This window comes from Dromaius novaehollandiae, chromosome 19 (genome assembly GCF_036370855.1).
Source record: "Dromaius novaehollandiae isolate bDroNov1 chromosome 19, bDroNov1.hap1, whole genome shotgun sequence".
Taxonomy (NCBI): Eukaryota; Metazoa; Chordata; class Aves; order Casuariiformes; family Dromaiidae; genus Dromaius; species Dromaius novaehollandiae.
The window spans coordinates 2,428,129-2,571,101 of record NC_088116.1 but is presented as its reverse complement, the minus strand read 5'-3'; the positions used below and the strand labels follow the sequence as shown (position 1 = coordinate 2,571,101).

The following is a 142,973-nucleotide window of genomic DNA, read 5'->3' as shown; positions in this document are numbered from 1 at the left end:
TGACCATAAAGACTTAAACGTATCATGATTTGTTTTGATTAAAGAGCAGAAGGGAACATTAGAAGATGCATAATGAGCGGCCATATCTTTCTATATCTGAAACGAGTACCTGCCAACCCATAAAAAGGAAGAGACCTCATCCATTAAGTGATTATATAGTCTTTGAATATATATTTTTTTAGTTTTGTCCAAGACTACTTTTTTTAAATATATTTATAAATCCTCCTGTAGCAACAGAAGTGCTCTAGCTTACTTGATTTTTTTTCTCATCACACCAAGCTAAAATAATGTGATGTTTATCTATCATTTACAATAAAAATGAAAAGAAAGTGATTATGGGCAGAACTACAACTTTCAAGTTCAGCAGTATTAATATTTTTGATATCTGCAATGTAGAGCCTTGTACTGCAGAGAAGCCGTAGCTCAAGGGAAGGGAACAAGCATGCAACATGCTATGGTCAGAAATATCTTTTATGATGAGCTTACCTTTTCAATAACTTTATTCCCTCCAAAACGAGTAACAAACTCTGCTGGAGAAGCCACAGTGAAATCCCGCTGCAGGTCAACTTTCTTCCTGTCCCGGCCTTGTTTTACAAGGTGTAAACCAGACATACTGGGCCTAAGGAAATGTAGGGGAGACAGATAAGGGCAACTTGGCTGACCCCAAAGCAGATATACATGAACAGAGCAGCATACGTGAAAAATTTGTAAACTTCCCCTCGACCATATTGCCCAACAAGACAAGCAGGATTATTCCCTGACTCCAGCCCACCATGGCCTTCTCCTGAGCTTTTAGAGGGATGACTTCGTTTTGTCTAACTATCTGTCAGTTATCTCATTGTGAGCAAAAGCCTGTATCTGGAGAAATTCTGGTTATGCTAATATATATAAAGAGGTAAAAAATGCATTCACTGCATATTACTGTCCCACATCGAACAAGTGAGCTAACAACGCCCCACCACATTGCTTTCCATTCATCTAGAAAAGCTGAGAAACAACAACAACGTTTTCTGGCTTTGGTAACGCAATCTACTAAGATCAGACTCTACAAGGAAAATCTCTTTGAGAATCACAGCAAATAAGTCTACAGCTGCAAACGAGACACCCTACTACCTCTGTTTACTCAAAAGCATTTTCCATGGATTTTCTATTATCCAGTCTTTAACAACATCACTTCTTCAGAAGTTCTGAGAGCTAGAGGACAGATTCATCATGTTACAGCAAAAGCCAATCTTGTGTCTTGCAAGACCAACTGCGTGCTCCGCCACTGTCTGTCTGCATGGAAATGGGACAGTCACTTCCCTTTCCTGGACTTCCTCAGAAGTAAAACACGGACAAATCAGCCCTTGCTTCTCCAAGTAATACAGGATTTGATTTGATAGCGTTTACAAAGCTGGAACGCGAGAGAAAATACAAAAGCAAAGACCTTCTCTTCACACTACGTGTCTACTGTAGTGCAGCTTGATGGGAACAATAAAAACAGTTGCTTTTTATTTTAAAGCCTCTGAAACTTTACGTCTTAGGTCCCCCTGTTGTTTACCAGCTTTTTTTAATTGCAACTAGCGTGCTTTTCTTAATCGGTTCTTTTTCCACAAACACACTGATGCAAAATCCTTCCCTCCACACCTTTCTGTAGGAGGACAGACATTACTAAATGAATATTAGGAAGGTACTTTAAGAATCACTTAATGCTTTGCAGAGGCACATACCCTAGGAGGGTCAGTGCCACGTGAGCAGCTGTGTCTGTCCCCACTAGGCACTCATGCCCTGCATCCATGGGAAACACAGCCACAACCTCTGGCCTGATCAGCTGCTGAAGGGCTGATACCATTGAGCAACTCCACTGGGAAATGGGATGAGACAGGCAGAAAATGAGCAGAATTGCTGGGGTGGGAAAGGAAACAAACCCAAGGACAAACCACATACAACATCTAAAGGTCTGCTTTTGAACCCAGCCAGGAAGTTGAGGTAGCCCAAGAGCTGTGTCTGCTAAGTCTACTGCCCTGTAAGGGGGTTTGGAGCATCCTGGCTTGAATAAGCTGCTCTGAGAGGTACTTGATAACAGCCTGAGAAGAAACACACAGACTCCCCTTCAAGTTCCCTCCATAAACAGCCTGTAGCCATAATAAAGATTTATCTAGCTGGAATGCAGACCCTCTTTAACTGTTCATCACAAGCACAGTAACGCCACAGACCAGTACTTTGGCTAAAAAGCTTGCTAGTGCAGAAGTCCTGAATGAACTGTAGCGAGTGTCTGGTTTAAAACCAGACTCTTCTCTTACTAGTCTTTCCTGTAAATGATTATGGTACTAACAAGACTATGCTGTGCTTTGCAGGACACATTAATGAATAAGATCTTGATTCAGATCAACCAACACAACATATTTGAAAATATATATGCCAAATCCTGGTATAACCAAATGAAGAGCTGTACTAGAAAGGAAAAGTGATCTTTCAGGTAAGGCAAGATCAGTACCCAGATCTGACTGTAAAGACATGTTTATCTACCATACACAGAATGAAGTGGATATTCCCTTCCTCTTCTCCTTTGTGCATGCCATCCACTTTGGCTGTAAGGTCCCACTTAAGTAGGACCCTGACTTTTGTGAAGACTTCCAGAATAGTAAGAAAGCATAGTTGCAGCATTTGAAATCCAGATCCAACATTCTGCATTAACACATCAATCTTTATCTCACACACATGAGATATTCCCATGACAAGTGATCTTGCTGGTGAAGAGCTTTAAGTAATGACAGTCTTGCAAGGAAAGCAAATTTGGGGAGAAAACCTGTTCTAAGCACAGTGAGAGAGACCTTGAAGCCATTCACAAAGCCAAGAGTGGGAGAAACAAAGGTAACGGACAGGAGAAACAAGAGTAAGATGGTGATTTTCAAAAATGCCATAAATAAGCCAGACAGATGCACATTTCCCAGTGACATTCTATGACATTTAAAAGTAAACGAATGGCTGTACCAGCTCAGACCAAAGCACACGCAGCCTAGTAACCTGTCCCAGAGAACGCTGCTAGCTGCTGCCCAGGGACGGGCATAAGAACAAGTTACACGTGGGGCAGTACTTCCCCTGCATACTTTCCCTTCTTCCAGGCAGCTGCACTTTAGAGAGACAGTATGGTACTTAACATTTGCCCCTACCAGCAAGAGTTTACTAACTGCTATTTGAAAATCCTCACCCAGAAATTTAAGCACAGGGCCAACAGACAAGAAAGGGAGGAAAGATGTAGGCGAGGTTGAAGTTCTACTAAATTCATGTCTTTCAAATGAGGGTCAGAATCCACGGCATGGCAAGGAAGTACAGTCCAACAAATAAATGAGAAAGGTCAATCATTGCATGTTTATTGAGAGCAGCCTCAGCAAAAACAGAAAAAGATAAAAATCTTTGGGTCAGAATCTGTGGCTATGGATGAATATGAACTATCCCGCCAACTTCAAGTTACTACACAATACTGCTACACAGAAAATGACAATAAAACCAGATCATGCAAAGAAAACAACAAAACTGCATCATGCAGAATAAAGTACAAATACTTGTTTATAAGCAAGTGGAGTTCTGTTTAATTTGTAATGGGAAGTATACCAAGACCATTAAGTTTATTTACTAATAATTACAGACTTCACATTATAATCAAGACAGAAGGAGAGATTTTTTTTTTGGTTTTGCAGGGTAAAATGAGGGAGAAGCAGGGCAGCAAGGAAGAAAAACACTGAGCCCTAAACAAAACAGGATAAATGCTGAGTTAGTAACAGCCATCCCTACTATTCACCACGTCACAACTGCAGTGCTTTGTTAGGTAGCAACTTTCTAAATGCCAATCTATCCTTATTTTTTAGAGATTAAAAGTTGTGCAGAAACTCAAACTTTTTTAACACTTATTTCCCAACTGCAGTGTAGTCTAGCACCCTTCTTGGAGACTGCATGCACAGATACCTTATACAGGTATCTTCCTGAAATCTCTCCAGTTAAGGTAAAATTAACATGGAAAAATATCAGAAAAAAGATTTCCAGTACAGAGTGCCCAATTATCTCAGTCCAAGACAGATGCTGCTATCAGCAGACAATCATATCAGGAATTCTTACCTTTGCAGCATGTGATATCTCATTTCCTGACTCTCATCTGCAGAATCCTCCATGCTGTCTCAGTAAAGGAATTACCAGATTTTATTTCTGCTTATGGCTCGTCTGTTGTAGCTGTTGCTATTTTTTTTTCCAATACCGCAGCTCAAAACCCAGCAGGAGAAAGCTGCAAAGAGCCTCCTGCATTCATACGGTTCTCCTCGAAGCAGTGGCACTTCCCTGATTGCTTCAATCTTTAAACGTTTGTCCCTTGCTTTCCACCACCCACTCTCTCAGCCACTCTTTCTTCCTGTGACGCAGCGTGCACGCTCAGAGAGGGTAGCAGCTTCTCTGTTCTGCATTCAGAGGAAAGCAGCTGATCAGGAAAGAGAGAAACTGATCTACAGGTTATGTAATCAGGCTTAAACACACAGCTCTGCTGCTGCAGCCCACAGGCTGCAAAGTGGCTTTGCGCAGCAACGGTCAGCCCCAGTTCACACCCCCCGCAGCGGGGTCGCGCCGGGAGGCAGAGCTCGCCCAGCCTCCCCGCCGGCTGCGGGGCCCATGGGCGCACACAGCAACCCTGCTCCGCTGGGAACCAGCGAGCACCTCCTCAGCAGTTGGCTTTGCTCAGGGGCCGATTAGCCCCAAGAATTCAATCAACATGTGAGATTTCACACCAGATTTCCACAGGGGCTGGGGAGGTGAAAAAGCAAGCGTTCCAGACCTGGAGCGAGGAAAGTCAGACACACAGTCTGCGCTGCCACAGAGCACAGCGGTGACCCAGACAGGAGACGACAGACCACGCTGGAGCCCCGCCTGGAAGCTGGGGCACCCCAGACAAGTCGCTTAGGCAGAGAAACTGAGGTACAGAGACTCTATAACACGGAGATGAGATCACTGAGTGTTAACAAGGCTAAGCGGTCTCACAAACAAAGACACTCTGGCATTGCAGGGTCCGTACCACCACCAGAGAGAGGAAGAACGTTTACTCAGTGTTAGGCACATACAAAAAGCTAAATTGCAAACTTTGGGGGGGGGGAGGAAGGATGAGCGAGGGCAACGAGTGCAGCAGTACTGTAATGGACAGAGACCTTGTTCAAACCTGGACCAGAACCAGACACAGCAAATGGATTACATTTCAAAGTTTCACAACATTTGGGTCTGTCCTAGCCTAGAGCCATACCCAGGCAGCACCGCCCTCACCTGCTGCACACACATTCCAAGGGTCTGAGCAACACCTAAACAGTCATCCAAGGATCACTCAAAAACTAAGCATGCACCCAGAGAAGAAAGTCACGTTAATACAATGACAGCAAGCAACCCAGAGCCCTGAAGAGCGAAGTGAGGTCACTGCAGCAGACAGGGAACTAAGAATAGACAGATGTGATAAGCAAGGAATAACACAGTGCCATGTGTCTGATAAAGTGCAGGCACACGGTTCTGCGTGGATCCAATTTCTCCAGGCGTTGTCAGGAGAAGGGTAAAGGGAGACAGTGACACGCTGTGGCAGTGAAGAAGGAAGTCCCAGGGGAAGGAGATCTCCCGACCCGAGAACAGACAAGAGATGCTGGGGAAAGACCAGAGCGTAAACAAGCAAACCCCCCCAAGCCCAAACAGACCGAGGACTTCAGCTCCTGCTGCAGACGCACACGGGCACAAAACCCGCGCCATCCTGTCCCACTGCCGCTCACACAGCGGAAGGCTGCAGAAGAGAAGCCACGACTTACCGCGCATCACACCCTGGACTGACTTCAACATCACGCTGCTGTCTAACAGCTCTTGTACGGGAATCAGTGACCAGGAGTGCCAAAGACAACAGTACAGCATGGCTGCTCCCCTCCGCACAGCCCAGGACACAGCCCAAGAGCCGGCGGCAGTGATCGGGGTCTAGTTACCCCGGGAAGTAAGGCCCAGGAGGCAAGAGCGAAAGGACTGTCAACTCCAGAGAAAGCAAGACTGACAGGACACCTAATGGCAGTCTTCGAAGACAGGAAAAGAGGATAGGAACAATTTTTAATTCATGTCCACTGTAAATGGGAAGTAACGGAGTTAAACTCTATCAAGGAGAACATGTTAGAAGAACTTTTCAGCAGGACTGATAATTAAGGCAGTGGACAACGTGGTTGTCTAGGGTGCTTGTGCAACATCCATTACTAAAGGTTTTACTGCCAGGTTGGCACAACCTCTGATCAAGACTGGTGTACCATACAGATCACCCTATCTTGGGGCAAAAGGACAGCCCAGACGACTCTTGGGATCCCTTCCAGCTCTGTACTTTCCTTTTGTTCTCAGATTAAATAAAAAAATAAATAAATTTTTTAAAAAGGCTGTATTGAGACACATTATATATACGCATGGTAACTAAAGGCCTCCTCACCTGTCAGCCTTTGTTTCCTCTTTGACTGAAGAATTGTTCAGACTGCCCATCTAGGATGTATGTCAGAAATTCCCCATTTAATTCATTTTAAAACAGAAATGTACAGGACAGAGCAGCTTGTCTTGAAGGATTTGCCAGCAGTGGTTGCGTTTGGCCTCCTGTCCCCACACGTGACTCCAGCCATCGGAGCCTGCCCTCCCTTTCAGGCTCCTGCGTCCCGTCCCCTCCGTCTCCGCAGGAGGCTGCCCAGAGCCACCCAGTGACCAGGGTGTTCCTGACCAGCTCCAAACAAGCTGTCATCACCGGAGAGACTTCAGGACCTGTGGACTCAGCTTGATAAAACGTATGTCGCTTTTTCTACTGGCTATCACTAAACAGGACTAGCAAAACCCACCAGACATTCAGTGACTGTATAGGGCATGCACTTCATATAAAAATGGTATATGCCATAATTTCCAAAATAAAATACTTGCAGGATCTGTGGTTCCATTAAATTTTCTCTGTTTTTAATCCTGATTCAAGATTAAAATTTTTATATATACATATATATATATATACACACACACACACACACATATACATATATATATACACACACACACACCTACACACACCACTACAGAACTGAAATTTTATTTTTCAGACAGTTTTTTTGAAACCCGTTTCCCAAATATTTGCCTCTGTACCAAAAACACTACCCACAGTCTCCAATCCAGTTTCAAATCAGTGTAGCTGCAAGGAAACAAACCCTGCAGCTACGCACAGCTTGATTTTAGAGGAGCAGCTTCAGCATTGGTTTAAAATATTAATCATGCCTGCTACCAGCTGAAATCACTGCTACCAGATCAATGGCCACGATTTGCTGCAACACCCCTACAGAAATACGCTGCACAAGGAGGTGTCACTCTGAGATAACACTTACCACCAAATACGCACACACTCTAGAAAGCTCATTTCCTAAACATAACACTACTCAGAACACAAATGGCAACGGACGTATTAAAGCCATCCCCCTCTGCAGACCCCAGGCCTGCTGCTCGAGACAAAAGCAAAGCCTTCGCTATTCTCTTGTTTCAGCCTCTAAGGAAAAAGCATTCATTCCAGACACATACCTGACGCACATCGCAGCGAGGCGCCTGCATTGATCCCAGCACTGTAACATGCTAAGCGCTATCAGTGACGTAGCAGTTTATTCCAAAGGCAGTGAAGCATTAGCCAGCTTGTTTGAAAGGCAGTCTTAAGGGGACTGCAGTGCATACACATACATACACACACACAGAAAGAAAGGGGGGTTGGGGGTTTTTTGGTTCCCCCCCCCCCCCATATTAGGCCTGCAAAGGACTAAGGAGGAAGTGGACTGATGTGGAGGGAGGGCAGTTCTGATGATCAATTCATGCTTTTGTTTTGTAAATATGTAAGTGCTGATGCAGAGATATATCTGACCTGGGCAGTAAGACTTAAACACAGTTGAAGCATCCCTAAGATCTACTTCAGTTTTAAATCTGCCCCTGCAACCTATTCTACAAGGGGCAGACAGAAAGAGCAAGCACATATGCAATGCAGCAAGCAATGCAGAATTCTGTAGCTGGAGCACACAACTGACGGTGCTTCGGGTAGCAGGAACAGGGAGGCAGCAATCTGGACTTATTCAAGTCCAGCTTTTTTTCTTCAACCTTAAAAAGATAGAATTGTTGCCCTGAATGCAGATACTGCCAGAAATCAGTGTTTCAACCTATAAATCAAAACAAAATGAGACACATCTCATCTCTGCCCAAGGACTGAAGCTAAATTCAATAAAGGACACAACACAAAATACGTCACCCCTGTCCCTGCTCTCTGGCTGATCACATTCACATCCACACTAACACACAATTCGAACAGCAATCAAGGAAGGTCTACAGCCTAAAACAGCGGCTTTGATTCCAAAACTGCAGGGCCCAAACTGGCACAAGCTTCTCAAATAGCCAAGTACTGCAGCTGCAACAGGTACGGAGCTTAAGCATTTGTCTGTCAGATATTTTCTCTTCCAAAATCACACATCTGGCTTTTTATCTGTCATATCACATGTATTTCAGAATGGACCATACCCACAGGACACACACACCAAGTCACTGGCGTTCCCTGTGAGCTCCAAAGCAACGTCACGTTTGTTATTACGGGAGGGAGAGAGTTCGTCTCCTGGAGCCCGATGACCTAAAGCTCACTAAGCTCCTTTGAATCACACACACGATGTAATCAAAACCACTTCACTCCTGAAGCTCTTTTGCATAGTCCTTGACCCATTCCCCTTGACTGCTGCTTCCAAGGCATTCTGCGCTCTCCTTTATGCGTTCTCATGCTTGACAAGCCTCTAGCGTCCTGCACACTCCAAACCTTCCCTCTCCTTCAAATTATCTTTCAGAAGCCATTTCTTCATCATGCCCTTCCTGCTTAACCCACGGCATCAAATTTCCACTCCTCAAAAACACACACTGTAGTTTGGCAGTAAATCCAAGCGTCTATCAAATAAATAGACAAATTAAATCTAAACACCATCCACACTGCAGTTCCTAAAGCCACAAAATACTGGAAGATTGCTACTTTTACACCCTCATCAAGTACAAATTCCCACGTGTGCCTGGAATGCCAGCCTAACATTCTCCAGGTCAAGTCTTGCCACCAAGATAAAAATTTAGTTTAAATTAGTAACAATAAAAAATCTGCAACTGAGAAGGGAACAGAACTGAAGTCTTTCGCAAGGTACCTTTCCAGTGTTCTTTGGCAGAGTGACTTCAAGCATGAAACTCAGCTCTGGCCTGTGTGAAAGAGGGAATGTTTATTTCATAACAACCAGAATTAAGGGGCAGAGGAGGAAGAGTTTTGAGTAAAACTGACCACTGAAAGTTTTTGCCTAATGCAACAAAATCCTGTACAGAAAGCATGGTGTGGCCTGTTTCAGCTACTAGTCTTATGGACACAGACACAGTGTGTAGTCAAGAGATCCAAGATATTCCCTAGACAGGAGATGGAGATTCTTCGCTTTCCTTACCTAAAAGAGGTTTAATGACACTTCTTTTCTCCAAGATTAGTCACAAGCCTAAGTTCAGCGAGAGCTCCTCCTGCAGCTGCCGAAGACACAAGCAGTAGGCTGTGAGGAGATGCTGCAAAAGCATTAATTTTTGAATGCTTTTGCTACGTGTCCTGATCAGGGTGAGAAGTGAGGGCACTCAGCACATGCAGGAGCGGGCCCTGAAGTACTCAGATAAGGGGAAAGAATACTTTGTTATCTTTTCGATTAGAAATATCAGCTAAGTAAGCAAGCAGGAGACATTGTCACTGCTGTGGTATCTCGGCTAGCTAATCTTTGCAAAAATCTTCCAACAAATTACTGAATTTAGAGTTGACATTTCCCATGCAATAACCATGGACAGAGGGAGCAAAACACCTGGGAGAGCAAAATAAGAATGCTACTTTTGAGATGCATGCAGGTGAAAAGCACTTTAAAGTGTATTTGTTGACTAAACAGGGTGCTTGCAGAGAAGATGGCTGACAATGTACAAAAAAAAGGAGGGGAAATTAGAGTTCACTGAATATCAGTATAACCAGGAACAGCTAGGATCTGCTAAGAACACAAAATAAGTGACAAGCTTCCTCCTTTTCAACAGATATAGGATTTGATCCAAAGCTGATCCACAAATTTTCCATCCATTTTACTGGATCCTAAATTAGGCTCCTAATTAATACAGCTTAAATCCCCAAATTTAAACCATTCTTTTCTCCCTGAAGTTAACAATAATTTTACAGTATTTTTCAACACTGTTTAAAATAATGCCCAAGAACCAAAAAGCAAAAAGAATGTAAAGAAAGGGGAAATCTAGCTTTTTTTCTCCGGGTGAATGAAACTCGTAATATAAATCACAGCATCACTTATTGGCAGTTATAGTAAGAAAAGGGGTGAAAATAAATCCTTTGTTTTGGCAGGGGTTCCTTGAAGATGCACAGCTTTATTTCCAGGACTTGCAGAAACATGCAACAGTATCACTCTCCTGCATCTGCTGAGCCCAGGGCAACTGATCACATGCAAAGGAAATAAGACGTCTCAGCAAGCAGCATGCGATTCCAGTTTCATTAGTGGCCTTTTGGCCTGCGAGATGCAAACTGATGCAAGTCTCCCTACACAAAAACCTCCGCAGCACCATGGCAACTGATAGCACAGAGAGCAGATTAAAAGGAGGAGCCTTCGATTCAAGTAGTGGCCCCACAACCAGGAGCCCGGAGAAAACCTGGAACAGGAAGGCATCAGTTCAGCAAAGGAAAAAAACGCCTTTTGATGCAGCTGGGCGAGTCAGTAAAAGCTTTTCAGTCCTGCTGACACTAAAGCATACATGTACTTTTATGTACACATCTGTGCATAAAATTACACAGGCACTCATGACTTTTACAGGATCAATACCCTACAGTTTTATCTCCTAACCATGAACAGTTGGACTGGGAAGGAATTATTTTTAATTCAAAACAAACTCACGAGGATCCTCTATTTTTTAAATACCCTGTGCAATCCTTCTAAGACTGATTTCCAGCCAGGCATTTTGTCTAAGTGCCAAGCTGAGCACAGTTAATACACTACTCTCAAGACTACAGTTGAGGCCTCCTTCCAAAAAGATTTTAATGGACGATTAGCTCTTCTTCCACATCTCAGTAATTTGAGACTATTTATTGAGAAGTCCAAGTAGTGCTAGGTACTAAGGGCTAAATTCTCTGTGGGTGTAATACCAGAGGTAACAGTTGAGCTACTTCTAAAAAATTTGGCTTTCAGTTGATCCAAGTGGATTGTCAGGTGACTTTGTACACTCGTTTCATTGCTTATGAAATCAGAGCCCTGATGTATAAATACCAGAAGGTATGTAGAATTTATTCTATTTTAAACAAGAATTTGACACAAGATGCCATCTTTAAAATTGGGAATTATATTTAGTAATTGTCAAGAACAATTTATTAAACAACAGACCTGAAGTACTTTCCAAGGAGCATTCACTGAAAAGTTACTTAATCCACCACTGAAACTTCAGAAGGAACATAGCAACTGCCTAGAGGCTCACTACACAACACACACCGTACCAGAACGGGACTGTGGCCTGCAGCTGGAAGTGCTGATGGAAATTTCTGAACTCAAAGACATCTCACTTATCCGTGGAAGCAAAAAGATTAAGAAGAAAACAGTATGTTTAGTTTTACTATCTAAAGGTGCAGATGCAACAGAGGAATTTTTTTGATGTAAAACGCATATGAGTAGAGTATATTTTAAGGACACTCATTTTTGATGTTAGATGCTATAAGTAACGGAGTGAGAAAAAATATTACGTGATTTTTATTGCTGGTGCTCTTTAAATAAGGCACATCTACATGCAAGAAAAGAATTAGAATAGTTTAACCTGCATGGTTATGTTTCCAACACACAATTTTTGTTAAACGTTGATGTGCCGTACACAAATTTAAAGATCATGATTATCAGATCATGAATTTCTCAGTCTCATAAACTAGTAGCCAAACTAGCACAATCAAAGGTCATCACAGATATCTAGCAGTATGGAAGCATATACTGTACAACCTGTCCCAGCAAGACTATCTTTAGCAATAGCATAAACACTTAACAAGATCAATAAGGTGATAGATGGAAGAGCACAGCGCGCACACACACACTCTGCGTGCTCAAATGAAGAAACATGAGTTGGCATACGGACCACCCAAAGCCGGGTCAGGATCTATCGATTAGACATCACAGCCCCAGCAGATGATAAGGCTCTCAGCAATGTTTTCCAGCTCAGACAGGAGACCTGCAAAGTCCCAGGTGCTGAACACAAGCCATACCATCTAACCCCTCCCCAGCAGCCTACTGAAACCTGTGCTTAACGAACTGACAGTGTGATGCTGCTGTTTATGGGGGTCTGAAAGCAAGCAAGCAGCAGAAGTGCCTGTCACAACAGGAAGAGAGGCTTAAAAGGCTATCAGATGACCAAATGTGATACGAGGCATGACTGCCATGAGGTTCAGGGTGCCAGCCATGGCTGGCCTCCCATCCTGGCATCAGAGGCTCCAGCATCTTTCACAAAGATAATTAATTTGACCTCTGCTGGGGCGATTTTCTTTTCTATAAAGTAGCAAGAACAGGCCAGTTCAGGAGAGTGCTATTTGATGACCAGGGAAGAGCATGTCTATTAGCAAAGCCATTTTAATACTGACAGAAAGCTCCCCAGAGGGGAGGAAATCTGCTTGGGATGTCAGGATACGTGCTAGAACGGCCACTGCATGGAAGGTACTAACAGTCACTGGCACTATGCATTACGGGATGGATTAGACAGTCTCACAGTCAGCCTCCACAAAGCAACAAAATGCTGTTTGGAGGAGAAAGGAAGTGCAACTGTCTACACTTCAGTGATCTGGGGTATCAGAGGGAAAAAAACAACTTGATCAATGGCTGACAACCCTACTTTCCAGCTCTCCTGTGCTATAGGAGAAAATGTCTTTTCTCTAGCCATCAGAGCAACAGGTTTACCACCTAACGTGCTTTAGGAAGAGGTAAAATGATAGGTCAGGTACACTCACAAACCCTTTTTCAACTGACTTAATTGTGTATTTTAGATATAATTGTTGCCTGAGAAGGACTTCTCAGCAGCAAACCCCCACCTCAAATACAAGCTATCCTCATGGTTAGTTAACTAGAGTTTCCTATGTGGAACTGCAGAACAAACCAGGGCACCTGCAACCCTGCAAATGGAAAGATGTTTGGCAACCTGCTCACAACTAAAAGGCAGGTTCCCTTGAACCCACACCTTGTTTGACCAATGCTGCACAGAACTTCCTATGAATTTATCTTTGTCACGGTAGAAAGAGTTGCAATTTAGTGAATACCAAAAGGAAGCTAGATGCAAGAATACCTGCGTTCCATCAATTTACTGTCCCAGAGTGACTTCAGGCCAGTTGTTTAACTTGTCTGTGTCTCAGTTTCTCCATCTGTAAACATTATTTGGAAATCTTTTGATGAAAGGGACTACTGTGCTGGAAAACTATTTCAATTCACCTTACTTTATCTTAGAAAAACAGCCTAATGCTGTGACTTTGTTTATGTGAATTGGCACATCTCTCCAACTTAATTGAAAGTCAAGTACCCTCAAAAGAGAGTGCCAGAGTAAGCAAGTTACAACACAAGTACTCAAGGTTGCACACCTATTGCATTAAAGCTCTCTGATACCAGGTAGTGTCCTAGAAGTTACAGTCAGACATTGCTGAGCCTTGATTTTTCTTGCTCTCCTACTGTCTATTTCCATACTAAGGGTTAAGCGCTCATCCAATTTCTTCTGACCCTAAAACGTATACAGCTACAGGACTACATCTTTTCCTGCTTCAAAGCGACCTTTTGTGCTGCCAAATTATTACAACTAGAAATGTTGGAATTAAGTCACTGGAAAGGTAAATTTGTTTTAAGACTGTATATCTGTTGTTTTACTGCCAGCTGGCTAGAAGCATCCATCAGTATGATCGAAACACCTCTGTAAACTATGGACTACTACGCCCCTTCTGCTGCCATCCCAAAGAGTTTGCTACTATTTGTTTTCGGTGACTGTCTCCTTAAAGTGGCAGGGTACCATCACTAAAAAGACAGATTAAAATTACTTAATCTGCACAAGCAAAGCAACCTGAAAAAACAGAAGAACAAGTTTAAAGGGTCAGCTGGTCACAGATATAAACATCTACCTGCATTACCAAGGAACTCCTTAAAAAATCTGCAACACGAGAAAGGCACATCTTATTCACGAAACAGAGTGGAGGAAAAAAGAGAGGGTTGCTTTATCTGTCTAGGATATAGCCACCACTTGTAAAGTTCAGGAAATAACAGATGACAGACAAACCAAGTCCTGGGATAATACTAAAAAGAAAAATAAAGGGATACAGTGTCATTCACAGAGGTCCATAAAAAGCAGGAGCATTTTTGGAACTAACAGTTTCTCCCAGAGCAACAAATCGGTGGTACTGAGGGACTGTTCAGAAAGACCCATGGTAGGATTCAGACTGTCCTGCATGTTCCTGGAATGCGATGAGAGCTTCTAAAAAGGCAGACAGGAAAAACAGCTTGAGGGGAAGCTCTTCTAGATTTGGTTCTGACCAACTGGGAGGAACTGCTGGGAGAACCTGAGGTTGAAAGACACCAGAACAAATACTCACAAACATACTGGGAAGCAACTGGGAGACACAAAGTTAGTAAGTTTTATCCAACTAGAACTTGTCAAGGATAAACCTTCACAAGACAAAAATACACTTCCTTCACTTACATGCTAAAAGGCCTCACAAACAGGGGATAGTCAATTGTTCCACTAAATTGGGAATTTAGGAAGACTTTTGACACTGTCCAGGATTAAAGTTTCATAGAGTATACATGAAACAACAATGGAGTGGTTGGAAACTCAGGTGATGGTGAGCAACAGTTCTGTTAAACTGGAAGGATGTAACAAGTGGGGCTTTGGGAAGGCTCATACTGTTTAATATCTTCTTTTTAAATTTATTAGTTAGGAGGTTAACGTCAAACTAGGACTGGCTGCAGATGCTTTGGAATCAAGAATTTAATTCTAAAGGAACTTGTCGAGTTGGCAAACTAATCTGCAATGAATTGCTGCAATTCAGTAGGAATGAGCATAAAGCATTACACCTAGCACAAGATGACTATAAAAATACACAATGTGGTGATCACTCATTGACTTCTGCTTCTCACATGCAGTATCTCCTCATTCTACCCCGCTCTGACAAGGCCTCAGGTACAGTACTGTGCACGGTTCTGGACACCATACCTCAGGGAACATAGGAAACAAAAGGAGGGGACGAGGAAGAGTGAAACGAGACTCACCAGCCACCAAGAAACTGTAACCTGTACAGAGACACTGTAAAGTACAAAATATCTAGCCTACAACAGAGAAAAACCCAAATGGCATGCAAATCACCAACACTGTAAAAATAAAATGGCTCTTTGACATGGAAACACTAACACCGTGATCTGAAAAGCTCAACTGCGCCTAGCTTATTTGAGCCACAAGGAATTAGGAGTGGGAGTGATACAGCCCTTCTCCCAACTGGGAGGCCAACATCTCCCTGAGCTGCAAGCAGCAGCCATCATATTAAGGCTTGGCTTATTGCCACTTCACAGAGTGCCACTCTTTTCTTTATCCAGAAAGATTTTTCCCTATCCAAAATGAGCAACATTCATTCCATGCTATGTGGAGTCACTGATGTTATTCAAGGGTACTGCCAATTCTTTGGCTACATATAAAGCACCAAATTGCACACAAAGAGAAGCAAATAATGCTCTTGTACTGAACAAACAGCCCAATTACCCCATCCAAAAGTCATACACAACCTACAGCTTTAAAGATATCAGTCAACACATTTCAATTTTCAGAAAGCTTGGAGACAGGCAATATAAAGAAACTCATAATACCCAACAATTGAAGTTTTTGAAAGGTGCTTAAGGAATTTAGACATAGATGTTTCATTAAACTCAATGCAAAATAGATGCCTCTGGTAGAGACAAACAGACAAGAGGCCATTTTGAAACAGAATGCCAGAAGATGTCTTGCCACAGTAAAAACACTTGAAGCTAAACCCAGAACCTGGACATAAAGGCAAGAGTAATTAGTTTTCAACTTCCAAGAGAGAAAGTAGTTTTCAATTTGCAAGGAGTATCTTTGGAACGGATGAGGTAAAAAGTCTGAAGACTGGATCAGAGTATTATTTTTACCCATACCTCATATGACTTGCCAGGCTATCTTGCACGTTAGGAAGTCCTAGATCTGAAAGGGAATCCGAGCAGACAGATACAGGAGACAAAGACCTCTCTTTCTCCTCTAGCAGGTCAAGCTTCACCAAGGAGCTAGTCTCATCTTCTGAGTTGTCCTCTGACACAGAACCAACGATAAAGCGAGAGTGAGGGTTCATCTCCCCAGGGTTAGCGGGTGGGGTGGATTCTTCCATGATTCCTCCAAACTGGGCTCTTAGCACTACGACAGGCAAATGAAAGCAAAAGACAAAACCTGAGGTTAATATCTGCTATTGCAAAACAAAGAACGAGAAAAAGCAAGATTCATTTTTGATGAGAAATGCCATGTTAAAATACTAAAGCTGAACTCAGACAGGAGTCCAGGATCAAGAATAGCTACTTCTACTACAATCATTGACTTTACTGCTTGCACAAGGACTATGAGACCAAAGCACCTGGTCATTCTGATCTGTTGCAAAAATCTGCTAGTTTAGACAATGCTTCAGTGGCCATTTAAAGGAAAATCACAGATAAACACATAACTAAAAACCCAAAATTTCTTATTAAAAATGTCTATTTTGATAGCATCTGAATACTGGGACCTATTGTGCTAGATAATACTCATAGCATTATTTAACGCTATTCAAATGGTGGATTTGATTGGTCAAGTTTGAGATTCCAAATGCATCTTTCACAGGTCTTGCAACGTGTAAGACATGTTATCTCTTAGATTTTTTTTTTTTTTGAAAGACTCCATATTTCTCAGGATTCTGTAGAAATCTGAGCTATCTACCAAACACTGGGGAGTAGACACAGCATACTGGCTCGCTCCCCACCATCAGGGTGGGACTACGCAAGACCAAAGGTCTATTTAGCACAATATCCCACCTCCAACTGTGGTCAACAGCAGACACTTGGGCAACAGTAAAAGAACAGGCCAAAGTATTATAGTGTGCTTCCCTAAAATTTGCTCTCAGTCTCCCATGCCAAGAGCTCAGGCATGTCCCGAGCCAGAAGTGCTACCTTTGGGTGTGAAGGCATCAAAAGCTTGAGGCAAAGCCAAAAAGTCTGAAGTTTTCAGGCTCAGAGAAGCATCATGGTAAAAGTCATTGGATGCTGGAACAACTACAGGATTAAGTGAAGATCTTTTAAAAAATACGATTTCCCAAGAGTTCTCTATACACATCATAGGCATAGCACAAGCAACAATATTTTAAACTTCTTCCACATACTGCTGTGCTACCTGCTTTATCTCTAACCTGAGAAGATCAAGCTATAGGTAGACTTTTCAAAGTTCATTCAGGTCCAAGAATAAATTACCCTAGAATGACTTGAACAAATCTAACAACCCACCACTGTCAAATGGAGAGGTCTTCCTACCTAACTTCCTCTCTTCCCCTAGCTGTGTGCTCACACTGCTTACTCCCTACCAGCTCTAGTGCCTTCCAGACCCTTCTCTGAACTGACTCAACAAAATCCTCAGAAAAAATAACCCACAAAAAAACATTATTTTCTGCACGGTTGGCAAGTAGAATAAGCTCAGCATTGGGTCGGACAAGCAGAAGGGAGGGGACAGGAACATACTATTAGGAGATGATGGAGAGAGAAGCAAAACCTCCCCCTTTTGGCAGCAGTGAGCTTGTCAGACTGGCTCAGCTATCTTCTGTAACTTCATCTTGACTTTCACCTCTCGGTCTCAGATCATTCATATCAATTAGGGGATGGTATCTACTCCACGGTAATACAGTGAAACTTAGTGGCATGTTTTATAATCATTGGAGGAAAATACTAAAGTTGAGGTCTCCATTTCTCATTAAAAAAACCATCACACATAAGATTATTTATGTCTTACCACAGGGAACTTTGAAGTATCAAAATGCAGTGCTGTTCCAGCAGAGAATGAATGTAACTTTTTTAAATAAATAAATAAATAAATAAATAAAACTGAGAAAGAAAGTGCATGAGAGATGGAGAGAACAAAGGACACAGCACAGTCAAAAATAGCTGGGATGGGGAATACACTTTTGATACAGCCTGCTCTGCCTGATTTCTATGCACTTATAGGACATCTACACAGAGCTGGAAAACAAATCATTAAAAAATTAGGAATGTTTAGGCACAAACCTCTTGTTAGTCTTGCAATCTGAGCAGATATCCACTTCCAAAATGAACTGGAAAATAAGAGAATTATCAAGAAAGAATTATTACTACAAAGAATACTCTGGATGTGTATTTCTGGCTATATCAAACAGTAAGCACAAAACTGTTGTGAAAAAACAGCAAAGAACGGATTACGTAGCTTGTGTAGAGTAAAGTCACAGAGTAAACCAGAATCCAAGATGCTCAATTCAAGCTGCAGCACCTCCTGCTACTCCATCATTCTGGCAACTTTTGAGCAATGTGTTAGCACACACAAGACACAAAGACCTGATCATCCCACATATTTCAGTCTGGTTTCTAGAAGAAACGAGGCTTTGTGCCAGGGCTATCTACCCATGTCAAACTCTTCTCTCAGCCACCTCTGAACTTCCAAATCTGCTGGCCAATTTCAACAGAGTATGATGCTCAGGAGGAAATCTCAACCCTAATTACGTTCTTAGAAACTTTATGGACAATTGGTCAGTAGAAGACACAGTCAACATACTGCATTTTCACATTAAAAAAAAACAGTAGCTTATCTGTAAAAGAAACTGTGATGCACCACAGATGCATCACAATACATCACTGCAAGACAACGGGACATTTCTCTCCAGGCCTCATTCTCCCCATAGCTACTTCACTACACAGAAAAGACGGTTTCGATCCTTAACTTTCACTCCACACTTACTTCCTAAACCAATGATAAAGCTTTGTAAATTCCGCTAACTACAGCCACATTATGCCAAGTACAGGGATACAGCTTCATTGGTTTGATATAAACATGACAGCTTTCATCCAGTGTACACAAGCAAAACTGGACCATGCTATAACACCAACAGGACATGATCGTGATTTTGATCAGAGCACAGACAAGGAATTTACAGACAATATAAATTTTAAAGATAGCATCTTTAAACACTTTCTTTTAATCAGTAACTGAAAATGAAAAACAGATCCAACTGGCTTATGCACTTTTTAACATGAATGTACTTGACTGAATTATTTAGATCAAACTCTGTGCTGATATCACTACTCTCAAACTCCAGTTTCACTGGAGCTACGGGCAGTTCATTTTACAGAGAGATGTACTTAAAAATTTTATGACTGAAAAGTTACAAGTATCTGCCCAATATAGGCATTAAAGGGTGATTCTATCTGTCTTTTTTGAGGGTGGAGAAGGGGAAGCATGACTGCAAAGGCTGCATATTTATCTGTCCAGTACATAAACTAAACCTTATAGGAAAATTTCTTTAATTGATCTGCTTGGACAAGACTTATTTTCATTACACAGGCAGACGAAGTAGACTGCTCAGAAAGCTCAACTGCAAAATCGGTCCTCAGTTATTAGCCTAAACTATCCTAAACAGTCAGAGTCACTTATTGTATTTATAGACCAAATCACAATGAAAAAAGTACCTACATTTTTTTCAGTTCTCAAGTTTCTCCAACAGTTGGCTTGTTTTTTTCAAGTTTTCCTTTACACACACACAAACATGAAGACAGTATTTATGTGTATAATTACCCTGGCATCAGACACTCCTTGAGAATGTCATCCAGATGGATTTACGCATGTATTGGTGCTGAAGAATCTGGGATACAGTCAAACTAACTTCAACCCTGTTTAATGAAGAAAGACGACTTCTAATTTCAAGAACATATACATTGGATAACTAAGTTTCAAGGCCCCTTTGGGGTTTTTTCAAGCAGAGAAGGAAACAGAGGCAGAGGAAGAGAAGCATTTCATGCTACCGTTCCATGGGAAAACATCAAACCAATGCCAGGGCTGTCGATTCCCAACCCCATGCTCAAACAACTTGACTCAAATGCCTTGTTTGTGCAACTCGGTTATAGAGCAGTTAGTTACCCACAAAGCCCCATTCCAGCACAATTACCCATGCATCTCAGTCCCCTTCTGCAGCCCTCGCTCTTCAGTCCCGAAGTCATAAGAGTACTTTTAAAGTTTTGCGACCAGTGGTAACTCAAATCTTGCATCAAATTAGACATACACGCAGCTTGTTCTCAGTATGCGGAAACTCACTATTCACACCTAGCTGAACTTCAACGTTGTTTTGGGGCCAACTAAAATGTATAATTTCTCAGCTGTCTCCTCACAGAAGTTTTTGCTTTCCATACTGCAGACAGAATACGAAAGTCTCAGCACACTGTATTCTTCTGAAACATAACTGCCATAGTTTGAAACACGGCCTCTTCACTTAACTTCAGCTAACCACCGACATACTATTCTCACGGCACTAACCTTAGCATAGGTGCCATTTGTTTTAATAACATTGAACTAGACTTTAAAAGAGAGTTGCCTGGCTCCTCTACTATATACACTCCCTACACTTATTTTTGCAGGCGTCAATGGCCCATCTAACAGGGCAACTTTTGCAGAGACTGAAAAGACTGTAAGTTACAGAAGGATCCAGATTCAGAATTTGGTCCTGCAAAGATATACGAAGATGTAACATCATGCACTCTGAGCTTGCTCGGTTACATAAACATATGCTAAAATCACAGTTAAAACCTCACAGAATCTGAGCCACACTGTCCGCCTTTCTCCTGAAGGAATCAGCCCATGTTAAAAGTCAGAAGATACGTAACATTTTTGTGACTCCCCAGCTCTGCAGACATCAAGGAATTTAAAACCCAAATTGTGTTCTTTGTATGCCTCATGCTGCAAGCAATGTAAACTCTGCAAACCAAATTTCAAAGGTAACATGTCGAGTTTTGGCCTGAAGTGGAACAAAACCCAATCCATTTTTTCCACAGCTATTTTATCACTAGTAAAACTTTGGCTTGCCAGTGAAATGCACACTTCCAAGGTCTAATATTTTTACATGACAGTTTCATTTTAAGATCATTTTTCTTACTATAAACTACACCTAAGCATAAAACTTACGTAACATCAGTCTGAAATTAAGTTAAAATTTTTTTTTCAAATCACCCCATTCTGAAGAGAGTTATATTACTGAAAAAAATAGTATTATTTCAGTGAAAATTAGTTGTAGGTTCCTTCAAAAACACAGTATAATGCCTCCTCCACATCAGCAAGTCATAAAACACAATAAAGCCTAACAAAACTATCCTTATTTAAAGGCCTCCCATTAAAAATCCAGGGATCTGTGATACCGTCAACACAAAATATTTTAAAACAACAATGAAATGGACATGTCTACTTTCACCACTTACTTTCACTACTTATTTCCTTTTACTCAACAACAACGAAATCAGCAACGTTGCCACCTGTAACAGGACTGGAAGTGAATTTTCAGATCAGTAGAGGGCAGAGAGGTGATTTTTGTGTAAAGACAGGCCACTAAGCATCAAACCATTTACCTCCAGAGCTACCTGCCCGTGTTCTTCTACTGAGCCAGTGGCCGCAGTATCTTCAAACTTACTCTGCAAACTTCACCAACCTGTGGCTCTCGCACAATTAATGGGCTCCTGTTCCAGCTCCTCCGCATCCGCGCCAGAAAGTCAAATTTCACAGAATTAAACCCACATCTACACATTAGCTTCTCCCAGCCCTCTGCCCATGAATTCTACTTAATAATTCGACAGTGACAGTTGCTGAGAGGAATATTTTAGGATAGGAAGGGAAGCAAAGTACCAGGAAGTTCTTTTGCTTCATCTGCATTGAAAGGTACTTTACGAGGCACAAAGCACTGCATATGTCCATGCGTTAGTAATTAGCCAATTTTAAAATTTACCATATCAATGTTAAACACACATAAAACTAAATTTACGACTTGAATATGCTTCCTAGCAGCCTGGGGGGAAATAATTAACTGTCGCTTTCAAAAAGAACATAGAGGCAAAAATCACAGCCCACGTTTACCTCAATCCTGGTTTGGTGAAACACTCAGAACTGTACCTAAACCCCACTGGCTCTGATGGGATTGGGCATCATTTAAACGTTTGGCTGAATTTTTAAAACCATCCAAATTGGTACAGACTATTTTACTTTGGATTCCTTTTAAACTTAATATACTTCATTTTGAAAGCTTCACAAGCAGGTTTAAGAGAAGCCAGAAAAGGAGGGAAGAGAATACTCTGATTTGCTCTGGAAATCCACTTTTACAGCTTTATTGTTTTGGGGGCACGCGAATTTCTGCAGGACCTTCCAGGCCGCAGCCCCGGGCTCCTCTGACACAGCAGGCCCCACGCGGGGCTCGTTCCCCGCAGCGCCCGAAGCCCCAGCGGGGAAGGAAGGAGGGCGACGGCGGTCTGGCGGCTCCCGCACGCCCGAGGTTGTTCCCGTGAATTCGCTCGCTCGCAGAGGGCGAAGCGGCGAAACTACTTCGGGCGCCCAGCGCGACGCCAGCGGCGGGAGACGCGGCGGCGCGAACCCCCCTGAGGAGCCGCACGCGGCCGGCGTGGCGTGGCGCGGCCCGGACCGCACCGCAGGCCGCCGCAGGGGCCCGGCCCGGCTCGGCGAGCCCGCGCGCCGCCGGGCGGAGCGGCGCCGCCCCCCGCGAGGAGCGGCCAGGCGGCGGCGGCCCCGCGCCCGCTAACAAAGCGCCGCCGCCGCTTCCCCGGGCCCCATCCCCGCCGCCACGGCCCGGGCCCCGCCCCCAGCGCCGGGCCCCACCGCGCTCCCGCCGGGCCGCCCGCGCGGCCGCTGCGCTCCGCGCCGCTCACCTCAGGGTGCCGGGAGCTGCGGAGGCGCCGCGGGCCCCCGGCCTGGCGCAAGGCAGCGATGCTCGCGGGGGCGCGGCGCGGCGTTCACCCCCCTCCCCGCCCCACACACACCATTCACGGCACGCGGCCCCGCCCGCGCGGGCCACGCCCCGGCCCCGGCCCCGCCCGCCCGCCTGCGCCCCGCCCCCCGCGCCCGCGCCGCCGCCGCGGTGGTGGTGTGATGCGGAAGGTTACCTCAGGTCAAACACCTCTCACCCCTCCCCTCCCCGAGCCCGCCTAGGCGCCTCCGCCATTGGCTCCGGCCGGTCACACAGCGGGGGGCGTGACCAATCAGGCAGCGCCCGCGGGGCGTGGCCAATGAGGAGATGCCCATGGCCTGAGCGGCCGCACCGACGCGCCCACTGGCTGGCGGCGGCGGGGGGCGGGACCGCGGCCGGCGCGCTCCGGCCGTTAACCCGCGCCGCGCCTCAGGGAGCCACGCGGGGCGGGGGGGGACGGCGAAACCGCCCAGACATGGCGCCAGCTGCCCACGGCGGGGGGGGGGCCGAGAAGGCAGGTCCGGCCGCGGCAGCGGGGCCTAGGACATGTACCTGGCCCTGGCACACAACGGGGCCTGGCACACGCAGCGTGTCCCCACAGACGACAGGGCCCCCACGCACGACGAGGCCTGGCACACGCAACCTGTCCCCCCACGCAACGGGGCCCCCACACACAACGGGGCCTGGCACGCGCAGCGTGTCCACACCGCACAACAGGGCCCCGCACTTGCAGCGGGCAGCAGCCGCGCAGCAGGGAGGACCCAGCCCTGCGAAGCGACACGCCAGGCTCTGCGCACGCACAAACTATGCGAAGCATGTGCAGGATGTGCCCCGCGCACGGGCTCGCCCCGTGGGAGCCGGCCGACCCGCCTGCCCCCTGCGCTATCTGGGGCCCAGGAATGCGCAGGGCAGGGACGAAGCAGATAACACAAAGGCCAAACACTGGCGACGGCAAGGCAAAGCAGGCCAGAGGCACTGCCAGAGCGCTGCCTACCTGTTCCCTGCCCCTGAGCAATTTGTTCTGCAGATGCACAATAGTTTAAAGAATTACTTTTTCCCTTTTATACTTTTTCAGTTTGGCTTAAAGATTGTTGCATTACAAAGGTGCTGAAATTTAAACCTGATAAGCATTGCAAACACGAGTCCTAAAGCTACTGGATCTGGTCACCTGTGCAGCAGACCCCGTTCCCGCAGAGAGCGGCAGCGGAGCCGGGGGTGTGAAAGCTAAGCACCTGCACGGATGGCTTGAGATCTACTCAAGCCGTTGTCACTGTGTTCAGCTCCACGAGCACCTTCCCACAGTGCCCCGAGGGACACAACCACCCTACGGGTGGTGAATGTACTCGTCCCTCCTCACCTGCATGAGGAAAACAGCATTTTGGAGTATGATTTATATACTGGGCTCTTCATTCTTGCACTTTGAATAAAAGGGTTGTGCCAGGTTTGTGAGGATCCACCTACAAGAGCGCATCCTCGCTCTGGGGACTGCTCTGGGTCACGGGCTCACAGAAGCTTCACCGCAGCAGCGGGAGCAATAACACAGCACTGAAGGCACTAAAAGACAAGGTTGGCTGATGTTAGCTTAATCATATACAGTCCTGAGCCCCAAATCACGGAAAAACGAGTGGGAGTACTTGGCATGCTGAGGGACTGTGTCCTAAATCACTAATAACTATTATACAGAACTTACAAAATCGGAGATTACGACAGGTGCTTAGTTCATCCTACCAAGTGTTCTGAGTACTCTGGTCATGCTAAAACCTGCATGCTGCTGGCGTGCCCTGCATATTTCACCCATTCGGCTAATGAATACTACTCAAATACCACTGGAGGAGGGATTGCTACATATCATTAAACCCTGTAGCAACTCTTCCGTTCAAGGGCAAAGCGAAAAGAACACATGAAACAGCAAATAAAGTAAATCAGCCTTAAAGTGTGCATTTGGAAGGTGCCTTTGAAAGTCAGCGGTAATAAAAGCCTTGGGCCACCCTCAGCTTTGATGGCCTCACAGCAGCACTTTATTTATCATTCTAACATTAACACTTCGGCTTTTTCACAGATTGATTCCAGTGCGCATCACACAGAAGGATAATTGTTAACAGCCTATTTACATACAAAAGAGAAAAGGTGCCAAAATATTTGAGTTGTACACAAGCAAATAAAAACCTTGGCCTTAGTATCTTCCACACCTGCTCTGAACCACTAAAGCCGACAACAAAATCTCTCTTCTTCGTAAGCAGGAACAAGTATTGGTGGAAGACTTTTACAAAGGAACACAGTTTGGGGGGAATTATTGTAAGTGATTTAGATGGAATACACTGCAAGGTAAGAGGCACCCACCAATTATTATTAGCCACACCGATTTAAATCGCGCATTTAGGACAGTGGATGAATATTGCCATGACTTACATAGGAGCAGATATAGATTCCAAATTTCCCTCTATTCTGCACTGAAGTAGTTAAAAAGGACTGGTTACAAAGATGTTCAAGCTTCAAAACGCGGACCGCAATTTTTGGCTTTCATACAAACTGTATCACACTGGTTGGGTATTATCAGGCACAAAGCTCAGACAGACTTTCCAATAGTTTTGCCAGCAAAGGATTTTGAACTGTGACCATATTTCTGCCTAATGGGGGGGAGGGTTAGAGCATGGTGAAATGCATGTCCTTTTTCTGTTATGCTCATAAATTGGACACAGCACATTATTTGCTTTTACATGACTTACAAGTGCATAGGCTGTTTACACGTGCAATCCCTCCCCCAAACATACTTTCTCAAAAAAGCAAGTGTAGCCTTAGTAGGGCAAGTAAATAACTTTCAGAAAAACAAGGAAAATGTTATTACCTTTTATGATCCTGAACTCAGGGTTCCACGTCTCTTCCCCTGGCTCTGATAACATCACCAGTGCAAACACCCGAAAGATCATCCCAGGTTAGGGGTGTTAGTGACGTCATCTATCCTGGCACGACTCGCATCCTGGCAGGCAAGTAAAAGAAAGAAAGGTCGTATCACTTTTTAAAGCAAAATCATGTTATAGCTATTTAGGAGAAGTTAGAAAAGATTTTAAAAAACAGAAGTAAAATGTTAATCATTGCAACACTGACAGTACATGCATGTTTATAAGAACAAGAAACAAACAAAGTAATTTAGTCTCTCTACTTAGCAGATGAGCTGCCGTCATTAACTCAGTCCACAGGATGTGCTGTTATTGGTCCTAAGTTTTCTAACAGCTTCAATCATGCTAAATCATCCTGTAAAACTACCAGGTCAGGCTTATCTCAGCATTCCCAACCCAGGAAGAGAAGCAGCAGAGTGAATCAGAAAGTGAAACTCAGCACTGGGGCTGCGATGGTGATCATCGGTAATGGTATTACATACCACATTAAAGATACATACTTAATCATTTCAAATTCTTTAAAATTTAATTCTTTTTTCAGTATTTTAGAGTTTTTATTTACAAAGCTGAGAAATTTGAGATTCCTAATGGTTCCTGCCCTGAGAAAGCTGCATTAAAAATCAGCAAGTATGGAAACACAGCTTAAAAAAAGATACAGAAGAGTCTTATCCAAACCTTTAAAAATTCTTCCTTCCTAAGGTATGTCACAGATATTACACACATGCTTTTCAGATGAGCTGGGAACACACTTATCAACAAGATGATGAAATCCTTCTCTACAGAGGATCCTAACAGATCTCCCATGAAGATCTACACACCGCATTTCGCAAGCAGACAAATGCGAGTTGAGTGAATATCTTTATTTTCCATTTCCTTATTATTTTCAAAGAAAAGACTGATTCAACTAGATAATCATTAAAAATATGTTGATTTTCAGCTATATATACTCTTCATATTGCATTTGGTATGTGTAATGTGGGGGGGTGTTTGGATTTTTACATTTCTCAAAGAAGATTCGCATTCTTATTTTTTACAGTAGAAAAAGCTGAAGAAAGCTGAATAGCACGCTCATTTACTACGTTCATTCTTTATGATTTGTGTCAAGTTGCAGTTTATGGTAATTGGAAGTAAATTATGAACAAGCACAGAATTTCAAAAAAGTACTTGAGATAATCCTAAATGTGAGGGCCAATTTATCAGGAGGCCCTCCTGAGCAGGGAGCAAATCAAATGCACCCCTTATCACGCTATTCAAGATTTTCAAACTATTTTATCTTTTCACATCTTTTCCATAGTGGGGATATTTTTTTTCCTCTTCTAGTATTGGCTTTTCAATTTTCAGTGAAAAAGCCATTGAACTAAAGCAGCTGAATACACTAAAAATCAAGAAAACACTGCCTCCACAGCTGTGGAAAAGACAAGTGCAAAGCGAATCTGTTTTTTATATTGCCTGATAGGTTGTAAATATGAAATATTTATATTAAAATCCATTCTTACCCACTGCAAACACCTGGATGAAATAGGCATGTACAAGAAATACTGACCCTCTGACACCCAAGCCCTTGTCCCTGCATTTGCTCTCCACTTTCAAACTTACACATCTTCTGGCATTATCAATGCTTACAGAAAAGGTTTCTTGAGTTTCTACAATATCAGTCATTTGAAATGTCAGGGATAATTTTAGATTCAACCAAAATACTCTACCCTTCCTTCATGATCAGCCACATCAGCCTGGGGTTATTCTACTTTCAAAAGCGAGTCTTTGGAGGAAAAAGGGATATCCATCGCCACCTTGTGGCTAATAAGAGAAAATACCGATTCTCCAAAAATACCCACCGAGCGGCCTAAGAAACCTCCCCAGGACTTTCTGATGAAAGCTGCAAGCAGCAGCCTGAGAACCTCCCCCTCATTTCTGGCCGTTGCACCGGAGGGGCGAGCCCTGTTCTAGAAGGAGCTTGGCCGTGCGGCACCCGGCGACAGGATGAGCGCGGCACCCATCGCGGTACCCAGCACACCTCACGGCGGCAGAAGACACCCCATTTACGTGTTTTGCCCTTCCGAACGTTTAGCTCTGGGTGCAGCTCTGGGCTTGACTGGCGGCACACCTCATGAAAGGAAATTTGATTGATAGACAAGATTATTTACCAAATCTGGCACATCTCCTGACTGGACCGAAACTAGAAACTACTACAATCTACAGTGAACTAAGGATCTAACTTCAAACTCTCCTTAAGCCCACAATATTAAAGGCGGAGGCGTTTTGAACAAGAATATATGATTACAAAGCTATTTTGGGAGCTGTACTAATTCAGCTTGATACATGCTTAAACACCTATACAACATTGCTTAATAGAAGCAATAAAGATAAATAGGGCTTCATGATTGTGAATATCAGATGTAATTATGGTCACAATATTAATATTTAGCTTACTGTTTACACACCACAATCTCAGCAGAAAAGGTAAGCGGGTTGTGCACACAGCTGCAAGTTCTAACTGTGTAAAACTAAGGATTTTGTAGACTAATTTATGTAGTGTTAGTAATAAATACATCTTTATTTATGTTAACTGTCTCTTCTCTACCATAAGGTGAACTAAGTCTTTAATCCATATGCCATCATCCCAAATTCTCTCCACCTTTGTTTGCTGTCAACAAAGCACTGCCATTTAAAATTAGTTACCAAGAGGACAGTACTGAGTTAACTGTGCACTGTAATTAAAAGTTATTCCTCCTTCACTCCATTCCCCTCAGACCTCAGAGATTATGAATGTCGTGTGGAAAATGCCTCAGAAACATCTGGCAGCACGAGAAGCCTGGGCATCTTACTGCAAGGTAAGGAGTCCAAGGAAGAGGAAAGCCGTTGGGCCTGTTAATGGTAAGGTCAATGTTTTCAGTTGTCTCAGTTAGTCCTCAGGCTCAAGGACTGATGAAAAAGGATGCAAAAGTAACAAATTTGGTCATGCAGTATTTTAGCTCTGTTTTGCTAAAATCCAGAGATCTTTACAGTATTCTCTGATGGGTTGGTGTCACTTGTGGTCATTAATTTTGCACAAAATCTGGATTTTTCAGCCAACTATTGCAATAAGGGAAGCAAAGTTATCACAGAACCACAAAGCTGACCTTGACAGAACTGCCCTTGCCTGGTCACTTGGGGATATTTGCACCCTCCAGCCTTCAGCATCCAAGTGCCAAGATTAAGAGCCTCAGCTTCTGAGCCCTCGAGGGCAACAAGAATCCCAAACGACAAGGTTTTCTTTTTTCATCAACTATTCAGGGAGTTGCCTGTAGGTGGTTATGTTGCTATAAAGTTGGATGATGTAACCAGTGTCCTCCAGGGTGTAACAATTTATTGTGCTTGTACATTAAGAATAAAGCTAGTCCAACAAAAAAGAACAACCAATGGGATCACACACACAGAAGCAAACAGAAAACCTGCTACTTTCCTCATCATAACATTAACACGTAGCTGTCTCTGAAATTCGTTTATGGCAGTACATCCCTCAAAGCTAACCCTGCTGGCCTGAACCTTTTGCATGAGAAATTGCAAATAATTTAAGAAAAAACATTTCTGATGTTTATTTCTCACTTACCCTTTTTCAGCCCCTGGGACAGCAGCAACCAAAGGGAAGCTAAGCAGAAACCAGAAAGTCATCACTCTGACATGCTTTAGTCTTCAGAGCCCCATGCATGTAAATCTGCTGTATCTGGAGAAGGAACATGGAGATTTGAGAGACCAGGCAGAAGAGAAATGCACCCTGCAGAGCCTGAAAGTCATCACCAGTGCAGACAGGGGAGCTGCTACTGGCCACAGCTGTGTTTTACTAATGGACAACAGCAAAAAGTTTCAGGCCAAATTTATTCTTACAGGAAAAGGTAAAAAGAAAAATTTAAATCTAGCAAATACCTGTTTATGTAGATTGAAGAAGGGCAGTCTTCAGTTTCATATAGGTGATACCTTACCAGTTATTAAAAACAAAGTATTTGTACCCTTCTACTAAAAAAAGATGAACTAGGAGCGAGTAATGGTCCAGAATAGTGATTTTGAAAGTTTAAGATTTTGGAACAATTTCATGCTGTTTTCTCTTCTCCTGGAAGGGCAGGAGGTTTTCCGCCAATGTAGTTTCCAGTATTAATATATACATAAAATTTTTTATATTAATGCTTCTTGCCAACTGTGTCAGCATGTAAGTAACACCAGCCTTCAACTGCCTTTGGTTCTTAAGTTAAAACAGAAACAAACACCTCATTTTAAAACTTCTTTCCATTTCCAGTGTTTCTGGTAGGGATATCAAATTGTGTTATGACAGCAAAGCTACCCAAGCTGAAAGTTTTTGCAGAGGGTCTGACTGTCCTGCACGTGCGCCAAGATAATCAGACTTCAGAGGGTAGGTACCAATTCTCCCTGCAGAGCTACAAAAGTAGCATTAACAGCATACACAATGAAGGATAAAGATCTTGGCTTCTGCATGCACAGCTTAGCCCTAGTTCTCCCAGACTGCAGTTTCTTTGAATAATTATTGCTTCTATCAATAAATGCATTTACTGCATAACCCAGTAAATCCAGATCTTTTACAAATCCTTGGCTGTAATGAGAAAACAATATTTTAGCACTGATTTTCACAAGAAGTTACCAGGTTCAAGCATATGGGTTCCATACTAGGGCTCCTAGCTTCCCTTAAATACCTCACCCGACTTCAGCAGGAAGTTACAAGCCTTTGCTGTGCCTGAATTTACACACTATCTTCTTCTGGGGACAGATTGGGACCTGAAAGATATCTGAAATATTTTAAAGCAAAAAGTTTCCGAGAGTCCAGATAGAGCTACAGTTTCCTCTGAAAGACTGCAGGAGACTCCAAATTGTTTCTCTGTCTTGGTGCACCTCATCTAACCCAGCCTAACCAAAATGAAGAAAACAAACTGTCAAAGACCTGTAAAAACTTTTGAAATATTCTTCTTTGTCTCAATTTAGAGGGAATTCCATCCACAAATGACAAAGATATGCTGATCAGACAAAGACAAAGTCTCTACATTAAAGCGTTCATCGTTTGTAGCCTGTTAATACCTACGATAGCCTATATCATCTTTGTTATATGTGAATTTCCCTGCTTGGTAAGTTTTTGAGCATGACAGCTTCTCATCTCAATCCCACACATTCATCCAGAATATAGCCTCATAAATAGGACTGATGAGTTGAAATATGTTTACCAAGTTCTCAGGAAGGGAAAACTGTCATCACAGATACGGACAGGAGCTTTGTGTTCAATACAGTGGGGCATGAAAAACACATGTCCTGAGTTTTGCAGGCCTCCTGAATTCACCATAACTCATCAGTAGCTGGAAACCCAGCCACTGTTTTATGGGAGGCATGTTTGACTTTTGGTTGCAATCAACTACTCCCCAAATTAATACTGTCAAAGTGAGGCAATTCTGTCAAAAAGCAGCCCCAGAATGATCTTGTGCTCTTGTGCAAGACCAGCTGCAGACAGCTAGAAGAGGCACTCCTGAATCCAGAGGAAAAATAGTTTAGGGGTGGAAGAGAATAGGCAAGACTTTCAAAGGACAGGTTAAATGCTTTTTCTCTGGTTTCCTAAGCCATAAGTTAAACTATTTAAAATGATGGTAAGGGTGCATATGCAACAGGGAGAACAAAATACATCAGACTGAGCTATGGTGATTTACTATGTAAAGCCACATTATTGTGATGCCCAAACATGTGCAAGTACTCATCATGGCGCTTCCAGAAAAAAATAGCCTGTTACTAGTTTTGAGCAGTTGGTTTCCCCCCCACACACCCCTAACTGCTTTTGCTTCTTTCCTGAGTGCTCATGCCCTGGCTGGATCAAGCCGCACGTCGATGTACAGAGCAGCAGAACAAACCTGCCTGCAGCCTCCATCAGGGTGCGTTGCCGAACAGAAACAGTTGTAATCCACTTTCTTCAGGGTACGAGAGAGAAGGCCTCGCAGCGTCTTGCCTGACTCTCAGCCTCCTTTCCCCAGGCACCTACTGGTCACCTTCAACCAAATTTGACCAAGGGATAATGGGCCCCAAGGACAAGCAAGTTTCCAAGTGGAAATGGGTGACAGGGTAGTGAAGAGGGAACCAAATCTGCCCCTGGGGAAGCTGTATGGGCTCAGCAGTCCCCGTGCTGGCTGGCCATCTGGTAGCCAGCCAACAAGCCTGACGTATCTGCTGGCCGAACAGCACACACGGCACATGCCATCACGCCAGCGGTCGTGAGCGGAGGCAGGAGGGAGCGAGTCGTATAGGAGGGAAGCAGGGAAGCTGGGACTATCAGCATGGGGAGGACGTATGGGGCCAGTCTGGGTTCATTTGTTTTGCTCTTCATGGGGTAAGCTGGTTTTAGGTGCTTTTAAGCAACAATTATTGTGTTTGAAGATAGACTTATCCCTTCTCCTCAAAAAATTAAATATCACCGTGGCCCTGAAAATGCACTATTAAGGTGCATTCTCATGAAGAAATGACTTAATCTTGTGCTTCCTACCCCATTAAGTGAACTCCTGAGGTTCTACCCTACCCCAACCTCTTACAGTGACTTGGGATCAAGTTACTTAAGATCAGCATATCCATTTATTTGTCTGTCACCCTGGTCTAACAACCAACTTGAAGTGAGACTGGAGAGCTTAGCCCTGTCAACACACAAGAAGCCTTCTGAATATTAAACATACAGAACAAACCACTTGGGAACATTTAATTTGCAGAAATGATCAGTAAATAATTTCAAGAAGCAAATGAAAATTACCTCATTTGTTAAAACTTCTGAGAAGAAAAATGTAGAATGTGAACACATTATTCATTACAGATTATCCACTTAGATCTTCTTGGAGTGTAACTGCACTGTGAGAAATATGCTGTAGTGAGAGGTCTCGAAATTGGACTGAGACCCTTAAGAGCCATTTCACACAGGCCATTGAACAGCCATCAGGTGGTAACACCTTTGGGCCTCTACCAAGCTGAAAATCGTTAGAACAGACTCAAGGGAAAAGGCTTTTTATCTCATTGCTATCTCCAGGAGACATAAGGCTTACTGTAACTTCTTAGTTCAGTTCAGCCAGATGTCGCACCACTAAATTACTGATATGGCAAACAACAAAACACCACGAGCAGTGGTATAATACTGTAGGAGTACGGTTGTTTATTATTCCTGATGAATATTTTTCCTCCCTTGCCAGCAGGAAGCATCACACCAAGACTCTTGCAAGGAAAGATTCAAAGTCATTGTCATTCATGAGACCTACCTGTGAAAAGCTGCCAGCCTCACAGAAACACCCTTTTTATCTGCAAAGGTACATCACCCTTCTCCTCACCCCTTACTGGACGCAGCAGAATGAACACCAGCAGTTTACACCACCACAAGTCAAGCCATTGCAGTCTGAAATTAGACTTACATTGGAAAAAAATGTTTACCTGGTTAGGAGCAATCAGGTTAATTCACTGAGAAGGCAACTGCTGTGAAGACAGCCGTATGTTGATTTCTTCCATTAACTATCTGGAATCATATTTTAGCTCCCAGATATAGGAAAAAGCTGTTGGCAAAAGCAATAAAAATTCCAGTGACATTTCAAATTCTGCCTCCCCAGATTTTTATTTTTTTCCCCATGATTTTTTCACATGCATCTGGGGCCTGGGCAAAAGGAATAGGAAATAATTTCCAACATTTTAGCCTTGTCTTAAAGCTGTCAAACAGTTCAGACAAGAAGTAGACAGAATACCAGATCTCCTCCTCCAGCATCAACAGGAATAATACAGATATTAATTTTAGAGATTATGCAAATATTAATCTTTGAGCTTTAGCCCTTGTCTAGGTCTGAATAGATGCACATTTTCGGGTGCTGATACAAAATGAAGGTCTGATCTATATGCAATGTACTTCTCTCTAACGCAGTCTTCAGCTCTCAGATATGAACTGCCAAAGGCTACATCTGTCTGCCCTAGAGAACAGCTCTCATCTGACGTTCCCATGCAAAGGATTAAATGCTTCAGAATCTGCATAAATGAGTACAAGCAGCCTTCGAGGCTCCCAGAGAACAATACAGCATTTCCCCGCAGTGATCTAGATTCTGTTCATCTGAATCAACATCATGTGTTCTCTCTGAGGGGGCACCAGAAAAATTTCACACAAAATTAATATTGCACAACAGCATTAAAAAAGGGTACACTGGAACAGTAATGACAGAGTTTGTTTTTGGAAGAGGTGATTAGCACCAGGTACGGTGTTACTGAGTGGAGCACTGCCCATTTGGGGCATTCCAGATGGGTAGTTTATTGCCAGAACAGGGCCTAAGTATAAACAAGTATCTGAAATTCATTAAATACTAGTTACGTTTGCCAGGACCAGGGTATCATAAACATACACAGAATCTACCTAATGCTTATGCTAGAAAACATTTTAATTGTCAGCATTACTCTTACAATTACACCAGGCTCAGGAGGAGTACCACGTCCCCTCAAGAACACAGTACAGCATATGAGACTCCTGTACAGGTCATGAGAGCTGTTACAAGGTGTGTATTACCACTGTGCCAGACTGGCTGTCCACACTGTCTAATATGAAAACAAATGGCTACTTTAAACAGGGTAACTAGCTAAATCATTCCTGGGTTTTATGCCATGCCAAGACTCGTTAAGCCTTATTCAAAGCCCTCTGTCTGGATGTCCTCAACGAGCCCACAAGCGCACCTAGCTCACAAAGACATCCAAAGTGTACATGGGTACAGCCACAAAAGACCTCGCAGCCGCTAGCCTGCAAACAGACAGGGGAGGGACTAAAGAGCCTTTACGTACAAATGATTCAGACATACGTTTGTGCAAATTCATGAGCTGACAGGAGATGGAGACACATTACACATCACACACAGCTAAGTTACTAGTGAAAAGCAACAGGTTCAAAAGATCAGCGCTGGTGAGTGTCCCAGGCAGGGAAGATGAACAAGGCGCTCCATTCCTCCCTTCCTGGTCCCTGGGCACTGGCTGCCACCACTGCCTATGCTGTGGCCACAGGCCCCCCTCTTTTCCACCTCCATCTTATGACCTTTCTTACCCTTTTTGTCTAACACTTTTCCCTCATTCGTTCTCACACCTTTCTTTATCAAACTACCCTCTGTAACTCCGCCAGTTCTAGCTCATGAGTCACATAACCCAGGCCAAGTCTGACACGAAGGACAAGCAGCTGCCAGGGGAATATCTGCAGAAGATGGTGGGGTTGCAGCCAGTTGCTAACAATCACTCCATCACCGCTAGGAAAATAATTACTGCTACAGGAGAAACTACTAATTCCTTACTATTTTACTGCTATAAGACTTATTTGACGTATACTTGCATGACACACAGAGGCCTTGCAAACCTGGATAGAAGGACAGTATCTTGTTTCAAACTTCTAAAGAAGCTGCTTTTTTTCCTCTTACAGTCACGCGCATGGTAGTCCTGTCCCTCTTCTGCACTTGGCGCATTCTTGTCATTCTTCTTGGCGTGTGGCCTTGATCAGGCACTCTTCTAAGTAATACAGGATTTTTCTGACTGATTTGGAAAGAAAACAAACTGCTCTGATAAATCAAATCCAAAACAGATTCAAAGCTGTGCTGATGTGTAATCTGCAGGAGGATGTTCATAATTTTCTTCCAGTTTGTGCAAACTCTGATTCCGGCGAGGCCCAGTAATACCAGCCTCCAAGGCCCCCATTGCCTTGCCTTCTCCCGCAGCTGGGAATTCGAATTACCAGCACGTCTCGTCTTCCTCGCCCTGCTGCTGGTCACGTGAAGGAGTCTTAGCCGGGAGGTGCAGCTGAAGTAATGCTTGCACTCAAAACCCACAAACTGCTATAATGCTAGGAGCCCCTTTTAATTTCCAGCCTAAATTCACTTCTGGTTGATTCATACTTGTTACTGTGCCAATAGTGTCCTTTAGATTATAACAGCTGATTCCCCCGGGTGCTTTTCTGGATAAGACCCACATCCTCCTCCAGTTATTGGCGTATTCGAGCAAACGAGCAGGCCCTCCTGCTCCCGCTCAGAGAGCCTCCCCGGCCGGTCCCCTGCAGCCACCCCACGTCTCTCCGTCCCACGTAACCTCCCCTGAACACCAGGACCAGGACAGTACCAGCAGGAACTCAGCTAACCCTTTTAAACAGCAAAAACACCTCCCCATTCGCCAACAGAAAACCAACCACCCTGACAAAACTCTTCCGACACACAACCGACCAGCAGCAAGTGACCCCCACGGGGGACCTTGGAGCCTCCAGATGTTTCTCTTGCCTGTTTTGTAAGTGCAAGGGGAGGCCTGTCTCTCAGCAGCTGATGAACAGATGCAGGAAGAAACCCTCAGAACCAGGTACGCGTCACCCGCAATCCAACAGCACGCGCACTGCCACGAGGGCGCGGGATTGACACACCCACAGTCCCAACAGGACAGGGGACCTGCACACGCACACTCGCACGCACGCGCACTCCCCCCCAAAGGCCACGGGTGTGCGCACACACACACGCGCGCAGTCCCACAGGGATACGAGGCAGGCACACGCACTCCCCGCAGGCTGCGGGGCTCGCACACACCCCCAGCGTGTGGGGCACACACCCTGCAAGCTGGGGTGTACATGTACACACACACACGCACACTGTAGGCTACAAACGCTCACACACTGCATGTACATACACACACAGAGGATGTATGCCTGTACCTACACACACACCACACACACAGACGCCCTAGGCTGTACACACACACCCCACACACGTCCCCCAGGCTGTAGGTACCAACATACGCACACACACACACAGCACGCACACCCACCCCTCAGGCCCCGCCGGCGGCGCGGGGGCGCGCGCGCAGCCTCACGCACGCAGCCGCGCGCACGCGCACGCACGCAGGGGGCCGGCGGCGAGCCGTGGCGCGCGGGGCCTGCCCGCCGCCCGGCGTGAGGTGAGAGGCGGCGGGGCGCGGCCGGCCGGCCCGGCCCGGGAGGGGCGAGGGGGGAGGTGGGGACCGTACCGAAGCCGGGAGGGGCCGGGCCGGGGCGGGGAACGGCGGAAGGGAGGGGCGCGCGGCGGGGGAGGGCAGCGCGCCTGCCCCCACCCTCACGGGCCGCGCGGGGGGCGGGGCCTCGCGGGGGGCGGGGCCTCGCGGGGGGCGGGGCCTCGCGGGGGGCGGGGCCTGGCGGCGGTGGGGAGACGCGTGTGGCAGGGCCGGGCCAGGCCGGGCGCGGGGTGGGAGGTGGGGTTTGGGGCGCGGGTCGCTTAGGGCCGCGGGGAGAGACGCCCGGCGCCGAGGCTGCTCGCGTTCTCCGAGAGGGTTCGGTGGCCGGGGGGAGGCAGCGTGGAGGGGCTGCGCTGCTGCAGCCGCGTCTGGGGGGCAGGAGCAGGCCTCACCGTGTGGCGCGGTGGAGAAACGTCTGGAAAGACAAACACCGATTTCACTGTGTGAGAACCCTGAACTAAGACGCCTTGTAAGAGTGAGGCACGTCGGAGATCCCGTAACGGAAAACAACCCGATTCCTTGGTGATGGGCAGCACTGCAGGACCTCCCTGTACAGATACTGGTGAATAAGGGCCGTCCGTAGAGCTCCCGTGCAACCAGCACCACAAACGCGCTCGATGTCGGCGTGGTGGGGTCTTGCATCGCGGCGTGCCCTGCCGCCTGCTCCTTCTCCTCCTGGTGCTTCTTGGAGGTGCAGGGCTCTTTCCTGCGTAACAAATGTTCATAACTCTGCTCAGCACATGCATTTCCCCATGAAAGCTTCCATTGGGAATTTCATCAGCAGTTCTTTGTAGTGCTGCTGTTTTGGGATGGGCTCTTTTCCTTTGACTTTTTGGTGCCAGTAATTTCTATGAAGCATTTAATGTGTCATTTATGTAATTAAAGTCTCTTGGAGGGAAAACTAATCCAAGTAAAATTAGGTTCAGGTAAGATGCTTCTGATCCTCACAGAATTGTACCTTGTTAGTGGGAAACAAATTGGGATTACTGTCCAGCTTTCCACTGGGAATTTTGTCCTGACTTGTCATTTTGGGATTAGAGCAAAATCAGGATTAACCAGATCCCCTCTCTGCCCCTTGTTTGCTCCCTGACCTTGTCGAAGTCATTTATCCCTTCTTCCTTTGTTAGTTGTCACTGCTGCACTTCCCTCACAGCAACAGTTGCAGGTATCTCTGTAGAGCATTGAGACCTCAACTGAAGTCACTTTCTTTCTTTCTGGAGAGGAAAAGAATTGGCTTGGCACTGCTGTTTTGGACGTTGGCCGGTCCGTTCAGAACTCCAAGTGGACTCGATAGAGCAGATATCTACTGTTACTTCAGCTGCCACAGTCATGCTTATAGAGAAAACTCTCCATGCTTCATGAAGGAAACTTCTTTTTTCAGGAAGCAGGTCTTCAGGGACCCATCTACTGATCTCTTACACACAGAGAGTATAAAAGTGGCAAAATCTGCCTAATACAAATACATAATCCCCCAAGCTCGGCTCCTGGTTCTGCAGAGTTAATACAGGATAGCTATACTATACTATATTTGAAGATTTCTGATGCTGCAGTCACTTCAGTCACTGTCTTTACTGCAGCATGTTCACCTTAAGTTATATCCCCATCTCTTCAGATCTCTTCATACGATGAATCTTACCTGTCTGCATTTGATTTCTTATCTCACCTGTAGAAAACAGACTTTCAGCCACGTCAAATGGTCCCTGTCACAGTGACTGTTCACAGCCCTTTTGCTTTCCAGCTCAGCACATACTGAGAGGATCTCATCTGTCAGGACTGTATGAAAGACTCCTTTCCTTCAAGTGGAAAACACCCTTCAAGTGGAAAGTCGAACATACTGGTTGGGCCAAAGCTTACGCTACAGGCTTTTATATCAGGACTTTTATAGCTTTCATAGCTCAGAGGAGCAAGAATACCACCGAGGAAGAGGAATGGAGCGCCTGGCCTCCTTCAGCAGTAAGTACCCTAAGCTGAGATTTGGAAAGGGTTTTCCATTTTTTAAAGACATCAGCAGTTGGCTGGGGGAGGGAGGGAGAAAAGTAGCAGTATGTGGTCCACAGGGTCACTTCTTTGATCACATTCTCAGAAACAAAATTGGTATACGAATTATTTGGTAGGAATTTGGGTCTTTTTTCTGCTTACTTATAGTTGGACTAGTTTTTTACAGGAAAAAAGAGCTACAGCTCTTACTACATGACAGCCTGTTTAATTTGACTGCTTTGCAATGAATAAAATAAGAAAAACTTGTAGAGCAGTGTTTCATTCCTTGTTCAGCAATTTGAGCAGAGTCTGAGGTTTGGACGGGTTGCAGAACAGTAGAGTACATGTCTTTGCAACCACAGCAATAAGCTTTTCAGGTCAGACTTGAGGTAGATGGATGGGAAACTACAGCTGTCCGAGCAGTATCCTCCATAAGTAAGGTCCTTGGGACTCATCTTCAGTGCGAGACATGATCATGGGCACTGGATCAAATCATCCACCTAGCACAGCTCATTGCATCACTGCTGAGAAATGCCAGTAGGCTGCTACAGAGAGGGCTTTCCTTTGACTCCATTGCACAAGATTAGGCTATTTAGCCCTCGGTGTTTTAGGTCTAGTGCAGAAGTGCCAGGATCTCTCTGGCAGCTTTAGTTGAACAAGGAACTTTCAACAGATATTTGGAGAAGCTCCAGCAGGAAAGAGGTTATATATAGCTGACTTTATTTTAAATTATTAAAATTATTGGATGCAAGTGAATTTGACTGATTGCAAAAACAGTATCGTGTCTGTGTTGCATGAGATTTACTTGTTGGCTTCACAGATGACCCTTTTGATAAGCCTCCGTGCCGAGGCTGCTCTTCTTACCTCACAGAGCCCTATGTCAAGTGTGCTGAGTGTGGGCCTCCTCCCTTCCTCCTGTGTTTGCAGGTGAGTGCAAGGAGAAAAGTGAAGACATTCATTTCTTTGGGAAAGTCATCAAAGGCCTGTCTGATGCCAAGCTGTTACATAAACACATTAATGACTGGTCTCTGTAAACTTGTATCAAAGCACATATTTGCTCAGGGACAGGGAAATGACAAAGAAAGTTTTGAAGCCGGAAGAATTTAGTTTGAGCAGCTGAAGGAGAGAGATGTTTGAGAAGGCAGCCGGAGCTGCCCAAAGACATGCAGTCCGCCTGACTGTAACAGAACATGCTGCTGCATGTCTAGAGAGGTATTGTTTCTGTCTTTTTTTATGGCATGAAAAAGAAAAGCCACCAAGAAACATCCTCTCCCTGTCCCCACAGCTTTTTTTTCCTCCAAAATGGAAAAGGAAATTTGGAGAAGTTTTGCAATATTGACAGTAATTGTTTGTGAAGAAATATAATTCTTTAAAAAGGAGATGTGTGTTCTGATAACCACAGAAAGCACTGCTAGTTTTAATTATTAAATGAATAAGTTTACATTATATATGATTAAAGAACAGCAAATACCTCTTATACTGAAAAAGGCGCTTAGCTAGCCATATGCTCAGGTGTGCACAAAATACACAAAAGCATATTTTACATATTGGGTATATTTTTGTTCTTTCATCTGTCCTTAAAAAAGGAGAAATTTAAGTGTTGAAAGTACCTGCAAACCATGCTGGTACTTCCTAAACAGAAACAAGCTAAAAGGGAAACTATGATTTCAATACTTATCCAATATCCTGTGTTCTCTTCCTAGAACGATCCACTTGAAAACATACCACTAAGCTTCTTTCACCCGCCTAAGAGTGTGTAGATTCACAGGAGTTATGTGCTGGTGCAAATGATCAATAAGATATAAAAAGATATAAAGATACAAATTGGTTTAACACATATTGTTTTACCTTCTTAGAATTTTTATAAAATGAAATCAATATTAATATGTATTTAAATTTATCAGTCATTTTTGGATACCCACTGGTCAGCAAATAAAAGAAAAAAAAAAGAAAAGTTCAAACATTTTCAAGGCAGAAGTAAAAGAATAACATAATGCTAATCTCTTGCTCTACAGTGTTTCACGCGAGGATTTGAATATAAGAAACATCAGAGTGATCATACTTACGAAATAATGGTAAATATTCTTTTTAGATTACATCTACTCTATCTTGGTCTTTTATAACTTTTCTAGGAGTTAAACCCTTGTTTACTTGCATTAAAAAGTTTAACTGATACAGTTCTTTGATTCAGAGGTTTGTAACTATTGAAAAAAGAAAAAGTCTTCCTTGAGAGCAATGAAAAATGTCCACCTGGAACACTATGAAATAGCGGAGGCATTTTAAAGGTACATTTTTTATTGTGCCTAGAGAGCACAAAGCCTCTCATTAGACTTCCCGGTTCTTTAATCATGTGAATAATGTTCTGTTTCGTCATTCTTACTTCTCCTTCCCCAAATGAATCAGTTAAAAAGTCTTCAGTGGATTTCTTCAGTGAATTAGAGAGAACAAATAACAGTACATTCAGAAGATCTGTAGTGACAGACTATTTTGCACTGTAATTGATGACCCAGTGACCTAAGTAATTCAACAATTTTTTGATCAGATTTCATGGGATGCAGTAGAAGTTTAAAAAATGCCAGTATTACACCAGCATGGTGTCTTGTTGCTTTGTAGTATAGAACTACTTTGCTCTTTATGTGGTGGTTTTTAACAGAGGGTCACAGGAGTTTGGTTTGCTCTTTTCTTCTCCAGACTTCAGATTTCCCTGTCTTGGATCCTAACTGGACAGCTCAAGAGGAAATGGCACTCCTAGAAGCTGTGATGGACTGTGGATTTGGAAACTGGTGAGAATTTAGTGGTTCAGCCAACTTCAGTGAAATGATGAGAAGTTTCATTCACTGTTCAATACTTTGGTGCACAACAGACAGTCTGTGACTTGTCATGGGTAAGACACTAATTGAACAGTTAAAGCAGATTAAGGTAGCAGGTTTTGTTCTCAATGTTGCTATTAGAAATACAAAGAAATTGCTAAAGGCCTCATCTTGTGAGATGCAAAGCAGCTCCCGTGAGGTAAAAAAGCTCCCTCAATTTGCGCTAAGTCACTAGATTCTGAAGGAGCTCAGCTATTGCTCAAGATTTGCTGTGCATCATTTTACTCCTATGTGAAAATCAACTGCAGACCTTCTCATCCTGCGTAGTTTTGGTTTGCTTACAGTCAGCTGGCAAGGTATCATCATTTTTTTGTGCTTCCAGCTTCTCTGTCATATAAAGGGTAAAGCATTGAAGATATTTAATACTTTTATATTATTTTCTGTTTAGGTAATATCCGTAGTCACTACAGGATTTAAATGCATTTATAAATAAAGCAGATCTGTAGTCTTGAGTTCTCTCTCTTCACCTTCGTGAAAAGATTGCTGTATTAAAAATATAGAACTCCAGTCTTTACTACAACAGAACTGTGGGTTCTTAGGTGTACACTGCTGACATAACTAAGGCTATCACAAATTAGTTCTCTGTGCACAATGCAATCAGTCTCTTGTCCAAAATTATCTTTTTCCACTAAAGAAAGGAGGAAGCTCATAACATTTCTGTGTTCTCCATATTAAACCTCCCTCTGTCCCCACTTCAGGCAGGATGTAGCCAATCAAATGTGCACAAAATCCAAGGAGGAGTGTGAGAAGCATTACATGAAACACTTTATCAACAATCCCTTGTTTGCATCTACATTACTGAACCTGAAGCAGGCAGAAGAGGCGCAGCACAGTGAAACAGCCATTCCATTCCACCGTGAGTATCCCCTGCCCGCTAATGCACGCGAGGAGCTTCCTCCCAAGGTCTCTGCTCTTCCAAAACTGGAATGAGCAGCCTTTGGAGAAGGGTGTACACCATGCATGCAGTTTACTTTTATTCCCAAAAGGAGAGCTTGTTCTGATGGCTAACTTAAACAATGTTCAGGTTTTCTGTACACTGTATTAAAACACTGGTATATCAAATATAGGAGACTGCCAGTTCAGGGAGAAAAAGGAAGGAACAGAGTGGTCTGATGCAACAGGTTCTCAAAACCAGAGGTGCCTGCCCAGGTGATGGAAATGGTCACACACAGAAATCACTACAGCAAAAGCCTGAATGTTCATATTCTTCAAAGGACAAGCTACCTCAAAGTTACTGAGCATGCAGCACAAATTAAGAGCATGTCCTTCATGGTAAATCTCACCCTGATGTTGGGGTGGTAACTTTGCCCGTCCAGACCCTGTGCAGCAACATTAACTGAGAGGCGGTTTCTACCTCTGAAGTATTTCATCTGATGATCCATATTGTAGCAGGCTTAACTGCTGATGTGATTTGTCACAAAAGCACCCCTTTAAACTATGCTGACTTCACAGCTCACCCTCTTTTAAATTGCCTTTTAAAAATGTATGTTACGTTTTGGCAATTTACCTGTTTTTCAGTTTTCCTTAAATTTAACATCTGTAGAATGGCCCCCAGTCTCGCAGCTGTTCCATTTATAAAACTCCCAGAAATGGCTGAGTAAAAAGATTGCCATGGTATCTCAAGGTTTAAATTTCATGATAAAGTGTTTAGAGCTAAAGCAGTAGGAACTGGACAATTTTGGTTCTATCCCTAGCTGTCATTGATTTTTTTATGTGACCTGGGGCAAGACAAATTCTCTGTGCCTCAGCTTTCTTTATCTGCAACATGGGACTTATAATGCTTAGCTCCTTCACAAGTGTGTCATGAGCCTTGGTCCATTATTGTCTGTAAAACACTGAGATCCTCAGTTGGGAAGTGCTGTAAAAATTGAGAGTTCTGTAGCTTTAATTGCAGCTCTCTGTAAATGGCACCCGGAAGATAGCAGATTTAACACCACTGTTGCTATTAACTAAAAGAACCTTCACACTGAGACTGATCTGCAGAGGTTTATTGAGGGGATGCTGAGTTCTGAAATGTAGAATTTACATTTTATAGCCTATTTATTACCTTGAATTTTTGAGTTTGACTTTCGAGAATATTCTGAAGATCTCAGAGTACTGCATTTTTCTCCTGATCAACTCGGTCTTTTTCTGAATATATATATATAAAAAACCCTGAATAATAGCCCAATCAGGCTGTTTTTCTTAGACTAATTATTCCCTCTTTTCCTGCACAAGAAATACCTATTTACAGAATTGTGCTCTCTTTTTGTGTTAAAAAAAGACCCCAAACCCTACACAGCAACTAAAAACTTTTACTTTTTCAGCTGCTGATGACCCTCCACGCCCTACTTTCGATTCCTTGCTTTCCAGGGATATGGCTGGGTATATGCCAGCAAGAGCTGACTTCGTTGAGGTAAGATGCTCTCTTCTCCCATTATTTTGTATTTGCTACTGAATGTGAAATCACCAAACACACACTTGCTTTCCCTTGCCTATAGGTCTTCTTTATTCTTCATATAGGAATTATTAAATAAGATGTCAGGCAGGACAGACTGGTTAATCCAAGGATTTAATTACAGAGGTGGCGCTACAGGCCTAAAAATCTGCTAGCCGGCAATCTGCGAGTCATTGGCTTTGTATATATGGGCTGTAAGGCATGCTGCTGCCACCAGATGTCCAGTAATGAATGGCGCTTATGTAAGCGGACTAGATATTGTGAATTAGATGCTTAGCAAAAGGGGTCAGCTTCTAATTCATTTGCCTTAGAGAAGCATACATGAGCCTGATCCAAAGATCCCTTGAAAGGCCCTCACTGTTCTAAGTGTCTTTAGCTGTGGGCCCCTGGCCCCAAAGTCCTGTTTGCAGAACAGTCTCCTATACATGAAGTGATGAATCCAGCCATACAGGGTTCTGTTGTTTTTGTATTTTTGAGCAGAATATTCACTGCAGCATGAGAGTAATGGAGATTGCCTGATTAATTCTCATTATCCTGTCATAGCATGTTGTCCCTGTTACAGCCATGGCAGTGTAGATCATGCAGTCCCTAGCTAAAGCTCCCATGTGATGGATATTGCTCAAGGATGGAGCCTTGTACAACCGTTTATGAGTAAATATCTCTGTTTTCAGTACTTCCATGCGTACCAAAATTTGATCTCAATTTTTCTAATGCCAGTTAGTGACAATTTATTAATCGCCTCTGAACAGGAGTTTGACAACTATGCCGAATGGGATTTGAGAGATATTGATTTTGTAGAAGATGATTCTGACATTCTGCATGGTAAGTCCCGTCTTTTCATACATTGTTTGAAAACAGCGTTTCAGAGTGCCTCCGCAGTATTTCATTGGGTTTCTTTTTCTCTACATACTATTTTTTTTAATGAGCTTACATACTTAATTATCTCTATTCTGCATGCTGGGATTTAAACACTTTCAAATCTCATTTAAAAGCTCTTATTCAACAGACGTAGAAGTGGCATTTATATTTATATAATAGTGCATTTTACTCACTACTGAAACATAGCCAATTGTAAAGTAGAACATGATGCAAACTGAAGAGTCTCCAACATTTGTAGGTATTTCTTTAGGAAAGACGCAAATGATGCTTATCCAATATAAACTGTAGAGGATGTTTAGCCAGGTAGAAGCAAATTATCTGAGCTAGAAATTTATCTGGAAACAGGTACCAGTACATCAGTATTTCAATAAAAAGACCTACAGGCTTGTCAGAAAACAGAAACATCAGAACCTTGACATGCCTTCCCCTCCTCATCCGAAAAATATTCTTTCCATGCGCATAGTGTTTGTGACCATCATAGCAAGGCAGCGCTTCTGTTCTGATTCAGAAAGATGAACACCTTCCCTTCTGTTGCTAAGAACCATTTGCCCTACTATATGTAGTTTCTTAGAAGACTTGTCACCTATTGTAACCTGTGTTAGTTTAGGAAATCTGATATCAAGATAGGTACTGATACAGACAGCAGGAGTTGTAGTTTAAGACTATGAGCAACATATTGGAACTGTTACGCTCTTGAAGTTGCAGCTTTTCCTGTCCTAAAATGCACACTGATTTATAACAGCATAACCTACATATAATGACTTCCTTTTCCCTGTGAAAAAGGAGAGTTACTGTATGAGTGCAGTTACTGCTACTGAAATTCTGTGAATGTTGCCACCTTATTGATACCAAAGAAAGGGAAGTATTAAAATGAAGTTTTAATCCATAGAGAAAAGAGGATTCCACTTTTCCCCCCATTTACAAGTGCAGATAATGCTTAAGAGTACTGGGTTTACGCTTCTGAATTCTCCATCTAACATCACCAAGTTCTAAACTAAACCTTAGCATCTTTTGGAGACACAGACAAATCCTGTTATACATAGCTACTCTTTCCAAACTGAAAAATCCAGTTTCAAATCTAGCAGTCTACACAGAGTTTTAAGAAATGCAAACTCCCTTGGCTCAAAACAGGTTATCAGAACGATATGTCAGTCTTCCCTTTCAGCATTTACTAAAAGGGGTACTGGCTTGTGTACATTGTCATGGATTCCCTGTGCCATCTTTCCTTTTTTTATTACTGTTTAAACATAAGTTTTCTTGCTCCTATTTCTTAGAGCAATACCTGTTAAACTAAAAAAGCAAAACAATCTCCTGTTCATTAATTGATAGCTTTATATTCATTCAGACTGGTTTACCAGCAGTTTGCCAAATCCCTCACACATGCTCTTCCTCCTGCTGCACACTTCAGCCATTTACGATATCTCCTACCAGCCTCCAGTTTAAGTTGTCAGTCTGGATATAAAAATCAGCTTTCCTTATCTATTCTGAATATCATACAGCTACAAAGGGCCAGATCAAAGGTCTGCCTAGCTCAGTATCCTGTTAGTATCCCATAGCAGATGCATAGGAGAGGAATGCAAGAAACATGGCAAGTATAGACTGATAGTTTTCCTGGCATATCTTCCAAGTTGTCTGCTGTCATTCGTTTAGGGACTTCGTGAGCCATAGGTTGTGTTCAGACCAGTTTGACCAAAGAACTTGTCCTCCATGAAGTTTGTAACTGCTTTTACAACTATATATTTGTACTTTTGGCCTCTGGAACATCCTTTAGCAGAGTTCCACAATTGAGTTACAAGTTCTAGAATTTAATTATGTATTGTGTGAAAAATGCTTCCTTCTGTCTGTCAGATCTTTTGCCTGGTAATTTAATTGGATGTTCCTTAGTCCATACTTCAGCTGTCTTCTGTATTTAGTATAGGATGTCAGGCATTTGCCTTTTGAAAACTGTTTGGCAGAGATTATGGAGCATTACCAGCTACATCTTCCATCTCTTAGCTCTGGGACTCTGGCTGCTTTCTTCCCACAGCTGCCCACATGAGAGAGAATGCCTCTAAAGAATGAAGTCCCAGGGTCTAGCCAGCTATTTTTCCTTTTGCATGAGGCATCTCAGGGACAGAAAGAACTATTTTCGAGAAAGAGCTTTGGAATTAGATTTTTCCCTTCTCCAAGTTAGTACAAAAAAGGAAGAAGCTGTGCCTTCCTCATCCTGTAGTTTTATATTTGATTCCTTCAGAGTAGTTTGCAACCTAATTTTAGGAGTCCATACATTAGAAGATGGCTCGACATTTGGATCCATACAGGAGGGACAGGCTCTTGGATGCTTTAAAAAATCTTTGTACTTTTCAGTTGCAGGCAGGGAAGGTTATGAAGCATCCCTGGAGGCGTAAGTTCTCGTAGTCTCTCCCAAGGATGCCAGTCCCAGTATTTCCACAAAGTGGCTCTAATGTTGCCTCTCTACCCCGGTCCTGCCCACTGGCAAACTAGATCTCACAAAAAGGTCCTTGAAAAGCAGCCCTGCAGCTGTTTTCCACTACATCTGCTTAAGACAAATTCTTTGCTGGCCACAACAGGTTTTTTAGGGAAAGAGGTAAAACAGGGTTTTAACACATTTAGCCCAGAGGAACCCAAGTAGGGTTTTTGCACCATGGACTAAGTGCCAGGTTTGTGAAAAATTCCTCAGTTTATTTACCTGCCACACATTAAACTTCACTGGATTCAAGATTAATTTTTGGAATCTAGTTTTATTTTCCATTTTTTTGTAAGTTACTCATGCTAGACCCTGAGAACAGACTGACCAGAATAATATCTGTGCTCTCTCTCTTTCGATTCACAAGTCCCAAATCAGTGCTGCAGTTTTTGCATTGCATGTAACAGAGGAATATTTGATGCTTTCATTGCAACAAAATCCCCCCTTCCTCCTTCCCTCTCTTCCATGCTGCTTTGCTTTTCTTAAAATTTTGTAAAAATCATTTTATAGAAGATCTGAATCTAAACTTCTTGACCTCTGTCTCTTAATATCATTGCATCTTCCCTATTATATTTTTGTTTTGTCACTCTAAACAAGTTCTCAGTACTCCCACAAGAAAGAAGAATGCAATTTAATACAAGGCAGAAAGACCCCCAGGCGGCCCTGTATGAGGAACGCAGAAACCTGTGCCTCTGACTCATCCAGCTCCTCCCACCACATAGGAGGTCACAGGCATTGTTCAGTCACTTCTTTATATTAGTGAGATGGTGGGAATTGTTTGAAATGTCTCATATTTCAATTAATTTATTGAATTGCTAACTTCTATTCAGCACTTGCAACATGGTAAGTGCATGCAAATACATATTGCAGTTAAACAGAAACATAATCAGACTGAGAGAAACAATGGTTACAAATCTAATTCAGCCTAGAGTGTTTGAATATTTCATGAATTACAAGTTTTTATTTGACTGAATTATAACATCAGTAATTTATCTTTCACCAGGGTTTTTATCCCCTTTTCCTCTCATGTAAACCATTTTTCCTTCTAACACTGGAAAGTAATTACTGAAGCTGCAAGTTTAGAAGTGAGTAGAAACAGGCTGCAACTCCAACTGTGCAGTAGTAAAATTTCATTTTATAAGGTACAAGACAGTCAATGGCTTTCTAAATATTACATAATGTTTATTCTTTTGTGGAGGGTCCTGACACACTCTGAAGGCAGATACTCTGTTTACTTAGGGTCCTGCTTTCCTCTAGGAAGGGTAAATTTGGATTGTATCCATTACGTTTGTACTAACCAAGGCACACACTGGAGATACAGCCTGTTTGCTTTGATTAATTTGCATTCTTCCCATTATTTGGGCATTGCAGGCCAAACAGAGGTTAGCTAGCCTGAAACAAAGGTCTCACTCATTAGTGTTCAAAAAAGTTTTTGCAGGCCAAATGGGGCTGAAGAGAAATGAAAAGCAAGGAAACTGTTTTGGATACACTCTTGAGAAATAAAAATATTTTGATGTTTTGGAATGGAGAAAGGAGCCTTGACTTTCTGCCTATCACTGGATCCTTCAAAGCAGCTCTGACCATCTCAAAGAACCTTATCATTTCCCAAAATGGACACTTTGAACATGATGTCAGCTTGGATTTTCTTAAGTTATCAGTACAAACAACTGCCTCCCTAATATAATACAAGGGGAAAAGCATGGGCAAATCATTTTCATTCTTACAGCATCCCTTTTCTCGTTTCAATGCAGCATGTAACAGTATAGTAGTCCGAGTTATTCATGCATTCCAGATCTTGTAATCGGTTGTTTCCGTGTGAATGTGTCAATTAAAAAACAAAACCCCTCCAAAAGTACATACTGCAGCAGATATTAATTTTTCTCTACACAGAAGCTGTATTTTTTCCCTTCATTTGTTCTCATGAATGTTCTTTCCCCAGTCAACTGTAATTCCTTTCAGAATGTTTTGCATTCAAGAGAAAGCGTCAAAATGCAATGGTTATAGGTGCACAATTGCTAGTGATATTTATAGAGGTTCTCCGATGCAATTTCTGCGTCTACTCATTAAGTTCTGCCTACACAAACCCCAGAAAATAACATGTTAGCTTAGCTTGCAGAGGGTTTAAAAATACAAAAAGATTTTCCATAAATTGGCAGTGATTCCAGAACTTAGTAAGATATTTCATTCATGCTTAACTTGTTACATTTCCCATTTTCTTGTCCCCACATTTAAGCAAGAAAAAGAACATGCTATCTGTGCTTGTTCTTAAATTAGGAAACTCTAATACATCTTTATCAAAATACATACTGGTTCTTCAACATTCTGTATTTGGAAGAAACTTGCAAAAAGAAGTAAGAACATTGTGCTGTCTCTCCTGTCCTTATACATAATCTTTTGCTCCTAAGATAACATAACAAACTGATTTTATATAAACTGAGATGCATAAATTGAAGGTTATATATATAGGATCAATAAGTGGAACTCAAAACTGATGACTCCTGAGCTCATATGTGCAGCCGTTGTGCTTTAGCTATCCCTGTTTATAAGAAATTTTATTACCCAGAGGATTGCACAGGTAAATTGCCTAGAGGCTAAGGGCTTCCTGATGTTTACATATAAATACATGTTTTAAAAAACATATAGCCACACTTCCTATCATAATTGCATCATTAATTACTTATTGGGGAATCCAGTCAATAAACTGCCACTATCAGTTTTGCTCTTTTCTTAAAACTACGGAGAAAGGAGTGGCTGCAAACTGGATTCTGCTACATTGAGATTCTGCCCACTGGGCCACCCCCGTTAGCTCAGCATAGCGGGCTAAGAGGGGACATTCCCTTGCTTAGTTTCAGAGTAGCATGTAGTCTCTGCAGACTGTAAATCCACTGTCAAGGCTTAAGCCTGTTCCTTCTGTGAGCATAGTGAAATGTGTAACATAAAGGAAAAAAGCCAGCCCAGAAATCAGCCAACCAAAGCTTGTTTGGTGACCTGGAATTTTAACATTATTTTAAGAAAATGAAGGAAAGGAAGGTGGTAGGCGTCTCCTTTTCTTTTGGGAATTTACCAAGAAAAGTTTATTAACTTAATGGTTACAATGAAAAGAAGTTGAAGCACCTCTGAGTGGATCAGCCAGGACTGCAGACAGATTCATTTAGAAAGGGATATGATGTCTAATGAGCATGGCTGTTTTTTCTCCTGTGATTCTTCAGATTGCTGTGAACTATTCTCTTTGTTCTTCTGATAGATAGATAAGTGTAGAATTTAACAAGCTAAAATCCTGTGGATGTTTTCAAGAACCTTAGCAAAGGCTACTTTGAATCTTCTCAATTCAAAACTATGCCTGTCTATTCTTTAGAGTTCCTTGTTCGATGTGAACAAACCTTTGTCCAAAGATGACACCTCAGGACCTTTAATCTGATAGTTTACTTTTCAGGAGAATTAATACTAGACAATGGCATGTACCGAAGAACAAATACTAATGCTAGTACAAATACTAATACTGAAAGAGTCCAACATTGTGCAATGGAAGATGAAATGAGTTCTCAGGATCTACCGAGATTCATATTTACAGGCAATAATGTATTTGAAAGGAGTGAGTGGAGGAAGCTTCTACAAATAGCATGTGTAGTCTGCAAAAGGTTAGCCTCTAGTGGTTTTATATCCCTATAAAATTGGCGTGGGATTTTTAACAAGCAAAGCGGAGTGACTGTTTCAGCTTAAAGACTTGAAAATAAGCCTGTTACAGTGATTGCTTATGTAACGTGTGATCTTTGTTTCCCTACTTTGCAGCTCTGAAGATTGCAGTTGTAGATATCTATCATTCCAGGTTAAAGGAAAGACAGAGGAGAAAAAAGTGAGTTTTAAAGCAATAACTGTATTCCTTTGCTTCATTACCATGTTGTGTGCCCTAAAGCAGTCCTTATACTAGATATAACTGATTTCGTACCGCAGCCTTCCCTAAGGTTCTCTCATGGGAGAATTTCTCCTATGAGATTTGCATGACAGAATTCATCTTGGATTTGTAGTTCTCCTTCTGTGCACAGACCAAGATCAACCACATGGCTTTGTCAATGATAACAGGCCAGAAAAGACAGATTAACAAACCTTGATACTCCTTTGTACACATGGGTGAAATTCGCTTTCCAGTCAAAGGACCTCTACATACGTTAACTCTCTTTTATAATCTCAAAACAAGTCATTAATTGTGAAAAGGCTATTTTCCAGTCCTCTGTAGCATGTGAAAATCATGTAAATAGTGCTCCTCATAGAAGTATCCCAATTCCAGTTACACATAAATAACTGAGCTGCTAGCACACTTTAAGAGATAACATACCCATTTTGCAGGATGAGAAACTGAAATAATATCTTGGGAAACTGGTCACAGATCAGAGCTAGAAACAAGAAAAAACAAAAAACAAACAAACAAAAAAACCCAAATCTCTGTTCTTTTTGTTCCCTGTGTAATGCTGCTGGACTGCATACAATTCATTTCCCTACTTTAGGGAACAAAGTTTCCAGCCTATGACTAACTGCTAGACCCCCCCCACTTTCTCCACGGAAATGGTTTCATCTTTATTTTTGGTTCTTCGTAGTCCGTAAGTTAGTTTTTCAGAATGTGTAATGAAGATAACTATATTGCCTGTGTGAGTTTGAATAATTTATTCAGTTAATTTGACAGCTTTTTAGAATGACTCAATCTATTCATTAAATTTAGTTTTATTATAACTTTCAAATACTTTGTTCAATATTTAAAATTATATCTTGCTATATTACTGCCTACTGGAAGAATTAATAATTTGGAGAAAGACTCCTCCATTCTTTCTCCTCATAATAGAACATAGTTCTGCTGAATAACAGTTAAGAGTTGGTATCTATTGGGCTGGATCTTCATAATTCATAAATAAAAAGATATTTATGTGGTATAATTGCTGTCATGATACAGCATGTCATTCTAAAAGAAGGTGCCATAAGGCTCAGGATAAATCAAATCAATGTCAGTTTTTGTAAAGTTTCTACAGCGGAATGGGACAAACATCAGAAAAATGACACAGAAATGCTTGTGTCACTGTCACAAAGCCTTCTCTACATGGGACAGGAATATTCTTTTAAACACATTAAAGAAAAGGTAATGGATTTCATAGAGCAAAGTCCTGCTTGACCTTGATAAGCCTAACTTTGTACTATCTCTTATCATTTGTGAAAGCTGGGTATTTATCAAATTGCCACATAGCAATGACCACATGACATTTGCAGAAACCTGTGACAAATGTCTTTGTCATGCACTTGTAAATATCTTACCTGCCTTTTTACACTGCTCATTTCCCTGACACTGACATGAACATTTCAAACTTATGAGTTACCCAAGTCATTTTCCTCTGTTTAAAATCCAAGCTGTCATGGAAAAGTTTCTTCATCCTGCTCCCAGTAGTGAGATTTACCTTCCATCTCTCCACCCCTTGCTCTTATAGAGAGACACTTTGCCTCTCTCTGAAGCTGGAAATCATGAGACATTCACTGTATTCCAGTTTTGGAAGTACAAGCTATAAGACACTGTAGATGTGAAATCTGTGTCTAGAAAAGCTATTTAAAAACCCTTTAAGTAACTATGGCTCCCTTTGTGCCTTGTACTGTTGGAGTTGGACTGATGCACACTGCTAACCAAAACTGACTCTGATTAAAGCCTTGCTGCATCACTGCATCACGTTTCTGAGCTAGCCAGCTCAAGGGTTATAGAAACTTCGTATGTGTTTAGTTTTAGACCCATCTGATGGTCTAAATCAAGGTTTCCTATGAGGCCTTTGTATTTATGCAGTTGTACATGAGTTAATACTTTTCATTAATGTTTTTTGCTTTTTATTACAGAATTATAAGAGATCATGGCCTAATCAACCTCAGAAAATTTCAGAGTGAGTATCAAGTGTAACTACTTGCTTTAAAGTGGCCTTGACTCAAGCTTCAGAGGCAAAACTTTGAATTTTCACTGTTTCCAGTGCCCCACTGTGGCTTATTCATACTGGACCATATTCAGATGGCCTGCATTCCAACAGATTTCCTGCCCTACTGTTTCCAGTTGGCTGGATATAACAGCTCCCAACTCAGTGTACTAGCTAGTGCCTCTGAACTGTCCTTCAGAAGCATTTAGGTTCTCCACTTGACAGAGGTGAAGGTGAAATCTAGGCCTTTTATATGCATCTTGCTGTATCTAAAAAATGACCAAACAACATTTCATCATCATCTTTTATGCCTTTAGAATTGCAAGGGCAGTATAATTTTGTTGTTTTTTACTCATCAGTTTGTCATTGTGACCCCCAAATGGCCAAGAAGTGTACCAGATCTGCATCTTAGGACAATTCATAGAGGCTGGTAGTCACTTCAGGATTCTTTCAACTGCTTACTGGCAGAATTTATTCTATTCTTATAGTAGGAGTAATATAGAATAGAAATAGTTTACTCATGCCTTTGTGCGGGTTATTTGTTGTTGTTTTGTTGTAACAGTTGAAAGCAACTTTGAGGAAGTTTGGTAGCATTCTAGCAATTTCTTGGGGCCTCAATCCAGTCCAGCCCCACGATTTAAGCTCCTGTATATGCATATAGGTCTTACCAATATAGGGGAAAAGAATACAACCACTGATTCAGTTGTGGTAGAACTAAACATGGCTGATAGTGTGTTACTTTCCCCCACCACCACTGTAGTTCTGGAAAGACGATACCCAAAGGAGGTTCAAGACCTTTATGAGACAATGCGACGATTTGCACGAATTCTTGGACCAGTGGAGCACGATAAATTCATCGAAAGCCATGCATGTAGGTATTTTAAGGATTTTAGCTTGCATGTTCTTCAGTAGGCATAATGAAGGGTTGCATCATCTGCAATCTTTCCTAAATATATACCATTGGGGGGGGGGTCTTCTTCTCCCACATCTAATTACTTCAGAAAAACAAGTATGTTTGTGGATTGATACATTAAATGACCAGCAAGTGGGTTCTTTTCCTCCACTAAGTTGTGTCTGAGTTCTTTGACTTCTCAGCTGACTGAACATTCTAGTCATGTGTTAAAAGTAGTATTTTCTCATCAAAAGAGCACTATTTATTTACTGGCGCACTCTATCATTCAGGGGGAAAAAAGGTTTACATTTGTATTGAGAGATTGGGAGCTGGCAGCAAATTGTGAATTCTTTGAATGATACGTGTTAAACTATTATGTGTATATGTAATTATATAGTACAGCTGTCATTACATTCCCTACCTTAAAGGGAGAGGCATTGTTCCATCACCAAATCATCTAAAGTCTTTATGCATAATCATAGCATGCATTTAGTCAAATTCCAATACGAGTCATTACATCCTGCTTAATTCTGTGACTTAAACTGAAAATTATTCCTCATTAGCAAGAACAAAGCACTTAAACAATTGTGACTGTATTTTCAGTTGTGTTTTTTTCTTTTTAAATACCAAAAGCATGATCCTGCAAAATCATGAGTGCACCATGCGAGTGAGTGTTACTCTTGGAACCTGATTTTGTTGTTGTTGTAACAGAAAAGTCCTCAAGTTAACCTGATAGTCAAATACACACATTATACTGAGCAGTATGAGTAAACAAATTTGAGCCGAGCGAACTTGCTTATTGTAAAACTAAGTAATGCCTGGAAGCCAGCTAATAAAAATTATAGGCAGTAGATATCTCTGAGGAAAAGAAGCATGGGTATTTAATCTTAAACGTCATTATGGAACTGATTGCAGAAAAAGTTGTCAGCAGTGAAAAAGTTATGGAAAAGGTAGTTTAAAGACAGCATTAGATACTACAAGGAGCCTGGATGGATTAGTTTTTCAAACCTATTGAAATGCCTTCCGGAAATCCTACATTATTAATATTATTTGCCTTGACCAGGATATGGCAAAGGAACTGTCTAAGCATGAAAACAAAAACTTTTCTGAACACAAATGCTAGAAACCCACTTACATCTATGATCAAGGAGTGTTACGACACAGATAGGGAGTCTGAGATCTCATACAGGCGTGTATCAGGGTGTTAAACCTGTCTGTGGTTGCATACGCTTAGTAGCTAACTGTAGACAAATAAAAAAGGGCGGTGTTCCTAGTATGCCACTGTTCACTGCTGTGTCCACTGACCCACATTTGTTTTTTGGATTTCCCTTCTGCTTACTGTTGGGGGAAAAAAAACAGTGGAGTTTGAGCTGCGAAGGGAAATAAAACGACTACAGGAGTACAGAGCAGCAGGAATCACCAATTTCTGTAGTAAGTACACACTGCATTATTCAGCCCAGTCCCATTCATCAAGGTGTGGAAGGATGACTGCAGCTTTTAGGATGCTTTAAATAAAAAAGATATGTATTTTTAAAATGTGTTTGCCTAGCTCTAACTGGACAAGGCTTTAGCAGTAATCCATAACTCTAGCTGTGGGGTTTTTTTTAGAGCTAGTTGGAGCCATCAGCTTGGAGAATATTTTGTCCACCAGAGCTCTGCTTTAGTCACCACTCTGAAAAGGTTCCAGAGGAAAAAAATATATATATTTTTTTTATATATATATATATGTATAGTGGCACAGTGATTTCTAGTGCTTTCTGTCTGGGCACTCTTCACATCAACAAATGTAAAGGAGAGAGGAATAAGATTTTTAAAAACATGTTATTCTGTCCTTAAGTGGATCATAGAAGTCCATTTTTGTTTGTTTTTGTCCGGAAATTAATGGGGGCAGGAGGAAAGAGGGTGAAATCTAGTACCTTCTCCTGCCAGGTAGTTTTCATGAGGGAGAAAAGGCAGAGTCTGGTCCAGTGCTAGAGAACAGTTTCTCCCTTACTTCCTAAAGTAGAGAAACAACAGGCTGAAAATTTTGACAAGAAGCAGCTGGTGAGACTATGGTATCTGTTTGCCATAGGTGCAAGAACATACGATCACCTCAAGAAGACAAGAGATGAGGAACGCCTAAAGCGCACAATGCTTTCGGAAGTGCTGCAGTACATCCAGGACAGCAGTGCCTGCCAGCAGTGGCTCAGTCGACAAGCTGACATGTACGGTTACAGTAAGACTGTGCATTTTACATACATATGCTTTGGCCAGAGAGGTACCTCAAACACATCCCATCTGATAACGATGAGCGCATCCCCGGTTTATTACAGTAAGAACAGTCTGCAAAATTCAGAGAAGCAAGAAACTGGGTAACAGCAGTAGTACTTGTTGAATTTCACACAAGGAAGTGACTAGCGAGGGCTCAAAATCTCGGTTTTCTGTATTTTATATTTCAAGAATTGAACTGTTGTTAGTAAAGTCATTGAGGGAAGCAAGGTCTTTATGGGTATTAATGAGAGCACAGATGACACCTGAAATGTTTCAGAGGATTTTAGATGTAGCAGCATTAATAATGTATAGTCACCCTGCACAAGCCCTTTGATTTAAGGAAAAACCTGCAAGGCAAAGGAAGTGCATCCTCTATGCAACAGTCTGAGGAAATGATCTGTAACTGCCCCAGTCAGTCTCCACTGAACTTTTCATGCTCCTTCCCCCCCTGCCTTTTTTTTAGGCCAGGTTTCAAACATGGTCTTCAATCTCAGAAATGCTAAATTTGTAGAAATCCTGCTGACTTCAGATCAGGGCCTGGGTTATGCAAGTTGAATTCTATAATTTTTAGAAGTGGGAAAAAAGTAATTTCAGGGCCAGCGTATGCAGCTATTCTTACGTAACGTGCAGACAGTTTGAAAATTTCCTTTCTTTTCAGTGATTCCGGCCTGAGTCCCACAGTACCAGTTGCTTCAAATTCAGGTAACTCCATTATGTGACGGTCTGTGATAAAAGCCAGCCATGCATCAGTAATGCCATTCTGACAGTCAGCTGAAGAGTGACGTTTTTGCTTGAGTGCAAGAGCGTCAATCCTTAAGCCTCACTGCTTAACCACTGCACATGGCAACATTTCCTCAATCTGCAACTCACTCCACATGCAAAGTCTGTAGCTTTGTGCTAAATTTCTGAATTTTTCTGACTATGGAAGGAGAATCCATCCTAAAGCTACATTAACAAGGCAAGAAAGAAAAGTTTTCACACAAGAACAAAATGTAACATTTAAAAGATAAAGCTATTCCAGCTTTTTAAATGCAGCTGTATACCACATATCATAGCAATATGAACCTGACAGAACGCAGATTTGGGAGGGCAGAATGCCAAAAAAGCTGCCCAAGAAGCACACAATAGTCGTAGTATCAAGCACTTGAGAATGAAAGAATGAAAAATACAGGTTGTCTATGCAACTTCAGTTTTCTTTTCTCATTAATATGATTTGATAGTCTTTAATTCTATAATCATAAGTTTTTTTCCCCCCCCAACAGGACCTCTATTTCTTTCAGGGCCCAGTGTGGACAGACTCAGGGGTTAGTCAAGGCCCTTGTGAGCAAGGCTGTTCTACAAAATCCCATCCTCATTTGTTGAGGTCACCAGATGACACACAGTGAATGAGACTAGGGAAGGGAAGGGGGAAGAAAAACAAACAAAACAAAACACCCCACAGTATAAAGCTGTTAAATGTTGCCAGGGGAAACTGAATTCTAGCTGTCTCATCTAGTTTTTATGTGGAGACTAATAAAAAAATAAAAAAATCACTTGAACCATACTTCTGAGAGGTAGCCATTCATTCTGCATATACCTCATTTCTCTCAGAAACATGACAGGAGCCCTGGAAATTTGGGTCAAAATGCTGAGCAATTAGTCATTGCAGAAGTCAGTATGCACTAGGTTTTAAACATATTTAGTGAGAGCTAAAACCTGGTATTTTGAAGAGAACACAGCATTGCGTTTCTCAGACTGAGCATTAGAGCAGATGAAATGGAGACAGCATCCCCTCAGCTGAAGTACTAGTGTGAAAAATGAAATTAATTATTTGTGGAGCATTCAGTGGCCAACAAGAGAGAAGAGCACAAGAGAATATGAATTGTTTTGCCTATGGAGCTTAAACAGCATGCGGTATTCATGACCAGTATCACATGTTGAACAAAACCAAAACAATATATGAAATTGTTGCTAATTAAGTGAGCATTATCGATCCTGCATACTGAATAAGGCAAGGATACTGTGGAAGAACTGCCACGTGGCTATGTAATTAAAGGCTGTATCATAAGGAATGTATACAAGAGGGCAAATTAATGTTGCTTAGCTTTAATTCTAGATCCCTTCTATTCTGACATCTTGACTTTGTGGCCTTGATGCATTTTCTTTTATGTAGTTGGTGTGTGTCGTTTCCCATTTTCAAAAGGAAAAATCTGTCATGTCTCAGCCCAGCACTATCCCAAGATGCTTGTTCCAGGCTGTAGAATGAGGGAACACAGCTGGGAACTAGCTTCCTCGCTGTTTTTTCCTGAACTCAGTTTCTTCTCTTAATTTCTAACCTGTCCTTCCTCTAGTCCTGCATTACGTACCACAGACTCGGTACTCCAGTGTCTTCCTAATCTTTCCGTCCTTCTCTCTGTGATCAGGCTTCCCTCTCCCAAGCAGCTCCCGCCTGGTTCCTGCCGGGAGCACAGGGGAGAGCAGCTGCCCTCTCGCAGGGCTGGGACCCGGCCGGAGCAGAGCCTGGAGCGGAGACCCACACAGCCCTTGGGGAAACGGAGCTACGGCTTTTCCAAGAGCTTATCGCTTTGCCAAATTTAGGAAGGCTGTCCGGGGACAAGGAGACCCATCTCTGATACTGCCAAATATGCAGCCCATAGCACAGGGGCAATAGACTTTCTAAAAATATGAATACATATCCCTAGATTTATTCTGAATTCTGAAAGATAAAGAAAAAAAAGAATAAAGAAATATCCTGCAAGCAGGCAGGCCTTGCAAAAGTTTCAGCTCCACTAGTTAAAGTTCAAAGTTATAAACAATAATGAAAGTGAGAACTATCAGACTCCCCTGTGATAAACATTACTTTCAGCACTGTTTATCCTAATAGACAAAAATAAATCCACAAACTGCATCAGCTTTACAATATCTGCATCATATTTAAAGACATTTAAAGAAAACTGCTCCAGGAGATTGTCTGCATTGCCAGGGGAATTAGCAGTTAATCACACCAATAAATAGTCTCAATATTTTTTACGAGGTACCGGTTTCACACCTGCTAGGAGCTCACCCGGCACGCTGGGCACACCCAGGGCACACCCGCCGTGCAGCGCTGAACTCCCTAACCCCAGCCCGAGGAGTCGGGTTTGTCAGGGAGGTACAGCCCAGCTTAAATGCGGTCAGCGTCTATTTGACAAGAATCTGTTGCCCACCAGTTCTTCCAAAAAAGCCAATAAGCCAGGGTTAACAACATAAGAGCACTTATGCAATTATTCACAGCGCGTAACTACGTCAATTGCAAAGCCATACTTTTTATCAAAGCAGTGCAATTTTTATGTTAAATCCTAAATAACTCTGTCTATAAATACTTGGATCATACTGGGTTAACACCATGGGTATTTAATTGCTTCTATGATAACACACCAAAAAACCAGCCACTTCCGAACTGCACAGAGGTTTTCAGTGTTTTCCTTTGTTTTCTTCACAGGTAGACGGAGTGCCCCACCACTGAACCTCACAGGTCTCCCGGGGACAGAGAAGCTTAATGAGAAGGAGAAAGAGGTGAGGGAAGGAATGAAAAGATGACCTAGATATAACTGTTTATCTGTCCTGGATGCTCTGAATATCATCTCTATTTCAGGCCTCAACTACTCTTTTCTGCTCTGAATAATCATTCAAGTTTTCCAGTTGGCTTCATAATTTCAGTCACTGCAGTATACGTACAACATTGCTTCATCAAATAAGCTTGTTTAGCAAAGAAACTTGGAGAGAGCTGAGGTGTCATTACATGCCATTGTAATGTGTGGGGTATGACATCCTCTTCTGCCCTTGTGAGACCAGAGTGAGCAGAGAGGTTATTTTTCTTAATGAACATCTGTTTTAAAATTGGCAGAGGATTTCATTAAGGGCTTCACTGGACAGATCACTGAATCTTAATAATGTAGCTCTTTCTGTTACTTTAGATATCTCACAGCCAAACCCCAACCAATTGGGTCTGTTTTTTCACTGAAACAGTACAGTGAACCATGGAGGTGATAACAGCATATTCTTATTTTGATGTTTTGTCCTAATTCTGCCCTTTGCTGTATACCAACCCGCTTATATGCATATGTGACAGAGATGAGAATTTGGCCTTTTTTATGTGACTATTTGTTAGCTTGGCCTGGTGTTGGAGTTTGCAGTCCCATGTGGGGCACTCTTGCTCAGTTACCTAAGGCAATATGAGACACAAGAAGGATCAACAGCCAGAAATGGGACTGCAAGCAATGTGTAAACTCCCAGGAGAAGTAAACACGGCAGCAAGGGGGCTGCTGTATTTACAGCTCAGTTGCTTTTGCAGGATTCGCAGCCCACACCCAGCTCTGTGCTGTTAGCAGTAGTGCTGTGAACTGCGCAAAGCTAGCCTCAGTTTGTCCACAGATGAGCTGAGGCATGGTTTCCACCACATTGTGCATCTATCCTTTAATACATATGGTCAGTGAAAGACAACACTGGAAAGCTATTGAAATAAGATTTAATATATTAAAGTCATAATCTGTCCTTAGATGGTGCACAAGGCAGATTTCAGTATGTACGAAATGCCATGGATACATTTCAGATTTTTTCCTCCTTTGTGACTTGTATGAATCAGCTGTGTTTCCCCTTCACTGGGGATAGCAGCACTGAAAATCAGATCACAGATTCACCATGGAACATGGTATTTATGGGTCCATTCAGCATATAAATAATTGCGACTAGGACATTAGTGCACATGCGAATCTGATTTCCTTGTCTGCCGCATTCAGAGGAACTCAGACTTTGTCTCAGCTATTTCCTATCAATAAGGAACAATCATTAAGCATTTCCTTATTAAAAGGGGGAGACAGCCAGTATCTCCACTGGGAGCAATGTAGCGCACAACCTAGAAGGAGGCTGGTATTCAGGAGAGAAAGGGGAGCATTGCAACCTAACGACAGACCACAGGGCCTTTGGGAAGCACACCTGAAGCCCGCAGGAGTGACCAGTGGTATCTTTTCACTAAGTTCAGCACTTCCAAACACATAAGGCCGTCCACGCACTGTTTCCATCCTAGACTTCTGGAGGGAGCAAGCGTTGTGTACATAGCTGCTTTTGTACAAAGGTATTAAAGACCTAGTCTGCAGGGGATTAATAGACAGATGCCCTCCCTGGCTCTTGTCCAGCATGCTGAATTGCTGGTTGCAAGTCTTTGGCATGCGTACTTCCCTTGGTTTGTAAAGAACAACGCCCACACAGGACACGCTCATAGTTACGCTCCTGTGAGCTGAGAGCTTGCTTTCATCCTCCTAGTTTATTTTTCAGTCAGGAATGTTTTCGAATGCAGCAGCCAGAAAGCTCCTCCTCTCCCTACCTGTGGATTGAAACAGCTTAGAATGCAATTACTGAGTCCCTCCACATACAGAAAAACAAGTTATAAAAAAAGCATTTTCAGAAAAATATTCACAATGTCGCTCCCCCAACGGGGATCACAAAATGAGAGAGCGTGACAAGCGTTAGTGTTTATTAACTTTACCTTTTGTCTTCCAGCTCTGTCAGATGGTGAGATTGGTCCCTGGAGCCTATTTAGAATATAAAGCTGCTTTAGTGAACGAGTGTAACAAACAGGGAGGCCTGAGACTAGCCCAGGCTAGAGCACTCATTAAGATCGATGTGAACAAAACCAGGAAAATCTACGACTTCCTTATCAGAGAAGGGTACATCACGAAAGCCTGAGGACAGACATAAGCGCCTTGGATGGAGCAGACAGATGTGGAGAAGCTTTGAAGTCACTTTGACAGCGCTGAAAGATGTTACCAGTGTTGAATCAAGGACACTTCCTTTTGTTTAAAACCTTTTGGGGCTTTTTTGTAAAAACAAGTAGGGAGCTTTGTTAAATTGTATGAATACTGACATTTCTTTGTCTGGTTTTCTTTCGACTGTGCTGTTTAACACTGCTGTTGTCAGAATTATGCTGCCATGTAGCATAAGAAAGAATTGTGTGCCATATAAGCTAATCTTAAATGTGAATGGGCATTCATTTCTAACACCTCCTGTAACTAAAAGGAGAATCATGGTACTTTTATTCTGACAGCGACATAGAATAAGGACAGCAGAGCAGCACGTAATGAGAGTCACATTTTGACTTTGTGTGAGCGAAGGGGTATAGGAATGCAGTCCCCTCCCTTCTTGTACTCGTGTCTAAAACAGAGTCAGCTTTCAAAGGAGATAGCGCATGCCTGAGGGTATAAAAATAGAACTTGCAATGGTCCAGTCTTTTTAACTTAATTGTGATAAAGGATGGGAAAGGACATTGCAGGGAAGCTCTTCAACAGGTGTTACTTTTATGTGATATTAGCGCATATCACAGCATGAGTGTACTGTACAAACCAATAAGCTTCATCTGCTCACTACTCGATTTGTGATTGTCAAGTTACATATAATTCCTCTTCCTATTTGGTTGCTCCGGCTCACTGGCAAGACTGGATGTTAAAACCAGAGCAGCCTTTCAGAACCTAAATAAAACACCACTCAGTGCCATTCTCGCACAAAAGACAGCAGCAGAGGCAGCCACGAACCACCGAGGTTGTGTCCTTTCAGCCCGTCCTGCCCCTCTGCGCGTGGGGCCTCCTCCTTTCACTTCGCCGCATTAGTGGCGCATACCCAGTTGACCAAAAAGGCAACGAGAAGATGCAGCGAGGTACTACACACCTGGTCACGTTAGATAATCCATTATAAGACTTCCACACAAAACATTTGTATTTGGAAATAAAAATTAGATGAAGACGACTGTTCTTTCCAGAGGCAGCTCTGCACCGTTTCCTAGACGGTAAAGCGTGATTATCAGACAGCCTCCGTTGCAAAGTGCAACGCGCTCTGTTAGTGTGGTCTGCAGAAATAACGTTGTGCAAGTTGCCTAACAACCAAAGCAAGCAGGATGATGTTGTTCTCAAGTTTGGGGTTTCACCTTGAAAAGCCTAACTGAGCTATAATTATACCTATTTAAGATGTTTGGATTTGGGTTTTTTGGGTTTTCCCCCCAAGAGTAATTATCCTGTGTACCTGAGGTGCCATTGAATGTGAAATATTTTGGTTTGTAATAAAATCAAAATGATTTGAAACAGTCTTGAATTTGTGTTCCTGGACTCTGAGTGAGATTGTAAAGATCCTGAAACGGCCTGTATCTATATCCATCAGCTTCTCATGATGGGAGAGAAGAGAGAAATGCACAACAGTGCCTGTATGGATGCGACCTCTAAATTACTTAGTAAATATTACTTTTTAAAGAAAAGCAGCAGCAATAAACGACATGTTGAAGATTCACATAAATTCTGAAGAAATAGGGATTGTACAGACTGGAAGCACCAAGGGAAGGGAAAATCATTCTGCAGAGTAGTAAAAAAGGGACAAAGTAAGCTATAAATCCTTGGGAATGTTTTTCCCAGTTGTCTTTCAACATTAGGAAAACAGACCTGAGTCAGATTTCTCCTGCAGCTGTCTCTGGTGTAGGTAGGGAGAAGAGGAGCGTTTTAGCCACCCTGATGGCCTGCTTGGGGCCGTACCACGGCACGGCTGAGAGCTGCCCAAGATCCATCACACCACATCCTTCAGCACCTCCAGTTAAGCACAGCTACCTTTGCTCCTGCACCATCTCCTGTGCCACGGCTTGTACAAGAAAAGCAGCATAGGAGCCAAACACACCAGCCCTACACCCGCTACGAGCATCCCAAATCGGTGACTGCCCTTTGCACCGGGGGAACCTGAGCAGGACGGCAAGTTGGACCTGCACTGACCAACGGGATCCACCACCACCATGACCTGGGCCGTTCCGGGTGGTGCCGAGTAACCTGGCCCTCTGGGAAACGTCGGGGAGGAAAGGTGTCCATGGAAAGGCGAGAACTGTGTTCCTTTAACCGGGGGTAGGAGGGAAGCCAGGAAGGAGAGTTTTCCTCTCCGAGGTGAGGGGAAGAGCGCGAGGCAGCGGGGAGGGGGGCCGGGAGGTTTCCCTCGCACAGCATCAAAGCAGAGAAACAACAGGTTTTTCTACTTTCGCAGGGCACCTCGCAAGCTGGGAGGGTAACAGGTTTCCAGCACGCCCGTGCCAGGTTTGGTGCCTCCTTGCTGCTCCTGTTACGTTGAGTTTCCAGGCTCTGCCGCAATACACCGTTGTGCTACAAAAAGCAGGCCAGAAAGGGCAGGTCGGGGAAAGGCAGTCGGGTGAGAGAGCCGGCACCCCGGCATGCCCGCCTGCCTCGCTGCCTGGCCGGTCCCTCCTCCCTCAAACCCTTGCGGAAACCCGGATCCTCGCAAAATGTCTCCGCCGCTGCGTGCCAGAGCCGGGCGCCAGCCCGCGTCGATGCGCTCGGAGCGGCTCTGAACGGGGGAGTTATCTTTATCCGCGCCGGGAAGCGCCGCGTGCGGCTCTGGCATGGCGCGAGCAATTAGCGGTAATGAAAAGTTGGGGTTGCCATGGATATGCTGCTCTATTTACACCGCGCATCTCTCCCCGCTGTGCCGCCGGCGCGGCGGCCGGAGGGAAGCGGAGCCCCATTCGCAGCCCCGCGGGCGGCTTTGCTTCGAGCCGGGCAGCGGTGACGGCTCGACCACGGACCCGCCGCTCCGGACACAACCCGCGAGGCGTTAGCTGCTGCCCTTCCTCCCGGAGACACCCGCTTGGCAGACGGCTGCTGCCAAGAACAACCACAGAAGCGCTTTCCAGACAGCCTCAAACAAACCGGCTGTAAATTTTCTGCAAAAATGGCAGTCCCCGCCTGTCGTTTCCGAGACCGTCGCCGGTAACTGGCCCTCATCTCAGCCACTGCTTTGGGAACAGCGTTAGCTCAGGAGGAAAAACTGGGGAACGAAGGGGAAAAGTCAGCCTGGGGGCTCCCGTGCGCTCGGCTAAGGACTCCGGTTGGCTTAATTAGAGACTCGGGTGAACATGAAAGATTAAATATGGAGCGAGGCTGGGGAAGGACGGGAAGACGGCCGGTTTGGGCTCGCGCGCCTATCCAGGCACCTGCAGGATCAATTACGCCCGAGTGCGGGCAACGCGGCCAGGCTGTGGCTGTCTCATCCCAGCATGTTCTTAGTCACCTCTAATAGCCGCCTTACGAGCTACGTTCAGCAGGTTGTGTTATTTTCCTGTCACTAAAAGCATCAGCGCTTTGGTTTTGCTTTGTTTTCCGGCTGCAAGTGCGCTTTGCTGGCTCGGACGTGCGAGGCTGAGGGCTGCCGTGGCCCCGGCGCGGCCCCGCGGCTCGGAGCAGAGCAGATAGCGCAGATAAAGTCACCAGCAGCCCTAGTTTTAGCGCCTGCTCGAATTCCAGGCAGGTGGGGCCCGTGAAACCCAAACCGCCTCCGTTCGGAGACGAGCATCACGGCTCCGAAGCGACGGCTTTCCCGTGCCAGGTAACGAGACACCACGGCCCCACTTCTGCCTCGGTGGAAACGAAAAGGGAAAAAATCCAAACAGCTCGAAGACGCTCCATAGCAATTCCCTTCGCTCTTCCAACAAACTGGTTCGGCAACCTTCCGGGAAGGCAGGCGCGGATGTAGGACGCCACGAAGGCGTGCGGAGGGCAGACGCCTTTCCGCCCGGCTCCAGGCCTGCCGCTCGCACCGGGAGCGAACGCTGCGACGGCCGTGCGTGCCCCACGTGGGCCCTTCCCGACCGCCCGCTCCTCCCGGAGGAGCCGCGCTCGCTCCCGTAGGGAATCACGGACCCGACCGCGCTCCTCCGTGCTCATTCCCCGGGTCGCCCTCGGGGTGGGAAGAGCAGCCCAAGAGCATCCGCAGCTCCTCCGAGCGCCGGCACCCGCCTGGGGCGCGCGGGCCCTACGTCGGGGCGCCCAGAGCCGTAGGCCCCCGTAGCCATCGGCGTCCTCGCGCGGGCCCCGCTCCGCGGGCGCTGGCGGGCAGAGTAAACTCTCGCGTTACCATGGAAACTGGCGAGGAGCCGCTCGAGGCGGATTCGAGGTGGATTCCTGCACATGCGGAGCCACAGGCGGGCGCAGAGCTGCGACCCGCGTGAGGACGTGAGGACCGTGGAGCAAAGCCGGGGAAGGAAGACACCCTGGTGATTAGGCTAATTGCCCTAATGACCGGCTAATGCCCTCGTGGGCCAGACTCCCCCTCGGGACACGCGCTCGCCCCGGGCACGGCGCAGCCTCCGCCGGGCTCTCCTCGCGGGGCGGCTGGCGACGGGCGACCCCGCCACGCTCAACCTCTGCGGCTCTGCTAGCTTCCACAGCCGGTGGAAGGTCCTTCCCTTGGAAGGGAGAGAAACTCCCCAAAACCACATCCCTAGGGGCAGGGCAGTCCCTAAGCCCTGCCCGGAGCGCGGTCGCCCTCGCGGGCCGGCCAGGGCGAGGGATGGCGCAGAGGAAGCGCCGTGACCCGGCACGCGAGGGCAGGAGGGCAGGCAGGGCCGTGCCGACGTCCTCGGGAAGGCACCGGCTGCCCAACGCCTCTGCCGCGCTCTGCACCGAAACCTCTCGCCCATGCCTGCCCGCCCGCCTCAGCCCTGCTCGAAATTGCCTTTTGCACGAAGGGGTGGAGGAGCGCAGCCATTTTGGCAGCACTCAGCCGGCTCTTGGAGTGCCGCCTAGCTCGTCTCCTCCCTGCTCCGATCCGGCTGCGAGCATCCCGCGGAGGGGCCGACATTCCCTTTCAGCTCCAGCACCACTTCATGCCCTGTGTCTGCCAGTCAAAGGGCTCCAAAGTTTCCCTCTTCGCCTCCTCTAAACCGCAGTGAAAACGCACAAAGCTCCCCGTAAGGTGAAGGGTTAAAAGCCCAAGTTACACCAACCTAAACACATCCACGTGCAGTTGCATGAGTATTTATGGACCACCCCTGGCAAGCAGCTAGGTCCAACCAAGAACACCTTTCTTTCTCATTTAACCACGAATGAGGAGGGGAGAGATGAGGGACTTGGATGCTCACTAGGGCTGACCACCCCGCTGAGCCATGGAGGGACCCCCGAGGCCGTCTCCTTGTTTCCTTCTGCCTATTGCCAGTACCGCTCCAAGCTTGTCCCGGGATGGCTCCGAGAGCCTCCAGCCACGGGCACAGTCCCATCGCTCATGTCCTGCAATGACGCCTCTAGAGATAGAGCTGGTCCCTCAGCTTCTCCCCAGGCGCGAGACCTTCTCGTCTCGGAGGCATCCCTAGGGGAAAACACCTAAACCTCCAGGTGGTTGTGGGCAGCCTGGGCTATTTCTGAAGATGAGCTATGCCCTCCTCTTGTGATGTTCCTGGGCAAGGGAACAAAACCCAGCCCTGGGAACGCGTGTGCTCTCCGAGCGCGAGGGCAGGAGCAGCAGGATCGGCTCCGTGAGCGCCAGCAAAGGTGGCCAAAATCGCCCATCACACGGGCACATTTCCTCCTCCGTGAGGTGGTCCCAGCCTGGGAAAGGCAGCAGCGCACATCTGATACAACACAGCGGCAGAGCAGACCGGGAGCTTACAGAACTGAAATCCTCACATTTTCGTTTTTTGGCCTTTTGAGGTTTCAATTTGCCTATTTTTGTTCCTCGCCCACCTCTGCGCTGAGTGTGCTGAGCTGCTTCGCTGGAGAGGCAGGGTTTTAAGGAAGAGCGGTGCCTGTTATGAAGCACATAGGCTCCTGGAAAAACAGCCTCTGGAGCAATAAACAGCTCTGGTGCTGAAGGCTGAGGGATGGCTCCATCTGGGCTGCTGAGTCATGAAACCTACCCGAGCGAGAGAAAAGCCAGAGGGCTCGGAGGCAAGGGAAGCTTCCTATTAGAGATTTTGCTATTTTGGTCCGAATGTGTGACAACAACAAAAAAAAATAAAAACAGAAATCGAACAAAACCAGGCCAGGCCGGCGACGCTCCGGCGCTGCCAGCACGGCACCGGCAGGCAGGGGGTTAAAAGCGGAGGCATGTTGCTGCCTGCCTCCTCCGGCGCGGCCGGGCTCAGCTCGCGGTGCGGTGCGTGGCAGGAGACGCAGGCTGGCTGATGTCACGAGAGCCCGCGCCGACACGGTGCCCACCGCCGCCGGGAAGGCACCGCCGATGCCAGCCCGCGAGTTGCCAGCTACAGCCCAACGCGTCCCCTGCGCGGCGTTAATTTTAGCAGCGCGCTTCCCTCCCCGCGCGCGGGCGGCTCTGCGGGGAGGGGGACCGCGACTGGGGACGGCCGGGCCTGTCCCCGTCTCTGACGCGGGTGCACGATGGGGGAGATGTGGGGCAGCCCTCGCACGGCTGAGGTGTCGGGAGCAGGACCAGCCTCCCCAAACGGGCTCGGGGCTGGTGGGGCACGGAGCCGCCTCCGCTCCTCTGCCCCAGACGTTTATTTGCAGCGCCTCGATGCCACGGCTCGGGGAGGCCCACGGCTCCGAGTCCACCCTCCTACCAGCTCGTGGACAAAACTAGGTGCAGCTCCCTCTTGTAGGGCTGCCTCCCTCCCCGTGGGGCACCCACCTCATCCCCACGTTGACCCTGCCACGTCTCCTTCTCCTTGGGGCACCCACCTCATCACGGACCCTGCCACGTCCCCCTCCCCGTGGGGCACCCACCTCAGCCCCACATGGACCCACCACATCCCCTTCCCCATGGGGCACCCACCTCAACCCCACATGGATCCTGCCACGTCCCCCTCCCCATGGGGCACCCACCTCAACCCCACATGGATCCTGCCACGTCCCCCTCCCCATGGGGCACCCACCTCAACCCCACATGGATCCTGCCACGTCCCCCTCCCCATGGGGCACCCACCTTGGCCCCACATGGATCCTGACATGTCCCCCTCCCCATGGGGCACCCACCTCAGCCCCACATGGATCCTGACATGTCCCCCTCCCCATGGGGCACCCACCTCAGCCCCACATGGATCCTGACATGTCCCCCTCCCCATGGGGCACCCACCTCAGCCCCACATGGATCCTGACATGTCCCCCTCCCCATGGGGCACCCACCTCAGCCCCACATGGATCCTGACATGTCCCCCTCCCCATGGGGCACCCACCTCAGCCCCACATGGATCCTGACATGTCCCCCTCCCCATGGGGCACCCACCTTGGCCCCACATGGACCCACCACATCCCCTCCCTACCTACGGGACACCCACCTCTTCCCCATGGGGGACCAGCCTGGTCCCCACATGGGCCCCACCATGGCCCCCTCCCCACAGGGCACCCATAGTGTCCCCACGGGGCGCCCACCTCAGCCCCACACGGCCCTTGCCACCTTCCCCTCCCTCCCCACAGTGAGGCCCGGGCCGAGGGGACACTACAGCAGGCACCCACGGCCCAAGGGCGCCCGCCGCCATGGCACGGGGTCCCGCGGGCGGCCCCTCAGGCCGGGGCGGGAGGGGACCAGGCCCCCGGGCGGCCCCTCAGGCCGGGGCGGGAGGGGACCGGGCCCCCGGGCGGCCCCTCAGGCCGGGGCGGGAGGGGACCGGGCCCCCGGGCGGCCCCTCAGGCCGGGGCGGCGCGGCCTGCGAGGCGGCGCGGCGCCTTTAACGGCGGGCCGGGCGCCAGCTGCCTCCGCCCGGGGGCAGAGCCGGGCGGGCGCAGCCCGCAGAGCCGTAGCCTGGTAACCGCCACACGGCGGGCGGCAGGGCGGGCGCGCAGGGGAGGGGCGGCCCCGGCAGCGCCGCGATCAGGTGGCCGCGGCGCGCGGAGACGGTGCCCGGCTCGCCGGGGGATAAAAGTCCCGCCGCCGCCGCCGCCGCCCTGGGACGCCGGGGGAGCAGCGCGGAGCCGCCGCGGAGCCATGGTAAGAGCGGCGCGGCCGCGGGACCCCGCTCCCGGGAGGGGGGGGAGGAGGAGGGGGGGGCGCTGCCCCGCGTCGCCATGGCCCCGGGGAGCCGGACGGCGGCCGGGGCCCTCAGCCTGCCGCGGCGGCGGGAGGGAGGCAGGGAGGGAGGCGGCGGCCGGCGCCGCGGCGAGGCGAGGCGAGGCGGGAAGCGCGTGGGCGGCGGCGCAGGTAGCGGGCTGAGCTCCGCCGCCGCGCTGGGGATCGCGCCGAGCACCGAGTCGCCTCCCGCCGCGGCGCCGAGCGGGGCACCGAGCCGCGGCCCTGCCCGCCCCGCCGGGCGCACGGACAGACGGACCCATCGCCCGGGTCCGGGCGCACCGTCCCGCTCGCCCCGGCGGCGGGAGCACGACGGCTCCCCACGAACACGGGTGCCCCGAGAACAGGGCACGGCCAACACACGCTCGCGGTTAAACCCCGAGCGAGCCGCACTAGAGAGGAGGCACTCCGCGTTTGCACCCGGACGGCGAAGTTCGGGGATCGGACGGGTCCGCTTTGCCGAAAGCGACGCTCCCCTCGCCTTGCTCTCCCAACCGCGGAGGCGACCGGAGAGGGAGCGCGTCCCTCCGGCCTCCCTCGCGCCGGGGCGGCCTGCCGCCCTGCGAACCCCGACGCCGCGCGCTTGCGGCTGGCTGGCCTCGAAACCAAACCGGTCGCGCGCCAGGGCCTTGACTCAGCCCAGAACGGCTGCTTTGAGCAACGCCGGTAGTCGATGACGGGTGTCTGACTGGAGGGAGATGGAAGGATTATAACCTGTTTGACTGGACAGCAAATGAGTCTTTTATTATGAAGCTCTGAATATTGACAGATGCCCTAATATCACGTTGCAAGTTCAGTTTATCCCCATTGCTGCCGGCACAGGAATGGTGGAGGGATTAGCACCGGCAAGACATTGTTTTCCCGTACGGTACACCGCATCCGCTGCCCCTGCGCTAGCGGGAGGCGCATTCCTGCCCCGGGCCCGTCCTCCACCTTCGGGCATGCCGACGTTCCCGGGTGGCCAGGCGAGCTTGCCGCTCGCTCTGTCGCGCTCCGGCTCCGCCGGGCCAATTCCCAAGCGGCAGAGGCCTGACTGGGACCTGGAACGCGGCACCAGTTCCCACCAGCAGCAACCTGCTGCCGCCGCTTAGCCAAGTGACCTGGCGAGCATCAGGAGGGCGGCAAGAGCAGCAGCGGCTTTTAACTGATTTACGCCCAGGAGCAGTGAAACCCTTCCTGCTGCTGAGGGATTACAAGGGTCTGGTGCAAGGGCACGCTCGTCCCATCCGCTCCCTGCGGAAACGAAGGAGAAATCCCAGGGATTTCATCCAAAGTGTCCCAACTCCGAGGCATCTGCTCCTGCCTGCGGCACCACTTTCTCATTGATCAGAGCAATATCGAAAGTCACTCACTTGAATTCAATAGCTGTTTCCAACCAAAACCTCAGAACTGGAAAGGCAGGAGAGTTTGTATCATTTTAGTGCTCAGAAACACACAGGATGGGGGGGGGGGGGGGGGGGAAAAAAAAAAATCTTCTAGCTAAATCGGTTTTGGGGAAGGGAAGCCAGTAGGAGAGTGAAAGAACCTCAGACTGAGCCTTGTGGTTTGAGGAGCTCTGCCAGTGTTGTGCCAGGGAACCACCGCATCACGCGCTTGGGGGTAGCGGTAGGGCCGGGATGGAGAGGGGAAGGCAGGCACCCGAACGGTGCTCCGGAGGAGGCTGTCGCTAGCACAGCCGAAGCCTCCCAGGCTTCCCACCGCCGTTTTGGGCCCGAGGAGCAGCAGCAGCCACCCCTTCCTTCCTTCCTTCCGGGGCCTCGTGCCAGCTTGGTTTCCCTGGAGGGTGGCGTTTGTGCCTCAAATCGTACGTGGCAAGTTTCTCCCAGCCCCTTTCATCTCCAAACACAGCCCTCGCCGCACACACACCGATTTATCACTTCAGAAAGTGACGCGGTGAGTGACTGCAAGGCGAACACACACGAGCGTCTGGCAGATAGGGCTCTGGCGCTTGGAAGGAGTGGAGAAGTCTCCGAATTGCAGCCCCAGGTCCCCTGCTGCTCGGGAATAAAGCCTAGAGCAGGAAGCCGAATTCCCTGCTCGCCCTTCCATGGACGCGCGGGCACCGCAGGCCTGGGAACGGCGCTGGGGGCACGCGCGGCATTTCGGTTCCCAGCACTGGGGCTCGTGGTCTGCTCCCCCAGCTACTCTGCCCCTGCAGAAAATAATCATCCGGCAGGTTTTGGTCTCCTGGCAGGACGGCTCAGCAGGTACAGCCGCGCCGAGGAGGGCGAGTTGGGTTACCTGGCGCCTCTCAAATGGCTCATTGTGGAGGAGGCCCAGGCACCAGTGGGACTTTATTTCCCCCTTTGTAAACGCTCCATCTCCGAGCACAGTGTTGCGTCTTTTTGCATTAGGAGAGGGAGGTTTGAGCAGCTATTCGCAGGGCCAGGAGCCCCTATTCATGAAGGAAATTGGAATTCGCTCGCTGTCCGTTCTGCTGAGCGGCTCCCCATACAAATACGGGTTTGGGATGCCTCGAGCACACAGAGAGCAACGCACCAGGAGACAAGAGGGGCGCTGGCCCTGGGCTGCTTGCAGGGGAAGCATTTGCTGCTGCATGTAAACTTGATTTCCAACTAATTGATTAAAATTGGCCTCCCTTCCTGTTACCCTAAGCAACCCCATCGATGTGCTCAGAAAGTGACCTCATTCCTTACAGCTGCTGCGGGCAGGCGGGAGGCCGGGTGCTGTGAACCAGCCTATTTCCATCGCGGTTCCTTTCCGCTTTCGCTTCAGTTGTTGCTTTCTGCCGTTATCGCCCCGTTCTGGAGCACTGTGCGGCATTGCTAAGGGATCGCAGCCCCCGCCGCCGTGCGCTCGGGTCGACCGGGGGCTGCAGGGCTTTGAGATCCCCGGATAAGCGGGCTGCATTAGAGCACACACCAGTTGGCAGAGCCCCTGGAAACGTCTGGGCAAGAAGGAGCTACCAGACAATTTCCAGGGAATGTCGCAGGGAATTTGCAGCTGCCTTTGATTTTATGGTTACTGATGCGGGGCCAGGGCTGAGCTCCCAGCAGCTGCCCCAGAGCATCGCTCTGCTGCATAAACATGGGGCAAAGCCACCCACGGCCACGACCCACACCAGCCCCGTGGCACCAGCCGAGCAGCTCTGGTCCCTGGCAGACACTAACGAGCTAGTTCTCCGCTCAACTAATAGGGAAGAAACATGCACCTTTATGAGCTCTGCCAGCACAGGGCACATCCCCAGGAAAAGCAAGGCTCCATCCTGCAGCACCCCGGAGAACAGAGCTTGCTGGGGGTCCGCCCCACGGAGCAGGCCCGGGCCCTTCTCCCTGCAGGCCCCCCAGGTTCCTGGGGCCGAACAGAGGCTGGAAGCCGGGTGCAGAGCGCAGGGAGGAGGGATGGAGCAGCGGAGCTTCTGCACGCTCCACCTGCGATCCGGATGCCATCGGCCAACACTAAAATAAACTTCAGCGCTTCAGAGCGGACCGCGTTTCCACTTGCTTTGAGAGCAGCGAGTTCAGAAACAGTCCCTGGTGTTCAGCTGGCTGCAGGACTGACACCGCACATAACTACAGGAGCAGCTCATGCCTCCCCGAGGCTTAATGCTGTTTTTTAAGAGCATTTGATGCACCTAAGCTGAGCTTAAGCAAGAGGCAGCTGGCCACGCTGCTGGCTCGCATCTGGCCCTGCAGGCTAGCCCTGTGCCACCCTGCTGCTCTCAAGCTCCTGACACGCAGAGCGCAGCGTGTTAGTGCAGGAGAGCAGGCCAGCAGCTCCAAAACAACAGATTTTGCTAAGGAGAAAAAAAAAGAAAATTTCCCCTTGCATAAAATCCATGTGCTGTTTGGCAAGCGAGGCTCGTCCCCAGAGCAGAGCGGCCGTATCGTTCAGGAGTTCATAAATATCGGCGTGCTCTCGGCTGCACCCGCTGCCCGTCTCGCCCCCTCCCCACCACTGCGTGATGCCTGGGGGGTGCCCCCCCCCCCCCGGCACAGGGTTGTCAGCAGCTGGCAGGATCCAGCTGGCAGGCGGGAAGGAAGCAGCCTTGGCTGCTCCTGCTCCGCAAAGGCGAGGAGGGGGCGGCTGCGTGGCAGGCAGCGCGCGGCGTGCCCGTGGGCAGGCTCGGGGAGGAACAGCAGCACGGATAAAGCGCTGCCTCTGCGCGCCCGCGAGAGCCACGCAGGCAGGGGGAGGCAGCCAGGACCCTGACCGATGGTCTGCGTAACAACCCCTCGCTTGGATCCTTCCAAAAACCTCAGCCGCCCATTTCTTTTGCTCCTTTGGTGCAGGGAGAAGGGCAGGTAGAGGGGTCAGGCCGTGCAAATGCTCCTGTGCTTATCCCAGCCAGGCACTTCAGCTAACCACTGCCTTGCCTCCTGCCCCACTTTCAGCTCTCTGTTGTCCTCCTACCTCGTTGAGTCACACCTAACTGCCGCTGGTAAATCCTCCCTCCCCTCTGCCGGGCCCTGCACAGCCGGGGAGGTGCGTGCGGTGTCCTGGCCGTCAGCAGGCTGGAGCCCACGGGCCGCCGCGCGTACCTGCTGCCTTTGCTCGCGGTGCAGGAAGGTGGCTTCTCTAAGTTACAGCAGGCTGATGAGGCTCTGCTGGATATTTAAGAGCTCATCAGCTGGGCTCATTAGACTGATTTAGAAGGTGCTTACAGCTGGCTGTTAAGACATGCCCCCGAAGGCCTGCAAGGCAGCCTAGGGGCCCCCTGCTCCTGTCCTTACCAAGCCGGCCCAGCCCGAGCCCGTCTGCCCAGAGCCCCAGGCTGCTCTCGGCCCTCGCAGCCTGGCTGCGGTCGGTGTCCGCGGAGGGGAGACTACCTGCACACGGGTGCCTGCTGCCACCCCTCCAAAGGCAGTGCCGCAGCAGTCTGGGGCAGGACAGTTAGGGTTCATCAGCCCTGTAGCCTAGGGAGCTGGCTCAGGTCATGGGAGCAACCTAAGTTTCAGGTGTGCAGAGGAGCTAGCGCTGCACCAAGGGAAAGGAAGCGTCATGCTTGTCGACTAAACACGTTTGGTCCGGGGTCACTGAACAGTGATAAGCCTGGGACCTTCTGCAGCCGACTTTTGAGAGTCTCACGTAAGGGATCGTCACGCTCGACGCTAACCCTAACCCCGAAACTAACACACTGCCCCTTGGGGAAACACCGCCTGTTCTCGCAAGCCTGGGGACCTGGCTGTGCTTGGTGCTGTACGAGCAGCCAAACCTGCTCACAACTTTGGGGAGAAGATTATCACCTTGATTTCACATCTGATAGCCGCCCTTCTCCACTTGCTTAAGAGTAATGCAGACCGAACGTAGGAACTGGAACAGGGTTTGGTCAAAGGCATAAGGTAGAGCCGAGGCATCAGGCATCACACCCCCAGTCACCCCACTGCCTGCTCCCGTTTCCCATTCCTCTTTTCCATTTCAAAGCCAAACTGTTTTTCTCCTATGTCATGTGCCAGTGGCTCCAAACCACCCTCTTGAAAGTAATTTGTGCCTAACACATCCAAGTATATCCAAAGACAGCAAAGCAAAGAGCTCCAGCAGAGCAAACCACTGGTGCGAGAGACTGGAAGAGGAGCAAGAAGCTGGTGGTTGCAACACATTCCCTCGCAGCAGGGCAGGGTGAGCAGCAGTCACTGCTGTAACGCCCAGGAAAGGCAGGCCCAGCTGAAGGCCTCAAGCCCAATCTAAACTCACTTGGACTCAGTACAAGTGAGACCTGACCCTGAGAATGGTTGCAGCTTATGCTCTCTGCTGAAGTGTTTTAAATGCCATTCTGCAAGACCATTTCTGTAGCAATTTGCTGCTCAGCCTGGCTACGAAGAGTCCTGAGCAGGCTCGTTCATTCAGTGCCTGCAATATTGACTCTTCTCTTTACTGCAGCATTAGAGAACATTTGTCATCTCTAAAATGAATAACTTCACCTCTCCTGGGAAAGGGAAGGTTTGCTTCAGTACTGACATTTCCTACACCCAGCCCACAAACCTGCTTCGAATCCCAGATGATGCTCTGGGAAGGAAACCAGGGGCTTCAGTTTTTGTTTGTTCTGGAGAGCAGTGCTCTAGATTTGCTTGTTCCTCCCCATGCCCTAAGCTTGTCGGGGCACCTCACAGGCCCTGCAGCCGCTCTGCAGGTTCCCATTTTTCCCATAGCACCGCTCAGCCATGGGCACTAGTCAGGCGATTTGGCTACCGAGTCACACCGCTGCCCAGTCTCCTGCAGTCCAGGGAGAGAAAAGCCTAGGAGATGCTCTCAGCTCTGCCAGGTGCTGATCGTGTTACTGTGCGATGCAACATCCCAACTCCAGCTGCAAGTCTTGCTCAAGTCGCTTAGGAGAAAGTCAGCATCTCTGCTCTCAAGCCAGAGGAGCCTTAGAAAACCCCAAGCCCCCAAATAGCAGTATCAGAATAAGAGACAAGAAGCGCAGGCTTGCCAACTCCTAGTTCAAAGACTGACGAGCAAGGACCTCTCCTTCTGTCCTAGAGATCACAGCATATTTAGCAATAACATCTGCCTGTTTGCCTAGGTTTTGGGAGCTTTTTAGAGGTGTTTTCAGGCCTTTCTAAGGAGATGCAAGAGTCAGGAATGCTTTCCTTTGGGAATTTCGGCCTTTATTAACATAACTATTTCTGGGAACTAAAGCTAGAGGAACAAAAACCAGCTATCATAAGATGTGAAACAGAGGAGTCATCAGTATTGCCAGCAGCCACCTTTCTGAGGGACTGGAACACCCGATACACAAACCACTGTATAAATATTATTTTTTGCTTTTGGAAGAGAGGGGCCACTCTGTCAGGAAACCCAGCACAGCTCCGATACAACGCAATGGCAAACTGCACTGGCTAGGCAGCCCTGCAAAGGCACACACCGAGCTCAGCCTTACAAGGAACAGCTACCATAGGCACGTCCTCTAGCACGTTAGTCCTTCTCTTGGTGGACCCAACTGCAAGTGAAACCATACAACTTTGCTTCTGGACATGACAAAGACATTCACAGTAGCTCGTACAAGCTGGCAGGACTTACCAGAACAGAACGACTTTGAGCTGTGGGTCTGCAGCAGAGTTGCTCTTCGGGTGAGGAGCTCTGGCCCCGCAACAGCAGTAAGGCAGAAGCAAGGTCCCTGCCGTGGCAGGTGCTGGAGAAGTACCACTGCTTCATCCTAAACCTGTACCTAAGGACAGTGCTGACCAGGAGCTACACAGAAAGAACCTGGAGGTTTTGAAGACCAGAGTCATCTCCAGACTGCAATTAGCTGCTCACTTCCCCCACCCCTAATTATGTAGATGAGGGAAATGGCAGAACCCATCAATCTCAATCAACCTTGGGAGGGAGGAGGCTGCACCGGTCTCCACCTCCATGCCACTGGGGACAGGGACCCCAAGCCTCCAGGACTGGGGAGCCCAGGGACCCCTGGCCACCCAAGGGAGCGCCCAGCTCTCCCCACACCACCAGCAGCAGCTGGGGAATGTGGTAGCCCAGCCGGACGAGCACGCAGCAGCAGCAGCCCATCTCCATGGATGGGGAAGACCAAGGCAGAGTCTAGAAAGGGGCTGGCTGTGGGTCAGGGCTGTTGCAAGATTAATTAATCAATTAAGTGGAGTCAGATCAGCAAATGAGGATGTGATGGCAGAAACACCTGGGCACTACCAGATCACCAGCTGGTCAGCCCCGAGGACCAAACCGCACCCTGAGGTTGTTCTTCCATTCGAAGGAAGCAAGAACAAAATCCCATCTCCTTCAGAAGCAGATTTTTGGCTGCTTATTTGGAAACAACCCCCCCAATTCTGGCCAGTCAGCAGCCCAGCCAGCGCCCCGTTAACACTGTCTCGCTGGGTGGGTGCGAGCAGTCGGGGCGTGCCGGTGAGCGTGTGCATGGCTGCAGCATGGGTGCGGGGGTGGCCAGCTCGCAGGGAGCGGAGCTGGCACGGGGGACTTGGGGAGCAGACCACAGCACTGACTTCAGGCTCGTGCGATAACCCCAAGCTATGCAACCGTGCAGAAACCCAACGCGAGGAGAAATGGAGATGCTGGTTTCGCATGAGGCAGGGCAAACCGACTCTGTCCGTGCTGCTCGTTCCCTCTCTGTGCGTTGCATGGCACAGGCCAGCGCACAGCTGAACCTGCAGCCAAGACCTCTCCCGGTGCTGATGCTAAGAGCGTGTTTGCCGCTGTGCTGGTCTGTTTTGCCACTATTCTTCATAGGTACCACAGGTGGCATCGTCAAAGGCTGGCCTGTGTACCTGGCTTATTTGATCTTCAGCTATTTTTCCCTTTTTTTGCCCATAGCAGCGGTTGGAAAGAGGATTTTTTTTTTCACTCTTTTTCTCTCTATTCCAGCACAATAATGGGAAGTCCTGCGTTAAGAGCAACAGCGTTAGATTACAGAGGGGAGAAGACAGAATAGATTGGGGTTGTTAAGAAGAGCAAACAGAGCTTTGGGGGATTGCAGGGCAGCCTTCTGGGGATGCTTTTGTTCTGAAGGGGGCTGGGGCCCGGCACAAGTGCTGCGCAAAGGTCCGGCTGTCGGGACGGGTACCGACACACACCTGCACACACGGGGGTAGCTTCTCACCATCGGCTGGAGCTGCTGCACCGAACACACGGCCTCTGCCGTCCGAGCCAGACGAGGCCCCTTGCGTTTGCAGGCTCCCTGCAAGACAGCAGCTGTTCAGCTCGGTTTGCGTGGGCAGGAGCGCGGCTCTGTCACATGCCTGAGACAGTGAGTTGCAGGCGGTGGCATCCCCGCCGGTCCCGCTGTGTGAGAGCTACGAAGCAGGGGAAGGGCCGCGCTCGCCGGTCCCTGCTTCTTCGCTGCCGTCCCTCAGCATCTGCTCCAGCCGCTGCCGGCAGCATCCTCATCCACGGCGAGGCAGGCGTTTGGTCTGACCGCGCGCAGCAGCCCTCTCTGCCTCGTGCATAACGATACCCTCTCCGAAATGTTAGCCCTTCCCGGCTGAGAGCTGTTCCAGCGCAAAGAGGGGCAGTGCTGCTGGTGTCAGCGATGCGGAGCCGCTCCAGCCCGCTCCGGGAACGTGGCGTGTAACGGGGACACGGGGGACCCTCGTCTGGAGGCTGCGTTCCCAGCTGGACCCCACATCTGCCTGTCCCCTCCCCTGCAGCCAGCGGCGGAGCGAGGTGGGACGGGTGTGCACACGCTCTGTGCTGCTCGCTCTTCCCGGGCCCCCGGGTGCCTGGTGCCCCGCGTGGGCAGCGTCACCGGGAGCAGAAAGCCGCTCGTCCCGCCGACCGGCCGTTTGGGCTGGAAGATGCCAGGTCGGGTGGGTGGCCCGGGCCGCCCGGGAACGGTGCTGCGCCCTGCGCGCCCGCAGCTGCCCGCAAGCCCGGCTTGCCGAGGCTGCAGAGCGAGCCCAGCCTGTCGCATGCAAATCTCAGCATAAGTTGCTACCTGCAAACAGGAACCACCGTCTGAAAAGCAGCAGCGCCCTTCCCAAACTGCCACGGAGCAGGAATGCTCGAGTCCCTCCGGAGCAGCCCAAGCCAAGGCACCGCGCTGCGTCCGTGGGGCTGGGGGTGGGCCCACCCGGCGCGGGGCGGGGAGCTGCGCGGGGCAGAGGGTGCTCAGCTGCGACCAGACCCCAGGTGACAGGCAGGGTTTGACTCTGATCTTTAGCCAAAATATCAACTCTTGGGCTGAGGAGGAACAACGCACGGTCCTGGAGAAAATGGGATATCCTGGCACAGAGCAGAGGAGGGCGGGACTACGCCAAAGCCGTGCAGCGTAGTCAGCGCGGTGCTGGAGGGGAAGGTTACTCAGAGCTGGCGCTGGGACTTGGGGACCCTCATCTGCCGGGGACACCCCAGACAGCGAGCTGCATCCCCCCGGGGAGGGAGGAGGAGAGGCCCCCGTCCCGGCACGGAGCCCAGGGCAGCCAGCTGCGGCCTAGGAGACGCAAAGGGATTTTTGTTCAAACCGTCCATCCTGAGCGGTGCAGGGATGCGGGGAAGGCCGGGACGTTTCCGCTGCGGAAGCGCCAGGGCCGGCAGAGCTGCTCTCGGCCCTGCAGCAGAGCTCCTGGAAGGAGTTACCTATGGCCTCTCTAAAGCTGTGACGACAGAGAAGGAACTTGTTGCCTGGTCTCCACGGATTTCTAGTAAAAGGCAAATTCTCGCTCACGCTTGAGCCTCTCGAAAACATCCCAGTCCGAGCATTGAGCTCGTGGACTTCGGTCTTCATCCCAGGCAACAGCAGAGCTGCTAAAGAGGGAGAGTCATCAAAAGGCAGATGACATCAAGGAAGCAGGGAGGTAATTTGCTGGCTAATTTCCCATAATGAAAGCTGAGCTAAGACTAAATAACTGAGCAAACAAAGGCCTCGGATTCAGCACTTTGCAAAAGAAACACTTAGGCGGCCAGGTCGGGTCCTCCCTGTACGCAGCCGGCGGCGGCAGAGCCGGCGGCAGCCCTGCCCTTGCTGGCTCCGGGCGGGCGGTGGGCCAGCGGCCGGGGCGACGTGCCGCAGCAGCGCGTTTGCAGGTCGCCCTCCGTGCTGCCGTCTCCCAGCCCTCCTTAAGGCAGAGGGACCCTCTGCCACCTCGCTGCCCGAAGCAGCAGGACCTGCTCATCCCAGCGACTCTCCCACGGCAGCAGAGAGCACACGAAACGCGGCCCTTGGCCCAGGCCCACGCTGCGATTCGCAGCTCTCTGCTCAGTCTTATCCCAATATTAAAAGGCAGCATCAGCACCGGTGTTGCGCGGATCTGGTTTGCTGAGTGCTCCCTCGCCGGAGCTTAGCCTGCGGTTTCCTTCCTTGCTGAAAGACCGTGCACGGGGGAACCCCAGTCCTCTCCCAGGCCTCCCCCGCTCGCTGCCCTTCTGCCCGCTCTGTCCCGCCGGCCGAGGGAGCCGGCACAGAGCCCGCCGCAAACGTGCCTCGGCGGAGGGGACTGCCCCGTGTCCTGTCTGGGTCCGGGACAGAGCCGAACAAAACCGATGCTCTTCTCTCTTTCCAGGTCAGCGCTGGACACGCTGTGTGAGACATCCCAGCTTCAGCCGCACGCGGTGTCCGTGAGCTCGTCGGGTGACTGGGAGCAGCGCGGTTCGTTACTGAGCGTGAGTGTCCAGGTTCTTTGCATTGCCAGGGATTTCCCCTGCTCAAAGGATTTTATTCCTTTGACAAAACATTACTTCCGCTGCTGCTCCAGCTGGGTGACTGCAGCGGGGGAAGCCGCAGGAGGCCCTGAGCGCTCACAGCTACAGCAGACGTCTTCATGGCGGGGTGCAGGCTTCTGCGGTGCTGGCACCTCGCGCCCACGGTTTCGGGAGCGGCTCAGGTGGCTGCCGGTAGGGAACAAGCCACAGAGGAGCCTGTGCTATGCTCATTAAGTTACCATACCGCAAACACATGCCAGAAGCCTGCTGGCAGCATTACCAGCTGCTGCTGAGACCGACCAGCCGTTCCCAGAGCTCCCAGTGCAGATGGACCGCTGGGCAGTTGCGTCAGGGTTGTGGGGAGCCGTAGTCAGAGTATTTCAGCCTTTTCAGAGGGTCCAGGTTGCCTCTGCCCCCAAATAGCTCTTTCTTAGGAAACATGGGATGGGTAGTACGTTGGGTATAACCCACACATTTCCACGACCAGCAGTATGTTGGGAGATGGAGCAGTAACTCCCCACCTCATGCAGACAAGAGCCTCTCCCAGGGCCAGTCTCCAGCTGGACAAGTCTTAGGTAAAGATGACTTGCAAACCACTAACACTCCTGGGCTTGTCCCCTTGCTTGTGGCTTCTCCGCTGGCTTTGGAGAAGACCCAAAGGAATGGGGGAAATAAAAGCAGGTGTTTAACTTCTTTTGCCTTTTCTTTTTTAAACTCTAGCTATTGAAATAGCAGGAGAACCTAGATCTTGTCCTTCCTGGGGTCCACGGTAGAGGTAGCCAGGGATGGGTGGCTCAAACAGGAGGAGCCAAGCCTTTACAGAGTCTTCCTTTCTCCAAAACCTTAGTCACTCCGTAAAGCAGCAGGAAGAGAGCTTCCCCTGTCCCTGCCTCTGCTTTGGTTTTACTCGCAGCTTCTGACAGAACCAGGTCACTCCTTCCACAGTTTCCCAGCCTAGATGAGAGCTGATTACTGATCTAGATGGACATGATTCACTGCCTTTTCTAATGAACAGCTTTCCTAGGTTTATGTGCTTTGGCGGGGACTTCCGTGTATCTAATAGAGGAGGGGGATAGCACTGGGGAGAGGGCAGGGGAATCTAAATTGCTGGTGTCTGTATCCGACCTGAGATGTTTCTCACCATCCCCTTGGACTCCGGTCAGTTGTGAAGTTGCTGCTTTTGAAAACAAAGGAAAAAAAACAAACTAATCTTCCACACACTAACGCAGGAGACATGCGGTCCAGGCCCACAGATAGGCTGCCTAAGCCCTTGACAAGTAATTGGAGCTAATAACACTGGGAGATTTTTTGTTAATATCTGTCCAGGCAATGCCTGGGGGCCCATGGTAATAAGCCTCGTGCAAACCCAGAGCGACCTTACCCTACAGAGATGTGGCAGCGGGAGGTTGTCCAGGCCACAGCAGGGAAGAGTTGGGTTTTCCTTTCCTCTTACGTAGACACGGTCTCACGGGACAGCTGCCCTGCTCATGTCGTGTTGCTTGTCTTTTGCAGTGACTAAGCGGAGGAAGCTCTTGCTGTTCTAGCACCACCAGGCCAGACAACCCTTCCCTTGGCTGAAGATCACGTTGGATCTCTTCCCATAATGGAAGCGTGAGTGCCAAGATCCTCCATGACCTCCAGAAGCCACAACTCCTTACCGAGAACTCTGATGGCTCCGCGAATGCTTTCTGAAGGTGCCCTTGGGGGCATCGCCCAAATCACCCCTTCGCTGTACCTGAGCAGGGGCAGCGTCGCCTCTAACCGGCACCTGCTCCTGTCCCGGGGCATCACCTGCATAATCAATGCTACCATTGAGATTCCCAACTTTAACTGGCCCCAGTTTGAATACGTGAAAGTGCCTTTGGCTGATATGCCCAATGCCCCCATCTCCCTGTACTTCGACAGCGTCGCCGACAAGATAAACAGCGTGGCGCGGAAGCACGGGGCCACCTTAGTGCATTGCGCGGCCGGCGTAAGCAGGTCGGCCACCCTGTGCATCGCCTACCTGATGAAGTACCACAAGGTTTCCCTCTTTGAGGCTTACAACTGGGTCAAATCGAGACGTCCCGTTATACGCCCCAACGTGGGCTTCTGGAGGCAACTGATAGACTACGAGAGGAAGCTCTTTGGGAAGACGACGGTTAAAATGGTACAGACACCGTATGGCATCATCCCAGACGTTTATGAGAGAGAGAGGAGACCCCTGATGCCTTACTGGGGAATTTAATGTGACTGCAGACAGGAAGCACAACAGAAGGGACTTGCTGTTCTGAGTCTACCAGACTGGAGACATTCCCTTCTCTTTCTACAGCCAACTTTGGTTCTTTACCATACAGCAGAACCTCAACTAATTCTCACCTCACTAACCTGCAAGGCCAACAGTTCCCTTCAAAGCATTTCTCTCTACAGGGATTCCCCAATCCATATTTCTCTGATTTAGCAGAATGAGGCCTCCTCATAAGTTTATTCCTTTCATAAAGCCTCTCTCCCTTTTCTAGTCAGTTTATTACTATCCTACAAGGAAAGGCCTGAAAGGCATTTGGCAGAGTTAATGAACAAAGTAATGCTTTGTGATGCGGTAGCCTGGATATTTCTTTAATAGCTTGTTTGCTTCCTTGCGAAATCCTGTAGTGGCTAGGGAGCAGCACTGGCACAGAATGAATGAGGTCCTACTCTTAACACAGTGGGTTTTACTAAGAGCCAGGAAAGCAGGAGTGCCGAGTTGTGTTGCTAGTGCTGATGTTTTCTTTAACATCTGTAGTTACTCTCAGTATATAGTGTTTGAGATCTTTAGTCAGCTCTTAATCTGTATTAAAAGTTAAAAAAAAGTGAAGTCAGTCCATGTCGGCCACAAGTAAAATAAAATTTAAATGGTTCAAACCAAATAAATACAAGGTCCTTTTTCACTCATTCCATGCCAGGGCAACAGTCCTGGAATACACTTACACTTCTGAAAAATGCTAGTGTTGTCTGTGGGTGGAGAGTAAACAGAGATCTTGTCCAAGCGTGGGTCAGGACAGGAGCGAGTGGTTAGCCTTTCCTGCACTGGCCAGCCAAAGAAGCGTTTAGGAAACTTTGTGTGTAGGGCCACCTTCCAAAGGGGCCAAGCTGTGTTTTCTAATATTCAATCAACCAGTAAATTGGAAGTAGGTAAAACTGCTTGATTACTTAGCTCTAAGTATGGTTGTGATCTGCCTTAGCCCATTTCTAAATCACTTCATTATGTCCTCAAGGTTATGTTGCATTCTAGAATTATTCTACGCAAAATGGCAATCTATTAAACCTCCAGGACAAAGATGGCTTTACGGAGAAGGCTTTGCCTTGTTTTGTTTACGATGAGAAAGATTCCAGCCTGAGAAGTGGGAGAACTCTTTCAGTGGTACGGCAGCTGGATCCCGAGGGTCGCTCGCTCCCTTGCAGATGGGAGGATGCTCGTTTCATTAAAGCTTAGAACTGGACCACCGGGAGGACAAAGCAAGTGAAGTTCCCCGATGAGACATTTCTGTCCTTTGCTGCATCTCTGAAGGAGGAATACAGATTGCTGGATGCTGAGATAGCTTTCTGATTTAAATGAGATTCTATACTTGTAAAAAAAAAAAAAAAAATCAATAAAGATTAAACAAGAACACGTGTTGGCTTCCTATTCCGAACTGTGCTAACGTATCTGAAATAGCAGTGAGAGTGTGGTTTAATCCTGACCGGTAGCTTTATGCAAATCTCAAATTCAATTTTTGGGGGAAAAAAAAGAAAAGCAATCTGTCCCAGGCATTTGGCTAATCAGTTTACAATATCTCTAGGTGTCCCACAATTCCTGATTCTTACCACAAAGCCACGAATGTGGCTTTTTCAAAATTTGTTTCTTCTGGAGTCCTAACTGAACAGCTGGTATCACAGTTTTAAAGGATGCTAGAAATGATTAAAGGTATTCCCCAGACCGAACCACACTGTGCAAGCTTCACAGTATAAGCAGGTTTTTGGTTTCCCCAGACTAAAAACCACTAGACTGAAATCAATAATCACTGATATAAAACCATACAAGTGGCCTCAGCCTCATTTGGATCATTAGTAAAACCAAACCTGTTTGGAATAAGTCTAGATTAGAATGAATTTGATGCAGGCTTTCATAAGCTCAAACCCAGAAGTTTGTTTTCACATTCACTGCAAAGAGTTTTACCAGACTGGGCAAATGCACTTGCTTAAAGTTACTCACGGGGCGAAGGAAGCTGCTCCGTAGTTTCTAGGCTCCAAGGAGAGGTCCGGCAGGTCGGCGCAAGGACCACCGGAGGAGTCAGCAGACTTTAAACCAAGCCCGAGGCCATTTACTGGGGGCTTGGAGGCCCGATGGCACAAGACAGCGCGCTCTGTGCCCTAGAGGCACGAAGGGCACAAGGTCGGCTGTAAGGTCAACAAGTTACGTTAATACCAACTTCTGCACATAGCAGGATCACTGTGAAAAGTTACTGCAGATATCTCAGCGTTACAAGGGAATCCAAAGCGTTCGAAAGAACTTGCCTACGTGCACGTATAGCCCATTCCCCCTGCAAGCCCTTCTTTTATTTCCTACTGTGTCACACTTGAGCAAAACCACAAATGAAACCCCATGAGATTTCAGCACAAGTGTTTTTAAAGAGATACGAATACGCAAATCTCGGTGTCCTTCAAGGCCATGAATACATCTAGCTCAGCCCTGCACTGACGAAGGGAAGCCTCCTCCCGCTTTTGCGGATGAGCAAGAATGAAGCTTTGGCCCACTGAAATTAAAGCAAGTTTTGCCACCACCTGCACGCAGTTTGGGTTTCACCGGCTGCGTCCCTCAGCACCCTGCTTTCAGGGACGAACCAGGAGACACAGGAGACCGACTCTGGCCGCTTAAATAATACACTCTAATCTTATTTCTCTGCTTTTATCATGAGTTCAACAGCACAAGGGAAATGGTGAGTTAGACAAGGAACTAGAGACTAATAAATGGTCTAGAGACATTCTGAAAGCATGACATTTTAGAGGGAAAGATACTTTAAAAAATGAAATCTGCTTTCAAAATTAAACTTTACCTAAAAATGGACCATGTATAATTTAACAGTATTTTCTAATATAAAAACTTCTCCATATGGGGGAGGAGAAGATGGAAATGTTCAAAATAGAAAGCATCAACATTGCCTTTAAACAAAAGGGAAAGTTAGACCTATAAAAATGTAATTATTTAAGAAAGCACATTATGAAATAAAGAATTCATTTGAAATACTCATTAGAGATGAAGTGGAGTGGTATTAACACTTACAGGGATTTCTTTCCAAAAGTTCCTTTTGTGTTCATTCCAAGGGAAGATACTTTACGTAAGTCTGTGTTTTTCCCCCTCAAAGTCTAATATTTCACGTATCCTTAAATCTATAAAGACCAAAGAAAGGATAGTCGTTAACATATTAACTCTCTGGTGGCCACAGTTTAATTCAAAATTGCTGTAAACACACCAGCTGAATTTGAGAGAAAAGTCCTTCCTGCTATTAATAGGCCTTTCTGAATGGAAGATATCTTAATTGTTTGCAGAATATTTATATATGTTATTAGGTGAGATATCTTAAATATTAGCCACACAGAGTACTTCACAAATATGGCTTCATTATGTCGCACGCTCCGGAGGCGACAAGCGCAGGTACCGACCCCGACAAGCAACCGGAACGGCAGCTCTTCTCCAGCTGCAGCCTGCAACAAGCCACGTCATGGTTTTGTCAGAAATGAAACGAGTTCTTTATTAAAAGCAAGGTTTCATGGATCTCAACAAAGGATTTACAAATCATGGCAAGAATTAAGGGAGTAAACAATGTACTAAAAAGTCAATAATAATAGTTATTCTCAATGGATTTAAAATATCAGGAGCGACTCTAACAACACAAACCGAAACAACTCCAACTACTAATCATAAAACCACTTCTGTAAGACAAATAACATTCACCCAGAGAAGAAAAAAGAATCACAAGGTAAAGGGAAGTTTTCTGAACACTTCTTAAAATTATGACATTTATATTTTAATATTGAGAACTGGAATTAAATTCAGGCCCAGAGAGCAAAAACATCTTTAAGAAAAAGCAGTTTGTACAATAGCAGCTCTTATTGAAAAGGCAGTTTCTGTTTCAAGTTTAATTAAATTAACATGTAATTAGGAAACAGGGTGTTCCTTGGGTTTTCAAGAGCTTCTCCTTCTCAACCTCAGGCTGAGCCTCGCTATAACTTCATATTTACTACACAATTTTCGAGGAGGAGCTGCTCAGAACAAGCCCGGGTGAAGAGAAGCGGCTGCCGGAGTTGAAAATTCGGTGGAATGCTCCAGTGCAGGAAGTAACAATCCACATGCAACAAACAGTCTTCAAACCTTTGCATCAAATACGGGTCAACAAGCTTGTGAGGATACTGAAAGCAAAACGTGACGATGAATGGTGAGGAGAACAGGTTGGAAGAGTTTGCTCGCTAGCACTCCGACTGCCACGGAAATGATAGCTTCAGTTGAAGCACACTAAGATAGCACAGAAGCATTAGGAATACAACTAAGCAAAGTGATATATAAAATAAATTAACCAAGCAAACCATCTCTTAAACTCCAAATATACACAAATACATAGAAAAGTCACTTTCCATAGGTAACCCCAAGGCAGATCCAGATAACACATATATTAAAATGGGGGGGGGGGGGGAGAGGGGGAATCAGGTTTCTCACATTTTCCTAATGAAGGAATACATCCAAAAATAGAGTTACATTTATAAAATTCAACACAACCGAAATAGAAGGCAGTACGCGGATTAACCTGCATGCAAACGAAGCAAGGGAATGTGGTCTGATACAATGCACTGTAGAAAATACCGTAACCTTGGATACAGATTCCAAGGACACTGGGCCTTTGGCTAGCGATGTAATAGCTGAGATGCTGAATGCAACAGTGAGTCATTTTAATGACATGGGTATGTAAGTGAAATGATCCTCCTTGTGCAATGCCCTTATCAATGGTATCTACATGTAAAACATTCAGTGTATTCCGTGACGTAAAGGTGTTTAGAAAAACGCTTTCTGCTTGCCACAAATGCATTATTCTCGCCTGCTGCTTCCCTTTCAGTGGGGAGCAAGCAACTAGTAGTGTCATACTTCAGTAAGCTCTACTGCAATTATAATTGCAAATGTCTATTCCTTATTTTTATGTGCCAAAAGACATGCTAGATGCATCTTAGAGAAAGAACTTGCTTAACAAATATGTTACCAGAAAAACATCACTGAAAAAGATTTTTATGACAATATAGCTGGTACTGTATTCGAAATACTGGTTGCTTTAAGTATCATGTTGCAGCCAGTTTTATTTGTGGCATTCTCTTTTAATTAAAAAAATCCTATCCAGTTAAGTGTCCAGAAACTGTGGTGGAAACCCATGCTAACAATAAACTCCCTTTTCCCAATACAGTATTTTAATAAGCAATAGCCTTTACATCAGCTATATACTCAAAACCGCTTGAGAAGCCTCCTTGCTAGCAGCAAAACTAGGCATTTGCTTGAAGTCAGACAAAGCTTAAATATTTTTTATAATTCAAGGTGCAAAAGTGAGTGCTAACTTACTAGGCTAAGTAGACCTCAAGTATCAGTGGGAATACTTTCAATAGTGATGTATACAGCAGTTCCCAGTTGTGAGGAAAAAGAGTATGTGCAGTCAAAAGCTATGGCACAGACTACTGTAACTATTCCACAGCTAATAAATAAAATAGCAATCAAAGAGTGACTGCCCTTTTTTGGTAATTACTGGGCAAAAGAAGGCAGGCACTCACTGTCACACTATTGAAAACCTGCCACATGATTAGCCTGAGCTTGCGACTGGAGGCACAAGTTGCTTATTTTATTAATGAGCTAATTTCAGGCAGCGTCAAGATTTTAATCTGTGTAAATAAGGGCCAGACACCTAGCACTCTTTTTAGCCAAAATTCTTTCATTTGACATAATTAATAGTTTAATATAACTAAGCTTTTCATTATATAAATGAAGCCTCATTTTTCTTTGTAATTTCATTTTCAGCAAATAACCACTGGTCAATGTCAGTTACTCATAATGGAGGCAAGATTCACTTGGAAAAGCTGTCGATATCTTTGGAGAGAAGGAAGCTTTTCTAGAGATCTGAGAAACTTAAGTAATTCAATGAGTTAAGAAGTAAGTTGCACTAGATGCAAATACATCACACTTTGCTCACTGTGAGCTGAGTAAGACTGTGCAGTTGTAAGGCTCTTAAAACGATGACACGAAGCTCCCACTGGATTTAAGATTCTGTAGCTAGCACTACATCTGACTGCACTGTCATCTTGATGTTGTATCTGAAGAAAAAAAACAGGTACTGTAGATTTATGGGTAACATTTTGTGATAGCCTGATAAACTAACCTTTAACTTTCCAGAAAGGGGTACCTACCACAAGCAACGAAACGGCAGGTTTGCAATAGCCTGCTTTAGAGAAGAGCCTGTGCGAGTAACCCAGCTTCCAGTGTTAGATCACACCCGATTGTAGTAGGAGCTAAGGGACATCATGTACTGGCAGTTTTAAGAGTCAAAAAAACCCATTATTACAGATAGCACTAGACTGCACCAGTTACCCACAGGAATCCCACCAAGAAAAGCATATTGACATACAAAAAGGATAATACATACAGCAGCAAACACTCAGTACCAGTGGAGTCCAATTTTCAACGGTAACGCAGCCACACAACTACCTAAGGGTAACGTGAAAGGCATAACAAATCACATCGTAGTTTAGGACAACTCCAAGAGGGGAATTTGTCTAGTATTTACAACAGAATAGCAGAGATTGCAAGTTCTAAAATCCATCTGCCTGTACTAAAGAATCAAGAAATGATAGTGAAAATTTCAACAACTTTTCCAAGCTCTTATTCCCCCATATTAACCAGTTACATGTATGGATACAGTGTAGTTTACAGTACAGAACAGTAGACGTATAAATATACAATGACTCTCTGCAGTTCAATTCCTTAGCCAATAACTCATTTTGCCTTGAAAGTTACTGTGGCTTGTGCATTGTAATAGTATAGCAGCAAACATTTAAAGAAAAACCATCATGGTCCATATACCAAAAATATTACACAGAAGACTTGTTTGCAAATACATATTTCAAGTATTTAAATGGTCACTTCCATGCAAATCTGTCTAGCATTTCAGTTTTTCTTGGAAACTAGGTATTGTCTCATCTCAGAGGTTTATGCACTTTGATTAGCAGACTGGTTTGATACAAACACTAACCTACTTTCAGCTTGAGAAAGACTGAAATGCTGCATTTTGTGCCACACTACATTTTTTTCCTGGTTATTTCTGAAGACCTCAAAATTGAAGTGAAATTCTTCATGGGGAGCTTGTATATTCGACCATGGCTTTAACCCATTATTGTACACAGATCAAAGCCAAACATTTCAAATACTAATCACAGTTCAAAAAAGCCTTTCTGCTTATTCTGTCACATTATTGCCCCAAGTGTCCTACATTAGTAGAGCCTGATAATCCATCTTCGGCAGAACTCCTTTCAGAGCAAGTCTGGCAAAATGAGACCTGGAGGTTTTGGCTCCACACAGTTGATCCAGAAATTTGCACAGCTCGCATGGTACTGGTGCCCTCCGTAAGCCAGTTTAAAATTATCCGTTTCCGAATTAAAGGCCTAGAATAACAAGAATTGAAACAAGTGTGACAGTCTCTTCTACTCCATGATCTAGAAACTAGAGTGGAAAATGGATATTGCACAGGTATTCACCCCAGAATGGCATAACATGGAAGAACCTGGACCCTCTCACTCCGAATAGATTATCTCCACTTGCAGAAAGAGAGCAGCCGACAAACAATATTTTAATCTAGTCTGCAAAATGCTTGCAGATGGACAAAACTTCCAACCATCATACCTGATGTCTACTTTTTCTGTTGTAGCCTGTATTAAAGAGAGTGATCTGATTAGTGTTCCATTTGATCTGAAACCTGGGAGTTAACTCACCTTGTTTCATGCACCTTCTACTAATGCTCCTACATACCTACACAAATGAAGAGTTTGTTCTGCCAGCCAGTAGCTACTGCATTTATTTCACTGGGTCAAATTTTGCTGTGATTCAGACAAGTGCAACACTTGGTATCAGTGTTATCCTTCTGTGTTTCAGGTTGAATTTGGTCTACTTTCTTCTATTAAGTGAAGGTGCTTTACAAAAGGAACTTCTGAACAGGGTGTGTAAAGCCATGAACAAACCTAAAACAGTTTGATATACGTTGCTAGGAGGAGATACTGCTTAGAAGTCACGGCAAACTAAAAAAAAATTTTTTTAATCTAGACCCTCTGAGATAAGGTTGATTTTTTGTTTTTCCTATTCAAAAAGAGAATGGTTAGCAGCTGTTCCTACTTCAAAAATGTTTCTAATGCTTCATGGCTTCCTGTTAAAAAGATAATCTAATTCTCTTCCTCAAAACCCCAGATTTCTTCCACAGATTTCAAAAAAAAATGCCACTGCTTACTGCATATAGCCAAAAGTCAATATTTGTAGCAAACAACCAAGGTTTCCCACCTTCTGGAACAGACACACAGGCAGCTACAAACTCAGAAACTCACTGCGGTGAATTTTCTACCACACAACAGAAGTAGCACAAAAACAGAGAGCTATTCACGAGATACAAGCATGCAGACAAGACAAAGGGGAGGCTCCAGAGTATGTTAGTTGATCAGATCAAGTGTTACAGTCACAAAAAATGACTAGAAGAAAAGGAGTCATGATTGGTACAATTGAGAATGACAGCTGAAGGCCAGTCAGCAATTCAGCCTTCCACACTCAACTAAGAGAATGATTCTATAAAGAATATTTTTTTACAGGTTCGTACTTTTCTAGGAAGCTCTTCCACAGGTTTCTCTTCTTTCTGAAATAACGTTGAAACCAAAAAGTCAACAAAACTGACGATAGTATATTAACTGGCTGATACTACTCTGCACATACATTGGGATTCCCTCCCAGCTCTGCTAAGTGTAATAGTTCCCTTCCAGCACAATCTTCAGAGATGCATTTCATGAAAAAAGAAAAAGTCATTAAAAGATTTTTTATTTTATTTATTTATTTTTTTTAAGTCTCAGTACCCCAGTTTCTTCCCCATTCTGAACAGTTTAACTCCTCAACCCTTTATCCACAGCTGTCACCTGTCATGCCTCAGGCCCAGTGAATATAGGCCAGGGAGTATTTGAGTCCCATCTATGGGTCAGATTTTGCCTTTGCTACTTCCAGTTACAAATGATAGCCATGAAGATTTGTAAATACACCCAAAACCTAAACACGGTCAGATCTAAATTAAAAATGAGTTTGACAGCAGAGGCCATGATACTTACTTTGCTTCTTGAATCCACGTTTAGGAGGCATACCCCACAGGCGAGATCTTGGGCATTTTTAATGCCTGGACGCAGCATACAAGACGAGAAATCCAATGAGTTTTCATCTGGCTAAAAAAAAATAAGACAGTAAAATTTAGGCATTTTCAGTGACTGAAACAATTTTGGACATCATGATAAAATTATCTATCTTGTTGCTACAGAGAGATATCAAACAAGCAACATGGCAGAGACAACATATTACATTTTCTCAGATTGATGCATGATTTAATCAAAGCCATTAGTATATATTTGCAAGCTTGCTATGCAATCTCCGTCAACATTAAATTATAACTCTCATGCTCTTGAAAAAGGATTATACAACAAAGGAAAGAATTTTTAAGTTCTGTGTTCCCACATCAAAAGAGGAAGAAACTTTTGAAGAAAGAGCACAGGCAGCTGCTGTTACATTTCAACTGCAGCATATTAAGAATTGGATGAAGATAAACAGTGGTATGCAACAACTATTTGTGCAGCTGTGAGGAAACAAGGCATTGGCCAGCATAGCTTTCAATAGTATTTGAAGTGGTATCTGTATCAGCGTTTATTGTCCTCAATTCCATATTATTTCCTCATCACAAAAGAGCAGTTATTATTCTTTCTGAATCTAGAATTGCACAGCAGTATAAAATGGAATATTAAGGCTAGCCAAAACATATAAGAACTAAGGTTACCAACTGTTTTATGTCACATACATGCTCAGGTTAAAGAGAGACAAAGGTTGGGAGAATAAGCCTGGAGACAGACAAATCAGAGAGCTCAGTGAATATATTAACTTTTCTGTTACACAATCTTACATTTCAATCATTAATTGAAATCTGTGTGGTATAAAATTGTTGAAGCTTTGCTTGAACATAGTAGTATAATCAAAACCAATCCCTAGAAATGTAAGAGGCTTTAAAAAAATTGTGTGATCATAGAACATATGTGTACTCTTAAGCCACACTCTAGGTATGCTAATCAGGCTCCCCCAGCTGAATGACTGGACAATAACTGGAATCCTGAAAAAAACTTAAAGTAGATCAATCAAATTAATAAAGGTGCTCTAACATTTGTTTACTAAATGCATGAGTGAGGCAAATTAAAAACTCATATTGTAATTTGCAATGAAAACCACAAGGCTATGCATAAAATTACCTTATTAAAAAAATCCTTTAAAAGACAAAATTAACCTTTCCAGGCACATGCCTGTGAGCTAGGATACTTCTGTGTACTTAATTGGCACTTCTGCACCATTTAGGATCTGAGACCGCAATTTGAGATGAAGGTATGATTCCATACATTTCAGTGCTCCACGTGGAGAAAAACAACAGAAAAGGAATCGGGAGTCCCTGCCTCTTAAATGACTTAAGAGGTACCACGTGTGTACGAGAAGTCAGCGTTTGCAGCTCCTGATGTGCCCAAAATTTAGCTGGACTGCTACAAGCCAGGAGCCACTGCAGCTCAGATGACACGTGGGCAAGCTTAGACATTAAGGTAATCCCTGTAATCCTCCAAGGAAATGCACTTTAAGAACTAAATTTTAATCCACTTCCTTAAATCAGGACAGCATATCCTGATAGCTTTTTAGATTATAATCAACACCGCCAGATTTCCAATAGATGAATCCTAGTCTATCAACTTCACCTGCCAAGTAGTAAAATACTGAAAATGTAAACTTCACCTTCTGACATGATCTGTATAACACAGAGCATCACTATAAACACCTGCTTGCCACCACTATTTGTACTGGAGAGGTTTAAAAAGACGTAGAAGATGTGTAAAAAGGGACTGACAGTTTATAATACCTATTGTGCAAGGAATGACCTAGGTCAAGATGGCTATTTCAAGCAGAAACCAAGCGTTCAGGGTCTCATTCATAAACAACTGTTTACTGAGGAGCAAAGATTTTTAGTTGGCCATAATTGCATTGCAAGACGGGAGCCAGAAATTAAGCTGTTCAGTGAAAAGATCATGGTAAGGACCCATTTATTGATGCTTGATCTGATGTATTGGTATTAGCTTAAGAAATAAAGACTCCTTACGTATATACTGAGTCAAAAGGATGCATTATGCTGGACCATTTAAAGCACCTGCAGACAGGTGATTCCCTAAGAACATGAGTTTTACTGTGGTTAAGGAAGGTCATTTTGCACATAGTATTTTCTGCAACATACACAGTGCATGATATTTAATGGCACGTTGATTTCTTGCTTTCTATTTCTGTATTCTGCATGTGGCCCCCAAACATGCCCTATTCCTTCCAGTTTCTTTGAGCACACTTCCCATCTGGGGCTCCTTCTCTTAATTACCCCTCAGAGAGCCCCTCGCTTTCTCTCCCCATAATGCTTGCTCAACTACACAGAAAGCTCTCAAGAGCTCCTACCAGACTCCTTTTGTCTCAGATCAATTGAGCTCTTTCTGGCAGTTCTGTCCAGAGATGAAAAAAATATTTTGTCTGTAGCAGGAACCAAAACAAACTTAGGCATTTCAAAGTCCAGAGAGAAAGGAAAATATCTTAGTTATTCCTGTGTTGCTACATTGTGTGCTCCTGTATTGTGAGCATTAGAACTAATTGCAGGAATATTATTAAGATAACTTATTTCCACACTATTCTAGCCTCATACAATGGCTTATTTGAGTCCTAATAAATTTCCTTCATTGGAAGGGTCCACAGAAACACAGGATATTGCCTAAATCATTAAGATACTAAGACAACATCATGCTTGCACATAAACAACAGTTACAGAAAGCTTTAAACCTCATCCTGCAGTCAAGTGTATCTCTATTTTGCAAAAGGAAATAAAAAACCTGGAAAGCTAGTACACTCTGTCAAGTCACTTTACATGCAATTATGAGGTTTCTTCTAGAAAAGCCATAGCTTATTTTTGGTCTTACCGTTAAAGCAGCAAGTGACATGAAGCTTATTAGGTTGTTCCACACTTTATCAATATCCTTCAGAAGCTGCTGGAGTTTCTCACTACACACAGCAGTAGCTTTGATACCCAGTTCAACTCTCTTTGTTACTCTATAGACTTCCACAACCCCTGTTGATGTTAAACACAGTGGAGAATTGCAGATAAGGTAACTGCAAGCACAGGTTTCTGCAACTGTAACGCAGAAATAGCAGGTAACTGGCATGGCACATGGAAGGTGGTCATGGATGTTTATTTCAAAAGTAATTGTTACATTCACTTAGCAGACGAGTTGCTCATTATTTCAATGCAGGCATAGATTAAGCTAAAAAAATAATACTATCTTGGGAAGAGTCATCATATATTAGTATTTTTCAGAGGAGATCTTTTAATGGACATGGTAAATTAACACATACCTAATAAATATTCCATGCCTTGAGCAGACTGGATAACTTCAGTGCAAACAGATGAACTACTTATTCCATTTAAGGTATCATTTGCTTTCTTTATTACCTGGTGGAAATGAATTTCATAAAATGGTAATGTTATCTGCCTTAAAGTACTTATTACAAACAAGACTGTCACCAACACAAACTGTTTTAATTTGCTTTTTGTATTAAAAAAAATTGCCATACTCTGGCACATGATTCTATACATTCATGCTGTAACTCTAAGTTGATCAGGTAAAAGTATGAACTTTCAAAATTTCAATGCCTTCTCTCAAATCTTTTCATTACTAAAATAATACTTCTAGTAAAAAAAAGCATGAATACACTAACAGCACTGCTCACACTCAAATGTAAAAATGAAATCTTAAGGAAAACTACTCTGGCTGTGAAACATCTCATGCATTACCAAAAAAATCAATGGTCTCTCTCCCTGCCATACCAAACAGCCCTGTTTCTCAAAAAGTGCTGAGCAGCCCGGTGCTGGTATCAGTGTCCCTAACAGCATACCTCATCAGGTCACTCACAACACAGGAACACTAAATTAACTAGGCACTTGAAAATTTAGGTAAAAGCCAAACTAATCACAAATGACAGGAGATTAGTCTAGGATCTTTAGCTGAGGAGGTGTCACTTCTGCTGTGTGACAGCTTTTGGTTTAAAAATTGTAATCTACTTAGGCTGATTCACACCCTTTCCACGCTTATATGGTCTGAAACATTGAATAAAGTTGTACATACAGGAAGGAGGAAGTGATTTCAGAACAGGCAACACACTTACCTGCAGGGCACTTTCCAAGCATCTTTGCCATTCATACGCATACCTCTCACTTTCCTGTTTGAAAGAAAAAGACGGGCTGAATCCTGTTCCTACATACTTTATCCTATCACAGTAGACATACAGAAGACAGGTATATAAAGCAACAGTTTACAGGTTAGGTATAAAAATGTTTTTAATACCGATTTCTCATTTTTTTCATTCCCTAAATATTCTCTTTGAACTTTAAAATTTGATTTCTGGGAGTTAAAACTGGTTTCAAAAGAAAAAAACAATATGAATAGGTAAAATTTGAATTGCACATTCCTACTCCAGACACATTTGTTACACTTCTACTGTTACCGAAACGGGGATTAGCAGAATTTAATCTGAGTTGTTTTACTATCTATTCTCAACACGAGTGAGAGAAATAACTATTACATAGCCAAAAAAGTTAAGCCGTTTCCCAAAGCCAATGGTCTCAGAGCCAAAACTGGGATTAGATTTTAGTTGTAACGAATTTCCAGTCACAAGCTTAGACAACAAGTTCAAGTTACTCTGACAGTTTCAGACAACAGGATTTTTTCCATGTATCACAAGACTTTAAAGACAAGAAGGAAGAAGCCTCCTTAATAAGTAGTTTCCAATCAAAACACCTAACCTTACCCAAATTCTGTTTTAAAATCACGCCCTAAATTAAAAATAGCTAAAGCCCCAAACAGCTGGGATGCAGAACACCTTTAATACCACACTGAGGGACATCATTATTGATTTACTTGCATTCCAGGTAATTCCTTACCTCAACTTCCCCGGTTAAGTCTTTGTATTTGTCTCTGATGACAGGCAAAGCAGGCTTCTCACTTAGAGTATTTGAACGATCTCTAAATGGTTGTTCCAAAACTGGTAAAGGTGAAGAGCGGCTTATTTCTCTGTCACCTAGGCTTAAGCTCCTTTTATGAGACCCTAAAAATGTTAAATATAAACTAATTATTCTTCTTTGCATAAAGACAGCAACTATTTAAAATGAAGAGAGTGGTAGCAAGTGATGTACTACCACTCTAGAACAAAGCCTTCTATTTACTCAGTGAATGATGCAAATTTCCCCAGTTTTTCAGTTCTTACAATTTTTTGGTACTGTTCCAAAGAGGCCTGTTCCAAATGCTATAAAAATAGTGAGAAGATTCAGTTTGATTCCAGTAGTTTTTGGAACAATCCCCACTGGCCAATTTATAACTCAAGTAGACAAATAAGCATTCGATAAATGTATGCATCATGAGCCTCTTCCACCCCAAACATGCCTACCTTGAACAGAGAGGTCAAAGGTAGCCAGTTCACTCTTGATCATTTCTTCACTAGATTTCATCTTGCCTTGGGAAGTTGCTACCAAGAAGTCAAATTTGCTGATTTTTGGCTTTTCACTTTGGAATTCTCCAAAGTCATCTGTGGACTCTCTTCGCATTTCAGAAGAGATACCACTAGCAAGGAAGTCTGCCTCTTGACTTGTGTCACTTGCTGCTGCTGCATCCTGTGCTTCTGATGAAGGTCTCGCAAAATCACCAAAGTCTCCAATGTCATCATCGCTTGGACCGCTGGATATTGGGCCAGAGTCTTTAAAGTTTGCAAAGGCTGCAAACGGAACATCCTGTAAAGCATCCTCACTAGAAAAGGTTGTCACTTTGGAAACTGTTGTCATGGTGATGTTTTCTGAACTGCCAAACAAAGTCTCCTTCTTCTGAAGAACTGAAGTGGCTGCAGAGGATCCACTTCCTGAAGGCTGCACTAAGGAAGGGAGCTTCTTACCCTGATGAATGTCGTCTTTGTCGGACCAGTCATAGCTTGCCAGGCTGCTGACTGCAGACCCGCTGTTATAGCTTCCAAATGGGGCACATTTTAAGTCATCTATATCTGAGAAAAACAAACCCCTGCAATTAGAAGCTGAAGTTCAACAAACATCAGTCTCTCTACACTGCATAATAGCAACTTGCTAAGAGTCTTAAAGAATTGCAGAAACAAACGCAGTGAATTGTTTCATTGAGGCTTAAACTAGAGTTTGCAAAAAAGTAATCTGAAAAATAGCTAAGCATATAATAAAATAAATTCTGTTTAATAGATGTAAGCTTTGTCCTTTGAATATTGTTATATTTTAAGCTGAAAGTCACCATCCCATTATGAAGAGTGAAGAAACAGACTAAAAAATATATATGTTTCTAGACAGTACACACCGCACAGATCACCAATTTCAGTTTTCTGATACTGGTTGCAGAATCTACAAGCAAAATGTAAACATTAGCAACTCAAACATCTTATCAAATTATTTTGTCTTATCAAAACCGACCACATAGAAAACTAGGCTAACTTTCCCATCCTCTCAGATAAAATATTAATTAACTTCAGTTTTATATCCATGCTTTGATACAAATAGAGTATAAAAACGTGCTGCAAGGATTTAAAAAAAAATAGAAATGATGTTTAAGGTTATCAGTTACAGCAGTGCTGCATCACTGATTCTTCAAGCTTACAAGTTTCAGGAATGACATGAATCAAATGAATGCAAAATCTTGTTTTAGTTTTTACATATGCAGATAAGCATAGAGAAAATCCAATTATTTTGCAGAAAGCTCCAAACATTTATACTCACCCAGCAATTATATAGGCCAATAGGTTCTTCTCACTGCCATAAGCAGGTATGAGAAACAGGCTATTTGCTTACATTAAACCCAGCAGAGGAGACTACACAGTGATACAGGTTCTGCTAGGCTGTCTGCTACTCATGCAACTTATCTTTCACATTTAGACTGAGACTGACCCACAGGGCAGGCATAAAGAGTCAGAGGCTGGATAGTTTTCATTAAAGCATTAAAAAAAACCCAACCCTACAATACTACATTTGGCATTTGTTTTCCAGCATTAACAATTGTCAGTTTGCATTAGACACTCAGCTGCTGCTCAGTGCCCACGGTCAAATGGTCTCAAGGAAAAGCAAACACAAACCAGAAAATACATTCTCTTAGCGTCGTTTTAGCTGAGACTATCCTGACAAACATTACGGTTTTAACTGGCTGGCACGCAGTAACAGCAACTTGGGTTTAATACAGACAGGGTGGAAACAAGTTGACATTCCAGCTGCCCTTTTTATTCAATCTGGCTATGCTAGCCTGCGGATTAAGCCATGTTAACAAAACATTTCTGCCTTCATTTATTCATTTTACTGGAAAGGGAGAGTACTCTATGCTTTAGGCTGCTTTCCAGGCCTGACCCACATACATGATTAATTAAGAAGTCTGACAGTTATACAAAATAAAGATAGAAGAGTTTAATGGTTACTACAATAAAGTGAAAAGCCTCTTTGCAGTAGGTCAGTGAGGCATAACGTGGCACATATCACATACTCCTAAGGGATAGTCTTCACGCAGCTGCTGCATTTGCACATATCACAGCATTTCAACAATAAACATAAGCACCTTGCATATGTGCAGCAAGATTTCCAAGTGCCATTCACATGTTAAATCCTTGGAGCAGGCAGTTTACAGAAGGGTAAAACAAACAAGAGACGAAATCACCTGCTTCAGGCAAAACTGAATGGAAACAAGGCTCCAAGGTGAAAAGGAGCTGACTGGCAAGGGATCAGTAATTTATCACAAGAAATGACATTTTGGTCTCTCAAATTTAAATTTACACTTAAAGAGGTTAAATGAAAGCTTCCCTAACATTCAAAAGATTGCCAGAAAAAAAAAATGTTAACCAATTTTAATTATTATTGGGAGCTTGAAAATACCACAGCATAATAAGCAACCTCTTTATTTCAATAGGGTGTTGACTCCAAAACCCAAAGATTTTTGGGTTACTATTGTTTCAGTATTCATGGAGATATGAAAAGAAAGAGTGGTGATCCTACTATGATGACCTGCACACTCTATTGTGAACGATTTCTCTGATAATCAGTAAGAGCTTGAGTTACACGCACAGCCTGAAGGGCCAGGTCAATGTTTTCTCCCCGGCCTGACCCTGGCTCTCGGGCACACAGCATCAGCGGCAGCTTCAGCCGGGGATCCGCTCTCCCAGAGCTTGGCTGTAATCGATAGGTCAGTGCAGGATGATATTTTAATTCTTCACAAACTAAGATTCGAGATTCTACGTGTGAATTCAGGCAGACATGAACCCTACCTGTATAAGTCTAAGAGCTGGGATAAAATTTATATATTCTATTCATTTGAATAGTTTCACTGATTACAAAAAATATTACTCTAGTGAATAAATTTTCATAGGAGTTTTACGTTATAGGGAAAACATGTTTGGAGTGTTCATAGCTAAAGTAGTCCAGAGCAATTTATCGAAACATATGAAAAATAAGAATGTATGTGCAACTCTCCATAATTCAAGGTAAACTAGCTTTTATGAGATTTTTAATTCCATTGAGAGAGAGAGAAAAAAAAAAGCAACATCTGCCAGGATTTGCACTGAATTTGTCACAGCTTAGATGTTCTTGCATAGAGGAGGTAGAATCATACTGTGTGATAGCTATGGTAAAAGTAAAGGCTTATCTAGGCTCTTAATACACTTGCTGTGTAATGAAAAGAAGAGAAAGAAGAGTTTATTCTTTCTCCCCTGACAGGTAGCAGAGCAGCTTGCCACCAGACTAATAAGCAAAGAAGCAGTTTACATGTGAAAAGCTCACGAGAACTCTTTGTGATGGGGGTATCTTTATAATTGGCATGAAGATTGTTTTATTAAGTACAGCGAAGAACTGCTCCTGCAGCAGCCTTTTTCTTTGAGACCGCAAATATGACTAATGAATTAAAAAAGCTCCAGTTAAAATACTGCAGTTAAAATCTCTGGTGTAATAAAAGCTTCATTTTACTGTTATTGCAATTCAATATTAAAAAAAATGCACATGTATCAGTAATATTTTTTCAAAGCAAGAGACAATTAAGTGGAAAAAAAAAGTGAACTAATTCTAACTAAGCATCACACTGTGCAAAAACAGATGCTACTGAGAAACAGCTACTGCCATTTCCTGCTGCAGGAAACTTTTGGTAAGAACAGAATCTTAATGAAAGTTAAGCATCAAATTTTATCATAGAATGAGCAAAAACTAAATCCATTCAAAACCGCCAAAAGGCTTTGCTTTCGGAATATACAATCTTTCTTGCTAAGGTTAGAAGTAAAGTTATTTCTTATAGAAATCAAAGTTTCATTAAAAAAAATCACAAGTTTTCAAAACAAAAAGAATATTTTGCAGAGTGGGAAGAGCAAAAGCCATCTGCTATTTGGGCTTCTCTTTTTTGCTTCTAAAAGAATTATTAGCATTCTAATATCACCCAAGTGACATTTCAGCTTTTGCCGAGTTAAACGCTGTTAGTACTTTTTGGAAAGCATACAGCAAATTGCCCTGTTGAAGCATCTTAAAATGATGCGTTAAGAATCCTGTAAGTCTACCACAAGAGATGTTCAATAGATTTCAGTGAAATATACTGTAACAAAACCGTATTCCTTAGTAACCTCAGTAGCAATTCCGTGGTGTCTTTCAGAAATGACAGAAGAGGTTTGGATTTATTTTTGTTATAAAAATCCAAAGGCTATTACTCCCCATATAGTTAAAGCCACAGGTAATTAGCGCTATCGGCTTTGCATCGGCTAGACCACAAAACATACACCAGAGAAAACGCAACGGATGGAGATCCTCCAAGCACGTAAAGACAAGGGGTGGCGGGGAGGGAGATGAGTGTGTATGCATGCACGTGTCTCCATAAAATCAAACTCGGATCCATTCAAATATGTAATCACATTTTCATGTTAGATTGGTACATTAAAAATATTTTCTCATGACCAAGGAAGAGAAAAAGTGATCTTCACAGTGTTGTGCCTGTGCGCAGTAAGTTTCTGGAGGTTTTAGGTGCAGAGCTGAGTTTCTATCTCTTCCAAAGCAAAAGGTTTGAAATATTTACCATTTTTTCCCATAATTCCCATCTATTTTGAGCTACCAAATCCATATTCCCTGCTAAGCATGCAACCTGCCTGATAGTTGCTGGGGAATAGCCACAGCTCTAGAAGTTGGCCATACAGCTGTTGACAAGAGGTAAAGTGATACTTGCCAAGAAACATAAAGAAGAAAACTGAGAGGATGAAATACAGATAAAACACTGTTTCCCAGTGTTATCTAATCCACAGAAAAACTTGACATACTTCATTTGAGCCAACTACAACAACTCGTTTCAACCACCATGGATTAAGTTGTGTCTGGAAGCAATTTACAAACTGGAGTTTTCTGTGTCAAGGGTTTAATCATTCAAAGAAAGCCTTCGACAGCACTAGTGATGTTCTAAGGAAAAAGAAATGACAATTCAGAAGGTATAATATATATTTAGTTATTTTAATCAACATAGGATACTTTCGCTTTTATATTTCAGTTTATATTCAGCTCAGATGAGTAAGTACAATTACTGCACCATTTGCCGGTTGTTAAGGCAACTCAGGTGGCAGCTAGTTCTGTTCCTAGTGCAACAGCATCAATGTCCCCCGCATCCCCCACGAACGCTTGTTCAGCTGGAAACACTGCTAGCAGTCTGAGCAAAACGTCCGGAGACCGGATGGCTACAGACAGCACCTCCTCGCTCCTTCCAGTGATTCTCCTGATAAAGACCGGGATGAAAACTGGAAGAATAGAGACGCTTTACTGCTGTGATCTGCATCACGCCTATTGGCAATCAGAAAAATTCAAAGCCTGATTCTCAGCTGGTGAAGTCCGGAATGGCTTCGAGGATAAGGGAGCTACTCCAGTTTACTCCTGTTCAGGAGTGGCAGTATCTAGTACTGCTAATGTGGAATCAAGAATGCTGAATAACTCAATTAAAATAAAGGAAAAAGGAGAGAAAAGCTTTCAAACCTTGTGGAATTAAGAAATCCTACTAATTATTTTTTATTATCATGATCAACAATGTTTCACAGCAGAATAGAGACCCTCTGAGTTTGCATCAGAAGGTGGGAGACAGCTCAGTGTGATCCTTCACAATCCCGAACTAGCATTTTCAATAGCTGCTGTGTGCATCTGGGCCCTTTTACTCCACTTGGAAGGCTTTCAAGAAACACACACGTATCTCCCGTTCTTAGCACCCTTAGCAGGATACATAAGTGTTTTAAAGCCCTTGTATTCGCAGAATTATCCTCAATGAGACCAAGTGAGTGAATGGGACTGTCAAGTCTAGACAAAAACATAGTAAGATACACAGTCATGAACATCACTCTCCTTCCGCCAGTTATGATGAGCTGAACAAATACTAATAACACAGCCTTACAGAATTAAGTCGCTCAGGTTTATGTTCAAGCCTTTGGTTTAAAAAGCTTTAGGGCTAGACATAATGTACTGGTCTGCTAGAACGAAAGAGCTTTTTCTTTTAAAGTCTCTCAAGATTGTTGTAAAGAGGAAAAATATCCTGGCTTCTAGTCTCGTTTTCGCTCTGGGGCAAGGAAGTCAAAAAAAAAGTCTGCAGTGGCGTAACATTCGATCATTATCCCACATCTCAATTATTTCTAACTTTTTACCTTGGCTGCTAATTTGACAATAATCCAAAACTGCGAGTGGCCCAGAACTTGGAAGAATTCAGAGTGACATAATTCTGTAGCACAAATTTGCACCTGTCATTTGTGTTGGAAAGAACTTCAATATTTAGTGAGGCAGGACTTTCTGAACAGAGAAAAAGGAAGCAGGGCCCTTTGGGGGCATTCGTTAATTCACTCTAGATTAGCAAAACAAATACCAGAATATTGTTTAACGGTCTCCTACTCATAAGGGTCTAGATAGTTATATATTTTCCCAAGGGCCCTTTTCACGAAGTCATAGCATAACCTTGGCTGGCAGCAGGCAAATACAGGTGAGGAGACAACAAGACAGAGATACAGCATTTCTGTCTTCAAACTACCACCATACCCTCAACACTAACTCACAGAACCAGCCTGACGCCCCATACATCCAGTCTTTTCGGTCCCTCTCTCAAAAACTGCTCCAGATAATTCTGGTTTAGCCTGATATTCAAAGTTTCAGAAGCACGCAGGCAGCAAGGTCAAAGCAGTCAGTTCAAAACGTTTGAAGAGCTGGAGCTCACGGGTTCGTTGTTCTACAAGAGAAAGGTACCCACCAGATTAAGGGGATACTATAACTTTAAACTTGGTATTTTTCAGAAAAGAGAGATACATTGCTGGATTGCAAACAAATCACACACATCCCCACACTTTCAAAATATGCCAAGATAATATTTATTAACACAGCAGGACTTACAGGTCACAAAAGATAGTGATACATAGGAGCTCGTAAGGGCGTTATCAGAATAAAGCATGCAGGTCAATACTTGCAGAAGAGATATCAAAGCAGATCTGAGAAGGCACATTCACACAGGAAATGTTTAGTTGAAATAAGACATTAGAAAAGCAGCAAAAAACTTGAAATTGATTAAAATATACAGAGATCTCCAATTATGCCAAAGAAAAGGTATTTTACAGATTTGTAAGTGCAGCAAACTGGATAACCCTTTGAGAATACTCTGATTGAGGGTATACTCTCGCTGCAGCGTTCAACAGAGCTCAGAACAAATTAGGCTCATCTAACATGACTAGATTCTAATTAAAATGCTTTAATCTTGGAGTAAAAGGTAAATTTGGTTTCAAAGCAGCAGCCTTGTTGAAATGAACAACATGCAGCCAGTGCTCAAAGGGTTATACGAAGTATATGCGAGAAAAATCAGGCAACATTAGTATAATCTACCTTCCACACAAAGAATTATAGCAAAGTTTAAAGAGACAGTATCGCCTTTGGAGAGAGCAAATGGAAAACCTGCCTTCCCTCGGAGGCGGAGGTCGGTCACGTGGGAAGCGACCAGATGTCCTCTTTCTAATTCCGGCCATAAACCACCTGCCTGCCCCTACCCAAAAGCTACCTTAACACAAATCTCAACAGGCAAAGGATAAACTCGTCCGTATCAATACGTCTGAAAAGTCAAATCAGTTAACGACCTCCCATCCTGCTGCTGTATTTCATTTAAGACATTACACAGTGCTTGCAGACACCACGGTTCCCAATGACTAGCCTGTCATTTCTCAGTAGCGAGGACTACAAAGGGATACTGTCCCTTTTTGACATTAGATTTACAGATCAAAGAAAATGGAAAAAGAAAATCTGCTTTTTAAGTTATGTCAACTGAAAAAAAAAAAAGAGACTTGAACATCAGCAGTTCATAGCTTGAAATGTGTCAAACATACATAAAGGAACACATGAGCACAGGAGTATTCGTAACAAATAGTTCAGAGCAAGCTCCATCGTGAGATCAAAACAGAATCAAATGGAGTAAAACTCTCCGTGTGGAAAAACATCTAGCTTGGCACCGTAAGAGAATACAGGCTTGTTTTGTTTAAGTTTAATAAAAATAGCTTCTAATTAATACTTCAGAGTTCAAAAGTTTAGCAACAAGCACATGATTGGCTAACCCCTTTAAACAACAACAAAAAAATCTTTCCTGCCACAAATGGCAATTGCTAATACTGATTTCTGTGGCCAAAACTCACATATAGTAGAAGAGCTACATAAGTCAAGCTACCACCAAAAGAGGCTAGAAAAATATTAGGAAAAAGTGCTTCCAAAACCAAAGTAAACATTCAAGAATACACTGTAGGTGCTACGTTTTTGACAGCTCACTCAACTTGGAATTTTACCAAGCAGTAATATGAAAATTAAATGTCTTTGCTAATAAAATTATTCCTGATATTTTGTACCCTGTTATAGAGTATCTTCCATGTCAAAGTTGCCAACTTAATTTTCTTTCCCCTACTTAAAAATATCATATAATGCAAAATTACAGTACTGTATATTTTCTCTACCCATATCTGCAAAAATGGAAGAAATATTTCATATGGAAATGACCAATTCTTGCAGTAACAGCTTTTAGATTTACAGTTTGTGTGCTCCCCGTGTTCAGAAAAGCCTCTGACTGCATAATACTTGTCACTAGAACGCGGTAATGGTTCCCGTATTATCGAAGGCCACAAAACATTTAACTACATCTTATCTTCCTATGTACACATGAGAAGAAAAAGCAGGACACTTGGGAAATTTGTTTTATGATATGCAATCAGATTGGAGATGGTTAATTCATTCTCTCAGGAATACTTTCATAAGGGGAAGTTAAAGAAGGTTATAACCTGATAAAGTTAGAGTCCCTTGGTTTGAAATTTAGGTCTGAAAGCTAGCGATAATTATACTAGCATTTACAAGTCCTCTGCACAATTATTCCAGTAAAGGTTTTAATTCTAAAAAGCATAAGCAACACTTTCACTTGTAGTCCTGCAAAATACTGGCTACACAGGTTAAGCCCCACCATAACGGGAATATACTGGTGTTGTCGATTAGACAGGTTTTCATTAACAGCACAAATTAGTGTTCCGCCTACCCTTTTAGAAGCACAGAGCAGGTTAAGCCCCCAAGCCAAATGCTTTGTTGAAACCAAGAGATTAAAGCAAGACTCTCTGCCACTCATCTAGCTCATATAAATGGAACAACATTGTTTCCGTTAGAAAATTTTCCACTCAAATCCCTTAAGTGACAATTGCTAACAGGTATCATTAACATAATGCTGTCATATCTCAAAAATAAACTGGAACTGAGTTCAAACTGACCAATCTATTTATAGTCATCTAAGACCAAAAAAACAAAAAACACTGCCCTTTTAAGGGGCTGGCGGCTAGCAGGTGCACAGATTCAGAAGCCCTTCACTATTGAAAGACTAGTGCATAATACTGTAACTTAGCACACAGAAGAATACCGAAATCTCCATCACCTACATTACCAGAGCAATCTAACCAATTCCTCACCTGCTGCTGGTGGATGCTGGCCACTAACTGTTGGCAAATCCAAAGAGCTATCAGACATGACATGCTTAAGATCTCCTCCCACATCAGCCAGTTTCATGTCAAACTGAACGGACAACGCATCTTCCGAATCCTCCTTGCCAACGCTGCTGCCACCAATGGAAGGGAGATCCAGAGACTTCACTGAAGCAGAGTCTTCTTTGGTCTGCTTGAAAGCTGCCACTTTGTCTACCAAGGACTTATCCGCGCTGTTGCATGTGGAAGAAAACTTGTTAGAGTGAAAGTCGGCAAAATCATCATCGCTCTTCACTGAAGAAAGCGTGTTGTCCTTCCCTTCCTCAAAACCAGCTCCAGAGCCTTCCAGAGAAAGCTGTTTGAAGATATCATATTTAGTGGGTGTAGCATTGGTGGCAGAATTCTGCCCACTCTTCACTGTGCTGGCAGATGAGCCAGACTGAGGAACAGGACTGGCCTCTAGTTTAAGTGCATTGTATTTGTCATCCGTTTTTTGTTCAGAAAATCCACTGCTATTGTTGAAAGCCATAAAATCTGCAAAGTCATCTTGTCCACTGGCTGTCGTGCAATTAGAAAAGTCTCCAAAAAGGTTGAACTCTCCAAAGTCATCAGCTAAGCTTGAGCTCTTGCTGGGTGCTGGCTGGGCAATAGTAGATGGAAGTGGTGGCAGAGGAAAAGAGGCTGATTTTGATGTATTGAATGCAGGTGGAAATGATAGCTGCTTGTTCTCTCCAGTAGAGGAAAAGAGATCCAAGTCTGCTAGATTCAAAGAGGTCTTTGCTTGTGTTTGCTGTTTTGACTGAACAGGTAGAGAAGGGAAGGATGTAGGGAAAGTTTTGTCTTTTGTAGGTGGCTCTAATGGTGAGATACTGTCAGCGGTTTTAAAATCTGTGAAACCGTCATCAGTTCCTGCAGACTTGAATTCTGCAAGGTTATCTCCTGAGGAGAAAAAGAATGAAAAAAAGTAAGATACTGCAATGACAACAAATACATCATATTCACACCATGCAAGCAAGCAAATTATTTCATGCAATGTCAGAAGTTTTTATGCAAACTATTTAGATTAAGAGCTCGGGATGCAAGTAGAACTGCAAACTCAACTTCTATGAGCCACACAAGTTTCAGGGTCAGTGACTCTAATATTCATTCCAGCAAAACTTAAACAGTCCTTCAAATAGCCTCAAAGTCACATTAAATTCCTTTTACACTGAGTCAGTATCAACGCACACCATGAACAATAGATTCAAAGGTGATCAGTACTGTCTCATCCAGCTCCTGCATACATTTTTCCCCACCTCATCCTTTTCATATTTGCCAAACAAATACTGTAATCTTGAATTTCACTTATACCAATATAGCATGTGCTTGGTTACAGAAGCAATTCTCCCCCTTCTCTTCAAAATATTTCACAAATACAATTTTTTCATAGGATGTCAGCAGGAGGTTGAGACAGAAGCAGCCCTGTTGATAAACTGAAAGGGGAATACAGGAGGGACAAACTGGATTTGGCTGGTGGCTGAAGAAGGTACTTGTGAGGCAGGACACAGCACCTAAGAAGGCTGAAAGCCCAGCAAACCTATCCATTCCTGCGTAACGGGGAACCCAAAGGATGGCAAGAGGCAAAGCCCCAGACCCCAAGGGAATGCAAGCTTGTTGTTCTAATTTGTCTTACAACATTTTTAAAATCTCGTTTTAATCTATCATTTTTTCCTTCTGTCAGGCTCACCTAAATACATAAACAATAAAGTTAAATAATCAGAACTTAAAAGTAAACTTGATTTAATTCAGGCATCTTATAGTTTCAGCTAAACACTGATTACAATTTTATTAGGAAGCTTGGAGTTGGACTTTTACACAAACATGAGAATGATTAATCATAACGTGCAGATCTCTAGTTCAGGTGCATGCTAAATGTAATATAGCGCTATGAAAGGGATTATAATTTAAACCTGATTGAACATTATGCAACAGAATATTTTCATTGAATCTACAATAAATATTTTGGTGTACGTTTCATAAATGTCTTCCTGTTCATATACAAATTTTTGTTTTAAAAAAAATCTTTTAAATATATGAAAAACAACATGGAAAAATGCTATTTTATTGAGTTGTTTAACCCATTCACCAGCATGTATTTGCTTAGACAACTTGTAATTTTAAAGTATTGATGCATATTTTATGACAAGTGTCCAATATTGTATATAAACATATTTTGTCCTATTTTAGAAGTACACCATTAACATCTGTGAAACTGATTTAATTCTTAAGCTATCACACCGTGTCATATTTTAACTTAGTTTAACCAAGATTTAAAGGAATATTCCTTATAATGGTAGTAGAGGACCATGACTACACCTGACATATTATTCCATCCTCCTTCCCCTGCAATCAATTCACTGGGCTCAACAGCAATACAAGAACTTTTGAAATTGCCATTCATTTATCAAAACTAAAAACATCACAGCAAACTAAACTTACTGATGAATTGCAAACTTTTCCATTAGAAATGTAAGCTGGTGAAAGGGTTAAGAGTGGTCAGACCTGGATAGCAGGCAAATACAGTAGTTTTCTGTATTTTAAGACACGTAAGGAAAAAGATAAAATGCTGTTATTTCATTTAACTGCAAACTCTTAATCCTGAAGCAGTACTGAACATGAACACTCCACAAAACATCACAGGAGTTTCAAAAACTCAATGTCTGAAAAAAGAACAGTATCTTCGAAAAATACGGAGTAGGGATGAACTCAGGCAAGCAGTTTTGTCCTAGAATCTAAAATACTGTTTACAAATAAAGGGACAAAATGGCAGGGTGTAATATAAATTTATTACTAATTTAACCTGACTTCCACAAAGTTATATTCTCATCTGTCCACTGTAATATAAGGGAGTTAGTAGAGTTAGAGATATCTTTACCATCTGATTAAAAAGAATAAGATTACTTCTCATACTGCATAAATGAGTTACACATAGATGGTTCTGGAAAAGGATTAGGGAGACCGCTCTTTTGTAATTGTATTTCACGAGATATCCAAAAGAGAGGCCAATCTTCTACAAATATGAAGTTGTGGACTGTTACAATAGTACCTTGTACTCCTGTTTCGGGATACTTCTTGCTAACTTATTTAGACTGACTGAAGGACAATTATTCTGGAATCCTGGCAACGGAAAATCTGCAGTTCATAGGGAACCACCAAAACCCATGAAAATACACTCAAGCAGCTCCACAAAATATACTGCTTACCTAAGTATTTGCTCTCCGGTGGTTGTTCTAATTCACGGAAAGCACTATATTTGTCTCCACAATCTAGTGCATGTGAGAAAAGAAATAAGTTTACATTAAGATATTATGAACCCAAATATCATATATATTAGCACAATTGCTCTGGATTTTTATGTTAACATTTTATCAAAGACAAAAATATAAGAAATATGAAATACTGCAATGAATTGCACATACTGGTTGAATAGTTTTCCTTTTACCTCCAAAAGTCGATGAGCTTTCAGAAGGCTTCTCAGATGAAATTCCTTTAAACACAGCATACTTATCAGTTGATGAGAGTGTCTTACTACCTGGGAGTGGCATTAGTAAAGAAGGAACACTAAAAACAAAAAAAGATAAAAGCAAAGTTCCTTAATTTATTCATAAGAAATCTACACGAAATAGAGAAAGAAATAGAAATAAAGAAATAGAAATAAAGAAAAAGAACCACTGTTCAAAAAGAAGGAAAGGGTAACTTTGAATTTCTGCACAGTGCAAATCAGCAAGTTTAGGTAGCCATCTATTCAGTAAAAAAATGATTATTCCATAGTTATGCAAGCAAATCTTTTTGCACATAAACACACTCTATATAGTAAAACTGCCATAATAGCCTAACACTATGTTAGCAATTACTGGAAGATTTAAAAGACGTTCTGCAACAGCTTTGCTTGCCCTCTGCACAAGCCCCCTTATCAGACCTTGGCAGCTCTACAGAACAACATCCTTTACATATGAATGATGCATTTTACCTCTAGTTTATATCATTCAATACTATGCACACTGAAAACGTGAATTTCTATGGTGTTCTTTGGCCTGAAGCAAGAACCTTTCCAGAGCCATTTAAATCTCCTTATCAGCAGCCTACAAGCAACATACAAACCTAGCACTTGCACATACGTGCTAATGATGGTCTGTGATGCTTGCAGACAGACAGTGCAATGTCAAAAAAATATAGCTTATGGTAATATAATTAAATTTCACATCACTGCAAAACAGGCTATTAGATATGCAATCTTGGCAAATGTAATGGTTAATCATCTGTACTCTACAGATGGCTTTTTTTTAAATAAAGCTCCATAAGCAATTAGATTATAGCTCATTGTAACATTCTGTTCAAAACTGAACGCTTTTACAACTGAATAAAGAGAACTGCTGCCATGAAAAAGAAACACCAGTTTTTCAGGATCCCCTGCTTCCCATTGTTGAATTTAAAAACAATGTTTGTTAAAACTTTCACTAGCAGAATGGCTTTAATTGCAAAACGACACCTAAAATGAAGATTGTACTTAAAATAGGGCACCGTCAGACAAATGTGGCATAACTGATATCAGCAAGATTAAAATCCTTATATATAATGCTGTCATGTATACTGTAACTGAAAGATTTGTGCATAATAGCATCCTATTTGAAGCTGCTGTTGAGGAAGTGACTGGTAATTGCTATTTACCAGGAAAGCACTAGTTCCATTTGCAACTAAGGACAGTCAGTCCAATACACTGAAAATGTGTGTGTCTACAATTAAAACACATGGAAGCCACATAAAATTTTGCTCTGTGCAATAAAAGGAAAGACGACTTCAGGATTTTATGATCCCAGGACTTTGAAACATTAATTTTAAACTCTCAAAGGAAGTAAATATGCATACTTAATTTGTTATACAAAATTTGCCTGAACTGGGATTACATCTTGGCAGTCTCCCAGATGAAAAGGTAAGACTGCTAAAGTCTGAATGAGATTTCAGTTCATATTTATAGTCAGTTATTAAAAGTTTAAGCACCAGCCAGAGAGATGATAGAAATAATGAAAACCCTATCCACTACACTTCTCCACCATTTAAAAGAGTATGATGTCATGTTCTTTGCATAGTCAAGGCCTGATGAGAGACCTTGATATCAGTGAATGTTTTCTATCAACCTCAATGAACACTAGATCACACTTCTAATAGAAGCACATAACACTAAGAGCAGTACTCATCTGTTCCAATGTACTTTTTCTGAATAGCTGTACGGATGACTATTGCGTGAATGCTCAGTATGAAGTAATTTACAATTGCCTGTGCAATAGTATTAACATTTGAAAAACCTATCCGCATACCTTGTATATGCAATTTACCTCAGCATTGTGAATGGAATGCTAAAGAACAGCCAACCACCTATGGTACATCAAATGTCATTTTTAATTCAGAAAGCTTAATTGTAGTTGTAACAGCCTTCAAAAGAAACTGCCAGGGCAGAAGTCAGGTGACAGAAGAAAATTACAGGCTAAAAAGCTACCTACAAAAGAGGAAAACGTTTCATTTCTTAAAAGAGTTTTAAAGTACTGAAGGGGTGGAAATCAAAGATCTGCTACCTGCTCCGGTGCTGTGAACTGGCTGCTTTGGAGGAGCCTGCCACATCCCCTTGGAAATCAGTGAAAGAGTCATCTATTGAGCCAGACTTTGAAGCATCCTGGAACTCCTGAAAGTCATCATCCTCTGGTTTTACTACCTGGATTACAGATAACACATAAATTGATATACTGTTATCTTCCCAGATTGTCATACAGCATTAAACCAGTTCAGAAGGGTTCTTTTTCCCACTTTAAAAAACAAACAACCTACCCCCCCACACACACTTTCAACATTAATATGTAAAATTAGTATGATCAGTGTTTTTACTTTGCCTGCACCTCACATACTCAAAACACAGACAAGGTGTTTGGGATTACAGAAAGTATGCATGAACCGTTGAATAAGGAACTCTATTCCCTTTACAATAAATGTATTATTCATCATAGCCACATCTTTTAAAACAGGAAGAATACTATCAATTTAAATCAATCATAGACATAGCAAAAGCATCAGAAGAAATGTTCTTGCAAGAAGGATGAACCATATTTGCAAACACCAAAACTGATCCCCAATGTCACCTACCATGTTGGAGAATAAAGGCTTTTATAGTTCTCAGCTTCTCTTGAAAATTCTAACTTATGCTCAGCTAACAGATTATTTTGTGCAGTTTAACCTAAGCTCCATTTTATGGGCATTATAAAATCCAAACTACAACTAAAATCCTCTTGCAAGCATTTGTAGTGGAGAAAGCTAGTTTGTAGTGGAGAAAGCCTTTTTTTCTTTTAACCTCTAACACCACCAAAAAGAAATGGAAAAAATAAAAGGACATTTACAGCAGCATGGCTTCACGTTTTTAGATGATGCATTCTAGATTTCAGCTTCGTTTTTTGTCATTTACTTAAATGCTGTTGTCATTTTGCAGCTCTGAAACAGCCAGGCTAATTCTCTTCCCAGGACACAGATTCACCATGCAACAGCATGGTTAGCACCTCTAACCTGACTGGGTGGGTAGGATGGTACAAAACCTCCCGGAGACTGTGTTGCAGCTCCACCCGCCGGTGCCGTTATGCTCATCCCTATGACGGCCGGTCCGATACTGAGCGGCATGGAGACTGGTGGTCCGGTGGGCAGCAGAGGCTGCTGGCTTACCGTGGCAGGCAGTGACATTGGTAACCCAGTTAAAGTAGGCACAGGGGCAGCTGGAAACTGGTTTAACACATCAGGACTCACTGCTGGTATTCCTCTCTGCACAAGCAGAAAAGCAAAGACAACCATGTAGTACACACTAACAAAAAAAAATGCATGCTGCATTCTCAGCTCCAGTTTCTAGTTTAAATTATCGAAGCCATGAAAGGGCAGGGAATCAATTCGTCTCTCTCTCTCTCTCAAAAAAAGCTATCAACAGCCTATAAGCAATGTGAATTCTACTTAACACCCTGAGTGCTGGAGTTGCATACCTCACCTGGGTTTTCAGAAACATTTGACTGCATTTTTGTTCAGCTTTAATAAGCAAATCTAGCAAGCACTGGCAAGCAAAGCTATGCTGAACCTGGTGTGTGCTACGCAGTCTTCCCCCACACACCACTCCCACAAGGTACCTCAGTTTGGATCTTCACAGCTGAAGACACTCGTGCCTTGGTTTCCATACAGGGTTGGTGTTTTCTGACAGCTTTCTACTAAACTGGTAAAATATGACACTATGCTGACACAGAACAAAAGCTTACAATCAACACTCCGCTGATGGAGGAGAGAAGGCAGCAAGTTCAGCTATTCACAGTCTAGGTATACAGAAACCATACAATTTCAGGGGAACAGATGTGCATACAACAGAAGAAATATAGCCAGTATTTTAAATTAAAAAGATACATGAACAGAACCTCATATGTACAAGAACTATCTTCAGCTGACACTAAAGGAAGGAATAACTGAAGTGTAAGTACAGGGAATGAAATTACAATTTCACTGAAGTTATAATGAGAGTTTCTCTTCTGGACTTCAACAAAACAAGTATTTTACTAGAAGTGTGGTAGAATAGCCACTTGTGCTGACATGCAATATATGGTGGAGAAGTTAAGTGAGCTACCTTTCCGCATTAGTCTCCAAAGTCTTAGTTGTACCTGAGTTACTGCTATCATAGCCAGGACAGCATAAAGCTCTTCTTTTGTAAGCTTCCCGGGTGTGGTACGGTTGGCTAAAGCCCATATTTGTCCAAGAGTCTCTCTGGGCAATCCAGATGACATCAGTATGGGATAGAGTTTAGCAGTATCTATTCCAGCAGGAGTCATCGTGCTTTCTAAAATTTTCTTATACAACTCTGTTAAGAGGGACTCAGTATTAGATAGTGACAATTGCAGTTTTCAAGTGAATTTAAGATTGCTTTTCTATTTTGACTCAAACTCTTAGCATTTAGTATATAAAATTAATAGCATTCAAAAAGGTATCAGCATTCTGGCATCATGTTCAATAGTCATGTTTCATTTAAATGCATTTTTGATGGTCTTACATACAAGTTTACACAAAGAAAAAATACTTCATACAGAATGCTATTACTGCTCTATATTTAAAAACATTTCTTTAATGAATTTTTAGGATAATTCTTATAAAAAGATAGTTATAGCAGCTTTATGTATTTAGAATTCTGTGTAATCAATATTTAGTACAGCATTTCATTTTCTATTTACTGCTATTTGCATATATAAAGTAAATAACCTTAAGAAACAAGTCTGCTTAATTGAAGAGATACCAGAAACCCAACTACCCATGAAAGTAGTATTATCAGCAATAGCAACTTCTACCAGCATAATCTGCTGTCATTACAAACTCTAGATTAAACATTTAATGTGCTTGAAGAAACTTCCGGTTTCCTCAAACGCAGATGAAGCCACCGTGAATTTCAAATGTATCAAAAATACGGGCTTCAGCTGGTGACTGAAGAAAAACACCTCAATCAGTAAATGGCAATGGACGTACATATGCATTCACACTTTATGTTGTTTACTGGGTAGAACATAACATTTCTAGTCATGCTCAACAGCAGTAATTGCGTAACAACAGAGATTATAGGCCGGTAAACTAAAACATTGTAAGATAATCTTCCAGTGTTAAAATCAATCACTCATCCATTTAATTCCAAAGGAAAATCAAGGACACCAAAGATCCATGGGGTGGGGGGAGGAAGCTTATTCTTTCAGCCACACAGCTGCTAAATGTGTGCTGCTAACATTTACTCTTCTGGCTAAGTGGCCATGTTTCTAGAATAAAAGTAAAACTATTTTCTAATTACCATAAGCCATAGTAACTGGAAAGTTTTATTATAGCTGAACAATTAATTAGACATCAAGAATATTTAGTGTAGTACTTTGTACTTTTTCATCAAAAATGTATTTTCATAGAATTATTTTGTTTTATGTTTTATTCGGCATTTTGTGCCCTTTTATTTATTTATTTTACCTGGGACCAAACTATCATTGTAAATCCAAGGAGGCATCATCTGCTGAATTGGGTCCTGCGAAGGGAACACTCCAACTCCTAGATGTGTACAAGTTAACAAGAAAAGGAAAGAGGCAATTGTATTAGGACATACAGATTCAGAGTATAAAGATCTTTGAGACTAGATCAGTTTGTCAATATCATTTAGCATTTCAGGCAAAGATTTCAGGTGGGAGTCACTGTGCCCAGAGAGGAAAAACAGCTACTGCAGTCAATAAATATTTCCACATAATAACTACAATGATTGGGAGTAACAGCAAGAATACAATTATATACACACAATGAAATAAGGAGCTCCTCATTTGCCAAATTTCTGGTTGAACAGAAGCTCAAGTCTCATTGTCTCTCAAAATTTCAGACAGCAGTTCTGTGCCATATCAGATTTAGTCTTCCCATCAATAGTTTGCTATTAGGGCCACTTGTGGAACAAATAAATGCACATCTACCAGAACAGAAGCCTAAGAAACATTTATAACACTCCACCAGATAATCCTGCTCAGGGAAATCCACAAACGGCCTGAATCCCCGTAACAGATCTCTCCCACAAATACGTATCCATTGCCTCACTGCTCCTAGTCTTCAGATCCAGAAGACATCATTGCTATCTTCGCTACTGCAGTTTCATAATGTGATCTGTCACACTTCAGTCCCTGTGAATTGAATATTTACTTCTCCAGTGCGTTAACTCTTCCTCTCAGTCTCAGTTTTACTCCCTGATCTAGCTCTTCTCCCCTAACAGATTTTTCTCCTTACCTCAGATGAAGCTCTGACAAACCCTTTATTTAAGAATTCTCATTCTTTCCCAATGTCCTTGCATCTCATCTTCCACATCAATTCTCTCCTGACTACAGTCTAATTTCTAATCATCCCATAGCTCCAAGCACATTTTAATACAAGCAATTCCTTCCATTTTGCCAGCCAAGCAAAAGACATTTGCTGCTTCCTCCAATCTGATTATTATTCTTCAGCGTTAACCACTCTTCCCAAGACACTTCTGCATACTACCAATTCTTGCTCCACCCTTTGAATATCTGATATAGCTCAACTCCTTAAACTGAAATAATAGCAAAAGTGAAAAGGAATTCATTTAGTTGATCTAGTTGCTACAAAGGAGAATCTTGCTCAAAACTTTGATAACATCGAGATGGGTGAAGGTTTGCCATTTTTCAGTATTCCCTTTTCTCTGCCATTATCACTTATCTACCAAACTTCTGTTCCTCACAAAGTATTTGAGCTCATCCCTCAAAGCCTCCTTAACATCGGGAATTATTCTAAACTATTGTACTACACAATCACCTCCAACACCATCGTCTTCTGCAGGTTGCCTCTCATCTTAAGCCAGAGTCATTTGTCCCCCACTTCTTTTTTTCTTTCTCTTTTTTTTTTTTAAACAGGCATCAGATTATACTGGTTTTGTGCAAAACGAACAATGCAATTATTTTGCATGGACTGAACTACAAATAAATGAGTAGCTCCTATTTCATGCTGTATGTTCTTTTAAGTTAAGTCACTTTTTAATAAATGATAAATTGCTAAAAGGCTCCACTCATTAAAAAATGCCTATTCAAACCATTTAATTTCATCCAATCTTTTTTTTTTTTTTTTTTTTTTTTTTGGACAAGGTAACACTTGAAAGCAACATATACAAACAGCCAGAGTGGAACACACAAGATTATTAATAAAAGTTACTGTACTTCTAGAAAAGAACTGCTCGAGAAAGTGCTTAATTCATTCATCTATGCACGAGAAACTGTCTCCCTTCTCTATTTCATCTCACCCTCCAGCGAAGTGAGATTAAACAAAGGGCTTGTATTTATTCTTGAATACACTGGAGCTCAAGTTTCACGTAATCCTCAAGTTCAATATCGGAGCACTAATCAAGGTGCAACAGGTAATGTGGATCTGTTTTAACTGAAGTAAGTAGTAAAGAACCAAACATTCAATTGTCAACTTCAGTAAAATGCAAACTGGAGCTAAAACTTGCTTAAAAGTTTGACTTACTCCATCTGGTCCAGCGTTTGAAATTTTGATCTCTGAAATGCAGACAACTTCAGACAAAACACGTATGAGAGGCAAATTGTCTAGGAACCTAATAGTGTCTAGCTAAGGGCTTTAACCTAACAAGAGTTTACCCCCTCAAATTTCAAGGTGAAAATCCACCATGATATTGACCATCGTTAGTAGCAAATTTCCTTAAATAAATAATAATATCTTTAGACAGCACAACTTTTTCCCAAGAAAGAGGACAGAATATTTTAAAACAGAAGCAGACCTGATTAAACAACCATGTTAAAGTGATTACAGCAGTAAATTCACGTGGAAAGAGTTCAGAGCAAAATCATAGTTGTTACTTTCAGCAAGGAGCAAGAGGCATTGACATATTATTCAAGCAGGCATTCAGAGCAAAATTATGCAGCACTGGCCTCAGAATTAGTGTATAAAGTGTTAGCATTCAAGCAGCATTTTATTAGGTTTAAATTCTGTCATATGTTTCATTTGCTCACCACACTCTTCAACTGCTATGTTTTGTTCTGAAGCCTTGTGCGCCTCTGTAGTAGTGGTACCACTTTCACGTCCACCTATAACACCCCAGTCATTGATGGTTAGACTGGGATGAACGTGGCTTGCAGCTGAGGCTTTGTGCCCAACTTCAGTTGTTTTAAGTTTGGTTTGATCTCGTTCAGATTCATTTAAGCCATTATCTAAGACTTTCTCCTCCAAGGAAGAGCCTGAATAAACAGCAGGAGGAAGTGTTTATATTTTGTTATTAACCACACAGACTGTAATTCTACACTTCTAAAGGAAAAGTATTACTGGTACCACGGATGAATTATCAAGATCAGTATCTCTCCCAGCTGAGAGCAATAGTACCACCCTGTTCAAACACTTTTAGAGCCTGATTCTGCCCCGATGTACCACACATACACAACAAAGTAAAAAAAAACAAAAAGCAGCAAGTAGGAGAGGAGATATATTAAATACATAAGCGCATAATGCTCCACAGTAGCATAATAAAGATATGTTTATATCACTCAATGATATCTTTTTGTAGTACACACTTAAAAAAAAACCTAGTAGAAGAGAGTGAAGACTTAATTCTCTTAATATCAGCAATATGCATATTTAGCAACCTTTGGATTGACACATGACTTGCTCTGGCAGTAAAGTTCTAAGGGAAGGAGGAGAGGAACTTAATCATTTTTCCTCATGGATCAGCAGGTTTCTACTTAATTGCCTATGTATTACTTTTTTCAGCCAGAGTGAATAACAATAAGAGAGGTAATGACTCTGTGTATCTCTATGACAGAAGGCGGCATTTAAAAAAAGGTATTTTGAGTTACCTGTTTTATGGATACTGGGTGAAGATGCAGAGGTAGGAAAATAAGGAACCTGCCCAATTGTACCATGCAGGACGGATAAGACTGGAGTCTGGGTTGAAGGGAGAGGCTGGACCATAGCCTTCCCTGAAAGCAGTTGCCCAGCCTCAGGAGCAGAACAGAAAGGCTGAAAAGGCTGAGAGGTGGGTTGAGGCACCAGTTTGGGGATTTCAACAGGCCCTTGCATAAAGTCACTAAATTCTTCATCATCAAGAAAAGCAGAGTGGGAAACAGATACAGCAGAATGGGATGATGTGGGATGATCTGTAAAATGGAATGAACACACAATGCAAAGTGATGAGGAAAAAGGCTTTTTGGTGGAAAGGCAGGGAGAAATGATAAATATTAGGTATGCACAGCAAATGGGTGAGGAGAAACAGCAGTGGATACATTATTTGACAAAGAGATGAGAATAGTTACCATTGTTAGCATAACAGAAATACATGAGGTAAAACTGAGCAGCCACTTCCCACCATGCATCTTCTCTCTCAGATTTTTTATGACATAAACACTTGGATTGAAACTTGATTCTTAACACTGGCTATGAAAGTATTCCATTTGTTTTAAACAAACTGAGTCAAAACCATTCAAAAGGTAGTATCCTCAAGTAGACATAATTGAGGAGGGGGGCAGCAGGGATATTCTCCCTCAAAGAAGCATTTTATCCTCAGAAATTCAATAATACATTGTAAGATCCAAAACAAGTTTATATTCATTTAGAGAGTTTTCTGCTTGATCCCCTTCCCGTTGTTACCCATTTTAACAGAACTGACACGGGATGCGCAAATCAACAGGCAATGGAAAAAATCATCAGAAAAGCACTCGTGACTGCAGAATTATTTAAGAGCAAACCCACAGAACAGATGAAGATTTATCTGGGAAAAAGCTTGTCTAGATGAGCTTCATTTCAGGCTAGAAACAAAACAAGCTATACAACTACAGTTCAAAGGAAATCTTTAGTAGTAATTATTACAAAGGTAGTTATCACTGAGAAAAGAGAACACAAATGGCTTCAGTTTGACCACGCCCAGGTAACGTTATAAACGTAAACTATTAGAGTACACTGAAGTCATTATACAAGGTTTTGATAATACTTAGCACTTATATAGCACTTCTCAGCTTCAAAAGCACTGGGCAAAACATTAATTAATTCTTTGTCTAGGAAAAAAAAAACCAAACTCAATTATAACATTTAGAATCAAAGTGTATAAAGGAAGTTACTAACGGTGGGCTTAACATTCACTATCAATTTACATAAGACTTCACATTAAGCACATCACATTAAGCTTTCTTTTAAAGATATCAAGTCTTCTAATAAAAGCCAAAATCTAATATTTCACTGTCATAACCTGAGAAAGCAAACAGCAGCTAGGATGACATTTCATTTTACAATACAGATAATCCACCATATAAAGGTATTTCTTGGAATCAAAATTCTCAGCAGGAGGAACCAAATATCAGAGTTTTGAGTTGGAAGATGACAAACCTGGCTTTTTTGGATGCGATGCTGGTGTTGGGTGCATTTTAGCATCTCTAGAAAAACCATCTAAATTTCCTTTAATGGCTTCCAATGCGTCATCTCGGCTTTTTTCACCTGTCTGGAACATGACAGAACATTTGAAAAATTGACAGTACAACTCAGTTTTCTTTCAACAGCCACACTTGTTTAGCAAAAAAAGAAAAAAAATAGCAATGCTTGCTGTTAGATTAAAACCTTCTTTCTCCAGCAATGCTTTTCTGCAGCATATGAACAAGAACTCTGCTATTTAGAAAGGGAGATTATCCTGCAGACCACACAGTGACAGCATTTCTCAGTCTTCAGACATACAGTTTGTGTATTAGAACAATGTATAAACATTACTCAGCTATTTGTATTCTTGCAGATGAGAACTGCTGAGCTCACTGGAACTGTCCAAAACTTAATAAAGTTAATGAACAAACCACCAAACAATCTATTCTGGAAACTCCATCTGTTCGCAAATCTTACACACCAGGTTAAGTTTATTTTTGAAAAACTGATTTCATTTTCAATACCAGACTTTGTTTACATTACACCAAAAGTGTGTAAAGGACTGAATATTCCAGATGCTTTCCAAGATCTAATTTCATGCCTCATATAAATTTCCCACTTACCTGTTTGTCAAATGAGACAATCCCATCAAAAGCCATGTTAAAAAAAACCAAAAAACAAAAAACAAATACACCACCCAGTTATTTAGGACATACCTTAGGTTTCACACTGCTCAGGAGTCTCAGCTTCTGTTTCTGCTCTTCAAACTGGCGTCGTTTTCGTTCTTCTTCTAAGAATTTCTGCTGGTGCTCAAACCTCTTTCTAAAGCAAAATGATGAAAAAGCTAAAGAAAGCATTTTTTCATTATAATTTTCATGTCAAGCTTCTTCTTGATTATTCCATTTCTCCTTTCTCGAATTCAGATGGCTTGGTGTGCACACTTCCACTTTTCGCAGAATTGTAAGAAGACGGGCATTACTAACTTCATAGACCGCCTTCAAATGCAAAGGAATGATCTTCACAATATTTTACAGTCCTAACTGCACTTCTTTCTAGAGAAACTATCAATAATAATTTTACTGTGTGGACTACACCTCCAGACTATACCTCGTCCATGAAAAAAAGAAGAATTTGCCAAGAGTAAATTAAGTGTCACTTACTGTTGTTCTTCTGCAAACTGTTTCTGCATGTCGGGGGTATACTGTGGGGCTGCTGCACGCATTCCTAAGAAAGAAGCCTGTCCCATGTAAGGCATTCCAGTTGCTTGCATTGGCCCTAAAGGCATTCCACCCTAGAAAAAAATCAATAATACAACTCCATAGAAAAAGCCAAGCCACCATGCCAAATTGTGAACTAGCTAGATCTCATAAAATTTAGACCATTAGGTGTGTATTTGGATGAGAAGCCTCTGACCACAGACTGGCTGTTAGAGGAAAAAAAAAAAAGCATCGGTCATTCAGTAGATGGCACTCTTCCCCCTCAATACAGAATCACAGTTCTTAAAGGAATTTAAAAGGCAGGCTGGTCTTCTGGACAAATACAAAAAATACAAAAAATCAGGAATTCAAATCCATGCAACCTACCTGAAGAGTGGGAATGTTACAGATATCCCAACCTACACCCTCTTCAGTACTATGGTTTGGGGTTTTTTTCCCCTTTCCCCTATTCTAAAGGATTGTGTAATATTTTTTAATTTCATCCAGGAAGTGCACTCTCCTAACCAACAACGGATGCCGGCAAAATCTGGTCTGGTCATTTTGCAAGCATAGCTTATCTAGGAGTCCAAGAGAGGGAGACTGTATAAGGCAACAGAAAAGAGGACACTTGCCTGTATAAACTGCATCTATATTAGAAAGGTTTGCAGATATATATATATAGCAATTAGCAACAGAAGAGTTAAAGACAGAAAATTGCTTTAAGCAAGACAAAATGACAACACAGGAAGCAGAACAAATGGGAAAACTGATCAAGTGAAAAAATAGAGCACATTTAAGAGATTCTTTGCTCCTTGGAACAAGGGTTTTTTCAAGTTTAGGAATTGCCACCTACATTTACAAAACATAGTTCTATTACTTCCAGCATAGGCATTACAAAGGGATAAAACAAAATGCAGTAAATTGACCATGATCAATCAAATTGTGGACATAGTGACTTCCTCTCAGCTTATAAACATCTCATTTAAAATACTACACAATATACCACCTTAAGAGCAGGAATGTAATTAATATAAAAGCAAAGTGAAAAAAGAGAAAGCATGAAGCAAAAGTAAAAAGACAGGAATATGTTGTGGGAATTTTGAATTACAAAAGCTACTTAACAGTTGAATACTATTACTAACCGTACTTTGGAGTAGGTGGCATCTAACAGCTTTTTAACATCTTACTAACGTTTTTGTTTCTGTTGCCATTGAGGGACCACCCTTCTGTTACCAGACCTTGATGTAATTAACACATATAAGAAATGAAAGGTCAGGTTCTATTATCTTAGACCGGACTATAACATTCAAGTTGCTTTAGATGTTACTTGTATTGTCCTTGCACTACACCCTCCCTTCTCTTTATTCTATAGCGAGTAATATATGCCAAGCTCCCACACTCTCTCTATTCAGATCCCAATGAAGCTCAGAGATTTCTTTAAATATCAGAAATCTATTCAGAGAATACTATAAAATATGATGCCCTGCCTCAGTTTTTACCCACTAATACCCATCCTTCAGTTTCAAGCCAGGTTCTCCCCTGTTGTCGCACTGCAGTTGAGAAGGCTACAGGGTTGGCTGTCACCTTTCAAACAAACATCAAAGCATCCATTTCAATGCGACCGGTGTCACGCACCTGCATGGTCATGGGTCCCGGAGGCATCTGAGAACCGTAATTCATGCCCATCATGCCTGGCATATTGGACTGCATGACAGAAACCATTGGAAATCCTTGCTGTTGCATAGGAATCATCCCTACAACAAAATATTAAACAAGGTAAGATCCCTGCTAGTATTAAAGCTTGTTTTTTGTTTTTGTTTTCTTATTAAACCAGTAAAGCAAAGGAAAGGAAAAACCTCTCAGTCTGGCTGGACTGTTTCATAAATAAAACACACACAACACTGCAGGCAGCCAGAGAATTTCCTTAGGTTAGGCGTTGGCCAGTCTAATGAAAGAAAGGTTATGGGGCTTCCCCAGTAACTAAGCTGATGAATCCCTCCACCATCCTACAGATTCTCTGTAGGTTTCTTCCCATCTTATTTCAGAAGGGTGATTTTCAACCACAACCAGATTTAATTTGCCAGGTTGACAGGCACTGATAATTCCCCATTTCTCTTGAAAGGGGAACTTATAAACTAGTAGCTTTTGAAGATAAGCCAATGGGAGATAAAATTGTATCGTTTTCACAATGAAAATCCCACATTCTAAGCTGGCTGGATAGATTAGTTAGACCACTATCTATATTAGAATGGTTAAAAGATTTATCAGTAAAAGCTAAACTTAAACAGAATTGGACAAATCAAGGTGGAATGTATTAATTCACTGAATAAAGCCAAATGGATTATGTTTCAGTATTTTCATATCTCACATTTTGCTGTCTTGGAAGACACATACTAATAGAAAATACAGATGTGTTACCAGCACTATGAGACAATTATAACTGCGCGTAACTTAACATCATAGGTAAAAGCACTCCAGGAGGGACACGATACACTCAGGAGTAATCCATAAATCAATCTGCGAGAAACCATGTTTTTTAAGAAAATTCTCCCTTCCCCCTACAAGTTCTCTCTGCATTTTCCATTAATTAAACAAACAGCACTGGAATAGGAATGAGGACAAAGGTAATTTAAGGCTGAGGCTCTCCTATTGTATTAATACTTTCCACATAGGTTGCGCCTCTTGTCCCAGGGTCTTGCTGTGCTTTGTAAATATTTACCAGGTCTTGCAACACCCACACAATATGGGTATACACAGCTGGTAGATGAAGCATAAAGAGGTTAAATACCACGTTCAAAATAATACAAAAATCTTAAAGGCAAATTCAAGTTCAAAATGGAGTTCTAGCTCCTAGATCTTTAATCTAGCATTCTGGTAAGTGTGCTTCTTCAACATTATACATACATTTTTACAAATAATGTTGCAAGACTCAGCACACAGATACTGAATCAAAGCGGAAAAACAGCTAAGGAGGTCACTTAGTAGTCACATTTCTCAGCGTCAGCACAGAACAGAAATTACTTTAAGCTGTTTAATGTATCTAAACAAAGGAAATAACTTAGTGCTCAGAACCTGAAATTCCTACATACCTTGAGGAGGGCCTAAACCGCCTGCTACAGGAAACATGAAGCTGGGGATGGAAAAGAAGGTACATGAGAGTCTGTAATTTTAATGCAACTTCTCTACATAAATGAGTGAAAAAGCTACCTTGACTTGCATGTCAACACCACCACCAAACTCTCCCACCTTCTGGTCAGCGTATTCATCTGCTACTGCGGATTTCACTGAACAGAACATCCCTGCATTACGGAAAAAGCCATCCCCCCCAGGGACCCTCAGCGGAGACCCTTCCAAATGACAGAAGAGTCACACTGGCCCTGTCAATATCGTCACAGGCAGCAAAACGAAGGAGAAATGCATCTCACCTGCCATAATACTACTAAAATGGTTTTGATTCATCTACATCACCCATCAAAGAGTTTTCAGCACCTTTACTAACGTGGGCTAGGCCTTCGAGAACTGCAGAATGAATAAGCATCTGCTGGAGGTATCTGATTCAGCAAGATCATTAACTGCATCAGGAAATAGTTCTCAGCTGTTCAGTAACAGATTTTCTGCAGACAAATAAACTATCCAACTAACTAACAATAAGTATCACAAAATAATTTATATATATACATGTGTTAATATATAACTTTTGTATTTTGTCAATTACATCTAATTAGAAGAAAAATAGTGGAAAATGAAAAAAAAATCATGCAAGTATCAAGGACTAAACACACCTGAAGAAAGAATTGTTATAAATTCAACTGAAATTATAATGGCAATTACTAGCCCCCACTTTGAAATGAAAGCATGTGCTATGCTGCCAAACAGGAAAAAAGACCTAGTTTAGAAGTCTCATTTGCAAGCAACGCTTAGAAACATACGTCAGCAGTAATTCACCAGACGAGAACTTCATTCAACATCCCAGCCAGCTATTGCATCAAAATACTATGCAAAGAAACATATTTATAGATATTCAATATCCCTCAGCACAAGGGTAGATTTAAAAGAAACTGCCAAAAAGGCAAAGGAGAAAACGCTATCATAAATGACCGCAGACAGTTTCTAAAAACCTTCAGTACATTCAGAAAGACATCCTGATTTATAAATATAAAAGAATGGTGTAATAAGAGTACCAAGATAAAATAAGGAATTCAGCTTGTGGACAAATGCATAATTTAATTGTAACTACCTATAATACAGACAGCAGGTTACATGGTCACCAAGACAACCTACATTATTCTTCATTTCTTCCTCTAACTTGGAATCTTTTTAATACCTTAGTTTTTTTCTTTTGCCCTAACCACCACAATACACACTAATTTCTCCTTCCATAACTAATACACACTGCTGTGCTCCAACAGGCCCAGGTCTTATCATTCGTAATCACCACCACAATTCTTAGTTTCTGTATTTGAAACACTGGGTAGATGCACACCATCCGACCTCAAAACAAGTGCTGGACTATCTCGACGGGATTCAGTTCAAGCAGTCTAAACTGTGACCAAATATATTCAGTTGAGGGGTGTTCAATTTGGTCATTTTAACCCAGTTATTAGCATACAGGTATTAATATCATGAAGACAAACAGCTGGCTTTTAAAATCCTAGCTGGACCCATGATCCCCATCTTGGTCAGAAAGGTGGTTTTCTCCACGCAAGGGCTGAAGTCCAGCCAACTGACCGGATCCTGCCTGCGTGGGATTTCGCCTTTCGCTGCCTCCTGCCAGTGGAGGTGCCACCTGGGTACCACATCCTCTTAAAACGGGTGTAATTTCAGATGCGTGCAGTTTTTGACATAAGTCAGACCCACAAGTGCAACAATTTTAGGCATCGAAAAACCCACACAATTGTTTCTTCAGAATTACAGAACATTAAAAGTTAAACTTTAAAAGCTCACAAGTATCAAAAGGTATTCTCAGTTTCGTGTTTCCCTTCTCTGTGGGGAATCCGGTCACAGAAACAACAATTCTTCCAAATCAGCAAACGTAATGTCATCTAAACAAGCGCTGCAAGGTACCACTGCTTGTTGGAAGCAAATAAAGGCCAGACTATTAAATATTTATCCCTTTCTACAGAACTCCTGATTTATTTATAAGTCTCCGATGAAAAAAAAACAAGAAAACTGCAGCTAATTAGAGGAGTCTGAAAGAAGAGCTGGTTAAACAAAAGCAGCAAAGCCAGCTCTGTTAACACAGTTTTCTGAGAGTGTGGCTAGGATCCATCACAGACCTCGCTCCAAGATTTAGCTAAGCAATTGCCTAGATTAGCCACAAATACACATACATAATCCCCCGTGAATTGCTTTATTCAAGCAACAAACTTTAATTCTAGACTACTTTTCAGAGATAAAAAAAAAACGGTACACCTACACACATCAAGTTAAAGCAACTGATTCTCACCACTGAAAAAGAAAGTTGCCACAGTAAGTTCTTAGACAAAACTGAAGCACTATAGAAAATTACAGAACTTGAATTACTATATATTGATAGGAGCAAGAAGTAACTTTCCTTTAAAGGAGACTTTTTAATTCTAGGTGTCTCAAAACAATACTGACAAGAGAATTACACAATCGACGGACACCTAAAAGAAAAAAGAGATGAAACTGTCCTGTTTTTAAGAGGGGCATGATAAATTAAGTAGTCCATAAGAACAATATACTACTTTGGGGCTAAGGAACAATTACAACCAGCTGAAGGTATGCTCCAAAATGATCGAATGTCCTTTCTACACAATGCAGTCCTTTGGCTCTGGTTGTTTAAGATATATTAGCTAGTTGACTACTATCAGGCATGCTGTTTTAATATAGTTTCTTATTCCCCATTATTTTTACAACGGATTTAAATGGACCTGTGGACATTTCTGTTGTTATTAACAGCAGAAGCTCTTGACCACCTAGGTTCTTGCAGCCAGCCAGACCACTCTGGGTAACACAGTAAGAAAATGTAACCTAGACCGAAAGATACAAACTATGTATTCTATTTTGTGCAGCGTTTGCCACAAGGAAAACAAAGCAACATGGTTGGAACCTCAAAGCAGTAATATAAACCTGCAAATTTCTATCAGATAAGTATCTTAGATATGGAGCTTCAAAAAAAAGTCGGCTTCAGTCAAAAAGCAGGAGGGTGAGGAGAAGCAGCTCCTTTTCTGTATTTGTATTTATTGCAAAAGCTCCAAACTACACATAACATTTTCCCATCTACAACCAGATTTTTAAGCCTCCTAATTCCTAGTGAATACAATTCTATCAGTACAACATAGACTAAGTCAGAGTATTTTTCAATGGCAAATTTCTACCCAGAAGTCCACAATAATGAAAGTGAAACAAAGGAAAAAAAAACACAGAAAGAAGCTTTTCCTCTGCTTCCAGTCTTCAAACTCAAAACCCCCAAAATATTAAGAAGGAGAAAAAAGGATTTTAAAATCCTCTTATTTTTCAAAATCTAGAGTTTATTGACAGTTTTTGTTACTTCTTTTAATCACGTATGCTTGCTAAGCAGACAGTGTTGCTCTAAGAGAAGGACGGGTGGTTATTCAGCTGCTTGTGAGAACTCCAGATTTGTATATATGGCGAAAAACAAAGACAGCCTCCTAGCCCTTCCAAAACATGCACACGCATAGGTATATACTTGAGCTTTTCCCTTCCCAAATGCTTTGCAAACTCTATTCCCAGAGCACCTATGATGCCTACTCAGAAACGCAGAGCAGCAACCTGGCTAAAGGCAGCTGGAGGAAGGCTCCCTGCACGCACGCACCCCGCAAAGGTCGTCACGGCGCAGACCTTCCCCCCATGAATTTATGCCAACACAGACAAAACTGTACGTTTTGGGTATCCAAGAAGACTCAATGAATTTAAATTCCCTTTGTCAAAGCATAGTTTACCCAACTCAGTTCCTCTGTAAAAGTAGGACAATAGAAAAATAGCACATAAGAGCCTAGGTTAAAAAGATATATCTGTATTACTAGATCTCCAGTTACAAAAGCAGCACAATACGAAGCTCTTCATCCTTTTGAAAACACAGCGACTTGTTAACCTGCCTCATTTCCCAGCGTCTCTGTCCCCTGACACCACTCCTCAACCTCCGGCTTTTGCTGAAGTGCCCTTCACGGGACGCAGAAGGGAAGAGGCTTTCCCGGGGCAGCGGTGCGGGCGGGCGCCCCATCCCGCAGCAAGGCGAGCAGCGCCTGCCGCCACCCAACCCCGGCACCCCACGAGCGCTCGCGGGCCACGCGAACCCCCTTCTCCCAAATTTCTGAGGCGGCAGCTGTGGAAGCAGATAGCAAAGCGGGTCACAGCTGCCCAAATCTGGGAACCACCGCCCAAGGCCAGGGAGGGGAGATAAGGTGCGATGCCAAAAATGGGATAAATCACAGCAAAACGCAGAGCCTCCCCGGCCCCAACGCGGCCTCCGGGGCGCAGCCCGGCCTGGGGCCTCGCCGCCCCCACCCCACGACCGACCTGCGCCCCCTCGCCTCGCCCCCCGCATCCCCGCCCGCACCCCGCGTCTCTGCCCCACGGGCCCCCTCGCCCCACGTCGCCCTCAGCCCCTCGCTCAGGCCGCCATTTCCCCTCACCCTGCCCTTGTGGGCCCACCCGCGCCCCCCACCCGTGTCCCCCCCACTCCGCCCCTGCCCCTCCCCGCCGCGGCCCTCCCGCCCCGCTGCCCGCTCCCCCGCCCGACCCGGCCCAGCCGCCGCCACCGACCTGGCGGCCCCGGCGCCGCCCGCCGCGCCTCCGCCGCCGCCCGCGCCGCCCGCCGCCCCGCCGGCGCCCCCCGCGCCGGGCCCCGGCCGCAGCGCCATCTTCCCGCTCCGGCCGCCCCGGCAGCGGCTGTCAGCTGAGCCGCGGCGGCTTCCGGGGCCGGGCGCCGCTCACGGCCCGCCCCGGCCCTCCCCGCCCCGACGCGGCCCCCATGGCGGCGGACGGGGGGAGCGGAGCCCGCAGCCCCGCCGGGGCACGCCTGTACATAGCCCACCGCATCAACACACACACACATACATACGTATATACATAAATATATATATATTTATACACCGCCACGAGGCACGCGCGCCCCGGGGAGCGCTGTAGGGCCCCGCCGGGGTGAGGCGGCAGGACAGGCCGGTCCCTACGGAGGCGACGGCGTCGCCCTGAGGGAGAACCGCCAAACCGAGCTGCCGGGGCGCGTCAGCCCCCGCCTGCCGCGCACGGGGAGAGGGGACGCGCGGGTGCCTCGAGGACGCCCCAGCGTGAGGCGAGACACAGGCCCGCTCCCAGGCGCAGCCGCCAGGCCCGTCCCGAGGCACCCTGCGCCCGCAGCAGCGGGGCCGCCACCGCGAAAAGCAGCCGAAAGTGGCTGTATTCGATGGCCAAGGTAACTGTGCTGAGGGAAAAACCAGTCCTAAGCGCTGTCTCCGAGTGTCAGGTGAGCGACTCCAGGAGATGGCTTACCACCTAGCCTCCCCTCTCTCCAAACCACCTATGAGCCCCCTCACGGCATCTATGGAGGAACAGGCTGTCTTCAAACATATACGGACCCATAAACATTGGGTTCCTTGACCCCGAGACCAAAAAATCCACAAGAGCCTGATACAAATTTCCAATTTACACAAGTATGCTAATTTATGTCTGGTCCCGTCAAGAGTGATTTTAAAATTGAGGCTATGTTGATAAAGTCACATTTAGGCGCCTAAATCAATCTCCCACCTATTTATTAAATTCATTAAAGCACGATCTGAACCAATATAAAATTAATATATGATCTAATAAGCTAATATCACTGCAAGTAACATGGCAAATGATGGCAGTCACTGTAATTTTTCTGTATTTCAGCTGGCAGCCTGGAAGGGGAAGGTTGTACACTTAGACATATCCCAACTGTTTCTTCCATGCTCGATGTTGTGCAACACTGCACAGGAAGAAAAACAGAAACCGTAACTCTGCTGCTCAAGGTAATATTTTCATTATAGGAAACAGCGGTAAGAGCATTCCAGCTCCCCTGACAGCCTCCCAGTCTCATTCTCCTGCCATCTGTGCTGCTGGCAGGAGTAGCAGCAGCACCAGCAGCAGCTACTCACTGCAGAGAGAAAGGAGGAAGGAAGCCACTAATACTTTTCTGTGAAAACTAAAAAATGCCACCATTCTCCTCAGATAGTAATAGGGCATGGGAAATCTAAATCCCGGGGTTGGCAGTGAAATCCAGCTGCAGCTGTGTCTTCTTCCATTGCCATTGCAACACCCCCTGCAAGGGCAGCAATTGTTCTGCCTAATTTGGTCAAACACAGGTTTGTAACAGCTGGCCATGTCCACGTCATTTGAAGTATTACTTCAATGTTATTACATTATAACTGTCAGCCAAAAACCTCAGAAGTATTGTAGAATAAAAGCACTGCGATTAGGTGCACTATGATTTACTAGTTAATCATACAGTTGCACAGAAGCAGCTCATATCTCTTAATAACATCAGCCGGAGCTTGCTAAAATACATTAGAAAGCATAGAAGTGCTGGAGCTCCTCTTTGCCCTCAGGCAGGTGCAAAGGTGTAAGATTCAGTATGACAATTTTTCATTACACAGGAGTAAATCTTGAGACATATCACTGCTTACGCTGATCAGTAGCCTATGAAAGTTTCAAAAAACACATTAAAATCCGACCCAGCCTTAGAAAAAGCCAGATGAAGTTTTAAGCTGTCTCATTTTATAACTAAATTCCCCCAAAAGAGAAATATGGCACCTTCTTTCTTCAGAATTAAAATTGCACCATGCTGTGCAAGACAAAGATGCTCACAGTCAAAAGCTGTTTTCCCTCCTGCTACCACTACTGGAATAAGCATATATATTCTATGTATTAGCAGTGCTTTTAAAGGTGAATAGTGGTAATTTCTTACTCAAGTTATTAAATATATCCCATCTTGTATCTGCCATCAGTGTCTTGCAGCAGGCAACTTGACACTTCACAGAATATATGAGTGCATTCTTACCAAAAGATACAGGCAGATTCATTTACAGATGTTAAAATGAAGACATTTTTTCCTGAATAATCCTAATTCTGCAAAGAAAACAAAGACAACATAGCTTCAGTGTAACTGAATAGGGAACTGAATTAGGAATAGGCAAAACAGGATGCAGAAGTCTTTTCCATCAGTCTTCTCTTCCCTCCACTCCCCCCCCCCCAAAAAAAAAAAAAAGTTTCTTACAAAACTTCACAGTATTCAGTAGGACAGGAAAATTAACAGAACTGTATTGTAAATGATTTCTACAGATCTAGGATCCTTTTCCAAAATGGATTAAATATGACAAAGCCTTGAAGGCAAAGCTCAGTGTGCATACACTGCAAGAAGCTAGCCCTGTAACAGGAACGCTTGCTTATAGGAAGATTATTGTTGCAAAGGAGAAGCCACTCCTGCATTACTGGAATTCTGACATGACAACAGTGGACTGAGAACACATAGAAGAGGAGGAGGTGGAAAACGCATGGAGCCTTGCCCTTCTACATAACAGGCTAAGGAATAATGCCTGCAGACTTGTTCTGTCAAGGCTGTATAAACAGACATAAATCTCTGTATTAGAATCTCTTATGACATTGTTTATTCTGTTTTGATATCCAAATATGAAACAATGTAAAATTCTTGGGGTTTACAGACATAAAATATTGCTTATTTCAAACTGATTTTATATAAAGCAAAAAAGGAGGAGAAACAAGTCTACTTCATTCACAGAGGATGCAAATTTTCTTTAAGTTTCCACAGAAGTCTTCAGCAGCTGTATTTACCAAACCTAACAGTAAACTTTGTGCATTCTCTGCCACTGTACCTTGTGAAAGTTCAACAAAGGTGTTAGGGATGATCTCAAGAGAGAACAGAATATTTCCAAGATGCAATACAAACTGCATGATAGTTAATAGAAACAAATGCTATTTGAGATTGTTTGGTAGCTTAAGGTATTTACTGCAAGAACAATTTTCATCTTCTATAAGAAGCATTCAGAAATCCTCTACTGTAATTCCAGTAGAGACTTTCCTGCATGTAAACATCCATCCTCATCCAGAAGGAAAAAGAAACATTGGCCATGAATAGTAGTATTTCTCTCTCTTCTCCTTAGCAGCCATCCTTGATCTTCTGTTCTTCCGTACAGATATGGGTGTCAGCCTCAACTCATGAAGTAGTTTGTCATCACACAGCTTTTTGAAACAGTCTGTAATTTACTATCATTTTAAAATCATTTTTAACTTAACTTTCTTTTTTTCCCTTTATGTTTTCTTTTGTAGTTTTCCTACAAGAAACACATTGGAGACTAAGACAGCTAAACATTACGCATCAAAAAGATGAAGTACACGTCAGTTATCAGTTACCCAGATAGTCATTTTACATCATATTAGCGCAGCTAAACATAAATCCTTTGGTAGCAACACTCTGAAGATGGGGTAGTGGGTTTTTTGTTTTGATTACTGTGTACTATGCCAAACTGCTACATGCCAGACAGTGTTATTCTTATCCCTAACAAACCACTTTTCACTTTTTATCAAAATCCTATCCAGCAGTTATCTTCAGGTAAGCAGCTCTGCTCCAAGGCACATCATCCTGAATAATGTCTCCCTTCCAGTCAAGACAGTTCCCAAATGTAAGTAAGCTCTAGCTATTATATGGTAATGCCAGATAGTGGCACTAAAACTTCACCATCATCACTAGCATTGTTACTTGGTGGTCTGTCCAAATAAGATAGCAGTTACTATTAGTAGGATAGTTGGGGGAAGCTTGCTGGGCCTCTTCTGGATAAAGGGGATCTCTTACCTCCTCTTGGGACAAACCCACTTACTTTTTTCTTTTGGCCTTTTTTAAGAAGCACTGAGGGGTTGTACAAATGGCTTCTCTTGCCAGTGGTTTCTTAACAAATTTCTTCTTTTGCTTGCTGAGAACGACATTTAGTGAAGAAGGATTAAATAGCTATAAAGGGCAAAAATTAACATCCAGCATAAACAGTAGATACTAAATTCCAAGATCAGTTCAGCCACATTATCTCCAAGGCATTAAAAGAAACAAAAACAAAACCAATTTTATTATTAGGGTTAAAAAGATAATAGCGTCTAAAAACACAAACCTGTGTATAAGTCCTATATGAAAAAAGTGCAAACAGAAGCACTAATTACAAATACATATCTATCTATACAGATACACTCCCACGCCCCATTTGTCCAAGCTAACTCAAGAGAGTAAAGGGCTTTCTTTTTCCTGGGGTCAACTGTTTTTCTCCAATTGAGAGGTTTTTGTTTCCATTTTTATGCAAGTAAAATGCCACCATCACACTCTAAGATTTCTTTTGCACATAAACTGCAACTATACTGCAAACTAGTAGATCTTTTGCAACCTTATATATTCAGCACCAATCATGCAGGCTTTTAAAATGGAAAAGGAACTGTAAAACTATCCAAAGAAACATACCTTTGCAGTTTGGGAAAATGTTTTATGTAGTCTGGCACAGGACAGCCAGCTCGCTGAATAACACTGGCTATACTGCAAAGGAGAGCAGAGAGAAAAGATGAACTCTGACAGTGCATGCTTGAACAGAAAGATAAGCAACTACTGTGGAAAACAATGATTCCTAATAATTGGCTTGGGTTTTTTGGGGTTTTTTTTTGTTTTTTAAGCAAGAAATGACAACACAAAAACACGCCAAGCAAGTTTGAACTGAACTGAGCAAGAAAACAAAGACAGAAGGCATAACTGAAACTAATAACTCCATTTGAATAGCTTAAGCAAGTTGAAACTCTGGATGATTACACACTTTAGGCAGATGAATGAAAAGGAATATGCCAAACAAGAAAGTATTATCAAGTCTTTGCAAGAATAAGGAAATTAAAGGACTGGATTACAACTGTGGTTTTGTATATTAACAAAAACTTCCAAAAAAAGGGGAAAAAACCCCACCCAATCACAGCACGAAGTGGTCATACTTTCTACGTGGCAAATGACTTAGGTCAACCAAAGCAAGAACAAAGCCAGTTGTACAGATTCTTGGACCTGCCCTTTAACTGGGTTCCAGTCAAAATAATCAGTTTTGCTGAAAGATGTTACCAAGCAAGCCATTATGTTGCCATTACTGGCAACACGACTGAAGCAAGTGAAAGGATGCCAATTTATCTTTGGCTGCATTAGTGAATGGCTTCAAAAATAAACCTTAACCTGAAGCGTTCTTCGTCTTTCCCATATTCTGGCATCACCTTGCAGTTCCACAATAATTGACACCCAGTTCTCTATCCACACTTGTAAGAGTTTTTTATAGCATAGAAGGGCTTGCAGAACATGGAAATACTGTGCTTACAAGGTGTGTGGTACAGAAAGAACCATATGGTTCAGCAGTACATTAAAGAAAATGCAAAGAGTATTTTTGCTACATCATGTTTCTGATTTACCTTCGTAATAAAGGTTTATCATCTTCTGTAAAGAAAGTGACTGCTTTTCCTGTGTGTCCTGCTCTTCCAGTTCGACCTGTCAAATGCAAATTTTACAAAGAGTAGGGATTTTACTTAAAGTATCTTTGTTTGACACTGTTGTTCTTCACAGCCCTAGTCTCCTGATGTGCATATATACCACGTGTACTACCAAGCAGCTGATCATTGGAGATTGTTCCTGCTGCATGAAAGCACAGGCATGTCTGAAGGGTCTAAAGACTTAAGGTTCACAGAAGCCTGACAAAAAGTAAGTCAGTTTTACTGAAAGCTGAGCCCAGAGATAAGCTAGCTTAGGTGGTGTATAAGTCAGTGCTGTAGCAGAGTCTTTATTTCAGCATCTCTGCTTATGCAAAAGAGCATCTCCATTAAGAGAAATTGAGAAAAAGGACATGCTCTATGAACAATCACTCACCTATCCTGTGGATGTATTCCACTGCACTCGTTGGTAAGTCATAATTAATGACCATATTCACTCCTTTGAAGTCAATTCCTCGAGCTAGTAAAGCTGTGCAGATGAGCACCCAGATCTTCCCAGCTCTGAAACTGTGTACTACATTATCTCTCTAAGAAAAGAAAAGAAGCGTACTTAGGAACAGTCTAAGTAGCAATCTGAGAACAGAGATCAATTTATGTACCAAAAGTTGTCATGATGTTAGCTAATAAACCTAAACCTCCAAACTAAAGCCTACAGTAATTTAACTGTTTGTAAAACTTATCAGAAATCACATTAGAACGCTCTTGTTTTAACATGTTTCCAAAGTCTTTCTGGAAATGAAGTGAATCCTCTTACCTGTTGCTGAGTTTTATCTGCATGGATGACATCCACATTGATGCCTTCGTAAATAAGTTCATGGAAAAGCTCTTTAGCCCTCTCAATAGACTGTACAAAAACAAGGACTGGAGGAGCAAAACCCTGCAAAAGAATACGATTGTCTGAGGTTCAAGTCCTTTTCCTACCTTTGATTGCAGATACTGTGCTGCTATAGACTTAACCAGCCTCAGTATTTTACATTTCAGAGGGTGACTTTTTTTTGACTAACAGAAACTTTGGGAGTCAGCACTAAGCAAGTTCAACTCCACTGCCTTTGGCGGAATGGTTTTTGACTTAAGCACCATGCTGCATTTTAATCCACAGAAACTAAGAGATCTTTTTTTTTTAAATATACATGAAGAACGCACTCATACTGCCAAAGTAAAATTAGACAGACTGTTAATACAGAGTGGTCCTAAGACTCAAATATGTAACCAAGAATGGGGAATCCTCTCAGTTTTCATAGGGAGAATACTTACTCCTCCTCTTGTACAGCAGATTTGCACAATAGTTTAAAAATCTGTCAAAGCCTACGACCTATGAAATTATGTCTCTGACAGAACACATGGCTCATTTAGGAAGAAAGCAATCATGCCAAAATACCTTTTTAACAAGCTCTCTCATTGCCATTAGTTTTCCTGTCTCAGATCCAACAAACAAAAGCTCCTGTTCTACTGTCTCCGCTGCAGAGTTTCTGAAACCAGAAATCCAACAGAAACACACCACCATTAGTGTCATACATACAAAATATTAACTGGTGAGACAGAAACACTGCAAGACAAAGTTGTTTCACCAGCACATGCTCCTAAGGTTAATGTTTATTTGATGAAATTAACAGGCAAAGGAAAATAACACTTTCCCCAATATCTAAGGAAGATTTCTTGGGACACTTTCTTGAGTACCAAGATTAATAACACAGATATACAACCAAGTGGAATGGTGATGCAAAGAAAGTAAATAATCTGATCAGGAATGGAGAAACCATGGGAGTGCAACTGCACACATACCTTGCTCCAATGGACACCAGAACAACACTGTCAAGGTTGAGTTTACACCACTCCTCTACATCGTGTGCAAAGGTTGCGCTGAACAAGGCTCTTCTCACCATGTGGGACGTGCATGCCAGGAATATGGAGGCCAGCTGGTCTCGGAATCCTGTTTTCCCATCTTCAAACAGTTTGTCTGACTCATCAACCACCAGCCACTCGACACTAGGAACAGAGAGGTTCTCTTTTCAGCAACAGTTGTTTGTGGAGAAGACAAAAGTTCTGACACACCATCACAGATAAAAGGACTACGCATGCATTCAATTTTCAGTAACAACAGTAAGAAAGAAGTCAGTAGCAAAGTCAGACTGAATAAAGATTCTCAGTACCTGGACAAGTCTATTGCTGGAGGATCTTGCTTCAGCAAATAAATGAGTCTGTTTGGAGTAGTAACCAGTACATCTACAGGAAAAAAACCCCAAAACATTAAAGAAAAAAAACAAACCTACAGAACAAAACAGACTTAAAGCCTCAAGATACAAGGGCTCCAATCCAATCTGCCAGAGGTTTATTGACATACACCAGGGCAAGCCACTTCATTGTTGCAGTCTATTTTGGGTAAGAATAACTAAGCAGAAGATATTGTAAAAGGCTGTGGATTTCTCTAGAACTAGAAGATTTGAAGTAAATTGTTCTTAAAATCTATCAGAAGTGGTTTGAATATAAAAATCAATCCCCCTGCATTCTTCTTTTGTGCCCTACCTTCTGTGATATTCACCTTTTTTAAGCATACAATTTAAAAAGGTCTACTGTCATGGAGCTCACTTCCCACTCCTTCCATGCAAGCTACTTCTTTTAGTGTTGAGCAATGGATTGCATGACTTGAGTGGCATTAAATGATCTCTTAAAAGCCACAAATGCAGAAGAGAAGAGTTAGCAGTGTCATTTTAGAAATCTTCTGAAACACTTCAGTAGTTAAAACAATTACCAAATTTCTTAGATGATTTGGGCCCAAACTTCTTAGCTGCTTCAGCTGCTTTGTGGATCATATGTATTCTGAAGCCAGTTCCCTCAGCCAATTTTACCAACTCTCGATGTGTCTGAAAAGAAACCAGCAACACAGATTAAAGTTTGTACTCATTACCAAGCTGAGTAGCTATTGTAATCAGAAAAACCCCAAGCACTCCTCAAGTTTTAGTTTCAAACGTCACCCAGATTTCACTGGGTTAGAGAAAGCTGACTAGTTTTCCTAGCATTATAAAACTTAGCTTTCTAACATACATTATTCACTTGAAAGTTCTCATGGGTCTGAATGCCATATTTTGTCTCTAACAATGTACGCTGTTATACTTTCTCTCCCATTTGTACAAAAAATGGAACTCTGCCCAAAGTAGTATTTTTTATTTCAGTTTAACAACAAAGATTCAAGACAAAGTTACTGTCCCAAACACAAGATTTCAAGTAAACAGATAAAGTTTTTGTAACAATTCCAAATATGACAATAGCTATTAAGAATACTTAAACATTGGGCAGTTTTAAAATATGAAAAAAGAAACTTGAGTCCCTAATCTCATCATCTATCAGCTACTAGATACGCAACCATTTCACAAAGACTTAAAAGAAACATTCAAATTTACTTTTTTCCTGATATTTGAGAAGCGAGAAAAAAAAAAAAACCTATTAGTCTGCCATTTTTCTGAATCACAGTAAGAGTGAGAACTTTGACAGACAGTACATAAGTATGACTACAACTCCTCTTCCCCGCACACACCTGGCTAGCAAGTTCTCGGGTAGGAGATATGATCAGAGCTCTGAATCCTTTGTTCCGAGGTTGTTTCAGATGTGTTAAGAGAGGAATACAAAACGCCAGTGTTTTTCCAGACCCAGTGGGAGCTGAAGCTAAAAGTTCCCGACCCTGTGAGAAAAACAGGAGTGCGTTATATTTTACTAGATGAAAAAAAAAAACATATCCATGCAAATATTAATGCTACAAACAGAAGACACTAGTAAAGGCACAAACCAAGAATCTCGTAATACCTAAATTTTGAACTCTGATGGGCTGATAGATATTTAAAACATATTTAAAACTAACTACTGCTGTAACTGTAAAAAGAGGCCTCTATCCAAGTTTTGCCATAAGTACAATAAAACACAATACAAGAAAACTTACATGAAGCATAACGGGAATGGCCTGCATCTGGATTGGTGTTGGGACCTGGAAGCCAGCAGCCTGAATATTCTCCATGATTTTAGGGTGGATTTTGTATTCCCTCTGAAGTTGTTCGAATGTGGCAATTGGGTCAGGAAGATCTGTTCCTTGAACGTTAATCTTGTGCTGATTCCTGAAGCGGTTTATCTAAAAGGTGTAAGACAAACTCTTTCTTTCTTTCTTTCACAGCATAAAACTAAACAAATGGATTCAGCTTCTGATTATTTTTGCCATCCTTGGTCCACCCTCCGCCCAACAGCAGTTACTGTGAATGAACTTCAGCTTTCAGATGAAACACCCACAGAAATCAAATAATCTGTTGCTACATTAGTCCCACCTTTTCTTTTCTCAAGCGTTCAAGTCTTTCTGCAGTAGGTTTTTTGTCTCTTGCATCTTTGAGTTTTGCTTCCAGAGAGGACATCCACATTATTCCATTATTTTCTGACAACTCTGGCACAGACACAGATTCTAGAAGTTTCAAGAAATTTCCCATGAGTAAAATTCAGGCAAGAAGCTACTTGGCAAAAAAAAAAAAAAAAAAAAAAAAAAAAAAAGGGAACACCTCAAAACCTTATTGCACTCATGGCCGCTGAAGTTAGCAAAGAGTCTGGCAGGATGGTGATTACATCTCCGTGCCTTAACGCTGCATGTTGGCTCAGTTATTTTGCAGGCTTTGACACAGACCAGCCAAAAAACCCAGAAATCTCTTTTCCAGTAGAAGAACTAACTAAAGATTTAAAAAGTAAAGCTAAGTAAGTGCGAACTCAGTCAGGCCCTCTCTCCGGGACGCAGGTGCATACACACAGATACCTTGCGTTTTCTTCTTTTTCCTCTTCCCGCCGCCGCTCTCCGCCGTTGCTTTCCGCTTTCTCCCGGTCCCCGCGTCACGCTCCCCCCCGGCGCCCCCCGCTGCACCCTCGTCCCGCGGCTCTCGGTGCGGGGCGGCCTCGCCGGGCCCCGGCGGCGCTCCCTCCTTGTGCCCGAAGAAGTCGAGGCTCCCCGGAGAGGCGCCGCTGCCCTTCACCACCTGGGGCCGAGAGGGAAAACGGTGAGACACCGCCGCCTGCCCGCACAACCGCCCCCCGCCGCCGGGCCCGGGGCCCAGCCCGGGCCGGCCACAGCGCCGAGGGCACGGCACGGGGACGGGGCCCGGCCCCCCGGCGGCGCCGCACCCCGAAGCGCCGCGCGTCCCGCCCGAAGCGCCGCACGTCGAAGCGGGCGCCGGCGCCCAGCCGCCGGAACAGCTCCCGCGCCTCCATGCTGCAGCCGGCGCCGTCTCCCGGCGCCCACCGCGCTGACCCGGAAGCGGGGAGCACTTCCGGTGGCGGGGACGCGTCACGGCAACAGCCCCGCACACACACGCCGGGTGCCATGGCAACGCCCCCGCGGCGGCCATGTTCGCGGGCGCGGGCCGCGCTGCCATGGCAACCGCGCGGCGGGGCAGCAAAACAGGGCGAGACCCGCCGCATTCCGCGCCTCCGCGGTTTATCCGGGGCTCGGGGCCGGCCTGAGGCGCAGGCACCGACCCCGGCGCCCCCCCATAAAGCCGCGCCACGCCTGGGGGGCCCGGTGCGGTGTCTGGGCCTTCCGCCTCTTCCTGGTGGCGGGTTCATTACAGGTGTGCGTCGCCTGGCTTTTGAGAAGGCCTCGTTTCGATGAGAGGACTGAAGGCTCCATGAGAAGCCTTGTGTGCTCATGCCTGTGTTTTCACTGGATTACAGTGTGTTTTTGTTGTGCTTCACCGAGTTACGGTGTCATTAGTGGGTCTCCAAGGCCCGGTGGGCCAAGCGCTCCTCTGTCAGACATGTCGCAACACACGCTCGGCCTCTCAGACATGTCAGCCGTGGTCCTGGATACCTCTGAGGTAGTGAACCACTGGTTTATTAGAAGTTGCAATTTTTTTCATTTATATTCCCTTTATCAATTGCCTGGGAATTCCCTTCGGGCTGTGCAACAAGTGGCTCCATCTTTCTGAGTGAAAATTTAAGACCATCCTCGCTTGGTCTGATTCAAACCCATTTCAGTCAAAAATATTTAGGGCTCAGTCCTGGGCCAGCCTTATGATTTTAAGCCCCGGATCGACAAAGCATTTGAGCATGCATTTAACATAAAGCAGGTGAGCAGTCCTGATAACACCTAAATTAAAGTCAAGCATGTGCTTGGTGTAGTTGCTTAATGCTCGATTTACACTGATACAATCTGGCCTCACACACATTGCTTGCTACTGCCCTTAAAAAAGTTCTAGAGGCAAAGACAGGAGAAACAAACCAAGCAACTCAGCTGTTCAAGCCAATCAAAAAACTTTGCAGAGATAAAGATCAAAATTTATTCAATTCCTGCATTTATTCATTACGATAAGCTTTGAGACCCTAAAAATACAGGTATGCTGCTAGTACCTTGTATCAGATCAAATGATACCGCTATTTTTCCTGGAATTCTTGAAGTAAAACAAACACAAATCCAATT

General features: G+C 43.8%; 6 protein-coding genes across 22 annotated transcripts in view; 3 read left to right on the top strand and 3 right to left on the bottom strand.

Moving 5' to 3' along the window:
- Positions 1–26,030, bottom strand: part of ACACA (acetyl-CoA carboxylase alpha) — a 147,901-nt gene extending 121,871 nt beyond the window's left edge. For 4 of the 9 annotated variants that reach the window (XM_026107289.2, XM_064523106.1, XM_026107296.2 and 1 more), the window contains exons 1-5: positions 25,899–26,017; positions 19,894–19,988; positions 18,357–18,403; positions 16,221–16,473; positions 487–619 (exon numbers count right to left, since the gene is read on the bottom strand). In XM_026107289.2, coding sequence (XP_025963074.2) covers positions 487–619; positions 16,221–16,473; positions 18,357–18,403; positions 19,894–19,901 — 441 coding nt within the window. In that variant the 5' untranslated portion in view covers positions 19,902–19,988; positions 25,899–26,017. Of the gene's footprint in view, positions 1–486; positions 620–4,095; positions 4,428–16,220; positions 16,474–18,356; positions 18,404–19,893; positions 19,989–23,015; positions 23,144–25,898 lie in introns of those variants that run through there. The other 5 variants (XM_064523105.1, XM_026107303.2, XM_064523109.1 and 2 more) reach the window with 5 other exon arrangements.
- A 280-nt stretch (positions 26,031–26,310) lies between these two features.
- On the top strand, positions 26,311–33,376 carry LOC112987411 (uncharacterized). Of its 2 annotated transcripts, none has more exons than XM_064523114.1 (7): positions 26,311–26,415; positions 28,701–28,781; positions 29,550–29,822; positions 30,221–30,334; positions 30,919–31,058; positions 31,770–31,847; positions 33,141–33,376. In XM_064523114.1, the coding sequence occupies exons 1-7, from the start codon at positions 26,403–26,405 to the stop codon at positions 33,210–33,212; spliced, it is 771 nt and encodes a 256-aa protein (XP_064379184.1). In that variant the 5' UTR covers positions 26,311–26,402; the 3' UTR covers positions 33,213–33,376. The 2 variants fall into 2 exon arrangements, with proteins under 2 accessions (XP_064379184.1, XP_064379185.1); XM_064523115.1 differs by having other exon boundaries at positions 26,319–26,415; positions 33,144–33,376.
- A 3,403-nt stretch (positions 33,377–36,779) lies between these two features.
- Positions 36,780–63,729, top strand: TADA2A (transcriptional adaptor 2A). 3 transcript variants are annotated; one of them, XM_064523111.1, is made up of 16 exons: positions 36,780–36,882; positions 38,675–38,889; positions 39,734–39,840; positions 40,929–40,988; positions 41,605–41,696; positions 42,482–42,639; positions 44,090–44,178; positions 44,970–45,042; positions 51,356–51,419; positions 53,429–53,472; positions 54,260–54,370; positions 55,751–55,822; positions 56,463–56,595; positions 57,300–57,343; positions 60,102–60,175; positions 62,159–63,729. In XM_064523111.1, the coding sequence occupies exons 2-16, from the start codon at positions 38,865–38,867 to the stop codon at positions 62,342–62,344; spliced, it is 1,332 nt and encodes a 443-aa protein (XP_064379181.1). In that variant the 5' UTR covers positions 36,780–36,882; positions 38,675–38,864; the 3' UTR covers positions 62,345–63,729. The 3 variants fall into 3 exon arrangements, with proteins under 3 accessions (XP_064379181.1, XP_064379183.1, XP_064379182.1); XM_064523112.1 differs by having other exon boundaries at positions 36,795–36,882; positions 38,606–38,889; XM_064523113.1 differs by lacking the exon at positions 55,751–55,822.
- A 6,392-nt stretch (positions 63,730–70,121) lies between these two features.
- Positions 70,122–84,998, top strand: DUSP14 (dual specificity phosphatase 14). The gene is made up of 3 exons (XM_064523104.1): positions 70,122–70,351; positions 81,358–81,457; positions 83,009–84,998. Exon 3 carries the CDS (start codon positions 83,127–83,129, stop codon positions 83,721–83,723), a length of 597 nt encoding a protein of 198 aa, XP_064379174.1. The 5' UTR covers positions 70,122–70,351; positions 81,358–81,457; positions 83,009–83,126; the 3' UTR covers positions 83,724–84,998.
- A 2,219-nt stretch (positions 84,999–87,217) lies between these two features.
- On the bottom strand, positions 87,218–130,936 carry SYNRG (synergin gamma). 6 transcript variants are annotated; one of them, XM_064523098.1, is made up of 23 exons: positions 130,781–130,936; positions 126,121–126,161; positions 124,667–124,785; positions 122,996–123,126; positions 122,552–122,657; positions 121,812–121,923; positions 120,290–120,589; positions 119,453–119,677; positions 116,910–116,987; positions 115,577–115,773; positions 114,456–114,704; positions 113,480–113,616; positions 111,352–111,470; positions 111,113–111,175; positions 107,859–108,809; positions 98,307–98,909; positions 97,804–97,967; positions 97,029–97,082; positions 96,219–96,315; positions 95,786–95,934; positions 92,870–92,980; positions 92,374–92,409; positions 87,218–91,177 (listed from the first exon to the last, which is right to left on the bottom strand). In XM_064523098.1, the coding sequence occupies exons 1-23, from the start codon at positions 130,876–130,878 to the stop codon at positions 91,046–91,048; spliced, it is 4,272 nt and encodes a 1,423-aa protein (XP_064379168.1). In that variant the 5' UTR covers positions 130,879–130,936; the 3' UTR covers positions 87,218–91,045. The 6 variants fall into 6 exon arrangements, with proteins under 6 accessions (XP_064379168.1, XP_064379169.1, XP_064379170.1 ...); XM_064523099.1 differs by lacking the exon at positions 92,374–92,409; XM_064523100.1 differs by lacking the exon at positions 119,453–119,677.
- A 2,682-nt stretch (positions 130,937–133,618) lies between these two features.
- On the bottom strand, positions 133,619–141,821 carry DDX52 (DExD-box helicase 52). Its single transcript, XM_026107623.2, has 15 exons — positions 141,680–141,821; positions 141,318–141,534; positions 140,845–140,975; positions 140,469–140,654; positions 140,070–140,213; positions 139,287–139,398; positions 138,688–138,760; positions 138,320–138,523; positions 137,916–138,006; positions 137,292–137,414; positions 136,914–137,064; positions 136,463–136,538; positions 135,492–135,563; positions 134,869–134,961; positions 133,619–134,325 (listed from the first exon to the last, which is right to left on the bottom strand). The coding sequence occupies exons 1-15, from the start codon at positions 141,764–141,766 to the stop codon at positions 134,283–134,285; spliced, it is 1,803 nt and encodes a 600-aa protein (XP_025963408.2). The 5' UTR covers positions 141,767–141,821; the 3' UTR covers positions 133,619–134,282.
- Between the last annotated feature and the right edge of the window lie 1,152 nt (positions 141,822–142,973).

Excerpts from the sequence above, each read along its gene's own strand:
- LOC112987411 (XM_064523114.1), top strand. Across the intron at positions 30,335-30,918 it reads AGATAATCAGACTTCAGAGG|AGGGAATTCCATCCACAAAT; the intron begins GTAGGTACCAAT and ends GTCTCAATTTAG. Across the intron at positions 31,848-33,140 it reads TGCCTGCAGCCTCCATCAGG|CAGGAAGCATCACACCAAGA; the intron begins GTGCGTTGCCGA and ends CTCCCTTGCCAG.
- TADA2A (XM_064523111.1), top strand. The coding sequence starts at position 38,865 with ATGGAGCGCCTGGCCTCCTTCAGCA. Across the intron at positions 38,890-39,733 it reads GCGCCTGGCCTCCTTCAGCA|ATGACCCTTTTGATAAGCCT; the intron begins GTAAGTACCCTA and ends TTGGCTTCACAG. Across the intron at positions 54,371-55,750 it reads ATTCATCGAAAGCCATGCAT|TGGAGTTTGAGCTGCGAAGG; the intron begins GTAGGTATTTTA and ends GAAAAAAAACAG.
- DUSP14 (XM_064523104.1), top strand. The coding sequence starts at position 83,127 with ATGACCTCCAGAAGCCACAACTCCTTACCGAGAACTCTGATGGCTCCG.
- SYNRG (XM_064523098.1), bottom strand. The coding sequence starts at position 130,878 with ATGGCGCTGCGGCCGGGGCCCGGCGCGGGGGGCGCCGGCGGGGCGGCG. Across the intron at positions 120,590-121,811 it reads ATCGCATCCAAAAAAGCCAG|ATCATCCCACATCATCCCAT; the intron begins GTTTGTCATCTT and ends TCCATTTTACAG. Across the intron at positions 111,471-113,479 it reads AGTTCACAGCACCGGAGCAG|TGTTCCTTCTTTACTAATGC; the intron begins GTAGCAGATCTT and ends TTTTGTTTTTAG.
- DDX52 (XM_026107623.2), bottom strand. The coding sequence starts at position 141,766 with ATGGAGGCGCGGGAGCTGTTCCGGCGGCTGGGCGCCGGCGCCCGCTTC. Across the intron at positions 138,524-138,687 it reads CCAGCAATAGACTTGTCCAG|TGTCGAGTGGCTGGTGGTTG; the intron begins GTACTGAGAATC and ends CTCTGTTCCTAG. Across the intron at positions 135,564-136,462 it reads GATAAACCTTTATTACGAAG|TATAGCCAGTGTTATTCAGC; the intron begins GTAAATCAGAAA and ends TCTCCTTTGCAG.